The following is a 120,936-nucleotide window of genomic DNA, read 5'->3' as shown; positions in this document are numbered from 1 at the left end:
GAGCAGACTGCTGTATAAAGTCAATCATGGTTTCTAGAGGTAGTGGTACAGAACAGCCTCACCGTTTCACTTGCTAATAAATGGGCATTCTGTGATTAGCCAGCACTCATAAGCCAATCTTTTAACCTAACAAAATTACAAATGTGCCGACTGGCTTAAGATGGTTGAGGAACTCAGCTGAAGACTGAGGCAGTGAGGCATTAATTTATTCTTTGACAATAAATTCAACAAAACCACTGTTGATCTCACCCCATTCCTAAGAGGACTTTAAGGGGCGTGCATAAGAGCACAAACGTGCCTACCGTTCCTGTCTATTGTTTCTTTCCCTATATATATATATATATATATATATATATGCTTATACTTCCTTGTTTCTCATCATATATACGTTTACATATTATATAATCTTTTTGTGTGATGCTTGTGTATATTGTTATGACAAATTAAATAAATAAAAAATAAATAAATATAGACTAAAGCATGAACCAGCCATACAGAATTGGAAAAACTGAAACAAGTATTTTTATAGTTAATAGAAAAAATGCAAACTAGAGTTTCATCATTGTGTATTTATTTTACATATTTTGTGCTTTTTTGCTAAAATCTTTATCTTGAGTTTTACAATTAAAAAAAATGGTATCACAATTTTTGGGAAAATGCATCTTAGATTAAAATTATTTCACAAAATAAATTACATTGAATAAATTATAAATGAAATTGTTTTAAAGCACACAAACTCCACAGAATCATAAAGTTGCCAGGTTTATTTAGACCATGGAGTCCGTCTCAGTGCAGGATTTCAAAGTAATAGACCCCCAGCTTCTGGTTAAAGGAGAGTTCAAACGCACTAGGTCCCATGGTAATTGACTCCCTCAATGAACTGCTCTTAATACTATGGTAGAAAATTATCTCACCATTTAACTGGAATCTGAATTCCTATAACTTTTAATCATTTATTCGATGTCTTGCATTCTGATACATATATCTTGATTTTCTATGTAACATGCTTCAGATAGTTCAAAAGTGCAACTAAATCTGCTCCCTCCCACCCACACTTAATATATTTTCTTCTCTCCATTTCCATCTCACCTCTTAAGGTTTATTTTTCGATTTCCTGATTATCTTCACTGCATTTCTCTATATCTCTTCCATGTTCTATGAATTTGTCTGACATCTGGGCATAAGGGGCGTACTCAAGGTGGAATATGGCCAACACAGAACATATTGGACCATTTTTTTCCTGAAATGAAAACTAGATTTTTAGGGATGCAACATGAAATTACATTTGCCTTTTTAGCAACTGCATCACAGTGATGATGCATATTCAGCTTATGCTCAATTACAATTTGAACTTCCTATAAACCTATATAGCTATATCTATAATAGCAATTGATTTTTTGGAAACAATTTAAAATCTAAGTAAATACAAGTACAGAAGTACCTCGGTCACTCATTGTTAATTTGTTTTGGGAAGTATGATGAGTACTAAAAATGATAAGTGCCAAACAACCCGCATGACTTACCACATGACCCTTTGTTTCAGGAAGGACTTTCTGTCTGTCCCTTTTCCTATATCAGTGATCTTCCCAGCATGATCGACTTCCTGCCTGCTCTCCACGGCCGTCCCCCTCTTCCTTTTGCAGCAACCTTCCCAGCATGGCAAATTTCCTATCCGCCCTCTGTGACTCTCCCCTTTTTCCTATCGCAGTGCGTTGAATATCAAACAAACGATGAGTACCGGGACATTTTCACGTCAAAATGTATTGAGTACCAAAATCAATGAATTTTGTAACAGTCAAGTACTGAGGTATCATTGTAGTCCTCAATTTACGACCATTTATCTAGCAACTCTTCAAAGTGGTGGCAAAAGTGACTAACAGCTGGTCCTCACATTTATGACCATTGCAGCATCCCCATGGTCACATGATCAAGATTTGAGAGTTTGGAAACTGGAATGTATTTAACAACAGTTGCAGTATCCCAAGGTCATGTGAGAGGGGTGAAATCCAAATTTTTCCCCTACCGGTTCTGTGGGTATGGCTTGGTGGGCGTGGCAGGGGAAGGATATTGCTAAATCTCCATTCCCACCCCTCTCCAGGGGAAGGATACTGCAAAATCTCCATTCCCTCCCCTACTGGGGGAAGGATATTTCAAAATTTCCATTCCCACCACACTCTGGGGCCAGCCAGAGGTGATATTTGCTGGTTCTCCAAACTACTCAAAATTTCCAAAATCCAGAACCTCCTGGATTTCACCCATCACATGATTACTATTTGTAACCTTCCCAGCCATTTTCTGACAAGCAAAGTCAGTGGGGGAAGCCAGACTCTCATACAACCCTGGCAGTAGTCATAAAATCAAGAACAGTCATGTGATGACTCATGTAATGATGGACGTTCCAGTCCAGTAGCTCTATTCAGGATATGTAAGTTTATTTAGCCTGCTTTTACTAATATCATCTATTATATGTAGTACATAAAGTTTTGTTCACCAATGGATAGACAGCAAGTTTCTTCTTCAATTAACAAAGGTTAGAAGTGCTACATGGTTGTACAAAAATTGTGTCTGAATTATGGGTGCTAAATATTCCATGTTTCCTAATATTTATATACCGAATCAAGGAAAACAATCAAGTCTTAAATTTTCATAATAGTGCCTGATCTATAAAGGACAATTAAAGGATCTATTTAATTTTTAAGTAAAATCCAAATTCTTTTCCTTTCCCTTCCTATCTAAAAGTTGTGAAGAAAACAGCCATTACTATCATGTTATTCAAAGAAGAACTGGCTTTTAAAAGTGCTTGACATTCCTTAATAAATAACAATATGCTTATCAGTTGTAAAAGTCAACTTCCATACATTTCATGCATTCTTTAGGATATGAGGTTGTGCATCTGAAATAAAATTATGGGTTAGCTGGTGCAAAATCATATATATGCAATATACGTAAATAATATAATCTATAATATAACTTTATAGAATTATATTTTATATAATTCTTTAAAGTTACATAATTTATACACAATACATAAGGTCCAAGTGACTTATTTCATTCTAAGCCTCTGTACCATAACAATAATTAAATTAATTCATTGTGTTCATTTGAAAAATGATTCTATAGTGCATCTAGTATTGCCTGACTTGACTTTTTTGGATGTTGACTGGGGAATTATTGTTCCAGATCTGAAAAAAAGCACACATATTATTAATTAAACAGCCACAACCACAAAACGTTTGACTTTAATATATTCTAAATATTCAAATATTCTATTAAGACTCATTCAGAGCTTACCTTTTTGTTCCTGCTGAAAATTTTGTATTATATTGTCCTCTTTCTAAGATTTCTGGGAAAAAAATTACTTAACATTTTAAAACTGAAATTAAAAATATATTCCGGTAGAATTATGATTAACAAACAGGAATTAACAAAAATATTTACTATTGTTTTCTCCTCATCCTCCATAGAAATTGTTAATAAACTGTTCATAAACTCTTATATAAATCATGACTTTTCTATAGCTATTTTGTTCTTTCCCCCTATTTATACCATTTTTGCTTGGGAAGGAAAAATAAATATTTGCCCTTTTAACAATTAGAATAGAATAGAATAGAATTTTATTGGCCAAGTGTGATTGGACACACAAGGAATTTGTCTTGGTGCATATGCTCTCAGTGTACATAAAAGAAAAGATACGTTCATCAAGGTACAACAATTATGCGGATAGTCTATACTTCCAATGAAAAGTGACAAATGAGCTATAGGACAGACTGCTGCATAGCTCCTGCACAATCTGTTTATGACAAGAGCCCAGCAATGTTTATGTTTCCTGCATTTAAAAACTAAATTGTTACAATATACAAAATACCTTTTATTTTTCTGCAGAAAGAAACATTAGCCTCTTTCTACACAAAATGGAGAAACAGTCAAGTCCTTTATAGAATAGAATAGAATAGAATAGAATAGAATAGAATAGAATAGAATAGAATAGAATAGAATCCCATCAGTGGTGGGATTCAAGTAATTTAACAACCGATTCTCTGCCCTAATGATTTCTTCCAACAACCAGTTTGCCAAACTGCTCAGAAAGTTAACAACTGGTTCTCCAAAAGTGGTGGGAATTGGCTGAATCCCACCACTGAACCTCATATAAATTTGCGTTCTGCACTTCGTTTAACATTTCAAAAAGATAAGTTTAAAATTTTTTATTTAAATGATTGGTAAAAGGCTCACCTGATTTTTCTGTCAACTGCTCAATAATGCCTTTGTTTAAACAAACATCCACATGCCTATTGAACAAGGCAAGATCCTTTGTTTTTTGTTCTGTGTTGCAAACTGGACAAACAAAAACATTTTCAGTAATGCCAGAAAAACTTTGCAAATTACTTCCTGAGCAATTTGACTCTTTATCTATTAGCAAGGAAGACAAATCATCCTTAGCATGCATTTCAGATACCAACTCAGTAGAAGGCCCACATTCATTCTCATTCTGTTTATGAACTAGGTATTGAGGCAAAACATCTTTGCTACTTGCAGAACCACTATCAGCTATATTTGTTGACTGCTTATTCACTGGTGATTTATTTATTTTAACTTTCATCTCTTCTTTTTTGTCCATATCCACAGAAGGATCATTTTTCAATGATTTGCTATTATCAGTAACTTCTGTATTTTCTTTTACTTTTGTTCCACTAAGGCACATATCAATATGCCTATTAAATGTTTCTAAAGTGCTATCTTGCTGCTCCTCAAAGCAAATAGGGCAAATAAAGATCTGATGTTCATCATCCTTTCTTTGTTCTCCTGAAGCTATTGTTGACATTGTATCTTGTAGATTCTTCTTGTTTGAAGATTCATTTAAAAATATCCCTTGATTGGTTTGCTCTCTTGTAGCTCTCTTTTTATTGAAAAAGCTTTCTCCTTCTGATACTTTTGGGAAAATGTTGACAGCTTTCTTAAAAGCACAGCTTTGTTTTCCTGGTCCTAAGAAATTAACAATGCTCTTCTGGTGGTATTTTTTTTCTTCTTCAGTTAAAAAACCTGATGCTCTTACACCTGAATATGACACAAAAAGGTAAGTGTTTAAAATATATATTCAAAACAACAAATGCTTAATTGCAGTCTGCTTCACATAGACATATATAGGAATGATTCCCCATTGGAACAACTCACCCCTAGAAGAATCATGGTGGGAAAGGAGACAAAGAGAAACACAGTTTTATACATTCAGTTTCACATGCTTACATTTGGATAAAAATTAAGTAATGAAGCAATACGTGAAGCACCAAATGTTCTTTTGATAATGGGAAAGTGTTAACAATACAACTATTTTTGAAGGGGACAGTAAAGGAATCATATTTTAAACATATATTCTAACAATAGTGAAGAAATGCTGATTTGAGGAACTTTCAGTAACCATTTAATTGAAAAGATATAATAGTAATGTATAAGAACAAAGTTTAACAGCAATTGCCTATTGATCAGAACTTTCATTTCACTCAAATAACTAGCAATAACTGACATAATTGTACAAGCCAGTAATTAGCATAATTATAAGAAATGATATTTACCCATCAATCTTAAACGTAAAGGTTCTGGGGCCACAATCTCCATTTCTGATTTAAGCAAATCTTTAGCAACAGCAAATATTTCATCTTCAGTACAAACTGCAGAAAGTACTGTATTAGCTCTTGTTTTAACTTCAAAGTTCACGTTCTTCAATTTTAAAGTTATGGTTCTAGCCTATTAAAAACAATAGACAATTTTTCTGAAGCTGCTATATTCTGAAATACAAAAATTGTATCTTATCTTCATTATTTCTTTATATTTAAAACAATTAAGCAACTGATTATTTTAATGGCTTGTTTTGTTCAGTTCAAATCCTATAAAAATTCTCTGCACTCCGATTCTTCATATGCAATCATGTCCAAAAAATGAAAGCCAGAGCAGATCTATACAAATAGGAACAGACTTAATTTTTAATGCTCAAGTAGAATTTTTGGTCAAAACAAATGGAAAAAAAGGGTGTGAGACTTCTTTTAGTTGAGAGGGAGTTGGTCATTTGTGCAATACTGGATCCCTTTCTTTCTATTTATTTTCAGTTGCTTATTTGGCAACACCATTTTTTTTTATAAGTTTCATGATTCAAGAAATAACTCTCCAAGTACTTGCATAGAAACAATGAAATTTACCATAAACTATGTCTAAATCATTGCTCCCTTTAACATTTCTCCAGAATTTCAATGAAATATTTTGAAGCTAGGAATTAAACCTGAGAAATCAACAAGATCATTGGTAGAGAAATCTACCAATGATCTACAGCCCATATAGCTCCTGGTGGGAAATGTCTTGCAGTAAAGGTGAAGAGGAAGATCAGCTCAATGAAGGAGAACGGGGGCCTTATATCATTTTTATCAATAGGCAGTCCATTTGTAAGTACACATTCTGTCTTATATATAACTTTAAGTTAAAGACAGGATTAGGAACTGAATTTGTTTTTAACCCAGTGACTGCCTGTAAATCTAACAAATCATCTTCAGCCTCAGCATAAATTCTGTTCTATCTAAATTCCTACGACCAAAAGGAATGCAGACAAATAAAAAGTATTTCCCATCAAAACAATACACCAATAAATATAGAAGATGTGACTGCTAATAAATAGGAGAAATACAGAAGGTATAAAGTTACCTACTTTAAGTCCTTCCTTTTTCAAATCCTGAGCTAGGTCACTGCAGAGTTCTTGACATAACCTGTATTGTTCTGATGCACTTATTTCATTAAATGTCCTGCCAAGAGAGAAAACCTCAGCATGTTCTGTTCTTGACAGATTATCCAAGCAAATTTAAACTAAGCAGAAAATATTTGCAAAATCTATTGAACAATACTTAAATACCAAAACAGTTCTTTAAATTTACTGCAGTGTTAAAAAATGAATGTTTCAGCTTATAATAGATGCTACACACTTACTACACAAAAATTAAAAGCCACAATATGATTTCCTGTGCCTGTTATTGTAAATATCAAAAGAAAGTTAAACTTTGGGACAAATGTAACAGTCCAGCTTCCATTTAATAGTGGATGTCAGATTTAGAATTGGATCAAAACCAGTTGTCTCATTTAGTTTGCACTAAAGTTAGACACTGCTTTCACTATTATTTCAATAGTACCCAACTATAACAAATTAGTGTTGATCCAGTTCAAATATTTTTATTTATCAAAATATCCATTAATGATTTTGGTTTAAAAAAACCTGCACAATGAAAATAAAATTTGGTTCTTTGGAGATCCAACATTTAATTCTACTTGAAGGAATTATTCATTGAATAAAGTTCTGCACATAAAGCTTATTAGGGGTTGGGTCAAGAGAATGATCACAATTTCTTAGTATCTTCTCCTTCACTATTTCAGAGGATTACCTAACACTCTTCAGATTTTCAAAGGGTATAGACAGCTTATTAAGGAAGAGGAATCAATGAAAACCAGATCTTCCTCTGTTTGGATCAGTTGAACTTTTCTCCTGTATCAGATGGCTGTCACTGATGGAAGTAGCATCTCTAGATATGGAGGGAAAATTCTATTTTTATCTTAGGTATTCTTGGCAGTCACAATAATTATATTTGGTATTACTGTTCTAAGAGCGGAAAAAATCTAGAAGAGTGTCTCAAAAGAGGTTCAGTTACATAATTTCCCCCCCAAAGAACCAGTATGTCTTTTACATGATGGAAAAAGTGTGCTGGTACCAGTATTTTGATTAATTGTTTATTATCTATTATCTATATACTATCTATTAACTTTATGTGGACAGAGTTTTAGCTGTTTTTATCTTTTTTCTACTTACGAATGCTTCTTCCATTTATAAATGTTGGGCAATAAATACACTTAAATAATAAATAAATGAACAAATAAGATAATCCGTAATTCAGGTAACACCAAACTTTATTTGGCCAATTTTCTGGCATTGTATTGGTATTTCTTGCAATCGTGGGGGATGGGCAACCACATAGTATATTTAAATGCATTTAAGAGGTGAGATGTTTACACTTGATATACTTTTGAGTACATACCTTTCTGTACTCATACTTTTTCTTTCCCCGTCCCTTAAAAAAAAAGAAAGAATGTTCAAGAGTACTAATTTCAAAGGTTAGCTTCCAATAAAGTAAGTGTCAAATTTTATGAGCAGACACACACACATCATGGGGAAAAAAGGCAATGGAAAAATAATTATTAAAAGTTAAACAAAAACAGTTGTCTGAAAATCAGGATAAAGCAAAGGTAAGAAATATTAGTAAGTGTCATCGTTTTCTGTAAGCATTCAATATCACTCTATCTTTATAAGAAAGTTTATCTTTTGTTAGAACAGGATGGAACTGAATTTACTCAACAATCTGAAAATATTTTTCAATATTGAAAATTGAAGTACTTCACTGAATATTTTTTAAAGTTACAAATATATGTGACCTATTTTAGACTTAAGGATCTTAGGAGAGTTGAGGGAAAGCCCTAAGATTCTGCAATTTAACTGGGAATTAAAATACAAACAAGGCTAGATTACAGATAAGCTTGAATAATACAGTTGTTATTAATTTCATGTGAAATGCAACCAATTAATGAAATATTTAGAAAACAAGTAAAATAAGGATAAGTACATGTTGCATAAAATACCTTTCCAAATGCGTGGAACCCAAACCAAGAGAGATTTCAAGAAAATTATGGGAGGATGTTTCAGAAAATAGAAGAGAAATCAGAGCCCTCTGCTGGTACAGTTCTGTGCAAGTCTCTATTTCCAAAGCTTTTAGCATTTTCTCTGTTACTTTTCCTATGCCTGGTACCTAAATGAGAAGGAATTATATACCAGTGAAACAGGAAGTTTTAATGTGAAATCTTAATTTTAACAGTTTCAATATATATCCCGTTATCATCTATTATTAACCATCACCTTGGAAACTGAGTGTTTTTTAAAGTAACAGAAATAATAACATAGCTTGGTAAACTGCTGCACATAACTGGCAAATTTGTTGTTCTGCACTGACATATGTAAGTGAGGCACCATGGGACAGTAAATGATTTTTTGACCAGTTGTTAGAGCAGTCATTAAGCAGATCATACAGTCATTACATGAAACGTGTGGTTGTAAATGTGAGCTGGTTATTAACTGCCCAAAGTGCAGTCACATACCATGGAAGGCAGTGTAATATCTTAAGTGGCAGATACAGAAGATAAAATGTTGATAAGAAAATTAGACACCAAAACTATTTCCTGAGTATAACATTCATAAAAATAGTAATATTAAATAAATCCATTTTTTCACCTTTCTAATAGCTAAATTTTTGATGAAGTCCATCACAGCATCTCTTTCTGGAGGGATTCTATATTGGCCATTAGGTTTATTTTTATCACTGCACATTTTTGCCAACATCATGTTTGGAGCAATGCCTACAATTAAATGAAAAAAAAAATCAAATAGAAACAAAAAAGAATTATCACTTTCCAGCTTCAATTACATATTATGTAAGAGACAAAGTAATCCAGATTTGAGATGAAAGTTGAGTATAAATACTTTTGTGGCAGGGTCATGGGAGCCATCAAAACATAGGCATTATGGGTGCCCAATCTTAAAGTGGCTCCATAATAGGTACCAGTCCACAATGCTATTTCACAGGTAGATGAGGTAAAAAATGTAACACTTTTTGGTTATGCAAAGTAGAAGCTAGGTTACCAAACTGTCATATCTACATCTCATTCAGTATTCCATGTTAATGTAAAGTCATAATATCGGTCATAATATTGGATAGTTCTATTATATTTTGCCCAGTATACCACAAGCACAACCAATACCTAGTTTCATCTCAAATGTGTTAAAAAAAAAAAAAAAGAGCTAGTATCTCTAAAATAGAAACTTTCCAAGACAACATTTTGTCACCTGCCTCTTTATCAACTATGAATGTGGGTTAAATTTAAAAACCGAATGACTAGTATGAAAAGAGTAAAATGAGTGATTTGATCATATAAACCAGGGCTTTTCAAAGTTGGCAACTTTAGGAAGTGTGTATTTCAACAAAAAACACTAATACATACAGTATGAGGATTGAAATGCGAAACAATTATGCAGGAAGATTCAATGAACTGAAACAAATGGATGACTGAAATGGGATGGAGTATGTAAGATTCTCCTAAATACAAGATTCATTTACACAGACAGAAAACATGGAGAGGAATAATGAATAGTGTTAGTGTAACTCTTCCCTCTCAATTTCTTTATCTTACAATGTCTTAATCTTTTTCAGCATTCTCCGTAATTCCATCATATCATTTTTAAGGTACAATGACTAGAACTGCACACAATATTCCAGATGTACTCACACCACTTTTATAAATGTGTTAATATATTGGCGATTCTATTTTTAATACCATTTCTAATTATCTCTAACATGAATGGATGTACACTGTGTTGACACCTTGATAAAACTGTTTATCATTACCCCAAAATCTCTTTTCTCATCAGTCACTGTTGCTCTGATCCCATTTAGTTTGCATGAAATCCTAGGCTTAGAAAACCTTAACTCCGTAGCCTTCGACAAGACCTAAGTTTAACTCATAGAATCATCTATTGTAATGTCCTTCCTGTTAAAGACTACTTCAGCTTTAATTTCAATAATACAAGAGCAACCAATAGATTTAAACGTAATGTCAACCGCTTTAATCTAGATTGCAGAAAATATGACTTCTGTAATAGAATCATCAGTGCTTGGAATACTTTACCTGACTCTGTGGTCTCTTCCCATAATCCTAAAAGCTTTAACCAAAAACTTTCTACTATTGACCTCACCCCATTCCTAAGAGGACCATAAGGGGCGTGCATAAGCGCACAAACGTACCTACCGTTCCTGTCCTATTGTTTTTCTTTTCTTCTTCCTATATATATATATATATATATGCTTATACCTCCTAATATTTACTCATATATATGTTTATATACTATATAATCTTTTTGTATGATACTTACATATATTGTTGTGACAAAATAAATAAATAAATAAAATAAAAATAAATAAATAAATGAATAATAAGGATTTTGAACACCAATTGCACTTTCCTATCTAAGTTACTTATCAACTTCCAGTGCAAAACTTGCTTGCTTGCCTTCTCTGGTCTCAAACTCCCATAAACGACTGAGAAAAAAGGAAAAGAACAAGGGAAATTGTCTCATTTATTTTCCCTTGACTTCATTTGCCAAATTCTTGACTTCTTTCCTGCAATATTATTTAACTTCATCTGAACAGGCCTTTCTAGATACATTCTCTGAACTCTGCTTGGATAACATTCAGCTTCATTATTTATTTTACATTAAAATGTATGCTATTTAAATAGCATTAAGTCTCTCATGAATGTTTATCTCTTTTCATTTTAAGTACTTTTATTTGGGTTAGCTCTTAATCATATCCATTGACAGAATAGCAAAATCTATAATTTCAAATCAATTCAAACTGATTTCCAGACCTCTGTTATTCCAGAAGGTAGAAAAGATGAAAAAATTTAAAGAGTAATGTGTTCTTCTTCACTGAAAGAATTTAAGTAGAGGTTGAACAGCTGTCATGGATTTGGATGACTTCCAAAGTTCCTTTCAACATTACATTCTTTAGCTTTTTAGAGGACCATTATTATTAGCGTTTCCTAAGATACAGTCTTCTATAACCAGTTTTTATTTTTGTATTCCTAACTCTTCTAGTATGAAACAATTGAATCCTGTACAAAGGACTGTTTCCCCCCGCCTCAAAAAACGTAACCAGTAGTTATTTGGCCATTATATAATTGCTGGTTTCAAATTTTGCTTACAAACAATGTAAGAACAAATGTCTTTCCCTTAATTATTTTAGATCTCTTACTAAATATAAACAATACATTCACATCCTTTGATTACACCCAATTATATTTATTCAGAAAAGATCAGGGCTAATTCTTACTAATATCTGAGTCACTGTCACTAATTGCAGCCAGCCTCCAGATAAAAATCAAGGCAATAGATATAATTTATGTTGAAGAGAACGTAGGTGGAAATATTAGGTGAGTAAGTAACTGAGGGAGTAAGTCTTAACAATCTTTGGTTGTGTGTTGCTGTTGGTCTGCAACAATTATTTGTCGCCCTAGGTTCCCTGTTAATGTTGTCCTGGGTTCCCGCAGGAACGGGTCTCAACCCTCGTTGAGACAATTTAGGGGGTCCTCGCAAGGACGAAAGCAGCCGAATAAAAGACACCACACCAGGAGTTCTTCAAAATGAGAGAGTACGAAGAAAGGGTTGTAGAAAAAGCTGTTGTAAAAAGATCCCCCTTAGATCGCAACAGTCTCTTTTATTATGCAGTTTTAGCAGGGAGGGGTAATTACAGCAATGAGGGAATTAACATATAGAAACTTAGCTATACCAATCAGCAAGCATTTAGAGTATACGTATTAGCAAAATACCACGTGTTTTTCAGGAAATCATGCGTTTTACCTGAATAGAAACTCAACTTAAGGAATGCAAAACTAGAAGCTTATCTCAGGGAAGGCGAGGGGCCTCAGGGGAAACAGAACTATGCATAACTATGCATCTAACTCAGAGAAGGTTAGGGGCCCAATTCTGGGAGAGCTGCAGGTCAAATCAAGTTCTCCTGGCTGTGAGGCCTAAGAAAACCTGAACCAATGATATATCCATATGTCCTCTGTTTTTATTTTTTAAGATGGGTAAATGATATATCCATATGTCCTCTGTTTTTATTTATTAAGATGGGTAAAATTCCTCTAAAGCTATGACATCCCCAGTGGATCCCCCCTCCGGGAGACCCCGCAGGGAGTCAGTACGCTTTTCCAAAGGAATGGTTCCCGATTCAGTGTCTTCATCAGCCTCAGAGGCTAATTCTAAAAGAGGTTGTTTATATTCATTTTCAACAGTGTTCCTTAGCAAGAGGACATCATCTCCAATACTGTTTAGTCGTTGTTTCAAAAATGCTAGAACTCTCCCCATGACACATGGGCCAATTGTACATGCAAGGAGCAACAAAATCAGAGGACCAGCTAGGGCAGAGAGGAGGGTGGTCAACCAGGGAGAGAGATTAAACATTCCCTGATACCACTTGTGGGATTGAGAACGCTCTTTTTCTCAATCGGGTATTTAATAGAGTAGTGTATATTATAGTCCACCCTCCAGTGTCAAGTCCTAGCCTTTCTTTGGACAAGTATATTGTGCAGGAAGTATAGGCATCCGAGGAGGCATTAATACAATAGTGAGAAAAGTTAGAGGGTACATACCCAAGGCAACAACCTTGACCTTCAATTGAGGATACCGTTATAGAAGAGTTAGACCACCTACAACCGGTATCTGAGGTGCTATTGGTAAAAGGTAGGGCGGAACCTATGGCCTCATAAAAAGGGGGTTGAGAAGACAGACACAACCAACATCTACTATCATTGTTAGGAAAAGTACGGGCTGCCACAAGGGCATCATGCGCAGAGGAGACCAAGGACACCAACGGATTGTTGCTTTTAATCAAGGGCTGTAAAAAGGGCGAGTTGACTTGTTTGTTTGGGCCCACAGGTGGGGATGTTTCTAAGGACATGGTAAGACGAATTATGAATATATTTCCTGGATGTTTGTAATCGGAATTATCTCTCGACCTTCCCCCCCATCTTTTCCCTTTAAGCCATTCAGTAATCGGAAGATTCCTTCCATGAGATGTAAAAGTAACAGTCATAGGATTGAGGCGAACGCCGCAGCAGGCCCAATTGGAGCAGGATTTCCAAGGCAAATTGTTATCAGGGCCTAGTACAGCTTTGATATAGTCAGTAGTATAGGGAGCAGTCCACCAAATCTTTCCGGTTGACACACATTGCCAGGACTTGCAATACCAATCAGAGATGGTCCCACATTCATCTAGGTGGGAGAGATCAGAAAGATGTCCTGGGCAGATATACAGGCCTGGACCAATTGACCAGACGTCCCGAGGGGAAGGATTACATTTTGTTTTACGTTTAAATCCATGGGCGCCGACCAGCATTTCAGCAAAGTCAAAGTAGAGTGCAGGAAACCAAGGCCACAGAGTTCGATTAGAGATGGAATGAAGGACGCCTCCTTGGAAGTCCAAAATAGTCCAAGTATAATTTATGGACGATGCAGGTTCTGCTGTGCTCCGGATAAGGAGCGCTGAACGGAGAGCTGCAGAGGTAGAAACGTGGGAAGAGGGCAAAAGCGAGATACGCCAGGGAAAATGGGCAGCAGAGAAGGAAATTTTCATGTCAAAAGATCTTTCTTGCTTTGGGAAAACAGGAGCATGCATAAGTGCTGTAGTCTTCAGATGAGATGTTAAAATTAACAGAGAAGTGGAACAGGAGAAGATATAATGTAAGTATTGTTAGAGGATGGACTGGATATCCATTCTTTAGCCATGTCCACTGAGCTGGATGCAGCAAGGGATGGCGTTGTCTGCAAACAAGTTCCACGACCCCAAGAGGGGTTAGTATTCTACAATGAGGAACTCTTATATAAGCACTTAAACGTTCAAGGAATGTACATTTAGGAAGAGAGGAAGAGGCATTAGGGACAGAAGAGGCAAGAGAGATCAGTGATAGGATCAGAAGGATCTTCATCTTTCTTTTTTGGTTGATTGAGATGACAGGGGCGAACACAGCGAGCTGGAACCCACAGGACTCGATCAGGCAATTGAACTGCAGCGTAGCCTTTTCCCCAGGTAATCAATTGAGCTGGACCTTTCCAAGCTGGATCCGAAGATGCCTATAATATACCAGAGGCCGAGGAGAGGGGAGGGGAGGAGTGGAAAACTGTCTCGAGGCGGCAGTGGAGGCAGGAGATCCAGTTAGATTAAGAAAATTCAATGAATACAAACAAACATTTAATACATTTTGCAACGCCGGGAGTGTCGGGGGGCTGATGCCTTTTGACCCCAAGTGTCTGTCCAAGGCCTGTTTAAGAGTCAAATTCGCTCTCTCTATAATGGCCTGGCCCTGGCTATTGAAAGGAATGCCGAATTTATGGATTATTGACCAGCAATGGCAAAATTGTGCAAAGGCAGAGCTCGTATAGGCTGGTCCATTGTCAGTTTTTAGAGTTTTTGGACATCCCAACGTTACGAAAGTCCGAATACAATGATTAATAACTTGTTTTGCGGTTTCACCCCTTTGCAAGGTTGCCATGATGAAACCTGAATATGTATAAAGGATGGATATTGAGTTACATCCATTTGCCATAGTTGACAGGCCACTGTTCCTCTGGGGTTGACCCCCATCGGAAGAGAGTTACCTTGGCGGCTGCAAGTAGGGCATTGATGTATGATCAGGTGCCTCAGCAGCCGTGAAGCCAAATTGTTTCATGAGCGCGCTTTTGTTTTGTTGAAAATAGGAGTGACTGTCCCAAGGAGAGACAGGAGAAAGTGTCAAAAGAGAGGAGGCAGAGGCCGCAGCGTCTGCTACATAACAAAATAGGGATGTGTACGTTTGTAAATGAGAGACTGTAAAGTTGTGAAAAGAGAAGTGAGATTAGAATCAAGAGAAGGGGACAAGTAAGATTGAAAAATAGTTTGTACTATTTGAGTAACATACTATGTGGAAGACAGAGAAAAAGACAAACAATCAATAAAAACCCAACTCCCACCCTTTTTATTCATGTGTGGAAGTTGGTCACTAACAAATCCATGCTATCAAAAACTTCCAAAAACAAACCACATTCTTAGCAAAATCACCATCCGTCTTACTTTACTCATACTTTTTCAGCACTAGTATGAAAACTTCCTCTTAACTCTCTCTTCATATTCTGTAACCTTCTAACTTATCACATCCTATAACTTTCTAACTCATCTCTGAAATAGTTCCTAAAACAGGGCACATATTGTGCTGCTAAAAAAGAAAAAGAAACAATACAAACAGCAAATAAGGGTGAGTCAGTTTGTGTGGAAAACCTGAGTGCATTTTCCAAAAAACAGATTTACGCTTAAAAAAATGTGCATCCATACATAAGAAGATAGCCATGTGTCTGAAATGCTGTAGGGTTTCCTGCCTGAGCAGGAGGTTGGACTAGAAGACCTCCAAGGGTCCCTTCCAACTCTTATGATGTATGTGAACAGCTTCAAAAATACAAAACTAAAGGAAACAGTTTAAGTCAGCTCAGTGCTTTGAAAACATTTATAAAGGTATAGGTTTAATCAGGCAGGTTAAACCTCAAAAAGTTCCAGAAAAGATAAAAAATAAAAATTAAAAGCAAAATCAAAATTGTATGCATGATTAAAAATTAAAATCAAATTTGTTTTCATGGTGAAAAAGAAAATACATCTGCATAGTTTTTTACATAGCCTTTTACAAAAGCAATGCTTCCAGAGAGCCTAATTGTCCCTCCCTTCTCAGACAAGAAAGAAGAGAGAGAAGAAAAAAAAATGGAGTGGGGGTGGATGGTTATCCCCCGTAGCCCGCCCTTTTCCCTGGCACAGCAAGGAACAAAAAGGGGGGGTAGTTAAGATAAGCCAGAGGGCAGAGAAAAAAAGTTAAAAGTAACTCACTGGAAAGACACTCTCATGCATATGAAGAGAAAAAAAAATCCAAAAGTAACTCACTTGCTTGCAAAAGGAAAAATACATTTTTTTATTTTTCCAAAAGTACCTGGCTGCTTGCATACGGAATTTATGCAGACAGATACACACACACACACACACACACACACATGCAGAGACAATTTCTCACACATGTACACATTTCTTGCAAATCCAAAAGACAACACAGAAATTTCACACCTTCTCAATGAGTTTTGCACATACACACATTCCATGGAAATCAAGCATAACAATTATCTCTACAATTCTTATGCAGGTCTGAAAATGATCACATACATACATACACAAGCACACACATCATCAAACAACATTTACAGACCTGGGGAACTTGTCTGAGAAAACTCAGCAGTTTAAATCATGACTGATTGTGGATCCTTTTAAGTCATTTTTGATCTAAGTGACGTCTGCAAGTAAAATGAGGCATTCAAAGATCATGTGCCAGATGGACAAAATTTTTACAGGGGCTCTTGGACTTTCATGGAAAAAAGTTCCCAATTTTTCCCATGTAGTCACTGTGTGAGCGATCGCACCCATGGGGGAAAGAGAGGGGTGCTCTGGGGGAAGGGAGGCAGGCAGGGGAAAGGAGGCAGTTTTCAAAGCAGGGATGGAAGAAACAGGCATTTGGTACAATACGCTTTCTAGCTCAATATGCTTTGAAGGTTCAGAGTGGGGGGAAAGGGAGGAGGGAAAGGAATGAGCGGGCAGAGGAACTGAAGGAGAGTGAATGCCGTAGGAAGTAACAGCTTCTTTTAAATTTTTAAGCACCCGTACATTGATGTTATCATGTATCGGCTGTCCTCCTCCTGCTGGATTGAGGTTTAAAGGGTAAGCCGATATCGGGGGTTCAGTTCTTAGAGAAAGAGAAGAAAGAGCAACCAAGGCAGAGAGAGTACCTGCAGCTATGTCTGTATCCTCCGGAGGGGGGGGAGACGCTGCAGGAGGAGAAAGAGCTGTGTCCGCAGGGGGAGCAGAGGCAGCTACAGAGACAGAAGAAGATTCATACGGAGGAGAAACTTTTGGCAGGGATTCGGCCGTAGTAGAAGAGAGCAGAGCAGCCGAATCAGTAGAAGGAGAATTAGGATAGAGGGTGCCAAGAGCAGCTGTAATGGCCCGCCAAGTCCAGGCGGAGCTCGAGGGTGGTAGAAAAGAGGTAAGAGATTTCTTAGAAAGAGGATAGACAGTGGTGCCATTAACTTTTTGCAAACAATTAGCCTTCTTCACCAGAGAGTAAAGCTCATTCCTATGCAATGATGAGACTTTCGAGTTCGAGGAGCCCATAACTTACGTGTGCACGTGTCGCGTCCCGGACGGGTAAGCTATGAGGGTGAAGGTGACGCACCGCTAGACAACGATCGCGCCTCTGGACAACACAACAGGTCAGGACGAGCCCCCAGATGTTGCTATTGGTCTGCAACAATTATTTGTCGCCCTAGGTTCCCTGTTAATGTTGTCCTGGGTTCCCGCAGGAACGGGTCTCAACCCTCGTTGAGACAATTTAGGGGGTCCTCGCAAGGACGAAAGCAGCCGAATAAAAGACACCACACCAGGAGTTCTTCAAAATGAGAGAGTACGAAGAAAGGGTTGTAGAAAAAGCTGTTGTAAAAAGATCCCCCTTAGATCGCAACAGTCTCTTTTATTATGCAGTTTTAGCAGGGAGGGGTAATTACAGCAATGAGGGAATTAACATATAGAAACTTAGCTATACCAATCAGCAAGCATTTAGAGTATACGTATTAGCAAAATACCACGTGTTTTTCAGGAAATCATGCGTTTTACCTGAATAGAAACTCAACTTAAGGAATGCAAAACTAGAAGCTTATCTCAGGGAAGGCGAGGGGCCTCAGGGGAAACAGAACTATGCATAACTATGCATCTAACTCAGAGAAGGTTAGGGGCCCAATTCTGGGAGAGCTGCAGGTCAAATCAAGTTCTCCTGGCTGTGAGGCCTAAGAAAACCTGAACCAATGATATATCCATATGTCCTCTGTTTTTATTTTTTAAGATGGGTAAATGATATATCCATAGTTGTGGCCCAATGCAATAGTGAATGGGAGAATATTTGAGTAGTATCTATGAAAATTACATAATTGCAACTTCGTTAGTTGTGAACATAACATCCCAGGTATAAAGTCTTCTTTCTCCCCCAAACAACATTGTAAAATAATCTGGTTAAACAACTTAATAGGGAGAATCAGTCTGAAAGCAATTCCGTTGTCGTACATAAATGCACAAATGCTATGAATAATAGAGTCCAGAGTCATACTTTGATGGTCAGTATTTGCACTGGGACCAAGACAATGCACATATCCAATAAGTTGTACAACCTTATATAGATAGGAGCCACGTAAATGAATTCTAGAACACACTACACACAAAAAGTAAAACATAATTATTCAGCTTTGCACTTTTTGATGATATAATATAGTTGGATAAGTATATAGCAGCAAAGAATCACAGATACAACTCTAGTCAATCAATACAACAGATATTTTATAAACATATAGTAAATATGTACAAAGTTATTCTAGAACTGTCAGTATTTTAAACAATAAAAATGTATTTACCAGCGCTGGCAGTCATCGCAGTTTTTTGTTCAATTCTCAAACGAATTTCATTTACAACTTCCTCAGCTGATCTTTCCAAAACAACTGACTTTAACTGAACTCTTGACTTTTGGCATTGCTGTTCTTCTAAGGGCAAAGATGGATGAATAATCTGCTTATCAATCAGAGCGTCACTGTCAAACAATACTGGTGAACAGGAATGCATATCTTCACTCAAGTTTGATTCATCAGATATAACCATGTTCTGTTTTCCTTGTTTTTTTTTTTAAAAAAGTTAAAAAATCAGAATATCATAAGCAAAACAGTCATTTCAAATTCTTTTGTAAAGATAATAAGAGAAACAGCTTTAGACCACAGGTCCCAAACCCCTGAGCAAGGACCGGTACCAGTCCATGACCTGTTCAAAACTGGGCTGCATACCTGGAGGTGAGCAGCAGATGAACAAACAAAACCGAAACCATTCCCCCACCCTCCCCAGTCCGTGGAAAAATTGTCTTTCACAAAACTGATCCCTGGTGGCAAAAAAGTTGGGGACTGCTGCTTTAGACTTCAAAATCACTTATTTGGCAAGAATGTTGCATATATTGCTTTTAGAAAAGGCAGTGTTCTCATTGTTACTGCTGCAGGGTCATCTCCCATGGAGGAAAAGTAAGAAAAACCCATGGTGGTGCACAGTGGTGGGTTTCAAATTTTTTTACTACCGGTTCTGTGGGTGTGGTTTGGTGGGCGTGGCATGGTTTGGTGGGTGTGGCTTGGTTGGCATGGCAGGGGAAGGATATTGTAAAATCTTCATTCTGTCCCCAATCCAGGGAAGGTTACTGCAAAATCCCCACTTCTTCCCGATGAGCTGGGACTTGGGAGGCAGAGAATAGATGGGGACAGGGCCCCACAGAATTTTTACTACTGGTTCTCTGAACTACTCAAAATTTCCACTACCGGTTCTCCAGAACTGGTTAGAACCTGCTGAAACCCACCTCTGGTGGTGCAGTGGTTAGAATGCAATATTGAAGGCTAACTCTGCTGACTGCCAGCAGTTTGATCCCAACCAGCTCAAGGTTGACTCAGCCTTCCATCCTTCCAAAGTCAGTAAAATGAGCACCCAATTGCCGGGAGCAATATGCTGACTCTGTAAACTGCTTAGAGCGGACTTTAAAGCACTATGAAGTGGAATATAAGTCTAGGTGCTATTGCTATTTATATGCATCTAAGGTATTCCTTCATACAGATGAGTTGCACATTTACAGAACTAAAATTTGGTACTGAAAAGAACAATGCATCTTTCTACGTCTATACATATGTATATAACTGTATATATCAATATGACCAAAGAACTCACCGGTACAGGGCAATCTAGAATTATAGTAATATAGTAAGATTTGTAGGATTTTCTCCTTAAGGTGAGTAAATAAAAATTCTAGTTTTTCCTTGACCAAATCACTGGTCCCAAGTTAATAACCAGCACTGGAAAACCTTCTCCCGTTGAAATGAGGACTGTTACATTTAATAAGAGTTCAGAATACACTTAAAATTCTGGATTAAGATCTTATCACTATCTTTTCTCTTGGCATGAAATTAATTCAAAATAAACATGAAAGCCAATATTAAAACTTAAAGTATTCATATGTCACAGTTTCCAGGTTTACTAGATCACAGACATAAAAGCAACGTAACATTTTATTCTGACCTGATAACTCCTGATAATTACATACCATTTAGACCAAACTTGGATGTACTGAGATGTTTTCTTTTACAGCTGTGGTTTTGTTCTTCTAAGTACTCTGTTATATTCAAGTAGGCTTCATCAAGGCCCACAGGCATGAATTGAGGATCATATTCAGCAAGGATTTCCCTAATCTTCAGAAATATAAATACAAAGTTGCATTATTATTTACTCATATTTTAAAAATATACCATGCATCTAATCAGTACAGGTAGTCCTCGATTTATGACCACAATTGGTAAAGTGGTTATAATAATAATAACAGAGTTGGAAGGGATCTTGGAGGTCTTCTAGTCCAACCCCCTGCCCAGGCAGGAAACCCTACACCATTTCAGACAAAAGGTTATCCAACATTTTCTTAAAAATTTCCAGTGTTGGAGCATTTACGACTTCTGCAGGCAAGTTGTTCCACTGATAAATTGTTCTAACTGTCGGGAAATTTCTCCTTAATTCTAAGTTGCATCTCTCCTTGATTAGTTTCCACCCATTGCTTCTTGTTCTACCCTCAGGTGCTTTGGAGAATAGTTTGACTCCCTCTTCTTTGTGGTAACCCCTGAGATATTGGAACACTGCTATCATGTCTCCCTTTGTCCTTCTTTTCATTAAACTAGGCATACCGAGTTCTTGCAACCGTTCTTCATATGTTTTAGCCTTCAGTCTCCTAATCATCTTTGTTGCTCTTCTCTGCACTCTTTCTAGAGTCTCAACATCTTTTTCGTGGCGACCAAAACTGAATGCAATATTCCAAGTGTGGCCTTACCAAGGCATTATAAAGTGGTATTAACATTTCACGTGATCTTGATTCTATCCCTCTGTTTATGCAGCCCAGAACTGTGTTGGCTTTTTTGGCAGCTGCTGCATACTGCTGGCTTATATCTAAATGATTGTCCACTAGGACTCCAAGATCCCTCTCACAGTTACTACTATTGAGCAAGGTACCACATATCTGATACCTGTGCATTTTGTTTTTTTGGCCTAAATGTAGAACCTTACTTTTTTCACTGTTGAATTTCATTTTGTTAGATAGCGCCCAATGTTCTAGTCTGTCACGATCTTTCTGTATCTTGACCCTATCTTCTGGAGTGTTGGCTATTCCTACCAGCTTGTTGTTGTCTGCAAATTTGATGAGTTCCCCATCTATCCCCTCGTCCAAGTCATTGATGAATATGTTGAAGAGTACTGGGCCTAAAACAGAGCCTTGGGGTACTCCATTACATACTTCCCTCCATGTGGATGTAGTTCCGTTGAGGACTACACGTTGAGTGCGATTGGTCAGCCAGTTACGAATCCATCTGGTGGTGGTGCTGTCTAACCCATATTTTTCTACTTTATCTAGTAGTAGGTTATGGTCTACTTTATCAAATGCTTTACTGAAGTCCAAGTAAATTATATCGACAGCATTCCTCTGGTCCACTAATTTTGTCACTTTGTCAAATAATGCAATAAGATTAGTCTGGCATGATCTGTTTTTTTACAAACCCATGTTGGCTTTTGGTTATTACTTTGTTTGCTTCTAGGTGTTCGGCGATTTGTTGCTTGATTATCTTTTCCAGAATCTTCCCTGGTATTGAGGTTAGGCTGATAGGTCTGCAGTTTCCTGGATCTGGTTTTTTTCCTTTTTTGAAGATGGGAACTACATCAGCTCTTTTCCAGTCCTCTGGCAGTTCCCCTGTGCTCCAGGATCTTTGAAAGATATAGTTCAGTGGTTCTGAGATTTCGTCTGCCAGTTCCTTCAGAACCCTGGGGTGTAATCCATCCGGTCCTGGTGATTTGAACTCATCTAGGGTAGACAGATGTTCACTTACCATTTTTTCCCCTATTTTAACTTGTGTTCCTAATCTGTTTTTTGTGGTGCTGTTTTTGATAGGTTGGATTGTTTTTTCCTTTTGTGTAAAGACAGATGCAAAAAATGAGTTAAGTAGATCTGCTTTCTCCCTGTTGCTTGTCACCTTCTTGCCACTTTCTCCCAGCAATGGGCCAATTGTTTCTTTGACTTTTTTCTTGTTTTTAACATATTGGAAGAAGCTTTTTTTGTAATTTTTTACTTTTGTCGCTAGCCTTTGTTCAGTGAATTTAGCTTCCCCGTTGACTTTGCTTGTGAGAAGGTTGCAAAAGATTAATCAGATGACCATGAGACACAGTAATGGTCATAAGTATGAACCAGTTGCCAAGAATCTGAATTTTGATCCCATGATGGATGGGGATGACCCGTTGCAGGGACGTGCGGTGGAGTTTAGTGGTTATCTATACGATAAAATCATTCAGCTTCGGGAGGGCTTGGATCAAAATTGGGTGGATCCAGGTGAGAGGTCGGAGAGCTGTCTTGTTGAGACTGTTTGGGATGAGTTTGACCCTATGGCTCCCGAGGATATGGAAAGGTTATTGGGGAGGTTGAATGCCACCGCATGTTTACTGGACCCGTGCCCCTCCTGGTTGGTGCTGGCCACACAGGAGGTGACACGAGGCTGGCTCCAGGGGATTACTAATGCTTCTTTGTTGGAGGGGGTCTTCCCTGCCGCCTTGAAAGAGGCGGTGGTGAGACCTCTCCTCAAGAAGCCTTCCAGCTGTTTTAGGTAATTATCATCCGGTCTCCAAACTTCGCTTTGTGGCGAAGGTTGTAGAGAGTGTGGTGGCATGTCAATTACCCCAGTACCTGGATGAAACTGTCTATCTAGACCCGTTCCAGTCCGGCTTTCAGCCCGGATACAGCATGGAGACGGCTTTGGTCGCGTTGGTTGATGATCTCTGGAGGGCCAGGGATAGGGGTTATTCCTCTGCCCTGGTCCTATTAGACCTCTCAGCGGCTTTTGATACCATCAACCATGGTATCCTACTGCACAGGTTGGAGGGATTGGGAGTGGGAGGCACCGTTTATCGGTGGTTCTCCTCCTATCTCTCTGATCGGTCGCAGACGGTGTTGACAGGAGGGCAGAGGTCGACCCCGAAGCACCTCACTTGTGGGGTGCCGCAGGGGTCGATTCTCTCACCCCTCCTGTTCAACATCTATATGAAGCCGCTGGGTGAGATCATCAGTGGTTTCGATATAAGTTATCAACTGTACGCTGATGATACTCAGCTGTACTTTTCCACACCGGGCCACCCCAACAAAGCTGTCGAAGTGCTGTCCCGGTGTCTGGAGGCCGTACGGGTCTGGATGGGGAGAAACAGGCTCAAGTTCAATCCCTCCAAGACAGAGTGGCTGTGGATGCCGGCACCCCGGTACAGTCAGCTGCAATTGCGGCTGACTGTTGGGGGCGAGTCATTGGCCCCAGTGGAAAGGGTGTGCAACTTGGGCATTCTCCTGGATGGACGGCTGTCCTTTGAAGACCATTTGACGGCCGTCTCCAGGAGAGCTTTTTACCAGGTTTGCCTGGTTCGCCAGTTGTGCCCCTTCCTGGACTGGGATGCCCTATGCACGGTCACTCATGCTCTCGTGACGTCTCGCCTGGATTACTGCAATGCTCTCTACATGGGGCTTCCCTTGAAGAGCACCCGGAGACTCCAGTTAGTCCAGAATGCGGCTGCACGGGTGATAGAGGGAGCCCCTCGTGGCTCCCATGTGACACCACTCCTGCGCAGACTGCACTGGCTGCCTGTGGCCTTCCGGGTGCGCTTCAAGGTGTTGGTAACTATCTTCAAAGCGCTCCATGGCTTAGGGCCAGGCTACTTACGGAACCGTCTGCTGCCACCGATTGCCTCCCACCGACCCGTGCGCTCTCACAGGGAGGGACTGCTTAGGGTGCCGTCCGCCAGGCAGTGCCGATTGGCAACACCCAGGGGAAGGGCCTTCTCTGTGGGGGCTCCCACCCTCTGGAATGAACTTCCCCCAGGACTCCGCCAACTTCCTGACCTTCGAACCTTCCGCCGCAAGCTTAAAACACATCTATTTATTTGTGCAGGACTGGACTAGAATTTTAATTTTGAATTTAGTTTTAATGGGGTTTTATCATTTTAATTGTAATTTTAAATTTTGGCCTATTTAAATAAGTTTTTTAATTAGTGTTTTATCTTGTATTATATTTGTATTTTTATCGGGCTGTAAACCGCCCTGAGCCCTTCGGGAGATAGGGCGGTATAAAAATTTGATTAAATAAATAAATAAATAAATGACCATGGGGGTGCTGTAACCGTCACAAGTGTGAAAAATGGTCATAAGTCACTTTAATTTTGAAAGATCACTTTAAAATGAACTGTTGTACGACGAAGACTACCTGTACTGGCACTGTACCATTTGGCATACATCATGGATCGATTATACATCAGGGAGAAAAGTCAATTATTGAAGAGTACTTTTGATTCCACTGCCTGCTAACTATAGCATCTTGATCAAATTTCACTGAAGGTATGCTATTAACAAGAAAAACTTGTTCTCTATGTAATAAAATGAGGGATCTAATAAAAAATGGATAGTTGAAATATTTTAAGACAGAAATGTCTCCCTATGAAGACATTCAAACTGGCTGCTTCCAGGGATAGGTATCTCAGTTACTTTATTTTGTCTCACCCTTTTAACAGCAAGTAATAAAACAGACTGTATTTCTTAATAGAATAGAATAGAATAGAATAGAATAGAATAGAATAGAATAGAATAGAATAGAATAGAATAGAATAGAATTTTATTGGCCAAGTGTGATTGGACACACAAGGAATTTGTCTTGGTGCATATGCTCTCAGTGTACATAAAAGAAAAGATACGTTCATCAAGGTACAACATTTACAACACAATTGATGATCAATATATCAATATAAATCATAAGGATTGCCAGCAACAAGTTATAGTCATACAGTCATAAGTGGAAAGAGATTGGTGATGGGAACTATGAAACAATTAATAGTGCAGATTCAGTAAATAGTCTGACAGTGTTGAGGGAATTATTTGTTTAGCAGAGTGATGGCCTTCGGGAAAAAACTGTTCTTGTGTCTAGTTGTTCTGGTGTGCAGTGCTCTATAGCGTCGTTTTGAGGGTAGGAGTTGAATTAATGATGCTAAAGATACACTATGGGAATGTATGTATCTAGTTCAGTGCTACAAAGATACACACACAATTTTTATGAGATGTCAGAACCATGAATCATAATAAACTTGATGTCAGAGTGAAGATTGACCAGCAATGTTTTGGGTATCAGCATACTAAAATGGACTGGAATCCTATGTCACTTCAAATCAGAGAATGTCAGTTTCTTTCTGCAGGTAAGAAATTCAGTGATGATGTAGCCATTATTAACAGAAGGTGACTTAACTCAGTGCTAAGACACAAGTCCCCAAAATGACAGAATGATCTCAGGCTGAATGCAGAGCAAACCAATAATATTACAGTGGCTCCAGACTATGCTTCAATCACACATGAACAAGAAGTATAATTATCCTCTTGAAACCTGCAAAAACTTGTTAACTTAATGCAAAACACACACAAAAAAATACATCCAACCACATAATTTATTAATTATGGGAAACAAAGTTAATACTTTATGGAATAACAGTGTAACATAATTTTTAATTTTAGGTGAACTGCTGATGAATTGAAATTATTAAACTAATATTAATTCAAATATGCAAATGAATCACATACCTGTTTACTTACTTCTTCGTATTTCTTAAAGTTTAATGGTACTATAGTAAGATGTGGACAAAGTTTCTTTGCAATAAATCCAGGCATAGCTGCACGTACCCCATATCTTCTAGCATGGTAATTTGAAGTGGACTTAAAAAAGACAAAACCATGATTTTTTTAAAGAAAAAAAGCTTTTTAAAATGGATTGCATTACAACTAGATTACAAAGCTGTTAGGAAAACTTAAGAATCATTAATTCAAGTACTACTTACACATGGAAATTAGCTTCTACTGTGAAATTAACTCTGATTAGAAAACCATTCCATTTTAAAGAGACTCTGTTTTAAGGGGGGGGGATTGATGGTGTGATTGAAGGGATGCTCATCATATTTGCAGATTACATTAAACTGGGTGGAATTGCTAAAACTTCAGAAAATAGACTCACAATTTAGAAAGATCTTGTCAGACTTGAGCATCGGTCCCTATATCAACGACAAGATGCAGTTCAGTGGTAAAGAAAGTAAAATCATGCACTTAGACAGGAAAAACCAAATGCACAGGTACGGAATAGGTAGCACCTGGCTCAACAGTAGTGTCAAGAGAAGGATCTAGGTGTCCTAGTGAGTTAAGACACTACCACGTGGATATGAGCCAGCAGAGTTTGCTGCAGCTACAAAAAAGCCAATATAGTCCGAAACTGCTTCACAATCACATGAAATGAAAGTACCACTTTATACTGCACTTGTGATACCGCCTTTGAAATATTGTATCCAGTTCTGGTCATGATAATACAAAAAAGATGCTGTGATCCTGGAAAGAGTACAGAGAAGAGCAACAAAGATGATAGGGGGTCTGAAGGCTAAATCGTATGATGAACAGCTAAGAGAACTAGGTATGTTTAGGCTAACAAACAGAAGGCTTAGGAGTGACGTGATAACTATATTCAGGGGTAAAATCCAGCAGGTTCTGGAGAACCGGTAGCGGAAATTTTAAGTAGTTCGGAGAACTGGCAAATACCACCTCTGACTAGTCCCAGAGTGAGGAGGGAATGAGGATTTTGCAGTATCGTTCCCCTTGAGCGGGATGGGAATGGAGATTTTGCAGTATCCTTTCCCTGCCACACCCACAGAGCCACACCAAGCCCACCAAGCCACGCCCACAGAACTGGTAGTAAAAAAATTTGGATTTCACCACTGACTCTATTCCAATATTTGAAGGGCTGTCACGGGGAAGAGGGGGTCCATTTATTCTCCATAGCCCCTGAGGTCAGGACAAGAAGCAATGGCTGGAAATTTATCAAAGGGAGATCCAATATGGAACTTAGAAGGAATTTCCTGACAGTGAGAACAATTCATCTGTGGAACAATTTGCCTCCTGAAGTTATGGATGCTCCATCGCTGGAGGTTTTCAAGAAAAGATTGGACAATCATTTGCTTGAGATGTTCCATCCCTTCTGCTTAAAATCTTCCCTGCTGGCTTCCCCACTGACTTTCTGGAGAAACAGGCAGAAAAGATTGCAAATGACAATCACATGATTTGTAAGGGTACTTAGCAACCGGTCATTAAGTACAACCAAGTTGCCAAGGGCTCGAAATGTGGTCATGTGATAGCAGCAGAGCATGCAACATTTTACAAAGGATGGAAATGGTTGATGGGCTGTTTTCCAAGGCCACCGTAATTACGAATGGTTATTAAATGACTGATCATAAATCGAGGACTACTGTAACTTATTTATCACCATCTCTTACATTATAATATATACTTTTTACTCCGTATTTCATCTCTTACTAAAAACAAAATCCAAAAATCTCATCATTCATTCCTTATCAGCAACAGTTCAGTAAAGGATGCTAGATATTTTCTGTCTTAATCATTTCTCAAAAAGTTGTTCAAGAGTTCAATAGATGAGTTTTGTTCATCTAGGAACAAAAAAGAAGTGATCAAGATAGATAATATCTAGCCTCCCTTACTGAACTGTTGCTGATAAGGATGAGGTTTTTGAATTTTGGATGTATATATGTGTATGTGTGTGTGTGTGTGTGTGTGTGTGTGTGTGTGTCTGTGTTTTGTGTATATATTTGATTTAGTAGTTATGTATCTCTTTTAGGCAATGAAAAATTAATCAAAGTCAGGCCCAGGGAACCAAGAAGGATATGTAGTGATTCTTCCAAGCTGAGTTCTTCATTATTCCACATCTACAGACAGAATCTTCCCAAACTAAAGCACTCTAACATCTGCATCTATCATATGCTCCAAGAATTATTAGGAAGGGGCTGTCTTCACCTTCTTTCCCAAAAAAATATCTGGACCGAGCTGCCTTTTATTCCTCTGGAATGCAGCCCCTCCCTTCTGGGAATTCAGATTACTACATTCCGTCACAACCAGTTTCACTTGCAGATTTTTTGATATCCTTTTCACTACTTGTCGCATTTATATCCATAAATTAACTTCAAACATAACTGGAATAGCTTGTTTTTCTTTTGTTACTTCTTTAACACTCCATTTATCCATCATATCCAATAATTTTGAAGAAGTTTATAAATTTCCATCTGAAAACTCAATGTTATGATATTTTGTTCCATTCTTTGTACTCTTTATTACCCTCTAGTTCCATTTTGTGCCCAACCTTCAAAACCCCATTCTATCTTGTTCTGACGTATAAAAAACCCTAACAAGTAGAATTTTCCACTAGAGGAGTTATTCTATTTAATTTAAATTATAGTTCCAAGTCCTTTAATCTTTAATCCAGCACTAACTTTTCAGAAATCAATATTCCAAGCATCCTTTTCCTGTTTGATTCAAAAAGTAATATTTTCCCCAATCTTAAAAACTGTATTTAAAAATCATTTCTGTTAAAAGATGGCAATGACCCAATGACTGCATAATACTTGATGTTCCAAAAGGTTCCAGAATATTTCATTTTTAACATTTATTTTGTCTTGCTGCATAAATTTTGTGAACTTAAGACAGTGAACACCTCCTATTTCCCCACAATTGCAATCCTATGAGGAGGGTTGGGCTTAGAGAAAGCAACTACCCCAAAGTCACCTAGCCGCCTTTCATGCCTAAAGTGAGATTAGAACTCACAGCTTCTTGGTTTCTAGCCCAATGGTTTACCACCACACCAAAGTGGTTTTTATGTTCATTTAATTTAATTTCCATAACAATAAAAAACCCAAATCCAAAGTTATTAGGAAATGGAGTTTGCTAATCTTTATGTCCTTAAAAAAGGATGCATTCACATCTGTGAGCAAAAATGGTTCCTCACACAACTCTCAGCCACTCAACTCATAAGCCCACTGTAAAACACTGATTCCTGCAACTTTCTCACAAAGTACATCTGGGCCAAGAACACATAGGCTATGCAAGGATTCTTCCTTAACCGAAAGAATTTTGCCTAGATCCTGCATCCCATGACGATCTGCTCTGAAACACCATCCCATTGCAAAAGGGACATCTAGCTTGCCATGACTCTAAACTCCCCCATTATATGCAAATATAGTCAAGGTTAGAACCAGTAATATAAACAAGCCATCTGCATAATGCATAGAGTGGACTCAATATAGTCATGGTCCATTCTGAAGCAGCTCTAAAACTGGTATTACAGGATCATACAGTCATAAAGCAATAAATTCAACTGGCCAAAAGGGGTTAGTGGTTACACTATCTTTTTTAAACATCTGGTTCACATCAACAACAAATACATTTTAAATCCAGTCTTTCAGAATCCTGTTGTACTTTTAAAAATAAAATTTAAATTTAATTTAATTTAAAATTTAATTTAAAAATAATACCAGCATCACCTGCCATAATTAATTACCGTATATACTCGAGTATAAGCCGAGTTTTTCAGCACGTTTTTTGTGCTGAAAAACGTCCCCTCGGCTTATACTCGGGTCTATACGGCTTATACTCGAGGTTTTTTTTTTTTAAGCCCCTCGGCTTATACTCGAGTATATACGGCTTATACTCGAGTTTTTTTTTTTTCTTTTTTTCACATTTTACGGGACGGAAGCCCTGCCGGTGCAGTGAGAGGGCGGGGCGGGGGAGCCGCCAGCCTTCTCAGCTGAGGGAGGGAGGCTTTCCCCAACCGGTAGGTGCCTCATTTCCCACCCTCGGCTTATACTCGAGTCCCCAGTTTACCCCAGTTTTTGGGGTAAAATTGGGGACCTCGGCTTATACTCGGATCGGCTTATATTCGAGTATATACGGTAAGTACAATTTTTACTTTTCTTGAAACAAGCAATGTATGTTACTTTCATCTTCTAAAACAGATAAACTGATCACGAAAAGCATACAAACATCTTCACAAGAAAAGGAAATTGCCTACTTTCCCTTCATTTATTCTATCCCCAAATAAGGCTTCAAAAATTTGAAGCAAACTGATACAAAGGAACGTCTCAAAGGCTGAGAAAATAACTGACCATGTAAGAGGTGATTTGAACACATATGAAACTTATATTTTTACATCCAATATTTTGACTGTGACTGCTTCACAACAAAATGTTTGAATGTCTTATGCTACAAAACTACATTAGAAATCATGTAGTATTAATTACAGGCATCTCATTAAGTCTGAAAGTATGCAACAGTGTGGATTTATATCTTAATTTATATCTTTATATTATCATTAACATTTTGAAGGCAAAAATAGCAAAGAATCTAAACAGCAGAAAATGGGTCAGCAATCATTCAGTTTCAGAGATTTTGTAAAGAAATACCACTTTGTGAAGAGCTTTGCAATGAGATTGTTATTTAGGGCAATATACATTTATACAAAAGCTTGATTTCAGTGACAACACATTGGAAATAGTTAAGAACTGTGAAGAGCCACAAAGGTTTCTACCAAGAGAAGAACGAGAGGCAGCAATTTCTTTTTTGTCTTGTATCCCCAAGAACATTTTTTGTACTGCAAAAGGAGATCCCAGCTCTTCAGAATAAATTATTAAAATGCTCTGGGGTTGCAGGAGTTGAGAACAGTAAGATAAAATGAAATTGGTTGAGGGGAACATTGTTCAAACCATAATGGATTGTACCAAAATGGTAAACACTTGTCCTTTATTTTGTTATTTCTGTTCCTCCCCTATACTTTTCTTTTCTTATAATGAAGACCAAGTCAGAATATACTTCTCATCTGAATTGCTTGTAATTTGTGATGGTGTACAAGTGCTCCGCATTTAGTGACCAATAGTTCAGCATCCATGCAAATTTATGATGGCACTGAACAAGTGTAGTTCCAACTGGAACTCATACTAGCGGCCCTCACAGTGTCCCTGCAGTTATAATTTGCAACCTTCCCTACTGGCTTCCTTCAAGCAAAATCAATAGGGAAGCCAGCAGGAAGTTGCAGTCATGTGAGGTCCTCACATAATACCCACATGGTCCTCGTTTAACTATGGCAACTTAAACTGCAATCGCTAGGCAGTGGAGTATCATGGTTTTTTGACTGATGACCACGTCTCCTAATGTCAGAGTTTATGGTCCCAATTAGCAACTTTAAATCAAACTACCTGTATATACTGTTTATGCAACAATCAAATATTCAATTCCCAGCTCTTTAGGGAGGATAGGGAAATCTCCCAGGAAACTGCTCGCCAGTGCCTATAGTTCCAGAGTCACACTAGAGCTGAGGTGTCAAACTCAAGGCCTGGGGGCGGATCCGGCCCATGGGGTGCTTAGATCTGGCCCATGGGGACACCCTGGAAACAGCAAAGGAGTGGCCCGCGATGCCTCTGTCAGAGAAAACAGAGCTTGGGAGAGCCACATGTGGCCCTCCTGAACTATTTTTTCACTGGCAGAGTGCCGCAGCAGAAAACAGAGCTCAGGAGCCCATTTTTGCTGGCAGAGCGCGCGGGCCACCACAAGCGCCCCTGATATGACGTTGAGCTGGCCACGCCCTCCCTGGCCCCCAAGGTCAAACACAACCCTGATGTGTCCCTCAATGAAATCAAGTTTGACACCCCTGCACTAGAGTCACACAAAACGTATTTGTGTAACCATGTTGTAAGTTAAACCAAATAACTATTTACATAGCACCAAGCAACAAACTGTAGCACCAAACCATGAACAAGAACAGGAAAGACAAAATATTAATCTAAAAAAAACAATTTTACAGTACTTGCAAAAATAATTTTTATTTTGCTTCCCTATTATCACACGTTTAGAAACAAGGAACTTATATACAATGAAAAATCATATTTGTGTTTTCTATGCAAGTATGTAAATTGTGTATTTCTTCTTACCAGCATACTCAGTGAACCCACTGCTATGGGCTTGTCCCTTAATTCAGGATTGTCTCTTATTTCTACAGCTGCATAAAAGGCATCCATGTCAATGTGTACAATAGTACAACTAAGGTCACGATTCTGATCCAATTCCATTGAAAGTTTATCCATCTGTTTACAAATAGATATACAAAACTGAATAAAGACAGAGTCTTTTCTCTTACCCAAAGTTGGCTAAGTTTAAAAAATAACTAGAAATTATTTCAGAGTTGTTTCATAAAGTATATACATACATACAGTATCAACCCTGTTACATGGTTCCTTTTATCACTTCAATCTTCTGTCGGCAATAATGTGGAATAATTTGCACAATAATTGTTAATTTGTATCCTAAGTAACAGAAATTGTCACATGAACCAACCATTATATGGATCATTTCAAAAAGGTCAGTCTAAACTAATTTGCTGGGCATGAGAAAGTGGCATGTTTAATGCAGTAATTATGCTATGATTATCTTTATGGCTCTCCTGCTTAATTTGTTTAATGTCCACAATGCTGTTCTTTGTATGTCAGTAAACAAGAACTAAGTGTAACTCACATGAAGCTCTACTATAATCACAATTAACTGCTATCAAGCTCTTTTTCCAAGAGCTTTTTGTGTTTTGAAATACCATGTAATTGATGAAATATATACGCCTTCCCATCACTGATGTAGAAACATCCAACATTTAATTTCAAAACAATATAACATTTTTACATACATAAGATACTAGTAAAACCCACCATAATCAAACAGCTTTGAGAAACTGCTGACATACTTCTTGGGAACATTGGGGCTATATTTAAAACCAGCACCATAGTTATGTGAATAAAGTGTTGTATAGAAATATAATAGCTTCTGGGGCTTTAAAAGTTGACAGTCAGGAGCCCCAGAAACACTAACTGAAGCACTACAATAGAAAGTCAGAGCTCCTAGAATTTAGACAAAGAAGATTGGCAGGATTTAGTAAGTCACAAACCAAAGTGACTAACATTGACTTAAATAGCAAGCCTTACATTGAAGGTTATCTTAACAGCATGCTAATATGTGAGGCTGACATCATGGACTTCCTTTGTATTCTGAGCCCTCTGATACACTAGTTATTTCAGATTAAATCTAGCAAACCTATGCAAAATGGAGTTTCGTTAAATGGAATAAACTTTCCACGTTTTTTCTTACCTGGCTGGTATTTTTATGATCTTTAGTGAAATTACCTGCAATTGTGCTTTTAAAATCTGTTGCTCTGTGATTTTACTTTTTAGTTTCAGCATTTTTTCAATCCGTTTATTAACCTGTTGGTCTTTCTTAAGTTCATTTTCATAAAATCTAGAACCCTGCCAAGGAGATTAAAATTATTTAAGCCTGATACATATCAATTTAATTTACCTTGTGAAGGTTATTAGAAGAGCACCTACAAAGGACTTTGACTTCCAAGTTTGTTATATTCACTAGTAAAATGGCATTCCTTAAAGCAGGGGTGTCAAACTGGCGGCCCACGGACCAGATGCATTATGTGCAGGCCACGCCCACCCTGGCTCCACAAAGGCAAAAACCGTTGAGATATGTCATGATACGTCATGTGACATGATCAAATTTGATATCCGTGCCTTAGCGTATAGAAGAAAATAGGAATCCTCAAATAACAAATCAAATAGGTACACTGAACTGTGTCAGAATTATATAGTATTTAGACATATAAATATTTTGTGCAATATTTTGGTTAAGACATTTTATACCTCATAAAAAGATAAAACTATATAAACAAATAAAACACATTGTAAGACTAATGTTATTAAATAAAAATGAATTAGACCTGTGCCTTCAGGAGGATATATATATCCATTATTTAGGTACTGACCAGGAGATTGCAGTCTTAAAACAATTATTTAAACAGTCCCACTGATTCTGAATGATAATGAAATACATATTAATAGTGGTGTCAAGTTGGCTGAGTATATAAATTAAAATATGATTGTTCTTGAATACAAGCTTACCACTACAGTGAAAAGGATGAGATATGAAGCAAATTTGTGTAGTAATGTGCAGTAACTTTATAGACTTAATTTTTAACATTAATTGTAATGACCATGGCTATTACCTATATCATGTTGGTTGATACCCTACATTTTTTACTGAATAAAACCAATGTGAATAACTACAACCTTTGTTCATTTTTTTAAAAATGATATAAACAAACCTTGGAGGCTTCCATTATGATTTTGTTGATCTTCTCTTTATCCAGCCCTTGCATTCCAGCTTTGTTATCATTAAGACCCATCCTAAGAAGTAATCCTTCTCTGGAAGAAGCACTGTCTTGGTTTGCATCTTCCATTGTACAATCCCAAGCGAACAATTTCTCAGTTATTACTCTGGAAAAAAAAAACTGCATCGTGATGTGCTGACTCTCTCACATCATTTTAATATAACAGAATCATCTACACATGCACCCAACAATGTTACATTATTTTTTAATAACAGAAATATATTCAGTTGGGAACCTGGAAAAAGCGTGCATACATCTTATTTTCATTTATTAATTTATCTTAGTAGTTGCAATATCATTTGCCAAACAAGTGGAAAGTAGCAACGTTTTTTGGTTAAATTATCTTCAGATAGATGTGAAGCCAGCAGCACTAAGAGGCTTTAGAATTCTCTTATAACTAGAAAGTTTAATGTTGGAATTTTTGTTGTTGTTTTAAATACATGTATGTAATAAATATATAATGATTTGTAAAAAAGTAAAAACAACAATAAGACATAGAAAGAACCAGTATCAATACAATATCAATAGCATAACTTTAGCCATGAACGCAAACTAAACGATCTTGGGCCAGTCACACTCTCTCCCCAATCCACTTCACAGAGTTGTTGTTGTGGGGAAAATAGGAGGCATGCATTTTGGATATGTTACTGCCATGAATTATTTGTAAAAATAAAGGCGACATACATACAAATAAATAAATAAATAAATAAATATTTGCCATCATATATATTATGTTTCTAAATATTGACAATTACAATTCAACAAAAACTACTTCATGTCTATTGCGTCTGTGGGGTATCTTTTTGGAGAGATGGACTCACCTAATTGAAATGTAGTACCCAAAATATAATACTGGCAGTCCTTGACTTACAAGAGTTCATTTACTGATGTTCAAAATTACAGCAGCACTGAAAAATGTGACTTCTGACCATTTTTCACAGTTACGATGTTTGCAGCATCCCCATGATCATGTGATCAAAATTCAGATGCTTAGCAACTGATTCAGATTTATGACCATTGCTGTGTTCCAGGGTCATGTGATCACCTTTTGTGACTTTCTGACAAGCAAAGTCAATCTGGAAGTCAGCGTCACTTAACAACCAGTTTACTAATTTATCAACTGCAGTGATTCACTTAACAACTGTGGCAAGAAAGGTCATAAAATGGGGCAAAATTCACTTAACAAATGTCTCACTTAACAACAGAAATTTTGAGCTCAATTGTGGCCGTAAGTGAAGGACTACCTATATTAATATATCGCCATGGTGTCTTTCTTTTGAATAGAAATTATTTCAAATAGGAAACATTATAGGAAATATTTAGGCAGGTGATGACACTGGTATTGCATAATTTTATGGCTGTTTAAAATACAATAGTACAAGACTGTCAGGGTACCAATTCTCTGTTACACAATAATCTGGATAATCTGTAAATTTGAAAAAAAAAGTCCAGGTAGTCTTATTTGGGTGGATGTTTAGACACCTAGACTGCAAAATTAATTTATATAATTGATTTCATTTTTTTATCATAAAGCAAAATGACTTAAATTATAGTTTACAGGTAGTCCTCATTTAGTGACCACACTTGGAGCTGGCAACTCGGTTCTTAAGGAAAATAATTGCTAAGTTAGGGTTAGTTATTATTTCAAGTTATTTATTCTACTGAATTATGTTATTTTTCAGATACATTATATTCTTCACGATGATCTTTTCTTAAGAACTCTGGCTTTTAATAAAATGCTGAAGCCAAGTAATGAAAGATGTTTTGTCCCACTATACAAAGACCAACTATTCCAAGAATTTAGGCATGAGTCCACAAGCACCTCATATTGTATAACCCTCTTGCACTATGGGACCTTTTCTTTCCATCACTGGAACTTTGCAATTTAGAAGAGTCATGTTAGAGCATAACGTTTTTGTTAGTTTTGTTAGTTTCAACCTCCTGCTGCTCCTGGAGATACAGAAGAAATATGTTGTAATTAGCTTGCCTGTGTTAAAAGGTTACGAGACTTGCTTTATCTTAGACCTGAACCTGTAATAATTTGTAGCCTTTATAGTGCAATCATACCTGTGACTTGATTAAGCAGAAATCCCAACAACAATTTGCATTCAACAAAACTTTAACTATGGTTCAGATTGACATTCATCTGGGCTAGTATTTTTCATTCATGGCAGTTCATTTTTATAGCTGACACCACTTGGAATTAGAATCCTTTGAAGATACAAAAAATAAAGTTTAGTTCATGTCTGGCAATAACAAAATGAATGAATGTTCTGCTATAAGGAATAATGAAGTTGGACTGTTTGAATAAGATGACTATAAGAAAGCATCAAAAAACAATGCAATTATAATTTGAGAGCCAAAAAATAGCCATAGCAGTCACCTGCTTTTTGAACAAGAGATGTGAGTCCAGGGGGGGGGGCCAAATTGCACACCAACACTGACTGTAAAAATGCATACAGGTAGTCCTCGATTTACAACAGTTCATTTAGTGACTGTTCAAAAGTACATCACTGAAAAAGTGACTTATGACCGTTTTTCATGTTTTTGCAGCATCCCCATGATCATGTGATCAAAATTCAAATGCTTGGCAACTGGTTCATATTTATGACCATTGCTGTGTCCCAAGGACATGTGATCCCCTTTTATGACCTTCTGACAAACAAAGTCAATTCAGATTCACTTAATAACTAGGTTACTAACTGCAGTGATTTACTTAACAACTGAGGCAAGAAAGGTTGTAAAATGGGGCAAAACTCACTTAACAACAGAAACGTTGGGCTCAGCTGTGGTTGTAATTCAAGGTCTACTTGTATTCAGGCAGAGTTAACAATAGAAAATCTCCAAATCAAAGCAAAACCTTTATTATACTTAATGACCATCAAAATCTTCAGAACCAGGTAGCTTTAAAACCCAGAGCTGCTAACTAGTCTTGCCATCACTGAACTAAAGCTATTCTCTCCTATCCAAACCCCCATAGCCTTTGGGCACTAGGAAAAGTCCTAGTGGCATCACTTTTTTTGGCCTCGGGGAATACAACTGACTATCATCAATGATCTGATATTACAGCCATGTCATCTGATTATTTTATCTAGCAGCTTCATGTAGATGTTAAATAAGATTGGGGACAGGGGAAGAATCCTAAGGCAGAACCAGCTCCAGGGAAAGGAGGGAAATCAGTTTACTGTTATATTTTCTACTCTCAATTCCTGAAATGGCCCAGAAAAAATCACGATCAATGGCACTGCAGACTGCTAATTGTATTAAGTCTTCTGTAATGTTTATTTGCAGTTAACACAGTAGATAAGAACATTTCAAATACAATAGAAACATAAATCTTTAAAGTATGCAGATTTCATCCTATGTAATATTTTAAGCGTGTTAACTGAAACTAATGCTATTGACTTTGAAACCCTAACATAAACAATATTGCTGTAGTTGGAAATATTTTTTCTTTGTGGCCAAAGCTATTGGAGCATTGTTCCATGATGGATTGCAGTTTTCTGAGAAACTGCACCATCTCCTGAAACTTAATTTAACTCATCCAACTTGTTTTCTACCTACCTCACCAATTCCCTAAAGGCAGGAATGAACACTTTCAAACCAACTTGCCAATATCTTTAAGAGGTTTATCAAATGCAGCCAGGCACAGAATGGATATTTTAGGCAACTGCTGAAGCACGGACAAAACCAAGATCAATAAGGAAGAAAAAGAGAAGGAAAAGGATAAGATGTTGCAAGGGATAAAAATGATTGAAGATAATTGCAAAAGCACAAAAAAATAGAATTGACATTTAGTGCCTCAGAATCTGTACTCAAACCACATCACATTAGTTCTCCTTCCTAAAACAAGATATTTTCATTTTTTTTAAAAACATATAAATAAGAACTATCTTGCTGGAATGAGATCAAGAGCTAATATAGTTCCTACCCTCCATTTTCAACTATGGCCACTTGTCTGTAACGGCCATGGTCAAATTCAGTGCCCCCAACTTTTTCAGCACCAGGAACCAGTTCTGTGGAGGGCAGTTTTTCCATAGGGATGTGTATGTGTCTGGATCCTGCACATGCACAGATGGGGCTTCATTTACCTCCATGGCACAGTTCCTGGCAAGCCGCAGACCAGTGCCAGTCTGCATCCCTGGGGTTAACTAAAACTACTCGTATATGACATGATATGGTATTGCTGTGGAAAGCATTCAAAGGATCTACTTCATAAAGCACACTAGTTGATTGAACCGCCCCTCCTGAAATCTTAAAGCAACATATACAGCTACTTTGAAGGATATTTGTTGTTGTTTGTACAGACCTTCCATTAGAATAGCAGCAAAGCTGTTGCATACACATACAAATTCTTTTGAATCAGCCAATGAATCCTTTAAATAATGTTGCATCAACACTTCAAGATGATTTACAAATAGTCCTCAACTTACGACAATTAAGCCATATTTTCTGTTGCTAAGAGAGACCGTTGTTAGTGGTTATTTTACTACCTTTCTTACTAAGTGAATCACTGTAGTTGTTAAGTTAATAACATGGTTAAGTGAATCTAGCTTCTCCATTTGACTTTCTTTGTCAGATCACAAAATGACACCAGGATACTGCAACTTATGATACTGTAATCATAAATATGAACCAGTGCCAAGCATCTGAATTTTGATCATGTAAAATGGTCATGTGAAAAAGTGTTATAATTTTTTTCAGTGCCACTGTAATTTGTAACTTTGAACAGTCACTAAATGAACTGTTGTAAATTGAGAACAATCTGTACTTAACCACCCATGAATTCTGAAAAGTATCTCTCTGGAATTTTTTTTCACAGGCTTTGTGGCTACATAGCCTCAACTGTATTGTGCTTTTGCAAATCTTTAAAATCTTTCAACAGGCCTGAGGCATGAGTTATGATTCACTCCTTGGAAACAGATCACTTTTATGATCATGATCAAGTTGCGTTCTATTCTTTTCCCCAATGTATTGTTAGTCTTATCTACAGTTTGCTTATTTTTATTATCTTAAACTACCATAATACAAACTGCCTAGAATTGCCTGTGTTTGAGAAGGCATACATGCTGATTGAATTCAGGCCTCTGCTGAAGACTCCTGAGAATCTTCAGCAGAGGTCTTCAGAGTATTTTTATTTGGCTTTAATAAGCCCAACAAGATTTGGAGGGGGAAAAAATAGCTTAGATTTTCACATCATATTTCACAGGGGTTGTAATTTCATTGCAATAAGTTTCGGATGTTGTGCCTGGCAGTACCAGTCAGATAAGCCTTGTGCTTTATCCGTAACACACTGATGACAAAGTATTTGTGAAAAGACAGCTACTGCAACAAGAGGCATTATGTATCGTTACTCTCCATTAACCATCTGTGCCCTGCACCAAAGTTACCAGTAGAATCTTAAGCTATAGATCAAAAGGATTTATGATTTCTATTTAATAACAGGAACCAAATTTGTTACCCAAATAAGAACACTTACAGTAACGAGGATAGCATTGGGGTGAAAGAACTAGGTTTCAATTCTAAACATACGGTGTTTCTACAAGATTCCGTTTTATGACTCTGTCTAGTTTAAACTAATTCTATAATCTGAAATTTGTTCAACCTTGTCTCGTCCAAGCCAAAACGTCCATACACAAAAAAGTAGTCACAGGATCAACACATTAAGCCTAAATAAGCTTCTGTGACTCGCAGTATAACAAGGGTTACATTATCCTTTATAGATTTCAGATGTTTTATAAGCCCTGTTAAGTTCAAACGAACTTTTCCTTTTGAGTAAATTCGCATTATGGTGCAATTTCGGACTCCCTCTGCTTGGAGCTAGCAACACATGTAGCTTTCCCCCCCTCCCCGTTTCATATATTTCCAGGAGATCTACAATGCTTCCACCAAGTAGTTTATCAAGTAGCTGTTTCAGCTACGAAAAACAAAACAAAACAAAACAAAACACCCTCACTGTCTTTCCTTCGCTTTAATGGTGTATATGTAGGAGTGGTGCAAGAATGTAAACCATCCCATTTATAAGGATGGCGTAGTAGGGGAAATCTAAAACCCATGCAAAGACGGTAAAAAAAAAATCCCACAAAACCAGTTCCTTCCTAATGACATCTCACGCAGCCATAAGCTCCCCAACACACCTCAGTCCCAAGAAGCTTCACCAGCCCCCGTTTCCGCAATAATTAAGTCGCACCAAGATGGCGACCAATTGTGTTTTCAAAAAGAGAGAGAGAGAAAAAAAAGAAGCGACACCGGTACTTTGCGGAAGCAAAGCCAAAGCCACAACCAGGAAACCCAGAGAATTTAAGGGGGGAACGATTAACGCCCGCCGCCCCACCCGCTTTCCCAGGAGGCGGTGCGCCGCCAAACACCTTCAGTCGTTTGACTACAACTCCCAGCATGCTCTCGTTCTAAAGACTTACTCCGTCTGGTGAAAAGCGTTTAAAAGGGCTTGGCATAAAAAAAGGGGGGGAGGGAATGTCGGTGGCGAGAAAGATGGCGGCGGAGGTAGTAGTACTAGTTGCAACAACCGTCGCCACAAGGTTGCTCTGAGCGGGAGAAGGCGAAGACGCGCGCTTGGCTCCGCGGAAAGGCTGCTTCTTCATGGTCAGGGCTGCCGGCGTGCGCGGAAGGGTGTGGGGGAGCTCGGCGAGCTGCTGTGCCGGCGGTGGCCAGAAGGGGACAGACCGACGGAAGGGCTCTGAAGGTGGCTTAGGCTGGTGGGACGACGTAGCAACAGTAGCGGCTCCGGAGCAGCGAAGCGTCTTCAATCAGGTAGAGCGCGAGCTCCGGTGGTCTCGGCGTTTCGGCGAAAGAGCAGAGCGGGAAGTGCCTCCATGTCGGACAACCAAAGCTGGCATTCCTCCGGCTCAGAAGAAGATCCCGAGACAGAGTCGGGGGCGCCTGTTGAGCTCTGTGGAATCCTCAGCAAGGTAATAATAATAATAATAATAATAATAATAATATTTTTATTTTTTAAAAAAGCCCCTTCGTTTCCTTTCCCCGCTTCTATGGCTCAGCTTGGACTCTGCCTTAGGGAGCTCCACTTTGCCTTACCTGAGCTGCTGGGGGGGGGGCGCAGTTTCTCTCGCCGCCCCCCCCCCGTGGTTGGGGGGGAGGTTTGTGAAGGCATTTGGGGGCCGGGGCGGAAGGGTGGCACCGTCACGCTCTTGTCTTCCGCGAAAGAAGCGCTGGCAGGCAATGGAGAGAGCCTGACGTTGAGTCACCTCGCGGGTGCCCACCGCCCGGGGGCGGCGGGGGCGGCGCCGGCCTGCTGTCGGACTTGGCTTCCTAGTCAACGGGAGGTCCCCACACGTTTTCCTCCGGAGCCCGGGGTGTGTGTAAAATATGTATAATAATGCAAGTGTATATTGGGATGAAGCGCTTCGTCGCCGCAGTCGGGAAAAAAAAAAAGACGCTGAGGATTCTTTTATCCGAGGAGGGGCTGCTTATCTCCGAAACGATGCCTTCGCTGAAATGTCACTTGTCCCTAGGGAAATTCCTTGATGGCTACGGGATTTTTTTGCTTGAAAGACTTGCTAAAATAACTTACAGGCCTGGGTCTCCTTTTTTTCTTCTTCTTGTGTTAAAAAAAAGAATTTTTCTTATTCATCCCTCTCTTTGCAAGTGCCTGGTAGAATACTGTTGCAAACCACACTTGTAACCATTGCTTGGATGAGTAAATATTTTGGTGACAATCTTTGTTGAGGATTGCTCAGATTATATTTCTTGGTATGTACATGAAGGAAAAGCTAACTTCATTGTTGTCCCCTGAAACAAAAAATCCCAAGATTTATTTCCATTTTTGTTTTAATAAGGGGAAGAAAAATCATGTGTATTTGCAATTATAACAGATTGTGGCAATATCAGACAAGAGTTCTGTGACCTTTGGGCAAAGCATCAAATAGTGTCATAAAAGAGGCTGGTTGGAAGATAGTAGTAGTAGTAGAAGTAGAAGTAGATCTTTCTTTCAGATTTCAGTGTCTCGGCTCTCTTTGATGCTGAACATAGTTTAAAGGAAATCTTATAAATTTTCTGAAAGTCACCCTAGGGAGAAAATGTTGCAAATCTGAAATTTCCTATTTTAAAAGTGTAGCAAATAGTTTAGGAAACAATGCATTTTTAGAAATTCTGGCTTATGAATTGCACTGGTACAAACAAAATCTAGCTAGCCAATTATTTGCTAATAACTACATGTTCCCTTCAAATATTCTTTAAAATGCAGACAAGCTCTCTTTCAGATATAGTTTGGTATTTTGTAACAGTGAATAGAGAGAGCACTGCTGATCTATTACAAAAATCTAAGGGAATGCCTTTGTTATAAGAGCTCAAAAACCTCAAGTAAAAGCTAAAAAGTTTATTCATTAGATTGTAGCATTTTACTGTAGATGGTCCTTAGAAATGTGTAACTTGGCTTTACACAAGAATGATGTATTAGGCTGGGATCAAGGAAACTTGGGTTGAAGTCCACACTTGGTGTTGGAGTTCTCCGAGTTACTTTAAGCCATTCATCTCAATCTTACCTCCTCACAGGTTGTTGGTTGAAGGATAAAATTAAAAAGATAATCAGCATAACAACTTGAGCTCAAAGAACAAATAGAATTTTAAAAAGTGGACAAAATCAGTATGACCTTTTAAATGTGCCTTATCATAGTTGTTGCTCTTTCTACCTGCTTGGTTTGACTGCAGTTGAAAAGAATGGATGGAAAGATCTGCAGTATGTATTCCAAGAACTTCGCAATGCCTTATCTATCTATGTTGTCTTCCATATTTTTATTAATACTTTTGTTTGCCTTTTAGTAAGTTCAGAGCAGATAATTCAGAATGCATAATATAGTAATGGTGCCTTTTCTTTTTAGTTCAGATCAATATTTACACATATTTACAAGCTCTTCTCATTGCATTAAATGTACTTATCTATTAATAACATTTTAAAGAATTCACAGAAATTCACAATTCTGTTATCCAATATTCATTTGTGATATTTCCTTGAAGATACAGTTATGTTCTATTTGGTACAGTCATTAAATTCTGAAATGATACTTCTGGAAAGTTCTTAATCTTCTAACCTCTCTTAATGACTTTATATCCCCGTTATATTAGTTTGTGACACTAAATATTTACACTATAATTTTATTTATTTCAAGATATATAAGGCTGCCAAACTGAGCAGTCTACAACATAAACAGAAATTACAACAAACAAATACAAAAGCTAAAATGTAAAATGGCAATCAAGTACAGGGCAAAACAAACCTCAGAAGCGGACTGCCAACAGAGTGCCACATGTAGCAGAGTGGCTAACACTTGGGAGAAGAGCCAGGGGTCTTAAGTGCTTTCCCAAAGACAAGGAATGTTGGGGTTGGAACCTGTCATATATTGGGTATAGGATCATCATTCCAGGGACAACCATGGAAACAATATGCTTTCTATGTCCCATAAGATGACAAGACTTTAAAAAAAAAGAACATGGAGTTTCCCCTGTCTGTGGAAGCATGTGGGGTGGGTAAGTCTTTTGGGGAGAAGGGGGTCCCTCAAATAACAGTAATCTCTTCCTATATCATGTAGTTTTCCTGGACTAAGGAGGAGTTTTAAAAGAGTTAAGACATTTTCAGTTCCAAAAAGCTGTCCAGAGCGTTTTGGAAATTGAATTGCATATAAATAATAGTAATAACTAAATTATTTTCCTACTGAACCATCCACATGTAATAGAGGCAGAAACTTTCCTAAACTTTTTCCTAGCCAAATGATTTCCTAGATTAAAAGAGAAAGTTCTTGCCTTTAGGGTCATAATCTCAAAAGTCCAACAAAAAATAAACAAACTTTATTTGAACAGTTGGGAAATACTTCATTCCCAGCGCGTTCAACTCGAAGTAAAACAAATGCCTCCCAACACAAATTCCTGTTATCTCACAAACCTTGGTCCAATTAGGCAAACTGCCAAAGGCCCTTCCTGGCAAACATCCAGAAGTCAGAAAAACAAAGACTAGATGAAGCAGAAGATGAAGCAGAAGACACAGCTACAACATTGTTTTCCGGCAAAAGCCAAACACCAGTGCTGGTCTGTTTTAAACCTTATGGGAGGGGCCAATCATCTCTTGGCCCTACTCCCGAGTTGTCCTTTCTGCTTGAGCTGCTCTTGCCTTCTGGCAGCTCTTCTCATGCGTGCATTAGGAACAGGCTCCTCTTGTTCTCTGCCTCACTACTATCAGTCTCTGGAGGTTCTGGAGTCCACACCTCATTTCCCCATGGTCCTGGCCTCACCTCAGCCTCATCGCTGTCTGACTCTGTTGCCAGCTCCGTAATCTGCTGATGGACCACAACAGAATCATGATTTAACTAATGGTAGCTTGACATTAATTCCTTTAAATGATCAAGAATTGATAAGGCTGCCTATATTATAGCATTTAAAGAATTTTATGGAGCATGTCATAAATTTAACTTGTCACTATAAAGTGTTAGATGGCCAAGAACAAAGCAATGATTTTAAAGACCATGTGTCCCTGAACCTATCTTCTCCAGGCAGAATTTGCCCATCATACAAAATCTATTCAGGACACAATGCTGCAAGTATCCACTCCTTGAAAGATCAAAGAGATGGTCTACATCTAGCTGAATAGCAAAAGCAGAACTCATTTAGTCCATTTCCAACATTTTTATTCAGAATCAGAGGAATCCATTACAAGATTCGTGTCTGGAAATGTACTTTCTCTGTATAGTTCCTTGATATTTTTTTTTAAATTACGTTTTAACAAACACACACAAACAAACAAACAATACATTTTTTCTGAGGATTGGCCAAGTCCCAAATTTGTTCAGCTTTTAGTTATCTTCCATGCAATTTATATGTTTCACTTTTTGTCATAATATTCTTTCTCTCTAATTTTTATTTTCTTTTCCTTATTTCTATTATATAACTAGTCTTACCTTTCACCCTAATCTCTAATCATTAATCAATTTTTTTCTTTTTTCCTCCTCTCATTACTTCCTCCAAGTTAAAACCCTTTAGTTTCAAATCAATCATTTTTTTAATATTTAACCTTGACTCTAAATCATCCTATTCAGATATTTTCCCCTTACTCCCTTTTCACCTCAAAATATATTAAAGCAATTTCCCTAAATTCCATTATTCTAATCACAAAAATTGATGTTCATACAATTTTACATATACAACTTATCCAAATACTACAATCAAATACCTTACTACAACTCACTTAATTGTATAACATTAAAAACATTCATTTCCATTGCTTTTTAAACTAAGTTAATTTCACAATATAATATAATTTCAAATGTTTTAACTGAATTCCATATTTACAATTAAAAACATTTCAAATATTACAATCTCATATATTGTATCAGTAATTTCCCTGTTCCAATCACAAATATTAATATTCAAATGTATAGCTCCTTGATTGTGGAACAGTTTACCCCCCTATGGTCAGAACATAAGCACCTAGAGTCTTCCAGATTGGGTATGAAAATCACTGCAAAAAATGAAATATGTGCTAGATTGTGCATTTGACAAAGAGAAAACATTGGCTAGTTTGTCTACTCGTTGGAGGCTTTAATAACGAAAGGTAAAAATAAGAGTAATTGGAATGCATGCTTCAAATTGATGGTGTGTGCTGCTGAGGTCTGGCATGTTATAAGAATATTCCAGTTAAGGTTATGGAGCTGAGGCCATGTATATCACTATATGAAGTTATTTACAAAAAGTGAGTACAATGTTTATAGTATTATTTATTTATTTATTATTCGTATTTTTATACGCCCTTCTCCGAAGACTCAGGGCGGTTTACAGCCAAGTTAAAAAGACATATACAAAAATTAAAACACGATATTTCTATTTAAAAATCTGATTCCATAGGCCAAATATTAAAATTACAAACAAACTATAACAACCAAAACCATAAAACCACCCATTAAAATTACCCTTAGCCCTCCTCGATAAAACAGGAAGGTCTTGAGCTCGCGCTTAAAGGTCCGGAGGTCGGGGAGTAGACGTAGTCCCAAAGGTAATTCATTCCACAGTGTAGGTGCCCCCACAGAGAAGGCTCTTCCCCTGGGGGCCGCCAACTGACATTGTTTGGCTGATGGCACCCTGAGGAGGTCCTCTCTGCACAGGTCGATGGGAGGCTATTGGAGGCAGAAGATGGTCCCGTAAGTAACCTGGTCCCATGCCATGGAGCGCTTTAAAGGTGATCACCAACACCTTGAATTGCACCTGGAAGACCACCGGCAGCCAGTGCAGCTTGCGCAGGAGAGGTGTTATATGGGAGCTCCGAGACGCTCCCTCTATCCCCGCGCAGCCGCATTCTGTACCAGTTGAAGTCTCCTCGTGGTCTTCAAGGGGAGCCCCATGTAGAGAGCATTGCAGTAGTCCAGGTGGGAAGTAACGAGGGCATGAGTGACCGTGCATAACAAGTCCCGGTCCAGGAAGGGACGCAGCTGGCGAATCAGGCGCACCTGATAAAAAGCTCCCCTGGCGACAGCCGTCAAGTGCTCTTCTAACGACAGCTGTGCATCCAGGAGAACGCCTAAGCTGCGAACCAACTCCCTGGGGGCCAATGACTGGCACGGGTCCAGATAGACAGTTTCATCCAGGTACTGAGGGAGCTGTTGTACTACCACACTCTCAGCAACCTTCGCCACAAAACGAAGGTTGGAGACCGGACGATAATTCGATAAAATAGCTGGATCCAGGGAGGGCTTATTGAGGAGGGGTCTCACCACAGTCTCTTTCAAGGCTGTAGGGAAGACACCCTCCCTCAAAGAAGCATTAACAATTCCCTGAAGCCAGCCTCGTGTAACCTCCTGTGTGGCCAGTACCAGCCAGGAGGAACACGGGTCCAATAAACATGTGGTTGCATTCAACCTCCTCAGTATCCTGTCCATGTCCTTTGGAGTCACAGAGTCGAATTCCCCCCAAATAATATTCTCAAGAACTGCCTCCGCCGTCCCGCCCGAATCTACCCAATCAGCGTCCAGCCCGTCCCAGATCTGAGTGATTTTATCGTGCAGATAAACTCCAAATTCCTCAGCACGTCCTTGCAAGGGGTCCTCCCGAGTTCCCTGAAAAAGAAGGGAGCGGGTCACCCTAAACAAGGCGGCTGGGCGGTTATCTGCCGATGCGATAAGGGCACAAAAGTATTCCCGCTTTGCTGCCCTATCACCACTAGATAGGTCTGAACATGCGACCGTACTAGTGTTCGGTCAGATTCGGAACGGCTGGCCCTCCAATCGCTCTCCAGGCGTCTTTTCTGGCGCTTCATCTCTCTCAGCTCCTCAGAGAACCAAGGAGCTGGTCGAGAACGGCACCGGATCAGAGGCCGCAAAGGCACGACGTGGTCCAAAGCCCCCGCCCCCACCGTTTCCCAGGCAGCGACAAGTTCTTCGTCGAGCCGTGGGCTAGATCCTCAGGAATCGGCCCAAGCTCCGTCAGGAACCTCTCCGGGTCCATCAGGCGCCTGGGACGGAACCCTCGATCCGGCTCTGGCTCCCTGTGGTGTGAGTTTGCAGTACAAAAGTTGAGATGAAGGAGTGAATGATCCGACCATGGCAGGGATGTAATAATTAAATCCCCCAATTCCAGATCATTCAGCCACTGTCCAGAGACAAAAATCAAGTCCAGCGTGTTTCCCCCGATGTGAGTGGGACTATTCACTAACTGGGTCAGGTCCAAGGCTGTCATGGAAGCCATGAACTCCCGGGCTATCACTGATGCTTCGCCCACCGACGGCAAGTTGAAATCCCCCATGACCATAAGTCTGGGGCAGTCAACTGCCGCCTCAGCTATCACATCGAGCAGCTCGGGCAGGGCTGCTGTCACGTGGCAGGGAGCCAGGTACGTGATCAGCAAGCCCACCTGCAACCCCTGGCCCCACCGCACAAGGAGAGACTCACATCCGGCTATCTGCGGAACAGTGACCTCCCTCAGCTCTAGACTCTCGTTAATAATAACCGCAACCCCATCACCCCTACCTTGAACCCTCGGCTGATGGAATGCTTGGAAACCCGGTGGGCACATTTCTACCGGGGGACCCCCCCTTCCATGCCCAACCAGGTCTCCATAATGCCCATCAGGTCCGCGCCCCCCTCCTGTATAAGATCTGAGATGAGGGGGGCTTTATTAATCACGGACCTGGCATTGCACAGCATCAGCTGAAGGTCAAGGCTCTGAGGATTCCAGCCACCGAAGGAACGGGAAAAGACAGAGGGTCCGGAGTGCATGATCGTTTGTAAACAGCGAGGGCACACTCCCCGAACAAGATATGAGCCCCCGCTTCCGCCATACCTGCCCCTCCCATTAACCGTGCCAATAGAATAATCCTCATGGCCTCGGGTACTAGCCTCATCCCCCAATTTTTCCTCCGAACCTACCTCTAACTCGTGAGCTCTTGCAAGGTCTGGCCCCTGCAGTGGGTCACCTCCCCGACCCACCTCAACCCTCCTTCCCTTTAAAAACTCTTTAAAAGCCTTAATTGAAATAGTATTAATGTCAAATGTATCACATGCTTATATATGAATATGCTATGCATTCCATAATGTAGCTTGCAGAATGCTGTATATATTAATGTAAAAGGAATCATATAATTTAATCAAAGCTGACTGCATTCTGTGCCCAAATGAAGCATAAAATACTTTTTATAATGTGGAAATATTACTATATAGTAGATGTAAAATCATAATACTTTGGTCATTGGATCACATACCCTATTCTGGGCAAGAATCCAAATTAAAGTTTTCACAACAGATGGTCCAGCACAACATACAGGCTTGCATACATCCATTGAAGATGACTTCTCTCCTTCTCATTATAAATGGTTGCACTGTTGCCCCTCATAGTGCTTAGAAATTTTTCTAAATATTCATTCAAAATTTCTTCCTATAATTTACATATATTACCTCAGGATGATAAAGAAACAGTTGTTGGGTTTTTGTTGACATTCAAGGTTTTTACTTCCAAGGTTTACAACTCTAGCCTACTCAAGATTCATTTTAAAGGTCTCCTATGTTTCAATAACATTTCGATAAATTTATTTCCAGTACACTTCATTCCAGCAGGCCATCAACTGTCCTGCTTCTTTCTAAAGTCCTTATCCTCATCTAACTCCAGATGAGGATAAGAACTGAAACAAAGTAATCAGGCAATCAGACATAGAAGTCCTAAGTGTTGCAACAGAGGTGAGATGGTGTTAGGAACCAGTCCTTCTGGTGTGTATAATTCAGTCCTTAAACTGAAGGTTCATCTACAACTATGAAAACACTACTAGCTCTGTGTGAAAAGTTAGAAAACAGGAAGTTAGAGGAGAGTTCTCAGTTTATAGAGAAGCATCGGGCACAGGGAGGTCTATTCAACGGCTACCTCATTCTGGAAATCAGAGTGGTTCAATCAGCTATGCTGAAGTGGAAGCTGGCAATTCCCAAGGACGTTCCCATCTAGGTATAGATGGAATTTTTTACTGGCCAAGTGTGATTGGACACACAAGGAATTTGTCTTGGTGCATATGCTCTCAGTGTACATAAAAGAAAAGATACCTTCATCAAGGTACAACATTTACAACACAAATGTTGGGGCTCCCACCCTTTGGAACGAACTTCCCCCTGGACTTCGGCAACTGCCGGACCTTCGGACTTTCCGCCGAGAACTGAAGACCTATTTGTTCGCGCAGGACTGGCATAGGATTTTAATAGGATTTTAATTAGTTTTAATGTTTTAATATTTTAAAATTTGGGGTTTTATTCTAAATGTTTTAATTCGGCCATTTGTAAAATAAGTTTTTTAAATTATGGTTTTATGTATCCTTTTGTTGTTTTTTATCATGACTGTAAACCGCCCTGAGTCCTTCGGGAGAAGGGCGGTATAAAAATTTAATAAATAAATAAATAAATGATGGTCAATATATCAATATAAATCATAAGGATTACAGATTATAATCTGGTATTTTATGTACAATGAGAGCATATGCACCAAGACAAATTCCTTGTGTGTCCAATCACACTTGGCCAATAAAAAATGCTATTCTATTCTATTCTAGAATTAGAATCCCATATGATCTTAACTTTACTTACATGGTGCTTTGTCTTACTGTGAGGTTAGCTGTGAACTTTGACTTGGACTACAAACACTGCCTTTCTGCTGAACATTAGCTACAGGTAGAACTCTATTTCCTTTGTACTTAGATAACTTTTAAATTATTCCTATAATGGGTTTGTGAACACACATAGATTGGACTAGCTTGGGTCTCTGAAGATTCCTATAGGCTAGAATCTTTTCTTGGAAGGAGCACTACTACTATTCAGAATTTTAAATGATGTATGCATAACATAAAATAAGATCAAACACTTAAATAAATATAGAAAAAGAAGACTTGCTTTTTAAAGATGCTTAATTTCAATCAATATGAGCTTAGGACGCTGCTTCTTCTTCAGCCCAATAATCTCTCAGACATCATATGTGCGCACAGTCTATATTTCAATCATAAAATAACAGAATAACAGAGTTTGAAGGGACCTTGGAGGTTTTCTAGTCCAATCCTCTGCTCAAGTTGGAGACCCAGCCTATACCATTTCAGACAAGTGGTTGTTCAATCTCTTCTTTAAAATCTCTAGTGATAGCACCCACAATTTCTGAAGCCACACCACTCCACTGATTAATTTTTCTGTCAGGAACTTTCTCATTTCTAAATTGATTCTCTCCTTGATTAGTTTCCATCCATTGCTGCTTCTGCCTTCAGATGCTATGGAGACCCTGTCTTCTTTGTGGCAGCCCCTTAGATATTGGAACACTGCTATCATGTCACCGCCCCCCCCCCCGGCCTTCTTTTCATTAAACTAGACATACCGTTCTTCATATACATATATTTTAGCCTCCAGTCTCCTAGTTTCACTGACCTTAACATGCAGTCTAAATTCATTAGATCCAGTCCTGCTGTTGGCTGGAAATTGGGTCTTACCTTGTTTTCTATCTGCCTTAAAGGAAAAGACACATATATCCCACCCTGAAAGACATAATGGATACTGCCCCCCCTACTTATATCCCAACTTGCACCTTGGTGTTTGTTTTTTCTATTGAATCTCCCCATTACCTGGACAGATAGCTACTTTCCACTTAAGCTATAAAGTATGGACTTTATGAAATAGAATTTCCTCATATTCAGTACCATTTCTTTGCCTGATAAATTTTCTACTTTAAATTGTTTATCAATTGACTCCAGCCCAAGAGAGGTAGGACAGACCCTCAGATCTTAAATTTCAGAAACCAAATATCCTATCAACTCCTTTTGCACAACCAGTTTTTCACCTTGCATGAATTGGAAGTCTCCAGGTTCTCTGGTGTTCATAGTTATGGGGATATGGTTTTGTCAGTTATTTTGCAATGTATTTTATTCACAGATTGATTAGAGGGATAGAATAATGTTCAGTGGAATTGATTGGTCTTGAACATTCCTATTCTGTGATCCAGAAGATACCACACTCCATGAGCTAATTGTCCTGATGCCGGTACATCTCCCTTTCCGCAGTCAACAATTTCCACAGCTCTTATCCTTGCTTTCTTGCAGAACGCAACAGTATCCTATCTGGTTTTAAGAGGCTCACTTTCTTGTCTCTGTTCAGCAGAATATAATTTTTTTCTCTGGAAGAATCAAAGTCTGTTTTTTCTAGGAAAGACCAAAAGTTAATATTGAGTCCTAATAGGGCAGAATACTTTGTATTTCTGATTCCAGTTTTCATCCACTAGAGACTAGATTGTTTAATTTTCCATTCCTGAGAATAGCTTCTGTGGTTACATTTCCTTTGTTTGATCTAATGCATTTTTGTTGTCTTTTCTGGTTAAGGCTGAAACTGACAAAACAGGAGCGAAAGGTTCACCGATAGGATAGAACCATTACAGTATATAAATGTTGCACAGATGAGCCCTAATCTCAAGTCTGGAAACTGAGTGACCACACTTCCATTGGAAATTTCAATGAGGAATTCTGTGCTTTAAATCCTGGAGCAGACATATCTTTAGGATTCGATGCAGTCTTCAGTTTATGCAAGACTTTTGTCTGCAATAAACTGACTTATTTAGCTATGTTGACACTGTGAACAAGTCACATGAGTATTGAATTAAATATCTAAAGAATAGAAATGTATTGCCAAACCTGGCATGATATCTGCCAATTATGAACTAAAGCCAGTTGTCCCTAATTATTTTTTTAAGCTCTGTTATAAGTTTGCACTTAATAGATAGTACCATACTTTTAAGCAACAGCACAAGTATACCACAAACATTACAAGTCATAACTTCTGAGATAATGTATATTCACCTTTAAGTTTGTTTCTTAAGTCATCCCTACTAGAAGAGCGTTTCTTTTTTCTTCTTTTCACAGGCTCTCAATTTAGTTAAGAACCCATTCTTCACTTAGAGTGTATATTTATTAGAAATTTCCTTGCTAAACTCAGTTGCAAAATTCCTGTGAAGTCACTTCCTGGCAACTGAAAATATTCCTTTTATTGTAATGTACAAATTTATTTTAATATTGCTGTTGGTAACAATTGTTGTGCTAGAAGTATTCATACTAATAGTATAGTTTTTGTTCTAATATTTAGACAAAAATTTAAAAATTTAAAAATGAAATTTAAAAAAGCACGGAGGAATGGACTAGGATATTCTTCTGTAATCTGATATTCTAATCCAGGGGTTTCAAACTCCCAGCCCATGGGCCAGATACATCACACGCTGGCCACACCCATGCCCTGTTTAGCAAAGTGGGGAAAAATCCCAATACGTCACATTACACCGCCCTGACAATGTGAGTTTGACACCCCCGCTCTAATCCAAATGTTGGATTAGAAATGTTATGATCCCCAACCAGTTTATGCAAATATACAGTATATGAGGTAATAATGTTACTACTGTAGTGATATAATTATCTGGAATTCATTGTCAAATTCAGCAGACCTGGGTTCTTATTGCCGTGAAGCTTTTTAGTAATGTTGGTGGTTTTTAATTATTTCTTGGAAATAAGCCTTTCAGAATCTGATTTATTTAGAATTCTTACAAGATTTTTAGTTTTCTCTAAAGGTTGAAGAATATTTTACAATTATTTATAATAGTTATTTTTAATATATTGAATGTTGGCAGTTACATTCTTTTAGAATAAATAGGATTTATTTTATTAAAATTTAATTTAGTAAAGTATATAAGAAAATAAGAAAATCTATTATCTGAGTATAGTGCCACATAAAAATATGCTCATTATTTTGCTTTATTCAAAAGTACATATTTATTCTTTTTAGTGGACCAACTACATTCATGGATGGCAGGACCGCTGGGTGGTATTGAAAAACAACACTCTAAGTTACTACAAATCTGAAGATGAAACAGAATATGGCTGCAGAGGCTCAATCTGTCTGAGTAAAGCTGTCATCACAGTAAGTGTTTTCTTAAAGCTTGATTAGCCTTCCTCACTGATATATTTAATATATTTCTCAATAATGGTTGAAACAACAAATTGGTTTAATCTCGCATTGGACAAAGTGGTAATTTTTAAACTGATCATAGAAATTGTTTCATGTAAACCAAGTTTCTGAAATATACATGTAGAAAAAAGAAGCTTATAGACGTATTTTACTATTTAAAGAGACAACTTGTCTCTTTTAAACTATAAAATTAAAGCAACAAATGTGCTATAATTGTAAATGCAACCTTTAAAAAAACATAAAGCATTTAAACTTGTATTAAATAGAGCTATTTTTTGTTTTAAATCTTCAGTATGTTTTAAGAGACATTCAATAAAGATATCTGAAGCATGATTAACGTTTTGGCAACAGAAGCATAACAGTTATTGAAGTATTGGTGGTGCTATTTGGTTGTGCTAATGTATCAGGAAGTATTTATGTGTTAATGATCAGATGATTGCTTCACATGCTACTGCTGGCTTGCCTTGGGAACAGCAATAATAACATAAAAGCTGTTTTTGTTCTGTCATTATGATTGCCTTCTTGATCTGCTAACTGACTAACTTGAGAATAAAGATGCAGTATCAACTGCTCTTTTATTGGCAAGGAAAAGGACAATAACTGCAACGCACAGGTCTTCTACACTTCTTATATGATTTCATAGAATCAGAATAAAATAACATTCTCCCCCTCAAGGTTTTTACAGTTATAACAATAGGACAGTACACACACACACACCCATAACGTTTTGGGCACCATGGGGAACTTTTTCATGGAGGACAGTTTTTCCACAGCCTGGGGAATGATGATTTCACGTTCTTATAATCTTATTTATTTTTGTATGCTAATTGTTTTAAAGGTTATTTAAGATTTGTTTTAATTGTTTATTGTTATCTAAAGTCATAGTCAGCTGGATAAATTTAATAAAATAAATAAAACTTAGGCAGAATGGCTAAATTGCTACTTTCATCAGATATAGAGGCATGTAAGCAGTATATGATAAGCAGGAGCCGTAGTTAGAATGCAGTATTACAGGCTAACACTGCCCTCAGCCTGACATTTGTAATCCACTCAGAGAGTGCTGTAAAACACTATGGAGTAGTATATAAGTCTAAGTGCTACCGGGTTTCCCCAAAAATAAGACCCTGTCTTATATTTTTTTGAACTCTGAAATAAGCGCTTGGCCTTATTGCCATGGGCTCAAAAGCCCAATTGGGCTTCTTATCAGGGGATGTCTTATTTTTGGGGAAACAGGGTATTGCTATGATAGCCTGCTGTAACTTCATACATTGGTTTACAAATTTCAAATGTTTCTCTGTTCTTTGCATTAAAATTGTAGATCATCCACTGAATGAGAGTTTTGGTTTTAGAAGTTATTGGTTCTAATTTGAGTCACATAATTTTAATACATTTTTCATAATTATTTTATTGACTAGTAAGCATTTTTCAATTCTTATTACACTTATATATTTAATTTTTAAAAGTTAACATTATTTAAAGGCAGAAATGAAATATTATGAGCCATGGTGGAACAGTGGTTAGAATGCAGTACTTCAGGCTACTTCTGCAGACTGCCGGCTGCTTGCAATTTGGCAGTTTGAATCTCAACAAGCTCAAGGTTGACTCAGCCTTCCATCCTTCAGAAGTCAGTAAAATGAGGACCCAGATTATTGGGGGCAATAGGCTAACTCTGTAAACCACTTAAAGAGAGGGCCTTAAAGCACTGTGAAGTGGTATATTATTATTTTATTTATTTATTTATATTTATATCCCGCCCTTCTCCGAAGACTCAGGCGGCTTACAGTGTATAAGGCAATAGTCTCATTCTATTTGTATATTTACAAAGTCAACTTATTGCCCCCCCAACAATCTGGGTCCTCATAAGTCTAAGTGTTACTGCTATCAGTCTTGAACAAATAAATTATTAGTTTTAAATAGGTCCTGATTAAAGATATTTTAATCGAGCAATGGGTTTTAAATTTGCATACATTTACATGCAGATAAATCAGTAGCACTGCATAAAAAGATCTTTTTAAAAAAAGGACGCATGCACTTATCTCACCAGGCATCATGCCAATTATGCTGTTTTATTGTTTTAAGGTTTTTTAATGTCACTTATCTATATAGTACCATTCCAAAATAGTTCTATATTGAAACGAAGGCGTACTCTCCAAATTTTATGAATTTCAAAAAAAAAAAGTGTTAGGGGCATATTCCCCCAAGATGTCATCCTGAGCAGCAGGTAGATTTTGTATTGACAAACAGCTGATTTTGCTGCCAAACTGGGTTCTTTGGCAGCTGTCCCTCTAGAGCTGAATGGGAGCTGCTAGGAACCACCCAAGATGACCCTCGGATGACCGTGGATCCTCCTGAGAAGAGGAATTTTGAGGATTGCAATTCCCGATAGGGATGGTTGGAGACTTATATCTCTGTCTTTCCTCTCAGCTGTTAATTTTTTTTAAAAGTACGCTTGGGTTTTAGCTGTACTGTTTGACTTTTCTTTTTTATCTTGATTTTTCCCTTTAAAATTAATTGTTTGGTTGAAGGCTAATTTACTTTACCCCCTTGTTGGATTTTAATGTGAATTCTTTAATGTTTTTCACTGTTTCACTGCTGTTCTGAATTACTTTTGCTTTCTCTGTATGGAAATGAATAGAGATTTCCTGGGTAGTGGAAGTAACCTATTTGGATTTTCATTTGATTTGGATTTTCACTACAGGAATTTCGTATTTTCTTTACTTTAGAAAAAAAATCCTCTGGCTTAATTTTTTAATGCTTCATGGAAATTCTTTCCATCCTTTATTGTGAGAAATATTAGCTCAATACTACTTTGTTAGAAAGGAACTGTTTATGTCTCATTATGAATGCCCAGTTACAGGGCTATATTGAAAATGCAAACAATGTACAACAAGTTCCAGATAAAGCCTTCTTTTTTCCCTTTGGAAAAAAGAGTGCTTTTTAACTTACAAGTTCAAATTGAAAACTTTGGTAAAAAGTTTGATGAAGTAACAAGGGTTTAAATCAACTTAAAGAGGATATCCAGACACAAGCAATTATACCCAAACCAAACTCAGAACTGGATGGATTGGAGAAGATTGAAGGGGATATGGATTCTACAGATTTGGAATTAACAGAATCTATTAATGATGAACTGGAGTTTATCTGGAAATCTCTATCTCTATCTGGAAAACAATTTGGGCTGGATTTTTCAGGGAAATGTTTATGATTTTGGGGAATAAGACATAATTATTGGAAAAGTTTTCAACCAAAATCTCAAGCAGAAGTTTTATTATTAAAAATTAAATGAGGTTATTTGGTCCTAGACTGATCATACATAATGACTGTGGTGATTTATGGTAGATAAGAAACCACTGTAGATAATCATAGATTAAATACAATAATAAATAGTTACTAGAGAACTTTGCTTTTGTTTCAGCTGTTAACTACTTTGCCTTTATATGTAGTAGATAGATGATAGGTTAAATTGGTTGTAAATAGAGGAAGAAGTAAATACATTTTGGCCCTGTTTCACCATGAGTCCCCCCACTCCCTATTGTTCCAATATATTTATCAATATTCAACTAGAGGAGATAAGATAATATGTGTTTTTGCCTTTTGTCTTATTTAATGCACATTTTTTCTTTTCTAATGTTTTGTCTATCTTTGTTTTGTTTTTGTAAAAGTTCTTTTTCCTTTTTTTGGAGTTTGTATTTTATCTTAATTTTTTGAATAAAATAAAAAATATTTTAAAAAGTGCTAGGAACTTTTGATAAACAATTATTTAGAAGCTTAGAGATATTACAAGGCAAAATTTAAATTAAATATGAAACAACTGAAGAGATCTTGTGAAGGACTGAAATTCTGCAAGTATCAATGTATTGATGCTGTACAGTTCTTTTCTAGCTTTCTTCCTCAGTTAATGAAACTAAGTTCTGAACTGGTGCCCTGCATCTTTAGTCAAGTGGACATAGGAAATAAAGATTTTTCTAGGCAAGATGAAAATATTCTTTGTCAGTAAATTGATTGCCCTAGAAATAGAGAATAATTCTGTTTTTAAACAAAGTTGCAATCTCCTTGAAAAATTAGGTGTCTTGGAAACCCCTGGTCTTCCTGTTAGATTCCAAAATAGTAATTTTATCCAGCTTTGGCTAACATATCAAAGAAACAAGCCAGGTAATGGACATTAATGGATGAATATTATAATAGTTTTGTAGGACTGTACTGGAAGAGAAATTAAAATTGATTTTAAAAGTTTCTGCAAAGCCACCATATATAACCAGTTTTAAAGTGCCTTCCCATATTTCTTTGCCATATTTACAGGCTTAAAATTCATTCTGGAGATAATTTAAGTTGTCAATTATTTGAAAGCCAAGACTATCTAATTTGGTGCCCTTCATATATTTTGGAATGCCTTCTTCATTCTGGCCATTAACTGTGATTACCAGTGAGGTGTTGTCAGTGCTGGCTCAAGGTATAGGGCATCCCTAGGCTACATTAACTGGTAAACCACCACCTGCCATTGTGAAGATTTGCATTTTTGGAATGATTCAGAAGGAAGGTTGGCATTGGCACTCCCTAAGCTTTGGCACCCTAAACAAGTATTTATTCAGCCTTAACGTAAATCCGGCCCTGCTTGTTAAATCCTAAAGAAGTTTTCAGTATTATGTGTAAATAGAAACTTGGGTTTTGTCTGTGGTTCCTTGCTTTGTTTGTGTATTCTACCTGAATATCTAACTAATCCACAGAAATATAAGGAAATTGCAGCTGCAAAAAAACAACAAATCAAATCAAAACTTGTCCATACAAACTAGGGTTGCTTGTTTGCACACTTCTCACCACTTTTTTTTTTATTTTGCTCATTCAACAAACTATTGTTAAATCAACAAAAGATTAGCATGGTGTATGATCACAGTAATTTGTAATTGTGTGGTAACATTTTTGAAAATGGTCATTGGTATGCATAATGTTAGAATAGGCAGCCATTCTTGTAACAACTCAAACAACTCAAATCCCTTGTGAAATTACCTCATAACTGATGGAGTATTATACATTGATGTGTAAAATCAACTCCTTAGAGACATGATACAATCTCATTCTGTTTTCTGGCTATTTTAGTAAACTGAGAGGGAAAGATAAAGGAAATAGCAATAGCACTAGCAATAGCACTTAGACTTATATACTGCTTCATAGTGCTTTACAGCCCTCTAAGCGGTTTACGGGGAAAGAATTATAAAGGAAAGTTTTAAAATCATAATGTTAACATTGAATATTAAATGTACCTATCTTTACTGAAAAGGCACAGATTTACAGTAGTTTCTTTGTAGGTTGTATACATTCTGTAAATGTTAGCTTTAAAAATTGCTTCCTTGCTTTTGAATATTCAAAGCACCTAGAATTCTAAAATCATTAATATATTATAATTGGTTATTTAATAGTATTTCCTAAATATGTAGCTATTTCAGTAAAGTGTTCAACACATTAAAGCTATCTTTTGTATAACAATTTTAACTTGAAAAGGGGGGGGGGATGGTCAACAGCCTATGTAGCCTAGTAGAGAGTAGGGAGATCAGCTATGCATAGTTAAGAGTAATGGGTGAATCAGTTGACACCTTATCTCATAAATGGCTGCCAAACCCAAGTGGAATAAAATCTGGGGAGAAGTGTTTTAAATCATTCAAAGAAACTCCATCTTAATAAATGAGGCTGAGAAATTTATCTTAAAATTTCCAAGATTCAGGAAGATTTACCTCAAATGTGACAGGAAAAATGGTGTGTGTTTGTGTGTGGCAGCTATGAGCAGGTACACAGAGAGGCCTCAAGACAACAAAATCAGTAACCAGGGCACATTTGGAGAAATAATGAATATTTTGATTTAAGCACAACACAGATCTACAAATCAAGAACCTAGTATAAATTTCTGGCTTGAATGCTTTTAGCTATCTTTATACAGTTCCAGCTTTGCCTCCTTATTGGGATTCATCAGCTGTTATTGTATGGAGTTCAAACCTTCTGCCAGGAATTGAAACTAGTGCTCAGCATTTGCAGACGTGTTATTTAGATGTGCTATCAGAATGGTGTGTGCACGTGTACACACACACAATATAAAAAGTCTATACACCCCTGTTAAAATGCCAGGGTTTTGAGAAGTAAAAAATCAAATCAAGATAAATCACTTCAAAATTTTTTCCACCTTTTATATAACATATAAGCTGTACAATTCAATTGAAAAGTAAACTGAAATCTTTTAAGGGGAAAAAATAAAAATAACATGGTTGCATAAGTGTGCACACCCTTAAACTAATACTTCGTTGAAGCACCTTTTGAAGTCATTCCAAAACTTTGATCTTCTACTCATGAACCCATTGTTTTGTTGATTTGCTTTCTGTCATTGTGATGTTGAAATTCCTCTTCATCTTCAATATTTTAACAGAGGCCTGAAGGTTTTGTGCCAAAATTTACTGATATTTGAAACTGTTCATAATTCCTACTCCATGACTAAAGCCGCTATTCCTGCTGAAGAAAAGCAGCCCCAAACATACTGCTGCCACCACTACGCTTTGCTTTGGGTATAGTATATTTTTGATGATGTGCAATGTTGTTTTTCCACCAAACATACTTTTTGGAATTCAGCCAAAAAGTTCAATCTTGGACTCATCAGATCATAACACATTTTCCCACATGCCATTGTCAGGCTCCATGTAGGGTTTGGAAAATGTAGCTGGGCATGGATGTTTTTCTTTGTATAAAAAGGCTTCTATCTTGCCATCTGACCCCACAGCCCAGACATACAAAGAATATGGGGCACTTTTATCACATTTAGTATACAACCAATACTTGCCAGAAATTTCTGCAGCTCCTTTAATATTGTTGTAGGCCTCTTGGCAGTTTCTCAGACCAGTTTTCTTCTTGTTCATCAATTCTGGAGGGTTCTTGGTAATTCTTGGTAATGTCACTGTTGTGCCATATTTTCTCCACCTGTTGATGACTGTCTTCACTGGGTTCCATGGTATATCCAGTGCCTTGGAAATGTTTTTGTACCCTTCTCCTGACTGATACATTACAACAACAAGATCCCTTTGATACTCTGTATGCTCTTTGCAGACCATGGCTTTTGCTGTAAGAGTAATGTCAGACAAATCCTACTAGAACAGCTGAATTTTATATGGACTTGATCCCAGTCATTTTAATGATGGCAAGTGTGTACTGACAACTATTTAACATCAATTTGAACGTGATTGGTTATTTTCACATCTCTACTTAGAAGAGGATATGCACATTTATGCAACCATGTTATTGTAAGCTTCTTATTATTTCTCCTCTGAAAGATTTCAGTTTGTTTTACAATTGCACTGTATACCTTATATCTTACATTAAAGGTAGAAAAAAATCTGAATTGATTTATCTTAGTCTGATTTTTTTTTTTACATCTCAAAAACTTGGCGTATGGACTTTCTATATCCATTGTAATCCACCTTCAGCTCTCAGAGGAGATAGATAACAGGTGTTACAATATATAATACCTCTATGCATGAGACTTTACCTAACTTCCAAAGCCCTCCTGTTTGCTCCCCCCTCCCCCCCAATCTTCAGAAGAGGAAGAAACTCTGGCATCCAATTTTCTGTGCATAGTATGCACAAGACTATCTTGCCCTTGTGGAAATACTTATTGGGAATGTTTGAAACAAGCAAGGCATGTTATATTTGTAATTTCTGTCTTGGAAGTGTGGTTTTTAAATTGTGTATAACTTGATGTTTCAATTTAAAAAGCATGCTTCTTTCTTAGTTCAACCTGTAAATTCTAGTGTTTGCAAATTATTTTACAGATCTTTGTTCTATGTTTACATCATGTGTTTTTCTTTCCTAATTTCAAAAAGTCATTTTTTCAAACTTTTTGGTTATATCAAGTCTATACAACGGAAGGCCTACAGGTTACAGTATTTTTTAAACATTCAATAACTCTGCTGCTGCCAAATATTGCCACCATTATCCCAAAAGATATGCTGCTGAGCATCTCCAGTGCATCCAGGCTCATCAATACTGCCAGCTCTGTCACTGCCCCAGAACTATATCTACCAAACAGTTGATGGGCAGGCCAGTTATTCTTTGTGGCCTACAATTATTTCTAATTTGTCAGTGGCCCTGTCCCCTGTACAGATTTTGGTAGGCCTGGGTTAGATCATAATGGGGACTAATGAATATGTTAATAAATAAAATGATTATTTAAAAGATTCATGGTTCATCCACTTAAAATGTAATTCTAGTGCCCTTAATTATCTTTTTTTTTTTGTCCAACAGCCTCATGAATTTGATGAATGCAGATTTGATATTAGTGTAAATGATAGTGTTTGGTATCTGCGTGCTCAGGATCCAGATCACAGGCAGCAATGGATAGATGCAATTGAACAGCACAAGGTATGGATTTTTATTCTTTCCAATTAATAAGTTATAGTGATGAATTAGCTATCTCCTGGCTAACACTTTCTATATTTGCTGAATCTGTAACTTCCGGAATTATAATCCATGTGCCTGATTCTGAGAGTTGTAGTTCCAATGGGGTGTACAAGTTAATAAATCAGGAAACGCTGCTCTAAATTTTGATTAACAACTTGAGTAACCCAGTATGAATAAAAACTAATGCTATAATACTCAGCCACCAGAAACATTATAACATAAGGTTTTGAAATGAATAATACAGATATATTAAAAGTTGGTATACAGGCAGTCCTTTACTTGCGACCACAATTGGGACCGGTTATTGATGAAGCAGTAAATAAGCAAGATACTCAAATGACTGCTTTACTCAATGAATACAATCCTAGCACTTCTTAAGCAGACAGAGCAAAATAGCTATGTAAAGGCACAGAACAGAAATCCTCCTGGTAGATAGCTTTCACTCTGAACACTCGTGAAGCTCACCAAAGGATTTCTGCTCCCCTCTGTGTATGGGTGAGTAATCCTTTGGTGGATTTCAGGAAAATCCTTTGTAGAGCTGTCAGAACAACTCTTGCAGCCTACCAATGGGTTTCCCTCTTTTCCATGCATGGAGTGGAAACCCTGAAGATTTCAGCTCTTTTTTGCAGCCCACTAAAGGATTGCAGCTCCCTTTCGCTTGCAACTATCCTTGCCAGCTTCCATATTGGCTTTTTGGAGAATCTGGCAGAGAATATTGCAAATGGCAATTACATGATTGTGGGAAGTTTGTCAATCAATCGTAAATGTGAGCTGGTTACCAAGCACCAAAAAAGCAGAGGGAGAAGGGGGGGAACTGACATTTTACAGTTGCCAGAAGAACGCTGTAAGCAGCTTTTTCAAGGCCATGTTAATTTTGAAGGTTTGATAAATGACTGTTCAAAAGCCCGGAACTACCTGTATTAACATTTTGCCATTGAGAAGCATTGAAAAAATGTTAATGAAATAATGGAAAGCTGTAAGGAATTACAGTGTGGTAATATGGAAAATACACAAGAGCTAATATCTCCAGCAAGTGGAGCTTACATTTTAGTCTGCACAAAAAGTTCAAAAGTATGTTGGCATAAGGGGTGATATTTGGATACAATACAGTTTGCAAAGCTTGGTATGAGTAAGGGTAAAAATGTTTATAATCAGCTTTAAGATTAATTGTTCTAATCTTCTGACTTGGATTTGAATACTGTCTTGTACCAGTATGAATGACCAGGAGCAAATTTTTCAAGTGCTTTTATAGGTAACAGATGGAAAAATCTCCTTTTTCACTTAACCGCTTTTTCTATTTCTACAGGGAAAAAAATCCTAGATTGCTTTTATTTGAGATCTTATAGGATGCCTCAGCATTACTCAAATCTTTGTAAAATAATATGCAATAGAATACAAATAATCTTAAAGTGAATAAAACTAAAGCTAACAAAATCAATAATGTTCAAATAAATATTTAATAAGAGACATTTTAGCCAGTTATAAAATTAGAAAATACATATTCTGTGAAATATCATTCCATAGATTAAGTGCTCCTAATTCTTGGAAATGACGTAATATGGGTAATTCTTGATTTATGACTGTTTAATGATGGTTCAAACAAAATTACAGCAGTCTTAGAAAAACTAAGATATGACATTTCCTTGGACTTAGAACCATTGCATCAATCTGTGGTTGCATGATCAGAATTTTAGCACTTGACAGCCGTCTTGCATTTCTTAGAGATTGCAACCTCTTATGCTAACGTAATTACAATTTGCTACCTTTTTTGCTGATTCCTGGGGGAAAAAATGGCAACAAAGGTCATTAAAGAAGCTAGACTTGCTTAAAGACTGCATGATTTGCTTAAAATCACCATAGAAATTGTCATACAATTGGATCTGGCATATACAACCGCAATGAGGTACAACAGAAATTCCAGTCATAAGTCAAGGATTGCTGGTAGATGGGAAAAATAAATTGTCAAGAAGTGTGAGTTTTAATTAGAATTTTATGTGCTTCAGTTAAAGCCTCTTTTTTCAGATATAATCTGATTGATACACAATCATGCACATACATACTTCCTAGATCTCATGGTTGCAGCAAGGGTTAAAAAGTGCTGGATCTAAGAAGGTCAAGATACAGAAGGATCTTGACAGACTTGAACATTGGGTGTTATCTAACAAAATAAAATTCAATGGTGAAAAAAGTTAGGTTCTACATTTAGGCAAGAAAAACCAAATGCACAGGTATAATATAGGTGGTACTTGACTCAATAGTAGTAACTGTGCAAGGGATTTTGGAGTCTTAGTGGACAATCACTTAAATATGAGACAGCAGTGTGCTATAGCTGCCAAAAAAAGCCAACACAATTCTAGGTTGCATTAACGAGGGATAAAATGAAGATCACGTGAAGTGTTAATACTACTTTATAATGCCTTGGTAAGGCCACACTTCGAATACTGCATCCAGTTTTGGTTGCACAATATAAAAAAGATGTTGAGACTCTAGAAAGAGTGCAGAGAAAAACAACAAAGATGATTAGGGTACTGGAGGCTAAAACATATCAAGAACTGTTGCTGGAATTGGGTATGTCTAATTTAATGAAAAGGACTAGGGGAGACATGATAGCAGTGTTCCAATATCTCAGGGGTGGCCAGAAAGAAGAGGGAGTCAAGCTATTCTCCAAAGCACCTGAGGACAGGACAAGAAGCAATGAATGGAAACTAATCAAGGAGAGAAGCAACCTAAAATTAAGAAGAAATTTCCTGTCAGTTAGAACAATTGATCAGTGGAACAACTTGCCTCCAGAAGTTGTGAATGCTCCAACACTGGAAGTTGTTAAGAAGAGACTGGACAACCATTTGTCTGAAATGGTATAGGGTTTCCTGCCTAAGCAGGACTTGAAGATTTCCAAGGTCCCTTCCAACTTTGTTATTCTATTCTATATATTCCGAATGTTCCACAAGAAGGAATGTGATTTTCTGAAATGCAAATGAATTCCAATAAGATTTTGGACTTATCTGATAATGCATTTCTCCTTTATTTTCATAAAGCAGATAGTTTTCTTTTATTTGCTCCTTACAAATTTCATATAAAATATAGAGCATGAAGTAGGGCTACCAAGTGAATGGGAGAAAATATAAGAAATTAGTGTTTGAAAGACAAAACAAGCACTTCTGAAATAAACCCAGAAGCAAATAGGCATTTAGTGCAGATGTGTAAAATGTATTTTGATCTTTGCACCTTACTCCTAAGGGACCAGCAACTCAAGGTACCATGGTTGTTTCTGACAGATGTTTGAAGATGTAATGTAGCAAATTTTGAAGGGAGATTATTTTTCAGTACTCCTACTTGAATAACCCAAGTCCCAGCTTCATATTTTTAAGTAAATGTATGCAGGAACTTTAAATATAAAGAGGTGGGGTTTTTTTGTTAAGCTACTTGTAATTTTGATATATTAGTGTCAATTTTTCCAGATATTTATGAATGCATATCTTTGCTATACCCCAAAATCCCAGGGCAATTTACAAAATATACAGTTATTTACATTGAAGCATTAGAGTTCAAGCTCATAGTTATACTAAAATGAACTACTAACAACTATGTGTGAAATTAAAATTTAACTCATCCTGAGATTATAAATCAACCAAATAAAATCCTTTAAAGAAGACAGGTGAAGCTAAAGTTTATCTTTAGTCATTCTCAAGGTCAACATTTTTCAACATTTCTTGGGAGAAATATGGAAGTGGTTTACCATTGTCTTGCCTTCCCAGTGTCATCCATCCATAGCTCAGCGACTTCCAAATATTTATTCTGCTTGACCTATTTAGAATCTGCCAAGGTCAGCTAAATGCTGCTATATTTTATGACAGAAACTTTTACTCCATACTTAAAAGCCTGTAATACTCACTCAGTAAGCCAAGTTTCACTTTGGAGACCACAACTGAAAAAGTTTCCTTGCCTTATGGCTTTCACAGGCACATAAAATAAACACTGAGAAAGAGTATTATTCTTTCTACCGCCATCTCTATACCAGGGCAGGCCAATATTGATTGATACAGTCCTTTGAATAAAGCTGTCCAAAATATTAAGGCTTCATATTAGGCTGGCAAAATGGTATAACCCCAGCATATAGACAGCCATAGTTTAGAATATTTGGAATTTTTTGAATCATAATTAAAGACTTCATAAAGAATGTATTAGAGTAGCCTAGCCTAGAAAGCAAGGTTCATACTGTCCAGATAAAGTCTTGCTAAATTATCCTAAATTGGTCTTATCTGAGGTTTGTCTGTTATTGAAAAGTGAAGTGAATCTGGTCTTGAAGACAGACTACAAATCTTGTTTAAGTTCAGCTGTAAAACATCTTCCTAAAAGAGGATTCTCTTCTTTTTTAAAGATACCCCTTTTTGTTTTACTTTTCTTCCAAAAAATTGAGGGGAAAAATTATGAAGTGCTTTACTTCCGTTGTAAATATTCATATCATTACATTGAACACTTTTTATATAAAATCATTGTTTCTTGTGCTAATAATTTAATACATCACATCTTACATAATCTTTATTTTTCTGGAATAACAACATGATTTGTAAAAGGATCATTTAAAAATTATATCACCTTTTTCCAAAGTTTGTTTCTTTTCTGAGAAAAAAGAGAGAGCAATAATATCTGGGCATTTTACAATATTATTTCAGCACATAAAGCAGGGGTGTCAAACTCAAGGCCTGGGGGCCTGATTGGCCTGCAGGGTGCTTAGATCTGGCCCTCAGGACTGCCCTGGAAACAGCAAAGGACTGGCCCATGGTGCCTCTACCAGTGAAAATGGAGCTTGCGAGGGCTGCATGTAGCCGAAAATGGAACTCGAGAGCCCATTTTCACTGGCAGAGTGCACAGGCCACCACAGGCACCCCCGACACAAGTGATGTTGAGCTGGCCACGCCCACCCTGGCTACACCCACCCCAGCCCCCAAAGGTCAAACACAACCCTGATGCGGCCCTCAATGAAATCAAGTTTGACACCCCTGATTTAGAACATCTGTAGCATGTAGCAACTTTACACTTTGACATTTTTTCTTAGAAAAAGAACACCCCTGACATAAAGTGTCTTGAGTCCTTCTGTAAGGCCTCACTGTATGACTTTATGGAAAAGTGGAGAAGACCTGAAGTGGTATATGGCTGGTCTACTTATAAATGAATATGGAGGGCATAATATTGACCTGTTTTACCCTGAACCTAGTAGTGTTCTGTCTGCAAAGAACAGTTTCTAAAAAAAACTATTTCAGATTTGAGAATTCAAAATGCATGTACTGTAGTTATCTAATTTTTATTTATATAACATTGTACGTGTTGTGTGTTATACTGTAACTGTCCTTATTTAAAAATAATAGATCAAAAGTTTGAAAATAAAATAGTTTTCTATGTCAATATACAACTTAAGTAGGTTTGCTGTTGTATGACAATAAAGATATTAAAACTGTTTTAATGGCATGTGATTTTATATCATTAAGTGCTGAACCTTGAATTGTAATTGCAAGGGCATGCTTCAAGTATATTCTTGCAATTATGGAACTGCATCACAAGGTAGCAGTTGTATGAATAGTACAAACTTTTATTGAGGTAGCCAACAAACTGACCCATTAGTAGGAATCTTTTTGAACTTTTTAAATAAAAAAATTGTGCCTGATGAAACAGAGCTCAAAATTTCTTCTTATTCTACATATAATATATTCAGCACAAGATTGCCTGTATCATTTGCAACTAATGGATATATTTTATATTTATGAGGCATCTCTCAGCTCTTCTTTAATTACCTCCTTTTTCTTGCGTGTGTGTCTCTCTCCCACAACTAAATATCTTTACTATATATAATGCTCCTCACTTACTATTATATTCGATGCAGCTGTTTAAGTGCACAAAGAGGATTTGTTTTAGATCTTTTATGGAAAGCATGGTGCACTGAAGATGGGAGCTGATGCCTGCATCAGAAAGAGGAGCCAGTGAATGAATCCAGATTAATGAGAGGATCTGGGACCACCTGTGGTGGTTGGTCCATAACAGATGTTTCCCATGATGAAACCATAAAATAGTGGTCTCTGGCAGGTTTTAGAGCTCTGGGAGTTGGGAGAGTTAGCTTTGCCCAAGCTGCACTTCAAGTCTTCAAAGAGATACTGGGTACACCCACTTCCTATCTTAATTATTTTCACTGGAAATGGCTTGTAAATTGCTTTTTGGATATTAAGAACCTTCATAAGGAACATTTTTATTACACTGGATTTTCCTTCAGTCCTCAACAAAAAAAATGGTTTCATGTAAGTTTAAGAACTTAAAGAAAAACTTTGTTACTTGGAAATTAATAGCAAAAAGGGCAAATAGAATGGTGGTTTGGGGAAAAAAATTAATGGACTAAGGGGATAGAGGGACTGAAAATAAGATTATGAAATAATTAGAATAATTAAAATAAGTGATTTGTTTAAAATCCTATTAAAATATATGAAGATTTTGAATTTAAGTGTAAGAAACCTTTTCCTGAAAAAATGTGGCTTAGGGAAAAGCATGATAAGAGGAGACCTTGAAGGCTGGTTAGAATTAGAATAGAATAGAATAGAATAGAATAGAATAGAATAGAATAGAATAGAATTTTTATTGGCCAAGTGTGATTGGACACACAAGGAATTTGTCTTGGTGCATATGCTCTCAGTGTACATAAAAGAAAAGATACATTCATCAAGGTACAACATTTACAACACAATTGATGGTCAGTATATCAATATAATATTGATATACTGATATTAATATTAATATTAATATTGAAGGCTGGTTACTAGAGACAACCAGAAAGAATTAAAGATTATAATTATCCAGTAATTCAGAATGGAGACAAGTATTTTAATTCTGGAAGAATTCAAGGATATTTGGCAACAATGTACTCAGAATTTTTCCCCTATTATAAAAATGAATTCAAAAGGGCAGTATCAGTTTGTACCTGATCTCCAGTGGTGGAAGGAGGGACCAGTCTATCCAGCTTCCTTCCAAAGGACTAGGGATGAGATCAGCCTACTAAACCTCTGGACAGTGGCACAGCAGTATACTGCGGCACCACTAAAAGAGTCACAAATTTAGCGAATTACAGTTCCACTGGAGTGAATGATTTTGGACACATTTTATAAATTTACACCATTTCAGGTATCTTAATTCAAAAAGTGTTGCTGTATGATGCACTGTTTCACCTAGTTAAAGGCTTTAGACAGGAGAGATTTAATAGTACACAGATATAAAATAAGATATGGGAAGAAGAGGGGAGATTGTATTTTGAAAGAGATAAATTATTATAAAGATAAATGAAAGGAATATAAAATTGATGTGCTTGTTTAATGTGAAAATATATGTAATTATTTCTGGTAGCTCTTAATACAGTTTTGCTGATTAAGATTGATGAGGCTGTATTTGCTTTTAGATTAAAGATAAGATATGGTGTAAAGAGATTTTAGGTTGAAAAGTTTAGAGAAGATAAGTTACTGAAATTATACTTGTCATGAAGAAGGGAGAAGAATCATTTCTTTACATATTTTCCCTTTTTATTTTACTTTTTTTCTCTCTGCACTTTTTGCTTGTTATTAGTTTTTTGTTTTTTTAAAGAGATATATATATATATATACACATATACATACATATGTAGGTTTCGTAGGTTTTCACGGGTATAGGTATGTAGGTCTTGGCATATTCGGGTCTTTTCCCGTATAAGGTTGAGAGTATCTTGGCGACATTTTGATAAGGTCTCACTCATCATCTTCAGGCTGGTGCTTTCAGCTTCGTGCTTCGTGCTTTGCTCGCACAAGCACAAGCACGAAGCCAGAAGCACCAGCCTGAAGATGATGAGTGAGACCTCGTCGAAACGTCGCCAAGATACTCTCAACCTTACACAGGAAAAGACCCGAATATGCCAAGACCTCTACACACACACACACACACACACACACACACAGTTTCATTCATTCTATAGAAGAGATACAAAATTTACACAATAATAAATTTGTCTATTTTTAAAGTGCCAGCAGAGCAGAGCTTTGGGCCAGGAGCCCAGAACTCCTCTTAGTAGAATGAGCCCATAAAATGCATTAGGATTGGCTTACCACATTGTAAAATAGATATGCTGCTATCCCAAAAGATAATTTGGATCACAATCCAACATTTTCCAGTCCTTTTGCTGTGCTTAGTCTGGGGAGGGGGGGTACATAGGTCCATTATATCACTATACTTCTTGTGTTTGATTTTTGCTGAACAAGGCTGCTTTGTAAGAAGCTTGATAGGAAAGGAAAACATGAGCTGAACTGTCTTTTCCCCCCTGGGATATTCTGATCATTGTGACTTGCATGAATCAAACCAAATGTTAATGTGAAAGTATTCTTTGAATACAAAGAAGCAGCAAGCCTAGAGGCATATCCTATGCCCACTTTAACTGCCTCCTTGTTTGGCTATTTCCAGCACTACATTGTTGGAGTGGGAATGCTATGAAGTGAGAGAGTGTATAGTCCACTGAAATGACTGTTCGGTTGCTTTCTTGTTTTTCTTTTTAGGACATTAGGTAATGTTAGCGTTAGCTTGTAACTAAGGCTAGCCCTTAAGGGTGCAGGCAAGATTTTTGTGTAACTTTATGATAATAAAGAGCCACTTCAGGTGAGATGGGTAATTTTATTAATAAATAAAATAGCCACTTGACAAATCCATTGTCAATGGGTTTCTTCCTAATATTTTTGTTGCCTTTGAGTGCTCTCAGCCATGAATTTGGGGCATGCAGCCCCAGAATGCACAGAGGACACAAGTTTGGGGTAGACTGTGCTCTGCTTCTCGTCTTTCTACTTATAAGGTTATTAACCAGTGTTTACATTTTTTATTGCTGATCTCTTGATAGCGTTTGTCCAGAGCCTTCACGTTAGTGTTAATGTGTAATTCTATTCTATTTTTACAGGTAAAGTTTTATTCTGTCTGAGTTGCAGCTTGTATAATTTTATTTTTAAAAACCTGAAACAGTTCAGGATTTGCTGCTGAAGTCAGAACATTTGTAAACCACCAATCATTTAAATTAGGAAGTCTTGAAAACATTTAAATGTAGACTTATTGGAATGTAATGGAGGCAGGATAAAGGTTACTGCTGGACTTTGACCAATAGTAACCTTTAGGAATTGCTTCATATTCTTTTTGTTGGCGCCATCTAATGGCTACTTTTGTTACAGGAAATTGTAAACTTTATTTATTCCTTAAAATATTGATTGGGTTTGGATGTGGTTCATGTCATAAATAGAATAAGTAGAATTCTGTTGATTTTGACAAGCATATAAATGCTAAATACACAATTCACTTATATGAATGTGATCTGGATATAGCTAGCTGACCAGCAATTGTTTTTTGTCCCTTTCTTATGGCTTTTAACCATCTTGCATGATGAACAGTATTTGAACACTTGCAATACTTCTGTAAAATTTCATTTGGTTTAATAAAAGCATTAGTAAAAGAAGTACCAATAAATGGGCAACATGTTTGTTAATGCACAGTCTTGGGACAAACATTTTAATATTTTAATCTTTATATTTTATATTTAGTGGTCTTTCTGAAATTATTGTGAGGTAAAATCAGGAAGAAGCCAATTGGTTGGAAAAGGGTGCTGTACTTTGGAAGAATAGCAAGTATAAGAAAAGTTTGAAAATAAAGGATAATAAAAAGGCGATGGAAAAGCAAAATGAGTAATGATATGTTCAAATATAATAAAGATCTGTGTGGATAGAAAGGAAAATATGGAAGAATTTGAAAATGAAAGGGATAGACTCAAAGTAATTTTTAAAAAGGATGGTGGAATTTATCAGATAAAACAGGGTAGAGAAAAGTAGAAAAATAATAAGTGAAAATTGAATCAGAGGAGAAAAATATATCAAATAGTCTGGGAATCTTTAAGAGAAAAGAGGGCGAAACAGTAAAATATCATGGGTGTAAAAAAAACACTGAGGATTCAGAGTTCAAATAAATCAGAAAGGTACTACAGTCACAAACATGAAAAAGAAGAACAGGTGTATTTATTATGGCTTAGCTATCCAATTATCTTGTTCTTTAAAGGCATTTAATTGCAGTCTTAAGTCACAACAGAAAAAAGCTTCAAGTTATTATAGCATTTGTCAAAATGGCAAAGCTAGGAATAAATATATGTCTGGGAATAAACAAAATGGAGGGAACATTTCAAAACGTTTCATGACAGGTTGCAAGATCGTTAGGCTAATGGAAGTTAATAGAAGTTAATGGAAAGTTCTTTTCCAAAAACACTACACTACTAACCAGAGCATATAAAACATTTGCTAGGCCACTTCTTGAATACAGCTCGCCTGTCTGGAACCCATACCACATTTCTGACATCAATACAATTGAACGTGTCCAGAAATATTTTACAAGAAGAGTTCTCCACTCCTCTGAAAACAACAAAATACCTTATCCCACCAGACTTGAAATCCTAGGCTTAGAAAACTTAGAACTTCGTCGCCTTCGACAAGATCTAAGTTTAACTCATAGAATCATCTATTGTAATGTTCTTCCTGTTATAGACTACTTCAGCTTCAATTGCAATAATACAAGAGCAACCAATAGATTCAAACTTAATGTTAACCGCTTTAATCTAGATTGCAGAAAATATAACTTCTGTAACAGAGTTATCAGTGCTTGGAACACATTACCTGAATTATGGGTCTCTTCCCATAATCCCAAAAGCTTTAACCAAAAACTTTCTACTATTGACCTCACCCCATTCCTAAGAGGACTATAAGGGGCGTGCATAAGAGCACAACGTGCCTACTGTTCCTGTCCTATTGTTTGCTTGTTTGTTTCTTTTCTTTTTCTTCTTCTTATACATACATACATACATACATACATACATACATACATACATACATACATACATATATATATATGTCTTTGGTTGTTCGGGTTTTCTCCCGTGTAAAATTGGAAGTGTCTTGGCGACGTTTCGACGAAGTCTCATTCGTCATCTTCAGGCTTCAGCTTCGTGCTTCTGGGAGCAATGTGTGATCGCAGCTGTTTCTTCCTTTTAACTGCTCGTGGGGATTTGAGCTGATTGGGTGGGAGCTTGGCTGTGCTCTGATTGGATGGGGGGGGTTTGTGCTCTGATTGGCTGGGGGTGTGTCCTGTGTTGGTGGGGGCTTGTTTGTGCTCAGTTTAGTCTGTGTTGCAGGGGGATGTGAGCTGGTGAGCTGCATAGTTGTTGTTTGGCTTTGTGGTCGTGCTACATCTTCATAGTGGGTGTCAGTCTGCTGCATGTATGGATTGGAGGGGTTTGAAATGGCTAATGTTGCTGCTGCGGTCTGGCTTCTGGTCCTTGGTCGTGCTTCATGATCAGTGTGGGTTTGGGTCTGCTTTCTGGGTGGATGTGCGGTGGTGACATCCTGTGTGGACCTCGTGAGTGTGGGTCTGGTGTCATGACACCATATATATATATATGCTTATACTTCCTTATATTACCTCATATATATGTTTATATACTATATAATCTTTTATGTGATGCTTATATATATTGTTGTGACAAAATAAATAAATAAATAAATAGAAGGTAGAAAACAATCATGGTTACTATTTTCCCTGATGTTGCTGTGTTGGAAGAAATGTCCATCTGGGTTCAGTTCCAAGTGGGGAAAAAGACACTGGAAACATGGAGACTGCTTGGAAAGATGGTTTAATGGTGGTCAGGATCACATGGCTTGGGTTGCTGAACAGAAAAAGGACAAGGTGCTGAGTGTGCCCTGGCTTTATGCTTTCTCTGAGCTTTGAACTTCCAGGGGCACAGGAAGAGTATCCTGATTGGTTGTCAGACTCCCAGGGGGTGGGGGTCTAAGCTAGCCTTGCTGGCTGATGTAATCTTCCCAGGTGCCATGTGGTGAGTTTCTGTTGCTAGATGGGTCATATTGTGTTGCAGTTGATGGTCCCATTGACAAAGGTGGGGAGAATGAGTTTCTGTCTCTGGCCCATTGACAAAGGTGGGGAGAGGCAGGGAGCTGCTTTGTCCTTAAAACATGTTTCACCATTTCTCATCCAGGGAAATATATTCTGCCTTTTTAATATTTTCTAAAATATTTCATTCTTCTAGGAGGGGGGTGGGTGCTAACTTCCTACAGCTGCTACATGTAGAGATAGCAATGTCCCATGTGTCATCATCATACTTTGTGACATATGGTGTAATTGGTTGTGCACTGCACTATCATTTCTATTCTGCTGTGGCTACAAGTAAGAAACCAATAGTTACATAAGCCATCCTTGCCTTAGAAATACAGGATTTGGATTCAAAACAGTGGAGAGAATAAACTTTCTTTAATGTTAAAAGTGTAATAAGACTAAAGAATTTCCTAGCTGAAAAGTCAGACATAAGGACATGTCGGAAATAGTTTAAATGTAAAAGAAAAGAAGAAACAGGTAAATTAGAGGAATTAGAACCATAAATGTTAAAACTACAGAGGAAGAAAAAGGAATTACTTCAGAGGAAGAAAATTAGCAGTCTTAAGGTTTAAAAGGTAGGAAGATAATAGAATAGAAATACTGTATAGTGATAGAAAATTAAATAGATTTTGGCAGATCCAAGAAAATTGGTTTATTTATGTGTAGTACTGAAACTGCTTTGATTAAAATGATAGTTTCTTGTTGCCAATTTTTTTTAAAATCTCTGTTTTGTTTCTCCTTTCTTGGTTCATATTCTGCTTTTGACACAACAGATTATCTTTTCTTTCTGATCTGTTCTTGCTGTTTCTTTTCTTCCTTGCTAAATTCCCAGAAATTCTTTACTTGCCTCCATGCTAATCCAGTAATTTCTTATAATGGATATATGTGGCTAGCCCCCTCCCGCCATACCTTTCTGCATTTCCTCTCTTTCTCTGCGAGTGACCTATGCTCTGCAGCTTAGTCATTATGGCATAAGAGTCTGCTGCTTTTTATCAACATTTTGCCCTTTGCTTCTCTCTGTTCAGTGTGCATATCATGTCTCATCTAATTCAAGATCATCTTCTAGTAGCATAAAGGTTCTGGTTCAGCCTGTTAACTCTCAAGCATGTGTCAGTGATTGTACTCTCTTTGCCTTTCAATTTGTAAGAAAGTTGGCACCCACCCATCTCCTGGAAGAATGAAATATTCTAGGAAATATTAAAAAGGCAGAATATCATATTTCCCTGGATGAGAAAAGGATAAACAAGTTTTTAAAGACAAAGCAGCTCTCTGCAGTTCCCTGCCCACCACTTCAGCTCTAGGGTGATGGGATTAAGACCTTCACCCTCAGGACATGATAGGATTAACTTCATTACCTTATCACCCAGCAAGATTCAATCAAGCCTGGGACTCAAGACAACCTACAAAGTTACCCCTGCATGGACCCATGGGAGTCTGACAACCAATCAGGATACCTACCCTTACACAGAAACAGGAAGCTCCAAGGCGGGTATAAATCTCTCTCTCTTTCACCCATGTGCTCGATTCCCCAGAACCTCAAACCATGTGGTCCTGTCCACCATTAAACCATCTTTCCAAATAGCTTCCATGTTTCCAGTGTCTTTCTCCCCACTTGGAACTGAACCAAGGTGGACATTTCTTACAACACACTCATCTTTAATATTTTACCAATGTAATTTTAAAGTATTTTAATTGACTGTGTTTTAATTTAAGAAAAATAATGTGAAATTCCTTAATGGTGCCTGCCACATTAAAACATGTCTAACTAAGCTGTTATGCAAAAGAAATTAAGTTTGACTATGAAATAGGGAGAAAAAATTGTCAAGCATCCCAGCATAATGAAAACCTACTCTAGGTGGCACTCTTGAGCTTTGTTTGAGAATCAGCGTTGTTGGTATGTGTTAGTTTCATATTTCAGAATGTGCAGATACTGACCATGCCCAGAGAAGTGCCCATTCTAGCAAATAAATGTGATCACTACTGCAGTTCTCCAGTAGAACTAATTGGTTTTCTAACATACTATAAACTGTGAAATCTAGAAGCATACTTAAGGGCTCTACAACAATAAAAAAACCTGCTAATTTGATATGGAACTGAATCCATGTTCTGTTCAGGTTTGAATTATTTATTGTATTGTGTCAGTTTTTGGAACTACGTAGAAGAGAAAAGAAAGATGTCTAGAGTTGCTTCCTTTCCAGCAGTGAGAAGGGTCATTTTCTTGCTTAAATCTTGATTTTCTGCACATTGTAATGTTTATGATTAATTAAAAGTTGGATTCAGGACAAGAACAAAATGCTACTAGTAAACTACTGCAGTGCAGTTTGAAAAAATAGAATTATTATTGGATAATAGTATCCACGTATCATGTATAAAAGTGGGAATTGAAGAAGCAGGATGGAAAGAGTGTTGATGCTTTTGAACTTCATATTAGAGAAGGTAACTGACCATACTTAAAGAGTTGGACTAGGGACAAATAGATCATCCTGTCTTTATGGTTCTTAGAATCAACACCAACCTGATGGTGCATAATTGCTTATTATCCATAAAGAGCAAAAATATCAGTATTTTTATCTTGGGGAAAACTTTTATGACATTCTTATTTAACTCAAAGAACTAGTTTTTAAGAATTAGTTTTTTTTCTTATTTATCTATATCATTCTTTTTGCATCCTTTTCCTGGTTCTTCCTCATCAAAATATACATAATACTTTTGTTAGTTTTTAAAATCCTGGCACACTTAGATTATATAGCAACATACTGTAGCTCACTTGTTTCTCAAATTTTGATTTCTTTACTTTTTCCAAATATTCTCAAGGAAAACGTTTTGTAAGTAATCAGTATAGATATATTAAAAGAACTCAAAAAACATCCTAGCTATATTAAATTACAGAGCGTGCAGTTATGGAGCATTTGGGCTGACAAATGGCTTTGAAAATTATTGAATAAAAGTTCAGAAATTTGAATTGTTTGTGGACTTTCTGTACTCATAGCTAAAATTCAGAATTCAGGTGTCACAAGAATCACTTTCTCTGAATAACCTAAGTTTATTTTTTATTTAATTTAAATCTTGCTTTTATTATTTTTATAAATAATTTGAGATGACAAACATATCTAACATTCCTTGCTTTCCCCATAACAACAATTCTGTGAGGTGAGTTGGACTAAGGGAATAACTGGCCCATGGTCACCCACCTGTCTTCCATGGCTAAAGCAGAATTTGAACTCATGGTCTCCTGGTTTCTAGCCTGGTCCCTTAACTACTAGACCAAACTGGCTCTTTGCTTGTTAAAGTGGCTGCAGTTTGCTTAGCTAAAGCCTAAGAAGGCAGAATGTGAAAGACATTCTGCATGAAGGGCTGTATGATGGGGGAGAGGAGAGAAAAGAGAATAGGAAATGTTTATTTTCATATTTCTTGGTATTTAGTTAGCTTTAATGAAGATAAATTTTTCTCCTTAGTTTTTCACTAGGTAATTTCTGGAAATAATTTTGGAACTATTTCTGACTGAAATAGTTCATAATAATCTTTTTCCTTCCTTTCCTGCAGCCAGCTAAGTTTTCAGGTGATGGCGTCTTCATGTAGTATATATTTAAATGGTATGTGTGTCTGTCTGTGCACACACACGTGCACACATTCTGGATGCCTTTCTCTAGTCCACTGTTTTCTTTTAGAATAATAATTTGAGCAATTCATTCAGTGAAGGTCTGTCTCTTTATTCCATAACTAATGCATGTATTCGTTCTTTAGACTGAATCTGGCTATGGATCGGAGTCAAGCTTGCGACGGCATGGCTCTATGGCATCCCTTGTATCTGGAGCAAGTGGCTACTCTGCAACATCAACCTCTTCATTCAAGGTTAGATATGAAAAACAGTGATGCTGTTGAAAGAAACCTATTTCTCTGTGCATAATATGTATGTAAATAAACCTGAAAATACCTTAATAATGTATGTTTTTATGGATGAGTTCTGTTACATTTTCTCATGTAGGTAAAAAATACATGGGGGTCAGAAACAATGTACGTGAATATCACTTAATGTAGAAGGAATAGGAAATGGCCTTGAAGGACAGGAGAAAGAGCTGCTACCAAGGCAGAAAAGGGTCTCAAGCCTATTCCTGGAAACTCATTTGAATAAACCAATAGATTTAAACTTAATGTTTAAATAAACCAATAGATTTAAACTTAATGTCAACCGCTTTAATCTAGATTGCAGAAAATATGACTTCTGTAACAGAATCATCAGTGTTTGGAATACTTTACCTGACTCTGTGGTCTCTTCCCATAATCCTAAAAGCTTTATCCTAAAACTTTCAACTATTGACCTCACCCCATTCCTAAGAGGACCATAAGGGGCGTGCATAAGCGCACAAACGTGTCTACTGTTCCTGTCCTATTGTTTTTCTTTTCTTCTTCATATATATATATATTTGTTTTCTGAGGTTTTCACGGGTGTTTGTATATAGGTCTTTGGTTGTTCGGGTTTTCTCCTGTGTAAAATTGGAAGTGTCTTGGCGACGTTTCGACGAAGTCTCATTCGTCATCTTCAGGCTTCAGCTTCGTGCTTCTGGGAGCAATGTGTGATTGCAGCTGTTTCTTCCTTTTTAACTGCTAGTGGGGGTTTGAACTGATTGGGTGGGAGCTTGGCTGTGCTCTGATTGGATGGGGTTTTTTTTGTGCTCTGATTGGCTGGGGGTGTGTCCTGTTTGGGTGGGGGCTTGGTTGTGCTCAGATTAGTCTGAGTTGCAGGGGGATTTGAGCTGGTGAGCTGCACTGCTGCTGTTTGGCTTCGTGTTCGTGGTCGTGCTACATCTTCGTAGTGGGTGTCAGTCTGCTGCATGTATGGATTGGAGGGGTTTGAAATGGCTAATGTTGCAGCTGCGGTCTGGCTTCTGGTCCTTGGTCGTGCTTCCTGATCAGTGTGGGTTTGGGTCTGCTTTCTGGGTGGATGTGTGGTGGTGACATCCTGTGTGGACCTCGTGAGTGTGGGTCTGGTGTCATTCCTCGTGTTAGGACTCGTTTGTCAATAAGGCGGGTTTCCAAATGGCTGGTAGGCGGAGGTATCATCTCGTTTGTTCATGCTGTGTGGGCATTTTCTATCTCAATGGCTTCTCTGATTATTCTGTTGTTAAAGTGTTCAGTTTTGGCGATAGTTCTGGTCTTTTAAAGTCAATATCGTGTCCTGTGGCTTTAAGGTGTTGGACCAGGGAAGAAGTTGGTTCCTCTTTTGACTGAGTTCTTGTGTTCTTCAATGCGTGCACTTATTCTTCTGTTGGTTTGTCCAATGTATGTGGTGGGGCAGGCGGTGCATGGGATTTCATATACTCCTTGATTTTCTAACTCAATTTTGTCTTTGGGGTTTCTTAGGATGGTGGATATTTTTTGGTTTGTGCAGAATGCTGTCTTGATGTTATGTTTGTGGAGGATCTTGCTGATTCTGTCTGTGGTGCCTTTTATATATGGGAGGAGGGCTGTGCCGTTTTCTTGTTCTCTGTCTTGGGTTTTAGTGGGGGGTTCTTTTTGGATTAGTTTGGTAATCTTATTTCTCTGGAATCCATTGGATGTTAGTACGTTTGTAAGAGTGTGTAGTTTGGTTTTTAGGTGTTGTTCGTCAGCTAAGCGTTTTGTTCTAGAGATGAGTGTCTTGGCTACGGAGTTGATCTGTGCTGGGTGGTGGTGTGAGAGTGCGTGCAGATAGCGGTTTGTGTGTGTTTTCTTCTGGTAGATGGTGTGTCCTAGGGAGCCATTGGGTTTCTTGTAGACTAAGACATCTAGGAAGGGAAGTTGGTTGTTAACGTCTGTTTCCATGGTGAACTGTATTTTGGGGTGTAGGCTATTGAGGTGTGTGAGGAAGTTGTCAAGTTTTTCTTTCCCATGTGGCCAGATTATGAAGGTGTCGCTCACGATCTGAGCCAGAGTTTGGGTTTGTGATCAGATTTTTCTAGAGCTTGGATTTCAAAGTGTTCCATGTAGAGGTTGGCAATGACAGGTGAGAGGGTGATCCCATGGGTGCTCCTTCTATTTGTTTGTATTTTTGTCCGTTATAGATGAAGTATGTGTTGGATAGGCAGTGGTTGGTCAGATCTAGGATGTGCTTGGGGGGGTTATATTTGTTTTGGATAGCTGTCAAGGCTTCTTTGATTGGCACTTGGGTGAAGAGGGATATGACATCAAAGCTCACGAGTAGGTCGCTGGGCTGTAAGTTTTGTTTCTTTATGATATCTATGAACTGGAATGAGTTTTTTACGTGTGAGGCGATGGATTCTGCATAGAGCTGTAGTTGTTTGGCGAGAAATTTGGCTAGGTTTTGTAGAGGTGAGCCTATGGAGCTGACTATGGGTCTGAGTGGGGTTCCTTCTTTGTGTATCTTGGGGAGGCCGTAGAGCTTAGGGCATCTGGATGATTTCTCTCTGGGAATGATTCTTTGTTGGATTTCTTCGCTGATGGGGGAGGCTTTTATTTTGGATCTAGTGGTTTTTTCTAGGTAGGTGGTGGGGTCTGTTTTTAGGGGCTTGTATGCAGGGTCATGGAGTAGGTTGGTTAATTTGGTTTGGTAGTCAGATGTGTTCATAACCACAACACCTTAAAGCCACAGGACACGATATTGACTTTAAAAAGACCAGAACTATTGCCAAAACTGAACACTTTAACAACAGAATAATCAGAGAAGCCATCGAGATAGGAAAACGCCCACACAGCATGAACAAATGAGATGATACCTCCCGCCTACCAGCCATTTGGAAACCCGCCCTTATTGACAAACGAGTCCTTAACACGAGGAATGACACCAGACCCACACTCACGAGGTCCACACAGGATGTCACCACCACACAACCACCCAGAAAGCAGACCCAAACCCACACTGATCAGGAAGCACGACCAAGGACCAGAAGCCAGACCGCAGCTGCAACATTAGCCATTTCAAACCCCTCCAATCCATACATGCAGCAGACTGACACCCACTACGAAGATGTAGCACGACCACGAACACGAAGCCAAACAGCAGCAGTGCAGCTCACCAGCTCAAATCCCCCTGCAACTCAAACTAATCTGAGCACAACCAAGCCCCCACCCAAACAGGACACACCCCCAGCCAATCAGAGCACAGAAAAAACCCTATCCAATCAGAGCACAGCCAAGCTCCCACCCAATCAGTTCAAACCCCCACTAGCAGTTAAAAGGAAGAAACAGCTGCGATCACACATTGCTCCCAGAAGCACGAAGCTGAAGCCTGAAGATGACGAATGAGACTTCGTCGAAACGTCGCCAAGACACTTCCAATTTTACACGGGAGAAAACCCGAACAACCAAAGACCTATATATAAACACCCGTGAAAACCTCAGAAAACACACACACACACACACACACACACACACACACACACACACATATATATATATATATATGCTTCTACCTCCTAATATTTACTCATATATATGTTTATATACTATATAATCTTTCTGTATGATACTTACATATATTGTTGTAACTAACTAACTAACTAACTAACTAACTAACTAAATAAATAAATAAATAAATAAATAAATAAATAAAATATTTTAGAAAAACTCCTAGTTCACATAAAGATACAGGGAGGGAAGAGGAAAGTGCATTCAGACTTGCAAGATTTTATTGTAAAACTGTATGACCCATTTGGCTTGGTTTGTTAGGCTGGTCATTTATTTATTTCCTGCCTTTATTATTTTTATATGTAACTCAAAGCAGTAAACGTATCTAATACTCCTTCCTCCTCCTGTTTTACTCATAACAACTCGGTAAGGTGAGTTGGGTAAAAAAGTGACTGGCCCAAAATTACCCAACTGGCTTTCACGCCTAAGGCTGGATTAGAATTCACAGTCTCCAAATTTCTAGCCTGGTGCCTTAACCGCTAGAGTCTACACCAAGCTGGCTGTCTTACAGGAATGACACATAAGCACAAGATTGAGGGGTTTTGGTGGAGGGGGGAGGTTCTTTGGTAAGAACACTTCCATTTTTAAATAAGAATTGCCTCATGATTTAGTACTGTAGCTCTCTGAATTCCTCTGGCATTACTTTAGCACAATGCTATATAACTCTCAAATGTATGTTTTTTGTCCTGTTCATAAACAGTTATACCAACCTGAATACTTGGTTGCATATGTAAAGGACATTTTAAAATGTTTATGGTCATTGAATTAATAGACAAGATACATAAAATAAATACTCATATAGGAACATGATCTCAATAACTTAAATATACAAACATTAAATGATGTGTGTGTGTGTACTGAATTATACTATTGTTATATAATTATATTATTGTTAAAAGTATGTTAAAAGTATGAACATATATTTGGGTTAATATAATGGAACATTTTACTAACAATTTTCAGAAGGGCCACAGTTTGCGTGAGAAGCTTGCTGAAATGGAAACCTTCAGAGATATATTGTGCAGACAAGTTGATACATTACAGAAATATTTTGATGCCTGTGCTGATGCTGTCTCCAAGGATGAGCTTCAGAGAGATAAAGGTATTAATTTAAATATTTTTAAACTAAATTATTCCATCATTTTAAAATGGTATATATTCCAAATTAACATTCATTTTAGGTGATGCAATGTCATCTTATAAAAGTATGGTGACTATAATGGACCCAGAACAGTTTCATAGGGAACTGCGTGTTATCCCTCTTGGTCTGCTGCATGTTCCATCCAAAGCCTTGGTTGCTGATCGGAATAAGGCAGCTGAGGCCTTCGATTAGATCATGCCCATGTGACCTGTCTCCTCTCAGGAATCTTGTCACTCCCCGTGTTTATGAAGGACCTGATGGAATGGGAGGTGTCTAGAGCATCGCTGGTGCTCAGTAAAGGACAAACTCATCTGAACATAAGTTAGAGTCGCTATTAAGACCTACGTTCAGATGGTGAAGTTCCACTACTTTTCTGGCCTTATTGTCATGCCTTAACCCTGTTTCAGGTGGCACAGGCCCACCTGGGTAAGGGAGGTGTGGAGATCCTCTTACAGTGGTGTGCAGGGGAATTTATGTAGCATCTATCAAATAGTCATTGGAATTAGTTCCCAGTTGGGTGTTGGCCAGAAGAGATGCCTAGAGAAGAGCCTTGCTGGTTGTCTGGGAATGGTTTGAATCTGTTGGATCTGAGGAAGTGCACAGAGTCCTCAGGACTATGAGCTTGACTATGTGTTTTTTTAGACTTATGCCTCTCAAGTGTTCTTAATGTGACCTACAGAGTGTCATGTGAGTGGATTCTGGTGGTGGTTATTTGTTCTTTGAGTGAAGGGGTTGTTCCTTTGCTTCTTAAAGGGACAGTTGTTTGCTCCCCCTCAAGAAGCCATAGCTGAATCCCACTATATTAGACAATTTTTGTCCAATGACTCCTCTCCCTTTCTGGGGAAGGTGATAGAAAAGATAGTTACATAATAGCTTCAGAGGTCTGGATTCTTTTCAACCAGGATTCAGATCTGGATATGGGATGGAAATGGCATTGATTCTGCTTTTGGATAACCTCTGCCGGGGTGGAATGGGGTAGTGTAACCATCCTTCCCCTACTTGACTTGTCAGCAGCTTTTGATACCATCAACTATAGTGTCCTTCTGGATCAACTCAGAGGGGTTGGGAAACTTTATTTTCTGTGAGAAATCGAAAGCATATAGCAAATAAAGTTATGAAATGAAAGCAGCATACTAATAAGGAATATGATTAAAGATCCCCTTAGCGTTATTGCTTAACTGGTGTTTCACAGTAGCACTCATCTCTTCCCCACCTGCCCATTAGTAAGCTGAATTATAATTATTTCTTCTAGCGTTTTTGAATTTTTAATAATATTAATTTCCTACTTGATGTATATAAAAAGTATACAGGTATGAATATGTAGTAAGATGCATAGAATTTATATTTTGCTTGGGTATTGATTTAATAAAATGTTTTCATGGTTTACTAATACAGAAGTGCTAGCTAGCTGACACAACATTTGGCATAAAATTATTTCTCTGCTTCTTCTGATTCTATGATATGCACATTAGTAATCGATCTATTTCTTTGTTGTAGTGGTAGAAGATGATGAAGATGATTTTCCTACAACACGTTCAGATGGGGAATTTTTGCATAATACTAATGGAAGTAAAGAAAAATGTAGGTATACTTAAATACATTATAATATAAATGATCTGGTGAATTAATACTTTGAATACTTCATGAGTACATCATGACATAATTTAGCATCATGTGCTAAACATGCCAACAAACATAGAATCATATATATTTTAATGAAATATGCATTTTATTTTAAATGTTCAGAAGATATGCAATATACTAATTTACATTGTATAATTTTAAGACATTTTACTTAAAATTATAAAGCTTTAAAAGAAATTATCTTTTTTCTAGAGACTTGAAGTGCTATCTAATGTTTACCAAATAATTGTTATTGAATCTGATATTTACTCATAAGTAAATGGATATAGGATTGAACCATACATTACATTTAACTAATACAGTTACTGAAACTATTTAGCAGTTTTATAAAACCAATTAATAACCCTGTTCTTACTTGCTAATTTCAGGATGGTTTTATTCAGTCTTTTCCCCCCTGTTATATACACTCTTATAAGTTTAGGAACGAGTCTTGTTTAAGAAAAAGCTTAAGTATTAATTATATTCAAGGCATTTTATAACACTTTTAAAATTTGATTTCAATTATGTTGATACTCCCATAAATAAAACAATAGAACTTAAAGTTTGGCAGTCTTTGTTGGAACAGAAGTAGAATGCTTGATATTCTACAGCTGTAACTACATTGTGTTTATATTCAGAAACATTTCTTAATGGTGATGCCTTAGCTATTTCTGCTGTTAATAATTGTTCACCTGAGGTATTGTCACTCATGCTGTGCTTACATCATATTAGATTATTGTAATGTGGTTTCTACCTTGACAACTGCCTAGAAACCAGACACAAATAGTCTAGGAGGACTTTGTGAAGTTATTGACCAGTATCTGTTCAACGAGCCTAGCTGGTTTCAGAATGCTGTTCAGATATTTTCCCTTTTTTTCCCATTTCCCTACCTATATTAGTGACACCAATTTTATGGTTACCAAATATAAGATCTTATTAGAGGTGATCTGTCTTAAATGTAATATTTTTCTCACAGAACTGTTTGCCTGATACCCCTTCTCCTTTTTCAGAGTATAAGCCAGAATTTTGTTTCAAACAGTTTATAAGACTAACAAGAGACAGAAGACTCTATTTTGATACTGCTTAGTTTTCAGCTTTGATTATGCTATTAAGCTAGGTAATTTCTTCTAGTAATGCTATATTTGACCTATATATATAATTTTATATTAACAGCCTTCAGGATAAAACTGTTTTTAATAATACTGTAAGAATATAGTACTGCCACTGTATATAGAAAACCTGCAGTATACTTCATATCTTTTATGCATTTATTATTCTACTTTCTTAATAGGCCTTGAAGTCCATTAGATATATTCTTTGCTGGCCTTCAAGAGTGTTTAATTATTAACTACATTTTGGTTTTATTAACGAACTATTTTTTTACTTTTATCTTATATCTTATTTGTTATGCTAATAAAATATTTTGTGTTTTCAAGTTGTAATCCAAGTTGTACAACTTTATTATGCATTGTTATTGCCATAACAATTTACTTAAAATGAAATTTATTTTAAAATATAGATTTTTGGATTTCTTTTCCCCATACAGTCAGTCATTTTTTTTTCTAGGTCTTTCTTTTCTTGCCAAATAGGAAACTGAAAACATATGGTGGTATTGAGTTGGGATGGCCTTAACTCATTAGTTAGATTATACAAACAAATGTATATTGTATCAAAAAATATCTGATAGGGTGTATACATAGATGTTTTAGATATACCGGTAGCATGTATTGATTGTGACTGATTAAATCCCAGCTTTCAGCAAATGGAGAGGCCCAGTCTTAATATGACAACATCTAACATGATTTGAATGATACATTTTTGCATCCTTAATATATATTGATGTATTTTTGTAACATTCTACCTCATATACTTTTAAATAGATTATTTATTCAAACAAGCTTAACAACAGATGGCTGTTGCAGTGAAATACTGAAATTAGCTGTAGCTATGGAAAATTCATCTGTTTATTATAATGTCCTTCCATTTTTTAGGACATTGTTACGGTGCCCTGATAGTTTTTCAGATACTTTTATAGTTCATTATTAGATTCAAATGCATGTTAATTATTGATTTTAAGTGCTGTATCTGCTAGCTTTTAAGGTGGTTCTGTTTTAATTAAATCGCACTTTGAGCTGTCAAACTACAATTGTTACAAGAATATTAACACTCCTGCCACCCACACATTTTTTCAAAGTAGAGTTAAAGCACTGAAAAACAGAATAAACAGGAATATAGTTGGAAGAAGGCATTTCTCCTACTGAATTTTCCCTGTATTCTCCAAATGAACTTTAATTGCCAAATGTTTTGCTGTGCATAGGCATACAGCCTATTTTTTCAGGTAACATTCATTTATGTAATCAAGGTTTGTACTGATATATCTATAATCTGTTTTTTAGTGTTTCCACATGTTACACCCAAAGGAATAAATGGTATAGATTTTAAAGGTGAAGCTATAACTTTCAAAGCAACAACAGCTGGAATCCTTGCTACACTTTCCCATTGTATTGAATTAATGGTAAAACGTGAGGAGAGTTGGCAGAAAAGATTGGATAAGGTAAGGCTCTTAACTTGTGAAAGGATTGAATTGTGATTTTTTTAAAACTTCAGATATATTGACCTGTACTTACATTCGGTTATGTATGACAAGGACAACAGCTCTAAAAATGTCTTCATCTTCATTAACACGTTTAGCAAATCCTGCACATTCCATTTTGGTTTTCCATGCACAAATCATCTACTTTTACTTAAATAGAATTAAAACATAGGCTTTAGAAATGTTTAGAAACCAAGGGAAAAACTCTGAGCTGTGTTGGATATGCAGTTCAAACATAAACGCATATGGATCATTTTCATTTCTGGATTAGGTAGAGTAAGTCTGAAATGTACTTTAATATTTGTTTTTATTCACTGTGATTGAGTCTAAAGAAACTTAATGCAGGCAGAAACATTTTTGTTTTTGAAATATATTTTTTTGAATTCTGCCATGTCTCTGATTCATTATAGGCCTCACCGTCTTTGTTTTTTTTAGGCAGTTTACTTTAGGAAATGTTAAATTCTGAGACTTTTGAAGGTATGAATTTGTCAAATTTGTCAATTTGTTCTGAAAGACTTTGAAGAGTTAGTTTGCACACACACACACAAATATATTCATTTATTTAAATAAAGGAAGCTTCATTTCCTGATATTCAATGTCAAACCATTGGAAGAATATCACCTCTCAACCTTTGATAATTAGAATAGAATTAATATCTCATTTGATAATTTTCACTTATTGACTTATTTCCAAAAGCTGTGATGACTTCTGGCTTGCAAATACTTAATCGTATTACACATAATATCATACATTTAGTTATAAAATTTTGAAGAATATATTACTTTGGAATTTGAATAATTGAATTCCATAATATTAGATTGACTAAAAACAGCATTTATGTTGGGAAACACCAAGCCAGTAGGAAGAAGGTCTCAAGTGGGGAATTAGCTTTGAATCCTTATGTAGTTGCAAGAGATCCAGAACTGACTCTACCCTAAACTCCATAAACCCTTATCTGTTACCAAGAGAAGGCAAGCAGTCTGGGAATATTCCTATATAATGCGCAGAATATAATGAAGTCGTTAACTTGAACTCTACATGTATAGATATGCTTGCTGCACCTGACAATTCAACTACATTTACTGTATAGTTGTTGCCTCTGTGTTCCTGTCTCTTGACAAATAGTTTGAAGAAATTTTTCATGTACTCTGTATTATGTTTGTATTTCTACACCATAAAGAAATACAAACATAAAGCAGCGACAATGAAAAGCTTCATTCTAAAAGTTGGAATGCATACATTTAAATATACATGGGATGCATACTTATACATACATATGGAATGCATACTTATATAGATGTAGTTTTATGGTTTCTTTTCCTTTTATATATGGATGTTCTGTGTAGTATCTCTCATGTAGCACTTTTAGGTATGTGGTTTTATAATTTTGATAATCTATGACTGGTTCCAACTAACGGTCACACTTATAAAGGTCACACTTTAAAAATGGCAGCATTTAAACATATATGCTCCTGAGCCTCCATGTCGCTGCTTCTCTCATTGTAAACTCAGGCTCAGCCTTTTAACAAATCTTTGGCTCAACTAATATATCAAAACTACTATGTTTTCTTCCTGGGAATTTGTAATGGGAGGTCTGCTAATATATACGGATACTCAAACTGTCTTTAATCAACATTCTGTATAAGAGCTATGCAGCCTTGTGGACTTGCTCTTGACTCATTGTAACTTGTTAATGTTAGAACTAATAAATGATAGTTTGGACCCTCTCCAGTTGATGGTTTCTGTTGAGGGCAAGGGCAATCACTGAATACCTTATAACAGGCAGTAAATGTACATTTCTTTGGGTGTTTTCCATTGCTGTATTATCTTTATTTAGTTTTAGATAGCTAAAGAGTGAAACTAATTGTTCCCAAAGCAAAAGTTCCTTCTTAATTTCCTTATGCTGTAATTAGAGAGTATACCTTACTATTATACTTTGTAGTGTGATGCAGTAATTTGTAAAAGTCTAAGTTTTGAATTGCTTAAGACTAAAACATAGTTTCTTTTTAATATTTTTGTAGGAGGTTGAAAAAAGGAGGCGAATAGAGGAAGCATACAAAAATGCAATGACAGAACTAAAAAAAAAATCTCATTTTGGAGGACCAGATTATGAGGTATGCATTTATCTGCAAGTTTTCTATTTTAAAGCCTGGTCTTATATACTATCATTAAAGGTAGATTCAAACAGGTACTTAAATATTGAGCAACAAAGGTCCATTCTTGTATTGGTTTGTTCATTATTTATCTTGGGTTAAGAATATCCAGAAACAAGAATTGGGTACAAAATGAAAAAGCAATAAGAGCCCCCACAAGGAATTTGTCTTCAGTGCATAAGCTCACAATGTACATATAAACAACTAGTAATAGGATGTAGTTCATAATCATAGTTGTATAAGTTACAAACAACAATTGATAAGTCATAAACTAATAGGAGAAGATAGTAGGAAAAATGAAAAGATGAGAAAAGATGAGAAATGAGAGACTTTACTCTGGGACTTAAGTGTTCAGCAGAGTGATGGCACAGGGAAAAAAACATCTTTGTACCTAGTTGTTTTGGCAAGCAATGCTCTAAAGGGGTGTCCTGAGGGGAGAAGTTGAAATAGATTATGTCCAGGATGTGAGAGATCTGCAGATATTTTCTCAGCCATCTTTCTGGTTCATGCAGTATACAGAACCTCAATGGAAGGCAGGCTGGTTACGATTATTTTTTCTGCAGTCCTAAGTATCCTACTACTGTGTGTAAATGATTAGTATTCATTCAGCCAGATTTTCATGGTTTGAAAATCTGCATGTATATTCATCATCTCCATTTAATCCTTCTCATCTTGATGCATTTTATTCATGGATGGATATCTTCCATTAAGAGAAGAAATCTAGATATAAAGGTAAAGGTAAAAGTTCCCCTCGCACATATGTGCTAGTCATTTCCGACTCACCCCATTATGTGGCACTAGGGATTCAAACTGCTGACCTTTCGATCAACAAGCTCAGTGTCTTAGCCATTGAGCCACTGTATCCCTGTAAAGATATAAAAATAGAAAATATGAAAAGACTATTGACATCTTTCATGACTTTATTTAATGCCTCCATGGGTAATCAGGTAAAGGGGAAAAAGTTTTCCCTAGAGAAAATTTTGATGAATGCTTTTAGGGCTGAATGCTGTTCATGACCTTTGTTATCCCAAATGAAAAGAACAAAGGTGTGTGTTGCAGGCAAGGATAATAGCCATTCATGGCACATGGGTCCGAGTTCCTTGAGGAACCATCTCATCCCACTGGGATTGGCCCACCCCACAGGTGCCAACAGAGGAGACATGCTGCAGACCCCCATTGGCCGAGGAATTCCACTTGGCAGGGTCTAGAAGAGCCTTCTCTAGCATCACTGGTACCCTTTGGAACATTTTGTCCCCTTGGAGAGATAGACCTTCCACAAGAAGAGCTTGAAGACGTGGCTCTGCCAGTTGGCCTGAGGCTCCAATGGGGGAACGTCATGCTGGAGGGGGTCAATAGATTAAACACAGATACCATCCCCCCCACCCCCGCTCATCCTCCCTCTTCATATTTTACTGATAGCTGATAATTTGTATTTTATAGTATTTTATTGTACATATTGTTGTATTGTTTTATTTTTAGCATTTTAAGCTGCCCAGTGTCATGGTGAGATGAGGGGCAAACAGATTTAATAAATAAAAGATGTATTATAGTTCTAAATGGTCAGGGTGGATTGTTCAGAGATAACTGCTGAACTTATAGATGTATTTATTTCTATCTTTATTTTATTTTATTTTATTTATTTTTTTAAATTTTTATACCGCCCTTCTCCCGAAGGACTCAGGGCGTGCACAGCCAGATCATAAAAAACAGCACAGTATACAATTAAAACAAGAACTTAAAACGAACATAATTCATAAATGGCCGGAATTAAAACAATCAAATTTAAAACCCTTAAAATTTATAAATAATAACCCCAATTAAAATTATTTAGAATTAAAAATTTAAAAAATTAATTTATGTAACATTTAATTGTCAAATTCTAGGCAGTTCTTCTTTTCTGCTTGCCTATATAAGGTAATAAGTCAAAGGATATCAATTGTGTTCAGGACTTTATAGTTTAAACAATTTCTGTCATAACAGAAATATCTACTACTTCTATGTATTCTCTGTTATATTTCACTTATGGTGGCCTTTTATTTGTCTTCTACTCAGAGAGTGAACCTGTTTTTATTTATAATTAGTTGATTTGTTTTTTTCTCTAAATAGTATGGTTTCCTACTTATATGTTGATTCAGACATGTTTAATATTATTGCAAAATAATAAAGCTCCATATTCTTTTCAAACTGATAAAGTATCTAAAAATAATAATATAAGCAGATCCAAAGAAATCTGGTGCAGTGTTTTTATTCATTTGCAGCATGGTGGGTTTGATTTAAATCATGATTTAAATCACTAGTAAAAAGGCTTGATTTAAATCAATTCGATTTGAATTATAATTTTTAAAGAGCAACTGTCTTCTCTATCTTGCAACGGCTCCTCTTCTGAACCGCTCGCCAATAGTCTCGCCAATAGTCCCAGTATTGCAGAATATACAGCCTCATGCTCATAACTAAGCTCCATTTCATGCTAAATAAACTAAATTATTAATATTATTAATTATTAATTAATTTAATAATTAGATTTTTACTCCAAAAGCATTTTATTAAAATAAATTTTATAAAAATAAAAAAATCCTATTTAAATTTAAAAAATCCAATTTTTTAATTTATTTTTTTTTAGTCATCGATTTTTATCCATCCTGATTTGCAGTATACTTTTAAGTTGTCTTAATTTTGCACCTGCTATTGAATTTACTTTCTATTGATTTTTGCTATAGGAAGGTCCCAACAGTTTGATTAATGAAGAAGAATTCTTTGATGCTGTTGAAGCTGCTCTAGATCGTCAAGACAAAATAGAAGAACAGGTAATATTAGTATATGAAGTTCTAGGCAGAACTGTGTCACTATGTTATATCATGGCCCCTTTTAGAATATATATACTGTAGTAAATATCATCTACAGTATACAGTTCATGGGCGTCAGAATGAATAGAAGCATATTTGTTTGTTTGTTTTTTAATTCAGCCTTTATTACTATTATAAGTTATTTTATATTAATAATTTTTCTTAATTGTTTACATTAAAGTATTTTGGTATTATGCAGGAATTATGTTCAAGGCTTTGTATTCTTAACTTGGAAGATGGAGAGCCATAATGTGCCTATTACTGAGAATTACTTTTCAAATTATTTAATGTTTTCATGGTACATCCAAAATTCTAGGATAATAAATATATTTGTATTTATACATATATATTTGTTCTTATAGTCCCAAAGTGAAAAAGTCAGATTACACTGGCCAACTTCCCTGCCACCTGGTGATGCTTTTTCTGGAGTGGGGAATCATAGATTTGTCCAAAAGGTAAGATGCTTCCAAAATCTGGCCTGAAAGTTGAATCAATTCCATGTTCCAATTAACGTAACAGATTATGGTTATGTAATATGTAAAGATCCTATTATGTATGAATAAAGCCATTCAAACTGCTTTACTATCTGCTGGAAGAAAAATTACTTTTGTTGCATTGATGAACTTAAGAAATGTTTTTCAGCTAAGCATGCATGCTTCAAAATTAAGTTTAACTAAACTGTAATAAGGGGGACATTAATTTTTCTAGATTTCTGCAAGCTTTCATTTTTCACTCTGTTAGAGAATGGTTTATTATAAATTTGTGAACACATCTTGTATACCAAACCTAGGCAACAATATTTAGTATTCTGAGAAAGAATTCTTTATTGAGCAGTGTTTGGAGTATAATACATAATAGGTGCATGAAGTCAGCATTTGCTGCTGTACTTGCTGCTTATGGTGCTTTTGTTTCCTCTTCATAATCTTGTGCGTGGAAGTTGGTACAAAATGCTCTGTTGTGCTTTTGTTCTGATTACTTGGTTTTTTCTTTGTCTGTCTCTGTTAGCCCTATAGTCGCTCTTCCTCCATGTCTTCCATTGACCTAGTCAGTACCTCTGATGATCACAGATTCAGCTCCCAGGTACTGTATTTCTACATGAAGAGTGGCTTTACCGTGTCTTCTTGCTGTATTTCACCTTCATGGTCACTTCTTTTCTTCTTGCTATGTTAATCATTTACGCTTGTTTTAAACAAAATGCACATAAACTGTAGGAAGGAACTGTATATTCTCATAGTGAGTAGGAGAAAGGTAAATACGATTGTGAAAAAGTTTTGTTGCATATCAATCCAAGACGTTCCAAATGTGTTTTATTCCATTCTGTAAAAAAACAATACTTGTGATTTAAATAATATCCCTTATATTCTTGCAATTTCTCAAACATTGTACAATATTCAGAATATTTAATACTTCAACCTACATAGTTAATGTTGTCAAGACAAAAATTATTCATATTAATTTAAGATTCTGATGATCCAACATGTAAGTACTTTGAGTTGGAGATCTACTATGTGAATTTTCATTTGACGTTTGGACCATGGCATGAGCAAGTTACATTGGTACAGAGTAACACTCATCTTTCTTTTACTCTTGTTCAATGTTTGTCATGTGCCCAACACCTCTATTTTTAATGACCTCCAAGTTGGAGAAGACTTCTCAAATTTGTTAATTTTTTTAAAAGAACTTAAAGAAACTATGCAGACTCTGTATACAGCTTCCAATATAAATAAATTTGTCCATAAATAACCTATATCTAACATGGTGCTTTTTCTAAATATTTACTTAACAATTTGATTCTGTGGTCTTTGGAGAGAATATCTTTCCAAATATGAAAAACTATTTTAAAGAAAGTCCATGTAAGATTCTAAGAACTGAGTCAAGGTGGAATGTTTTAAAAGTTTTAGTAATTCCCAATAACACAGGCTAGAGGTCCAAAACACTGTGGTTGTTGATGTTTCTGTATATTACAGTTAGACATCTACAAGATATTAGAATTCAGAGAAAGAATTTGGAGATATTTTTTCCAGTGTTCATATTAGTAAGGGTTATCTGCTTTTTGCTTTTGAATAATTATCTAGTAATTGAAGATTATTTTTGCAACATAGAATTTAAAATCATTTAATTACTAACATAGACTAATTCAACAGTATTATGTAAAATATGTGGCAGGAAGAAAGAACGTTTCTACCCATCTTATTGTATGCTATGATAGTTTTTTTTTTTGAATGAAGGTTGTCTTAAAATGCAGACATTTTTTTTTTAATTCTTTATTGTGTCTAAAGTTAAAAAGTTGAAATTTTCCTTTATGATCTTAAAAACTTCAGGAATTTACCATAACAGAAAGCAAAAACTACAATATCAACTGTTGTCTTTGCTTTCAGAACAAGTTTGTTTTACAAAACTTAGCATGGTGGTTTAGTTGTCATTTGATAATTGAAATTAGTATGATAGAATTTGTATTAAGATGGAAGCCTAATAATGGTTTTGTGAAAAACTAACAATCATTGGAAGCAGACATGATGTTATATACAAGACTATGCAACAACTTCAAATCAGGCCAGATATTCACTATTCAAACTAATAATTGCTAATTCAGAGAATATTCTTAAATTGACTGTGAATCGATTTGCTGTGAAGTTCTAAAATGTGTGTGCTGTTTGTCAAACACAGTTCTCCATTTTTATACAAGAATTTTAAAAATCATTGATTGCACGTGACCTCAGAGTTGAATTATTTTTAAGGAACAGTTAATATACAGCTAATTTTCATTAGGTCTGTTTCATTCAATTATAAAATATTGCATGAATAAAATCATACTGCAAGTAATGTGGTTCTAGGGTGTATATAGAAAAAAAAGTATATAATTCCAAAGAAATATCTGTTAATCTTTAGAGTTATGAAGATGTTGAAAGATATTGCCTTAAAAACCAAAATGATAATTGAAAACAGAGCTTCAGCATATTGCATAGCAAGCTGGCTTTTCTTTTGCTAGTAGAATAAAATAAATCATTCAGGTAATAAAATTTATCAAATAGGCAGGAAAAGACTGCAAAACTGGAACAACATATAATTTATGAAGCTGGAAACGTTCCTGTTCTGTTGGTACAGTATTTAAATTACTTATACACAGAAAACTTAAGATACTTAGCAGTAGGAAAAAGACTTGATTGAAGACTGGCTTTGGGAATGATTAACTCTGTTCTCTTACTTTTGCATATTGTTTTTCAGAGTAATGCTTCTATATCAAATGAAGGTTCCTGTTTAAAAATGTGAATCAATCAACTGATTAAGCTTTTAAGCAGTACAGTTTCTACAGAGTAGAAGTTCTTAGTAGCTCTCGAGTCTACTTAATTTTTAGTAATTTTGAGTCTTAGGTTGATAGCTGTGTGATTTTATAAACAAATATCTTTCTAAGAATATTTGATGATAGGAAGGAAAGTCATTTAGTGGCATTCCTTAATGTCATGTAAGTTACAGTAGAGCAGGGATAAGCAGATTGAGTTAGGTATATTGATAAGCACATGGATTGCTGGTAATTTAAAATAGTCTGGCAAATGTTCCTAATGCTAATGAGAGCATAGTCCCTATTTAGACCCAGTTTGAATATTTACTTTTAAATTTACTTAAATTTAACATGTCAATTTAAGTCTGTTTAAGTATATCCAGAAATCATATTAATATAAATTGTTTCCTAAAGAGAGACAATAAAAAAATAATGTATTGTGATTAAGAGACTTTTTGTTTGAATCCCATGTATTTATGTTTGCTTGCCTGCCTGCCTGCTTGCTTGCCTGATTATGGAAGTTCTTTGCCCAAGTCTCTTTCTTTGTTTATAATATATTTTTGCACAGTCATTTTACTTACATATTTACTTATACAATGATTTATTTAGTGGCACGTTCTAGGCAATCATGTGATTATCTCCAGGCTACAGAAGAGCTAGAAACATTCCATAAATGTATTTTTCATTTATTCCTGTTTTGTTTTGAAAGGTGGAAGAGATGGTGCAGAACCACATGACATATTCATTACAGGATGTAGGGGGTGATGCTAACTGGCAACTTGTAGTTGAAGAAGGTGAAATGAAGGTAGACAGAATATTTCATATTTTATAAATATGTTACTTTAGACAAAGAGTTGCTAATTTCCCTGAGGCTGTTAATTCAGTAAAAAGGTTGAAATTGGATCTACAGCTTTGGTTCAAGCTTTAAGCTGCTATTTGTTTTTGCTATTTAGAATGCATATTACTTTGTTTCTTTCTGTCTAAAATAGTGTTTACAGTTCTAGTCTATACACTTGAAAACAATATGAGAGTACTAGAAAAGTGCAAAAACATTCCAAAAATTCTCAGAGAACGCAATCTCCTTCTATGCTACAAAAGACTGGAATGTTTGGAACTTTGTAACTTAAAAAAAGGATATGAAGTGGAGACATGATTAAACTGAATGAAATCTTACATAGAATGGGAAAAAAGGAAATTTTTCTCCTGTCAAAATATTAGCACTTATATTGACAATATTTAAAATGTGAACAAAATGAAGCATTTCTTTGTACAGAGCATAATTAACCTGTGAGGTTAACTATCAGTAGATGTGATAGCCACTAACTTGGATAGGGTTAAAGGCAGTGGTGGGATTCAGCCAGTTCGCACCACTTCGGGAGAGCCGGTTGTTAAGGTTCTGAGCAGTTTGGTGAACTGGTTGTTGGAAGAAATCATTAGGACAGAGAACCGGTTGTTAAATTATTTGAATCCCACCACTGGTTAAAGGGAACTAAATATATTCATTGAAGACAGGTCTATCAATGCCTACTGGCTTTAAAAATTCAGTTACCTGTAGCATGTCTACAGATGCCAATAACAGAGGAACAATAGAGGGACATGTTATATATCCATCCCCAACTTGTGAATAACCTAGAGGCATCCATGTGAGAGAAAAAAATGCCAGAATAAGATGGAACCTGGTGTGGTCCAGCAAGTCAGTTCTTATGTTCTGTATTTAAATGAATTGTATTTCTACTATAATTTTACTAATTCAGAATTGTCCCCACCAACTTCAAAAGTGAATTAAGAATATTTTAAAAACTTTTTTAAAATATTTTATATTTATTCAAAGGTGTACAGGAGGGAGGTAGAAGAAAATGGCATTGTTCTAGATCCATTGAAGGCTACACATGCAGTCAAAGGAGTTACAGGGCATGAGGTCTGCCACTATTTCTGGAATGTTGATGTTCGCAATGATTGGGAAAGTAAGTAAAAGTAGTCTGTTTCTTTGTTTGTTTGTTTGTTTATTTGTATTTGCCACTGTTCAATTGACACCGACTTAGTCCAGTTCCTCATTTTCAGTTAATATATCTGGAAATTCTAGGACTCACAGTTTTAACTCATTCCGAGGACAGAGATCTGGCTAATTCTGGTCTAACTGATATGTGACAGTATTATTGCAACAATATAATTATTTTGTTTCTTTTTTTTTTTTTGTCTTGTCTTGTCTTGTCTTTAGCAACCATTGAAAATTTCCGTGTTGTAGAAACTCTAGCTGATAATGCAATCATCATCTATCAAACACATAAGGTAATACTTAGCATTGTTTCATAACACTTCAAAGTGCTGTAAGTGCTATGAAGAAATAAAGCATCTAAAGGTTACAAATTTCTGTCTTATCTGAACTGGTTTTTCCTGTTAGAACATTGCCTGAATCATCAGGAAAAAAGAGACTTACAGATTGATGTTTGTTATTGTTTTACAAAATTTGGTTTGAAGTTTCTTTAATCTTGATCATGTATTTTTGTTCCAAGTAATTCGGATCTTATTTGTTTTTAGAGAAGCAAGCGCAATAATAATTGAGGAGAGACTATAGCTCAATAACAGAACATAAGCTTTGTATTCCAAAATTCCAAGATTCAGTCTTTCCCCAGATGCTATGTATCTGTGAGTGGGTGACAGGAAGAAAATCATTTCCTAAATCATAATTTAAAAATATTTCTAAAGTGATGCCCTAATTATCATGTTACATTGAAAGCCAAAGAAATGGCTAAGACCAAGCTACAGATTGGGATGTCTTCATCTTGAAGGGTAACTTTTTTTTTTTAATTTGCATTTATATTCCGCCCTTCTCTGAAGACTCAGGGCGGCTTACACTATGTCAAGCAATAGTCTTCATCCATTTGTATATTATATACAATATATTTTGCAGTAAAGACATAATCTTACCATATCAATAGAGGAGAAGATTTGTAACTCAGGGTTGAAATGAAGGGTACTCAACATTTCATTACCCAAATTAGTAACAGTTTGAGCAATGAAACATCTGCAAGAAAACAACTAAGCTCAGAGGTAGCACCAAGTACCTCTGAACCTTAAGAGTATCTTTATATTAAAAGATGTATTGTAATTGTTTTCATTTATTTATTTAATTATTTTTGATTAATTTATCTGCATCCTCATTTTTTGACCAACTGCTTAAGATACCTAGTACAGGTAGTCCTCAACTTACAACCATTCATTTAGTGATAATTCAAAGTTAGATTACTGGAAAGAAAAGTGATTTGTCATCAGATTCAGGCACTTGGCAAGAAGCTTATATTTACAACAGTTGCAGTATCTCAGGGTCATGTGATCGCCATTTGCAACCTTCCCAGGGGCTTCTGACAAGTAAAGTCAATGGGGGAAGCTGATTTTGCTTAATGACTGCTTGATTCACTTAATAATTTACTGTGATTCATAACAATCCTGGCAAAAAAGGTTGTAAAATTGGATTTAACAACTATGTTGCTTAACAACCTAAATTTTGGTCTCAATTGTGGTCGTACCTTGAGGATTACCTCTATATTAATTCTCAAACCTGTGCTGTGGCCCTCCAGCAGCCAGCAGAGCTGGCAGCAGGTTCGGACAGTGAGGAGGTTGGGGAGGAACATGGGCCAGTCCTGGAGTCTAGGGAAGGCTCTGATGAGGGCTCTGCGTTGGAAGCAGAGAGGGGGCCAGGGCCGTATGCCAGTTATCAGCTGCCTTTGGAGTCAGACATCAGTGAGGCAGGTGAACAGCTGGAGCCTGTTTCCAATGTGCGCATGCACAGAGTTGCCAGGCGAAGGGAACAGCTAAAGAACAAGGGTCAACTTGGGAGTAAGGCCACAGATGGTAATAATAATAATAATAATAATAATAATAATAATAATAATAATAATAATAATAATAATAATAATAATAATAATAATAATAATTTAATTTTTATACCACCCTTCTCCCGAAGGACTCAGGGCGGTGAACAGCCAGATAAAAACAATACAATATATTACAATAAAATCACTATTTAAAAAACTTATTCAATATGGCCTAAATTAAATATAAAATACATAATATAAAATAAACCCCATTTAAAATCCAATTAAAAAACCCCTGTTAAGCCAGTCCTGCTCGGAAGAATAGATACGTCTTCAGCTCATGGCGAAAGGTCCGGAGGTCAGGAAGTTGTCAAAGTCCTGGGGGAAGCTCAGTCCAGAGGGTAGGTGCCCCCACCGAGAAGGCTCTCCCCCTGGGGGTCGCCAGCCGACACTGTTTGGCTGACGGCACCCTGAGGAGACCCTCTCTATGGGAGCGTACCGGTCGGTGGGAGGCATGTGGTAACAGAAGGCGGTCCCGAAGATATCCCGGTCCTATGCCATGGAGCGCTTTAAAGGTGGTAACCAGCACCTTGAAGTGCACCCGGAAGACCACAGGAAGCCAGTGCAGCCTGCGTAGGATTGGTGTTATATGGGAGCCAGTTGGTCCAGAGTGGCTCCCTCTATCACCCGCGCAGCTGCATTCTGGACCAACTGGAGCCTCCAGGTGCTCCTCAAGGGGAGCCCCATGTAGAGAGCATTGCAGTAGTCCAGGCGAGAAGTGACGAGGGCATGAGTGACCGTGCATAAGGCATCCCGGTCTGGAAAGGGGCGCAACTGGCGGACCAGGCAAACCTGATAAAAAGCTCTCCTGGAGACGGTCGCCAAATGGTCTTCAAAAGACAACCGTCCATCCAGGAGAACACCCAGATTGCGCACCCTCTCCACTGGGGCCAATGATTCGCCCCAACAGTCAGCCGCGATTGCAGCTGGCTGTACCGGGATGCCGGCATCCACAGCCACTCAGTCTTGGAGGGGTTGAGCTTGAGCCTGTTTCTCCCCATCCAGACCCGCACGGCTTCCAAACACCGAGACAACACTTTGACAACTTCATTGGGGTGGTCAGGGGTGGAAATGTACAGCTGGGTGTCATCCGCGTACAGTTGATAACTCACCCCAAAACCACTGATGACCTCACCCAGCGGCTTCCTGTAGATGTTGAACAGGAGAGGCGAGAGAACCGACCCCTGTGGCACCCCACAAAGGAGGCGCCTTGAGGTCGATCTCTGCCCCCCTGCCAACACCGTCTGCGATCGGTCGGAGAGATAGGACAAGAACCACCGAAACACGGTGCCTCCCACTCCTAAACCCTCCAACCGCCGCAGCAGGATACCATGGTCGATAGTATCGAAAGCCGCTGAGAGGTCTAGGAGAACCAGTGCAGAGGAATAACCCCTATCCCGGGCCCTCCAGAGGTCATCCACCAACGCGACCAAAGCTGTCTCCATGCTGTACCCGGGTCGGAAACCGGACTGGAACGGGTCTAGATAGACAGATTCATCCAGGTACTGGGGTAACTGATGTGCCACCACACTCTCAACAACCTTCGCCACAAAGTGAAGGTTGGAGACTGGACGGTAGTTACCCAAAACAGCTGGGTCCAGGGAGGGCTTCTTAAGGAGGGGCCTCACCACCACCTCTTTCAATGCGGTGGAAACAACACCCTCCCCCAAGGAAGCATTGACAATTCCCTGGAGCCAGCCTCGTGTAACCTCTCGGGTGGCCAGCACCAACCAGGAGGGACACGGGTCCAATAAACATGTGGTGGCATTCAGCTGCCCCAGCAACCTGTCCATGTCCTCAGGAGCCACAGGATCAAACTCCTCCCAGATGGTCTCAACAAGACTAGCCTCCGTCACCTCGACAATGAATGGCCACTCCCAGAGGGAATAAAGGAGGAGCATAAAGGGAGTGGAGTTTGCAGGAGACAATTAGTTCACTTAATTGGTTCATGACTCCTTTCCAAGTTTTGAAGATATCAGCCTGGCAGCTCTCCAAGCCAGGTAAGGTCTGTGACTGTAAATTCTTCCTTGAACGACTTTGCTGGATGTGAATGAGGAGAATTCACAGTAACTTAATAAAAAGGGGTTTTTGTCAGGACAAGGTGTCTACTTCATGTTCTTGGGAAGCCTAGGTCAGAACAACCTGAGAATTAGGGTGAGCAGAGAAAAAATGATGAGCAGAGTCATTCAGTAACTAGATGTGTGAGTTTTATCTTAGTATTTACTACACCATTCTGGCTATGGCATAATTTACTTCATTAAAACTATGAATAGTTTTATAACAGAGGAATATTGTGGTTAATACACACACACACGCATGCACGCACGCACGCACACGCAAACATAGCATGAAGATGGGAAAGTTAGGAAGAAAATAAAGAAATAGAACCCAAATAAAGGTAGTTTTCGACTTACAATAGTTCATTTAGTATCCGTTCAAAGTCACAATGGCACTGAAAAAAAGGGACTTATGACAATATTTCACACTTACGACCGTTGCAGCATCTCATGGTCACATGATTTACATTTGGAGGCTTGACAGCTGTCTCCCAAGTTATGTTGGTTGCAGTGTCCCAGAGCCGTTTGATCCCTTTTTGCGACCTTCTGACAAGCAAAGTCAATGGGGAAACCAGATTCACTTAACAACTGTATTACTAATTCAAGAACTGCAATGATTCACTTAACAAATGTGGCAAGAAAAGTCGTAAAATGGGGCAAAGCCTACTTAACAAATTTCTTACTTAGCAACATAAATTTTGGGCTCAATTCTGGTCGTAAATTGAGGATTATCTGTAATTACCTCTCAAAAGTAGTCGCCACACATTTTTAAAAATTTTTTGTATTGCATTGATCAGTCAATACCTATGTTGTATGTAATAAAATTGTCCTTACAATTATTTTTCTTGAAGTTTGCAGCAGATGATTTAGGGAAACTAAAGGTTGTATCTTGACTTTACCAATATTTAGATTGGGGTCCAAATATTCTTTTGCTTACAGATTGGCCATTTTTTCCTATTTGGATTATAATGGATCAATGCTTTACAAAAGTGTGGGTAGGAGCTTATGGAAAAATTCTCTTTCATCCTCTCACTTATTTCTAGTCTTGGGTGTAGTTCACTTGGTTCACAGTTGGCTTCCTTAATAATAAGCATACGATTACTTTTGCAATTCTGAATAGTATCACATTCTGCATAGCTGGATGTAATAAATATAGCAATTACTGATTATTATCCTTCCTTGGATGTAACACTCTTGTAAACTCTAATGCAAAATTAGGACAAAAGTGTATAAAACATTCCATCACAGAGTATTCTGATCTTAAAAAGTATTGTACCAAGTTATTTTCTCAATCTCTACAATTTGGTTTAATAATATTGAGCTAAATTACAGGTTTGCTTTAAAAATTAGAACAAACAATGTGATTTTAAAATCAAAGGAACATTTCAATAATATAGAAAACTTGTATCCAGCTGTCTTGAAAGTGGCAGCGTATAGATTGTTAGGGATCTGAACATAATGACTCAGCTTTGAACTCTTTATATACAATAATTCCCTTTAAATCTATTTAGGCACATAATTAAGAAACAGATTTTAAAATAATAAAAAATATTATTTTTCTTTAAAAATTAGATTATGCCAATCCAAAACTTTATATATTGCATTGAAGGAATCAGTGGTATTTAATATATTTTTGTTTTCAGCAAATTAGAATAATAAATTTTGGCAATGTAGCATTAGTTATCAAAAATCGATTAAACAATGCAACACAAGTTATTGCTGTATTATCTAAAATTGAGAAGTACTTTGCATTGATGGTAAGTAAAAATGTGGGGGATTGCATTGCTTGGAAGAACACAATATGAGAGTCTTAAAGAAGTGTTGAATTTTAAACATTTTTGCTCTTTGGTTATAAGTTTTGTTTTGGTTATCATATTTTACCTTATAAATTAAGTATTTGGTAATACTATGTGTTTTTCTATATGTGTTCCTGCATAGAATTATTAAATAGGTAGTTCTTTTTATATTTTTCTATGGGATTATATATGTAACAATCAGTATCCTCAAATTTTGATTTATTTCTGTTTTCTATTATTAGGAATACTGCAGAAGTGCTTTTTTTTTAAAGAATACTTTAAAACATATAAATGCTTTCTTTCTAGCGAGTATGGCCTGCTTCTCAACGTGATGTGCTGTATTTATCTGCTATTAGAAAAATACCAGTTTTAAATGAAAATGACACTGAAACATGGATTGTCTGCAACTTCTCTGTAGAACATGATAGTGTTCCTGTAAGTAAAACTTGTAGTTTCTGAAGGTATTTATTGTTGTGAAATTCCTTTCTTAATTGCATGTTTGTGAACCCTAGGGCAAGGATAATTTAAAAGAAAAGAATGGAAAAGATTCCAGATATTTAATGAGTTTTTTCTAATGGAAAGAAAAGGAAAGAGCATTGCCAAAAAGGCATTAAGAGTTGTTAACCTAATTTTGCGAAGCTTCTTCTCTGGTAACATTGTACTGCAAACCAGGGCATACAAAACCTTTGCCAGACCAATTCTCAAATGCAGCTCATCTGCCTGGAAGCCACACTGTATAATGGACATTAACACAATTGAGCAAGTCCAGAGTTGTTTCCCGAGAAGAGTACTCCACTCCTCTGCTCGCAATAGACTACCTTATGCCACCAGGCTTGAAATTTTGGACCTGGACAGCCTAGAACTATGCATCAGTCTGACCTAAGCTTAGTACACAAAATTGTCTGCTACAACATCTTACCTGTTAATGACTACTTCAGCTTCAACCACAATAATACATGGGCAAACAATAGGTACAAACTCAAAGTAAACCGCTCCAAACTCGATTGTAGAAAATATGACTTCAGCAACAGAGTGTTCAATGCCTGGAATACAATACCTGACTTTGTTATTACATCCTCAAACCCCCAAAACTTTAACCTTAAATTGTGGACCTCACTCCCCCCCATTCCTAAGAGGTCTGTAAGGGGGCGTGCATAAGCGCATCAGCATGCCTATCGTCCCTGTCCTACTGTTCCCATTTATTTGTACTCATTTCTTATGTATATACCTATACCTGTTTATACTTATATGTTTATACATTATGTTCATAATTATACTTGTTTTTTCATGCATACTTGACAAATTAAATAAATAAATAAAGTTTATGCATTGTATTTTTTTACATCAGCATTTAATCAGCAACAATGTGAATGATTGTGTTTCTTGACAGACAAACAATCGATGTGTTCGTGCCAAAATAAATATTGCTATGATTTGCCAGACATTGGTAAGCCCTCCAGAAGGAAACAAGAAAATAAGCAGAGACAACATCCTATGCAAGATTACATATGTAGCAAATGGTAAGATATGACTATTTTCTTGAAATGCACAGGTAGTTGTGTTAGTATAAAAGGTTTTTTTTCCTCATTTACAGATAAAGACCCATACAAATAATAAGGCAAAAGGCCTATGTACATACTACAGTTGTGAATTATATACATGGCACATGGCAATTACTTTTTCTAAAAATGTTGCAACAACTAATTCTGTTCAGGAAGATGTGACATTGTGGTTGGATGTATAATTACATCCAAATGACACTCAAATTTAAAATTATTTTTGGCTTCTTTTAAAATGATAAGAGATAGAATGAAGATAATAGGGCAGAAAGGTTCAACTTTTTCCCAATTTAGGAGCACGTGGAAGATGCATTTTATCTCTTCAGTAATGAGTCAGGAAAAACTAAGACTAAATCTGATTTCATTTACATTTAATAAATATAAATATTAATGTGAGTTGTCTTCATTGTATATAATCATTTCCCTCTTCTAGTACATTCAGAATTACAATTTGAATTTTTTTTTTTTTTTTACATTTATATCCCGCCTTTCTCCGAAGACTCAGGGCGGCTTACAGTGTATAGGGCAATAGTCTCATTCTATTTGTATATTTACAAAGTCAACTTATTGCCCCCCCAACAATCTGGGTCCTCATTTTACCTACCTTATAAAGGATGGAAGGCTGAGTCAACCTTGGGCCGGGCTTGAACCTGCAGTAATTGCAGGCTAGTGTGTTCTAATAACAGGCTCCTTACAGCCTGAGCTATTCCGGCCAAAATCATTTTTGGACAGATTTGAAGCCCACAACCACAGGTTTAGGAGGTTACATCCCATTTTTTTAGAGGCTGTGTTTTTCACATAAAATCAAATCTGGATTTCCTTCTGCCCACATGCTAAATGGAAAAGTTGCTGTGAAATCTGCCCATTGGGCATGTGTTATGTGTACATTGTTTTGTGGATTCATATTCTTAAAGTTTTAAGTATGTAGTAATAATTGTAGATGGATTGTGAGATGACAATTTTATTTAGATAGATCTGTAGCTACATGGGGATCTAATTTAATTTTCTATTCCTGTAATACTAAAATGAGAACTGATTTTATTGGTTTTAATAATAATTCTACATAATTTAAATTTTAGGCTTTCAAAATTGTCTGTGACAAACATTTTTTTAATTGGAAGTTTAATCTGCAATCTCTGCTAAACCTAATCAAATATGAACTTGATTGCATGAAAGTGCAATTCCCCCTTATATCCAAAGCAGTTTAAATCCAACAGTTTATTTTCCTGCCTGTCCCACATGCTTTTAGATACATTGCCAAAGTTTACACTTCTCAGGATCAGAACTAGGTGGTAGTTAGTTAGCAACATAACCAGCACTCATAGTCTTGAGTAAATAAAGCTTCCAACTAACACCCATCCAGTATTTCAGGTTTTTTTAATGATTAGTGCAATTAGGGAAAAATACATTCATTCATTCATTCATTTATTAGATTTTTATACCGCCCTTCTCCCGAAGGACTCAGGGCGGTGTACAGGCAAATAAAAACAGACTAGACAATAACCTATAAAATGCAGAATTAAAAAACTTATTATACTTGCCTAAAATTTTAAAATATATAAAAATTAAAACCCCGTTTAAAATTAATAATAAAACTATACAATCCGTAAAATTTAAGCCAGCCCCGCGCGAATAAAAAGATGCGTCTTCAGTTCGCGGCGAAAGGTCCGAAGGTCAGGTATTTGGCGTAAACCCGGGGGAAGTTCGTTCCAGAGTGTGGGAGCCCCCACAGAGAAGGACCTTCCCCGGGGGGCCGCCAGCCGACATTGCTTGGCGGACGGCACCCTGAGAAGTCCCTCTCTGTGAGAGCGTACGGGTCGGTGGGAGGCATATGGTAACAGTAGGCGGTCCCGTAAGTACCCAGGCCCTAAGCCATGGAGCGCTTTAAAGGTCATAACCAAAACCTTAAAGTGCACCCGAAAAGCGACAGGTAGCCAGTGCAGTCTGCGCAGGAGGGGTGTTACATGGGAGGTACGAGACCCTCCCTCTATCACCCGCGCAGCTGCATTCTGGACTAGCTGAAGCCTTCGGGCGCACCTCAAGGGGAGCCCCATGTAGAGAGCATTACAATAATCCAAGCGAGAGGTAACGAGTGCATGAGTGACTGTGCACAAGGCATCCCGATCAAGGAAGGGGCGCAACTGCCGAACCAGGCGAACCTGGTGGAAGGCCCCCCTGGAGACGGCCGTCAAATGATCTTCAAACGACAGCCGCTCATCCAGGAGGACACCTAAGTTGCGCACCCTATCCTTTGGGGCCAATAACTCGCCTCCAACAGTCAGCTGCAGCTGCAGCTGACTGAATCGAGATGCCGGCATCCACAGCCACTCCGTCTTGGAGGGATTGAGCTTGAGCCTGTTTCTCCCCATCCAGACCCGTACGGCTTCCAAGCACCGGGACAGCACTTCGACAACTTCATTGGGGTGACCTGGGGTGGAGAAGTACAACTGAGTGTCATCAGCGTACTGATGGTACTTCACCCCAAAGCCACTGATGATCTCACCCAACGGCTTCATGTAGATGTTGAACAGAAGGGGCGAGAGAATCGACCCCTGCGGCACCCCACAAGTGAGGGCCCTCGCGGTCGACCTCTGCCCCCCTGCCAACACCGTCTGCGACCGGTCGGAGAGATAGGAGGAGAACCACCGATAAACGGTGCCTCCCACTCCCAATCCCCCCAGCCGGCGCAGCAAGATACCATGGTCGATGGTATCAAAAGCCGCTGAGAGATCTAATAGGACCAGGGCAGAGGAATAACCCATCCCTGGCCCTCCAGAGATCATCCACCAATGCGACCAAAGCTGTCTCCGTGCTGTAACCGGGTCGGAAGCCGGACTGGAACGGGTCTAGATAGACGGATTCTTCCAGGTATTGGGGTAGCTGACGCGCCACAGCACTCTCTACAACCTTCGCAACAAAGCGAAGGTTGGAGACTGGCCGATAGTTTCCCAAAATAGCCGGGTCCAAAGAGGGCTTCTTAAGGAGGGGTCTCACCACCGCCTCTTTCAAGGCGGCAGGGAAAACCCCTTCCAACAAAGAAGCATTTATAATCCTCTGGAGCCAGCCTCGTGTCACCTCCTGAGTAGCCAGCACCAGCCAGGAAGGACACGGATCCAATAAACATGTAGTGGCGGAGCCTCCCAACAACCTGTCCACGCCCTCGGAGCCACAGGGTCAAACCCATCCCAAACAGGCTCAACAAGACGTGCCTCCTCTCCCTCGCTTGGATCATCCCAATTTGGTCCAGACCATCCCGAGCTGAGCGATTTTGTCGTATAGATAACCACTAAACTCCTCGGCATGTCCCTGTAACGGGTCATCCCGCACCTCCTGATGAAGGAGGGAGCAGGTCACCCGAAACAGGGCGGCCGGGCGGTTATCTGCCGACGCAATGAGGGTGGAGGCGTAGGAACGCCTCGCCTCCCTCATTGCCACTAGGTAGGTCCTGGAATAGGACCTAACTAGTGTCCGGTCAGCTTCGGAACGACTGGACCTCCAAGTGCTCTCTAGGCGTCTTCTCCGGCGGTTCATCTCTCAGCCCCTCGGAGAACCAAGGGACCGGTCGAGATCTGCGCCGGGTCAGAGGCCGCAAAGGCACGACACGGTCCAAGGCCCCAGCCGCGGCCTGTTCCCAGGCCGCAACTAGTTCCTCAGTCGTGCCGCGGGCCAGATCCTCAGGGAATGGCCCAAGCTCCGTCAGGAACCTCTCAGGGTCCATCAGGCGCCTGGGACGGAACCAACGTAGAGGCTCCGTCTCCCTGCGATGGTGGGCGGCGGTTCGGAAGTCTAGGCGAAGGAGAAAATGATCAGACCATGACATTGGTTCTGTTACTAAATCGTCTAATATCAGATCATTTAACCACTGACCAGAGATATAAATCAGATCCAGCGTGCCTCCCCCCATGTGCGTAGGGCCATCATTTACTCGTATCAGGTCCAAGGCCGTCATGGAAGCCTGGAACTCCCGAGCTGCAGTCGATGATAAGCCAACTGATGGCAGTTGAAATCCCCCATAACTATAAGTCTGGGGGTCTCAACTGCCACAGTGGCCAATAACTCCAGCAGCTCGGGCAGGGCTGTGGTCACGCAGCAAGGAGCCAGGTACGCGATCAACAAGCCCAACTGATTCCTATGGCCCCACCTCACATAAAGGGATTCACAGCCGGCAATCTGAGGAACAGTGGCCTCCCTCGGCTCTAGATCTTCCTTAATGACAACCGCCACCCCTCCACCCCTCCCCTGGGCCCTCGGCTGATGGAATGCTCGGAAACCTGGGGGGCATAGTTCAACGAGGGGGACCCCCCCCTCTGGCCCCAACCAGGTCTCCGTAATGCCCATAAGGTCCGCGGCCTCCCCCTGAATAAGATCACAGATCAAGGGGGCTTTATTTACCACGGACAAATATACAGTGTTGTAACCATGGCTCATTGTCAGCGCTGGCTTTTTGTTACTGGTGGTATTGCTGATTAAATTTTCCCACATATCAGCATATTATCATAGGAAAAAAGTGATTATTTATTTATTATATTAATGTAATTAATGCAAATACTTTTTGTTGGTTTGTAAAATCTGTAACTGCGTTTCCCAGAAAGATGCTCCAAGCTTTTTCAAATTTATTTGAAGCTATTTAAAATAAATTGATCTATAGTTAAGATACTGTATAGTTTACATAAAACATTCAGTTTAAAATTCTTCTGAAAGTACTATATTTTAAAATTACCTTAAAGCTTAAAGTACCATAACATGCAATATCAATAAAAGGATGATCACCATCAGAGATTTAATCAAACTTCTATGTAAACAGTTTCATCCTGAGTTAGCACCAAAAGTTTACAATATGCACAATAAATGTAAGTGGAGTATTATAATCTCAGGCATAGGGCATGAAGTAAATCATAAAGCAAAAAAGCACTTAACGTACAGTAAATGAAATTATAACAACTTCAAAACTCTATGCAGAGTTACAACACTAACTAAAGATTATATAAGGCCAATCCTAAAACTACAGCATGGCTGGAGGTATACAGGTAGTCCTTATAACTGATTATTTAATGATCGGTCAAAATTGCAAGTGCCTTGGAAAGGATGCTTTATGGCCCATAAAGACTTCTGACTGTCATAAAACATTGTGGCATCCTCCCAGAGGCATGTGATTACATTTCAGGCATTTGCTACAAACTTGAATTTACCGAGCTCAATAAGTGACTCAGCAGTAGCTAGCTAATAAATGCTATCTCTTAAGGCTATCTAGCCTTTGTAAAATATCACTTTGTTGGACCTTGGGCAGGGCACCAAAGGTACTAATAAGTACAGCTTGTTCCTATTAGACTTGGCCTCATTCTGCATATTTATCTTATTGCCATGGCCTGACTTAGTCAAGGGCAAATGGGGAGAGAAGATAATGTTATGAACAACAGGTTTTATTATTTGGAAGACTGTATAGATCAAAAGTAGCTGAGCTGAACAAAGGGGTTACCCCTCCATCATGAAAAGAATAGCAAGACATTATTTCATTTTAAGTAATATGTGAGTATAATAGTCTGCTTAAAAGTAAGATTTGAGTAATGCCAGCCAAGCTTGGAAACCATACAAATACAAATACAAATCTGTTTGCTGATGGTGGCAGGGAAGAAACTATCCCAGAGAAATTACTTCTCTTTTGGAGACCTAACAACTAGAATTAAGGCCATTCAAAGTTATATGAAGAACAACCTGTTTTAATTACAAGAAGTAAGTGAACTTTGATGAAGTAACTTCTTTACTGCTTGAACACTTTGCCAGCAATTACATTTGTGAGTTATTGCTACTCAGTCCCAGGGATGTTGGTTCACTCAGTCCTGGGAATGTCTGTTTGGCCTTGGACTTCAATAAAGGCAGAAAATCTTTTCGTATGTTTTTGGGCAAAAACCTCAAAGTCATTTTTAACAGCTCCAGATTATTTTTAATTGCTCAAACTTCACAATGTTTGTGCTTTTAAGTTTGTGTTTTTGCCATGAATTTAATTGTGCTCTCATATCAGCAGCTTCTCCTAGTCCTTACCATGTGCAACTTGTTCTTATTTTCTTTAGAGGAAACTAGAGAGTGAAATGGCTGAAGAATGATGGCCAGCGTAGAATCTGACCAGTCTATTAAACCATGTCTAAAAGAAACAGAACACTCCAATAATTGCTCTTTTTCTATTTCTGTATGTTAGTCCTCTTCAAGAGCCTCAAATTTATTAGAATTGAGAAACATGGTTAATTTACTTACTGTTTCTTTTTGTAGAAAAAGTTCATTCATTTTTGGTTGTTTGGCTGTCTTGGATAAGTGCTACAAGCCAAGACTCACTCTATCACACTTTTTCCTTTTCCCTATTTTCCAAGTCAGAAATATTTTCTCTTTTCTTCTCAATGCCTGACTCTTCCTTTTTCTCTCTTTCGGGAAGTTACAAATGTAAAAATGATAACCTTTGCTTATTTTAATAAGTCATAAACTACACTAAACTAAAGAGGCAGCTTATAAAAACAGAATCTCACAGAAAAAGATGTTTAGTTTGCCATCTTTTCCTGGTTTTGTTTCCAGTAATACATTCAAGAGTACAGCTGATTTTTGAGAGACGACTTCCGGTATCCAGCGGCAACGGACGTCTGGAAGGCTTCTCCTGCCTCCAGCGCCCGAATCCGGCCGCCGCCGAGGCCCTCAGGGGCCAGGTGTTCCGAAAAGGACACCTGCCGCACGGACGGCTCGCCAGGGGTCTCCCAGCCGACATACAGGACTGTGGGGACCGATGCTGGCGCGTCCTAGGCTCGGCGGGGTTCGGAGGCCACAGGCCGCGGCCATTATTTTGGTCGTCGCCTGGGCCGCTGTGCCCGGTGACACCGGGGCATTGGATTTATAACTGCAGCAGCCTGGTGGTGAACAGGGCACGGAGAAGAATTGAGGAGGAGAAGGGAAGGGAATATCGGTAAACGTGAGTGGAGTGCTCCGGAGTGCGGGGGGGTTTTCTCTCCCCTGCGGTTGGAAGGAGCACGAGTTATTCTGGAGAGAGGAGAACTTAAAATAAGAAGATTACCGGTTTTGTGGAGCTCTGGAGAGAAGAGGTGATGGAGAAATTTAGGAGGGAAGGTTTGAGGCCCCCCCTCCTTCTGGGGAACAGTGGTGGCGTCCAGCTTCCGCCTTCACTATGAGAATTTTGATGACATCACTTCCCTTCGGCTTCCTGGTTGACTAACTGTACTCTGGACTCGTTGCTCCTGTGAGTGCCCCCTGGTGGATCCGGAGGAAATTACAAGGATACCGTGCCTGCCTGAGGATTTTGTATTTTTTTCTCCTTAATGGCAAAAGGTCAGAGACCAACTGCTGGAGAGATGGAGAGAATTTTGGAAAAGTTATCTAATATGGACAAGAAATTGGATGAAATAAGAGCAGAAATTGTGACTATCCAAAAGGATTTAAAGGATACTCAACAAGTTTCAGCAGAAAACAAGCAGAAAGTGGAAGGTTTGAGGGTGAGATGCGGCAGTGCAGAAAAGAGAGGAGACGACAGGCAATGCTGTGCTTGGACCACAGATGGATAAAATGTCTTATTTCCTTAGGTTTCAAAATTTGGAAGAAGTGGACCAAGAAGACTTGAGAGATGTTGTGACTAAATTGTTGGGAGAATTTCTTGGGAGAGGTGTTGATTTCATGAATTGGGATGTGGATCGAGTTTATAGAGTTAATTCGCAATATGCACGCACGCATGCAGTTCCCAGAGAGGTTCATGTCAAATTTGTGAGAAGAGAGACGAGATGAAATTCTTAGAAAACATAGGAGTGGGGCACTGATTTACAGGGGCAGGGAGATAGCCATTCTGAGGCAGATTCCCAGACAGGTACGTGAAAAAGAAAGAAATATTATTTTTGTCAAGCAAATTGTACCAGAAGGAGTGGGCTTCAGATGGCTGATGCCAGAGGGATTGATGATTTTCCGGGAGGGCATTACGAAAAAAATCAGTACAATTGCGGAGGCTACGGCCTATGTGGAGGAACACAAAGCCTTCCTGGAATCAGATGACCCAGGAATTGAAGAAGGGGAGGTTATAGATCATGGGGCTGAAGCGGCTGCCGCTGTTGCGGCCCTGGAGTTGGGTCAGGCTGAACCCAGAGTTCTGAGATCCAAAACTAGGAAGTGATAAAGATATTTGGGATTGTGTTGGTTTTCCTTATTCTCTTTTGTACGATATTCTGTTTATTCTTGACTCTTCTTTATTACGTATTTAAAATTTGCAAACTTAGCTACTTCGTGTCACCTGCTTGCCTTATGGCTGTTGTATGTGTTAAAAAATTTGAGTAAAATTCTTATTTTAGATAAGAAAAATGAAAATTTACCATACCTGATATGTATTTGTATAAACCTTTTTTGACTAATAAAAACTTTTTGAATAAAAAAAAAAAAAGAGTACAGCTGATTTTTAAAAATAGGTGTAAAGACAGCTATCCTTACGCTTCAGTGTGGTATTTTAAGTCACAATGTTTTGGCATGGTTAAAAAAATTGGCAAAAAACCCTGGCAAAATTAGCAAGTGACTAACTTTCTTCCAAGCAATAGAATAGCAAGATTCACAGAAATTTCTATATAAAAAAGGTAAAATCAAGCCTCTGTCCATTTAAGTTTAAATCCTTCTAATTATGTAGTTACATCCATGCAGTATCTTTGGCAATAATACTGAAGCAGTTTGCCACTGGTTTTTGCCATTTTTTGGTACTTCCAGATTCCATGGTAGTCTCTTGTTCAAGTACTTACTAGGATCAACTTTGCTTAACTTTTAAGCCATAAAAATATATTTATGTCAACAATATACAGATAATCCTTGCTTTAACTGCCATTTGTTCAGTGACTATTTGAAATTATAATGATGCTGAGTAAATGGCAGTTATGGCTGGTCCTTGGAGTTAAGTCTGTTGCAACATCCCCATGATCAAAATTCAGATGCTTGGCAGCCTGCCTGCATTTATGATCAAAGCATGGCCTTCAACTCCTGACAGCTACCTATTTTCTCTCCCCCATCCCTGCCTTTCTGGCTGCCCTGAGCTCTGGTATTGCTGCCTACCTTTGCTACCCTGCACCACCTCCAGCTGACCTTTACTAACCTTTTTCTTCTGTTGCTGACAAGGCAGGTTCAGTCAAGGCAGCTGCTGGCCCCTAAAATTTTGAGTCTTTGGGTGTTGGAATCCAGGATGACTAAAAGGGCAGATAGGTGGATGGGAGGAATTGAAACTGAGCCAGGTGTGGCAAGGCAGGAGAAGCCTGAGGTCCCCACTTGACAATGGTGTAATCCTTGCCTAACAACTGCAACCAGAACTACTGGAGCTGCCATTGCTAAGCAGTGCAATCATATGAAGTTTGGTTTAAATGAGTATAAATAAAAAAAAAAAAAAACTTTCCAGTCGCAAGAATTACCCTGCGTTCCTTATTTACTTGTAAGAATTGTATACAAATTTCTTCAATTTGTCCAGTAAATGGAATTGGAAGAGATGTTACGAACTCTTTGTTTATGTCTTGATAGAAAATACAGAATAACAGAATATGAGTTTGTGTTTTAACATTACCATCATTACAAAAGTAAAACTGATGGCATAATATTTATGTAATTTAAATTCTCATCAGATTTTATTGTTTGTGAATTTACCACTCCCCAGAAATACAATTATATTAACCATTTAAAATCTCATCTTTATTTGTAGTGAACCCTGGAGGCTGGGCACCAGCTTCTGTACTACGGGCAGTAGCAAAACGAGAGTATCCCAAATTCTTGAAACGATTCACATCATACGTACAAGAAAAAACAACCGGGAAGTCTATTTTGTTCTAGTATTATCAGGTATGTATAATCCCTTGGGTTTTTGCAATATATAATTATTTCATCATTAATTATATAGTCACTTCAGATATGCTGAAATATTTGAAATGTTTCTTAAAATTAGTTTTAAATGTGGGTGTATGGGAGGTAAGACAAATTTACAAATGGAAGAAATAAGAGGTTAAAGTTATGATTATAATTTTGGGGTTACATTCTTGATAACAAAACATTCTGAAAACTTCCTCAGCACCTTCTAGGCTCCTAATCTCATTGAATCCTCCCTCCCTCCCTTTCTCTCTGTCTGTAATTAGGGGTCTTGCATGCTGCAAAGCAAATAACCAACTGTTATACACTTAGTCCATGCTTACCAACCACTTGTTCAGTGACCATTTGAAATTGCGACAACACTGAAAAATAAGACTTATGACTGGTTCTTGAAGTTGTAGCCGTTGCAGTGTCTCTGCAGTCATGATTGTGATCAGGCACTTGACAAGTGGCTTGCATTTACTTTGTTTAAAAAAACAACATAATTTTTATTAAGAATTTTGATGGCTATTAAAACGAATACAATAAACTGAACGAAAGAGAATAGAATACAAAAACAAAATCTCAGTCAGTGTCAGCAAAAAGTCCTCAAAGGATTGCCAGAACTTTGCAGAAAATTAAAAAAAAACCTTGTTTTAACCTTGATCAAATAAACCAACTTTATATTCCTTCTTTTTACTTCTGTCTTAATCTTCAATCAAACATTATCATAAAATTTGATCTCAGACTTCCTTATCTCATTGCATAGATTTCATGAAGGTTTTAGCAAGTCTCTTTTGTATATCCAATAAGAAAACAATTTCCAAATCATTCTCTTGTTTTATCATTGATATTTCTCTTTTAATTTTTAAAAACTTTGGGCAGTTTCTTTTGGGTATCCAGTAAAGGCCTTTTCCAAATCATTCTTTAGTCCAATCATCTGTAGTTCCACCATTTCTCTGTCTTGTCACATAGAATTCAACATCTGTCATTCATTATCATCATCCTCATTCCTTCATTAACATCTTTTTGACATAGTCTGTTCACACAAGCAGAGATTATTACTGACAATGTTGATATTATAATTATTAATGTCTGCCTCCATTCTTCAATGATCTTTAATATTCCCAATATTATAACATTTGATGTCATTTTGTAAATTCCAATATTAACTGACATCAAGAAAAGCTTGTATTTTTTCCCTGCTTAGAATCATTAGCCACCCCCAGTAGCATCCAGTTTTTAAAATTGTAAAATGACTTATCTTTGTTATGACTTACAATAGACAGGATACGCAAAATAAGTGTTTCCCACAAGAAGCAATTTATTTTTATAGTTAATCCCAAAATTTTATAGTAAAAGCCAATATTCCAAATTTATCTGCACTCTTAATTTGTTCATAAGCAGTTGATAGCTTTTGTGCTGTTTATCTCAAATTCTTTATGTTCTTAAGCCTTTAATTAATTTTTCTTTTGCTTGGAGTAGAAGACAAAACTCACCCAATGACTTTTTAGACTTATTGTTCTGAAGATCTCTAAAAGCTTTAGTTAATAGGCAGTTTCCTAAAGTGATTAGTAAGTCAGTTTTGTTCCACTGCAGTTGCAAGAAAAATGACTGATCCCAGTCCTCCAATCCACAGTTTCCTTGCAAGGGGGAGTTATCAGAAGCATAAGTGGGTGATCTTCTCCTTATCTGGAGAGGATCTAAGGAACCAGTATGCTCACTGGATCTGGAACTTTGCCGTGGTCTTCAGTTCTGCTTTCACAAAGCTGTCTTCAGTTTGCCAGCAGGAAGTTGGAAGTCACACTCATGTGATGTCATGCTTAATGACCCATGGTAACCTGCTTAACAACTGAGCCAGAACTGACATAAATCAGTTCAGTCAACAACTGCACCACTTAGTAATGGAATAGCCAGCCCCTATTAAAGTTGGTAAGTGAGGATTATCTGTAAATTTATAAACTTCCTTCCCGACTGAACTACATTATACAAAGTTCAGAGAAGGAATAATTCAGATCAGCTAAATAGGCTACCAACAGATCAGTGTAGCTGGATACAGTCTTTCACCTTGTCAGGTGCCTGATCCAGGTCATACATAGTGAGCAGGTATGATAGAGGTTCATTCCCAGCAACCATTTAAGCTTCCAGTCACCAACCATTGCTTTCAGATCTTAAACAAACTGCAAAGACTGCAAGGCAATCCCACTTCTGAAACATTGCACAGAAGAAGCTTCAATGGGATGCAGGCTGAAAACGTCTGCAGAACCCCTGATCAATACCTGAGGAGTACTTGGTACTCCCCAAACCCAGAGAACCAACTAACAAAAAAATCACCAAAATCATTTTAATTTTGCTGATTTTGTGACATCATAAATAGAATTCCTGCAAATAAATTAGTTGTGATGGTCAGATAAGACAATCACCTTAAATTGTGCTTAGCCATGAATGCATCCAATTCAACAGCTGGCTTTGTTCAACTAGAGAAACACACTTAAACTAATCTATGGGTTATTGTACCTTTGCTTTTCTTCTTACCAAGGGTAGAGGCAGCAGAAATTGGCCTCATTCCAGCTTTTAGTGGTACTGGGCACACGTAAGAGGCTTCATCTATTTTCCTCTTTCTCCCTCCATCTAGTGATTGGAACAAGGCTGTGTGAACATTCCATTTGGAGAAATGAACCAAAATGAAGGCTCCAAGCTGGAACGTAGGATCTACAGTCTTATGGGCCAAGTCCTGCATTCTGTACACAACTGAAGAATACTGCAATGCCATGAACTTGAACTTTCACTGTCTTCTGCTAGTTCACTTTGCTGAGTTGATGTGTAATTATAAAAATACATGTGTTTATACATGTATATGGCTCTGTTTGCTTGCTCTAGAGGAGAATACTACAATTTTGGGTCACCAACTTGGTTCATTGCTTTAACTTTTGAATAATTTGAGGAGATTTCATTTACTGTGGGACTTCATAAGACACTTGCACAGTTCTTGTTTTTGTGTACGTCTAAAAAGCACAAGAGACGAATACACATCTAGCATACCATATGTGCTTTATGTACACAAAAACATTATGTTATTACTTTTTTTCCCCATCAGGTTTTCAGTAAATTCTGTGTCCTTTCAGAGGGAATTTGTGTATGCTTGTATAATCATAGTTCATTGCTGCTAAGTTTCTATGAGAAATCATATTATGTAAAACTTCTCTTAAAATATGAGGGCTGTCAGGATCTTTATGACTTGCCTTTTCTATAGTCTTGCTCCTATGAAGGCCTTCTGCGGTCTGATGGAGTAGGCATGAAAAGCTTTATTTTTTTCAGATATCTTTATATTTCTATTTTTAATTTTAGTTGTGTAATATGTGCTATAGAAATTTAATTCCAGAACATGATCCCAAAAAGATATTATCTTTTGGTAATATCTAGAGTTATTACTAGATACTATATAAGAAGACCTGACTGCCAGAGAACAGCTACTGCTGTATCTTGCCCAGATTGTGTGAATATGGGCTGCTTTCTAGCAATTGGAACTTTAACACTGTGTAATATTTATTGAGTTAAATTGGATTGCTGAAGATAACATTCCCAGTCTTGGAAAAAAAATGCTGTTGTTTAGTCCTACACTTTGTTTCCCGTTTGAGTAAAGCTATGCTATGAGATTCATCTATAAAAACTTGCCATACACATAACATTTGCCCTATGACCTGCCTTGTCAGATATGAAAACAAATGAAATCTAAAGAGAGTTCCCCTTAGTTGCTATGAGAAGTTAACTGTCAAGGATCTGACTGGCTTTAATATCAAGAAATACAATATATAAAGGGTGAACCGTATGAAAAAACTGGTGGTCCTTTTGAGGAAATGCCTCGGGTTGCACTTTTAAAGTGAGATTAGCCAGATGACCTTTTTAGCTGTCAGCTTGTGTATATATATAAAGAGAGAAACAAGATTTGGATATATTTTTGAAAACAAAGCAGAAAATCTTTATTTCATATAGAGTAGCTGATGCCTGAAAACAAATATAATACTTTTTAATGAAGATTCAGCTAATGAAAATCTTCAAGATTGGAAGCAAATTAGTTTGGGTATAAGCTGATGTGTCTTTGGTACACTAAAACAGGCACACTCTAAGGTTGTTTTATGTACATGTATACAGAATTCATGCTTTTTAGGTATCCTTTATTTGCCTTTCTCTAAATAATGTGCATGGAAAATGCCTTACTACAGAATAATTCTGATCATGATTTAAAATGTAGAAAAGTGCCTATAGGGTAATGCTGGCAAGGCAAAAAGTAAAGATGATGAATTTGATCTGTTTACTATCTCACCAGTAAGCATTTTGTATACCATTTCTTATACCTCAGCTAAGTTTAATATTTTTGCAATCAACTGGAAAAAATTACTTGTTTACCATAGCCACTGATGGGAACTTCAATATCAAAGTAATATTTAGACCCTGAAAACAAAAACCAAACAATTTGCCATTCCTGATTATGATCATGGAACACATGCAGACAACTATTATTTAATTGGATAGCTTTATTTTAGAAAGAGATGAAAAGTTTACAAAGCAGTTTATAAATCTTAATGTCATTAGTTGCATTTGCACTAAATGTGATGTATTTTGCAAATCTGTAAATAAAAATTACACTAAAAGATACTATTTGTAAACTAAGCTTTACTTTTAGACAAGTGGTGTCACTTCATTACAGCTAGCCCAGCCCAATCTGTCTTGAAATTTCTTAGGATGTATAATAAAATAACTGTGGTCAGTGCTTGCCTAGTAGTTCTTAATGCTTTTTTCCTGGAACAAATTTTTCTTTTATTTTCCAATTGATTATTGGCTCTTTTCATCTAGTGCATCCATCCACCTAAGACTTCACAAGTGGCATCTTTTGCTATAATAAGCAAATAATATGAGCAAATAACAGTCCTTACAGTTTTTTTATGAACTAAACTCTATAGTTAAATTCCGTGGATGTAGGTGGCTTTACTGTATCTCTTTAGCTTATTGTTCCAAAGACAGAATGGCCACCAGAACCAACATTAACGTTAGAATCCTATCAAATGGTGGACTTTCCTTTTTAGCTGGGAAGGGACAACATATTGATACCTATCTGGTTTTTTAAAATCTTTTTTATTATTATTATATTTTGCAATCGGACTAAATGTTATAAAATCCTTGAAGGGGTTAGAGATGAAATGCTCGGTTATCTTGAAAGAAATTTCTCTTACTTTATTTGAGTTGAGCTGACTTGTAAGAAGTTATACTGGTTCTCATTAATCAAATGGTTAAGTCAATTTTTCACAAATCTTTATGTCAACTGTTCATTATATAAATGAAGCTGTATTTGAGTTACCATGTTCAATGACATGCTCAAATTATGAATCAGTTTCTAGAATGTCCCGAGTGTGTAAAATGTGACTGTTCTTCTATGATAGCTTTATGATCCTGTTAACATTAAAAATAAATGATTAAATGGAGTTGCCTCTTCCATATTACAATCACAGATTTGAAAACCAGTATTTAAAAGTGCAAAGTATTAAAATATATTACAAACACATTTCTATTTTGTATTTATTTTTTAATACTCAAGACTAGCTTTACATTATTTTGTTCCAAGAAACTACTAATATAATGCAGTTGCAAAAATGCTATTGCTTTTATGTGTGTCTGTCAGAAGTGGCCAAAATTTTTGGTGGCTGGGTTCTCCCTAATGAGGGAAAGGCATTAGTAATGATTGGGACCATGAGTGAGGTTGGGTGGGTTTAATATTTGTTTTTTGAGTGTTTTACTTTTCCCCAATACTTTATCATAGGAGACTTTGTAAGTCATAAAAAAATATTAAGGGCCACATGTGTCATCCTTCTTTACAGAAACAAATGTGATTCAGAGTTTAGATAGATAGATAGATAGATAGATAGATAGATAGATAGATAGATAGATAGATAGATAGATAGATAGATACCA

The 120,936-nt window shown here is 37.4% G+C and overlaps 2 protein-coding genes across 11 annotated transcripts; one reads left to right on the top strand and one right to left on the bottom strand.

Annotated features, from left to right (window-relative positions):
* Window positions 1–554: 554 nt before the first annotated feature.
* Window positions 555–42,348, bottom strand: POLK (DNA polymerase kappa). 9 transcript variants are annotated; one of them, XM_058169231.1, is made up of 16 exons: window positions 41,999–42,348; window positions 37,013–37,156; window positions 34,880–35,051; window positions 33,897–34,016; window positions 32,661–32,813; window positions 26,437–26,568; window positions 20,857–21,001; window positions 19,148–19,399; window positions 9,305–9,429; window positions 8,659–8,825; window positions 8,061–8,093; window positions 6,689–6,782; window positions 5,568–5,739; window positions 4,231–5,052; window positions 3,292–3,343; window positions 555–3,182 (listed from the first exon to the last, which is right to left on the bottom strand). In XM_058169231.1, the coding sequence occupies exons 3-16, from the start codon at window positions 35,012–35,014 to the stop codon at window positions 3,098–3,100; spliced, it is 2,487 nt and encodes an 828-aa protein (XP_058025214.1). In that variant the 5' UTR covers window positions 35,015–35,051; window positions 37,013–37,156; window positions 41,999–42,348; the 3' UTR covers window positions 555–3,097. The 9 variants fall into 9 exon arrangements, with proteins under 9 accessions (XP_058025214.1, XP_058025213.1, XP_058025215.1 ...); XM_058169230.1 differs by lacking the exon at window positions 41,999–42,348 and adding an exon at window positions 41,365–41,493; XM_058169232.1 differs by lacking the exon at window positions 41,999–42,348 and adding an exon at window positions 41,083–41,346 and having other exon boundaries at window positions 26,449–26,568.
* On the top strand, window positions 41,429–120,529 carry CERT1 (ceramide transporter 1). 2 transcript variants are annotated; one of them, XM_058169239.1, is made up of 18 exons: window positions 41,430–41,874; window positions 54,229–54,363; window positions 62,686–62,802; window positions 78,547–78,654; window positions 83,170–83,308; window positions 84,845–84,928; window positions 87,367–87,524; window positions 89,585–89,677; window positions 92,434–92,520; window positions 92,922–93,014; window positions 93,565–93,639; window positions 96,549–96,644; window positions 97,671–97,803; window positions 98,058–98,128; window positions 103,874–104,002; window positions 104,958–105,087; window positions 114,830–114,966; window positions 117,605–120,529. In XM_058169239.1, the coding sequence occupies exons 1-17, from the start codon at window positions 41,779–41,781 to the stop codon at window positions 114,955–114,957; spliced, it is 1,872 nt and encodes a 623-aa protein (XP_058025222.1). In that variant the 5' UTR covers window positions 41,430–41,778; the 3' UTR covers window positions 114,958–114,966; window positions 117,605–120,529. The 2 variants fall into 2 exon arrangements, with proteins under 2 accessions (XP_058025223.1, XP_058025222.1); XM_058169240.1 differs by lacking the exon at window positions 93,565–93,639 and having other exon boundaries at window positions 41,429–41,874.
* Window positions 120,530–120,936: the final 407 nt, after the last annotated feature.

Source organism: Ahaetulla prasina, chromosome 2 (genome assembly GCF_028640845.1).
Source record: "Ahaetulla prasina isolate Xishuangbanna chromosome 2, ASM2864084v1, whole genome shotgun sequence".
Classification (NCBI taxonomy): Eukaryota; Metazoa; Chordata; class Lepidosauria; order Squamata; family Colubridae; genus Ahaetulla; species Ahaetulla prasina.
This window is presented reverse-complemented; position numbering and strand designations above follow the sequence as displayed.

Excerpts from the sequence above, each read along its gene's own strand:
- POLK (XM_058169231.1), bottom strand. The coding sequence starts at position 35,014 with ATGGAAGATGCAAACCAAGACAGTGCTTCTTCCAGAGAAGGATTACTT. Across the intron at positions 21,002-26,436 it reads ACGAAGAAGTAAGTAAACAG|ATTAGGGAAATCCTTGCTGA; the intron begins GTATGTGATTCA and ends ATATTTCTGAAG. Across the intron at positions 3,183-3,291 it reads TTTTCAGCAGGAACAAAAAG|ATCTGGAACAATAATTCCCC; the intron begins GTAAGCTCTGAA and ends GCTTTTTTTCAG.
- CERT1 (XM_058169239.1), top strand. The coding sequence starts at position 41,779 with ATGTCGGACAACCAAAGCTGGCATTCCTCCGGCTCAGAAGAAGATCCC. Across the intron at positions 41,875-54,228 it reads TCTGTGGAATCCTCAGCAAG|TGGACCAACTACATTCATGG; the intron begins GTAATAATAATA and ends TATTCTTTTTAG. Across the intron at positions 83,309-84,844 it reads TGAGCTTCAGAGAGATAAAG|TGGTAGAAGATGATGAAGAT; the intron begins GTATTAATTTAA and ends TCTTTGTTGTAG.